The sequence below is a fragment of the Coenobita brevimanus genome, chromosome 39 (genome assembly GCF_032717465.1).
Source record: "Coenobita brevimanus isolate Jiangsu-jjx chromosome 39, ASM3271746v2, whole genome shotgun sequence".
In the NCBI taxonomy this organism is placed as follows: Eukaryota; Metazoa; Arthropoda; class Malacostraca; order Decapoda; family Coenobitidae; genus Coenobita; species Coenobita brevimanus.
Window position 1 is genome coordinate 30,002,824 of NC_136992.1, and position 144,179 is coordinate 30,147,002.

At 40.8% G+C, this 144,179-nt stretch overlaps 7 protein-coding genes and 1 non-coding gene across 9 annotated transcripts; 2 read left to right on the top strand and 6 right to left on the bottom strand.

The window, feature by feature from the left end:
* Nucleotides 1-781: 781 nt before the first annotated feature.
* On the bottom strand, nt 782-25,849 carry LOC145396777 (prolyl 3-hydroxylase 2-like). Its single transcript, XM_080270070.1, has 13 exons — nt 25,500-25,849; nt 21,479-21,704; nt 16,892-17,035; nt 16,044-16,224; nt 14,734-14,859; nt 14,069-14,205; nt 12,857-12,973; nt 6,850-7,083; nt 6,160-6,255; nt 4,484-4,634; nt 3,429-3,549; nt 2,146-2,224; nt 782-976 (listed from the first exon to the last, which is right to left on the bottom strand). Exons 1-13 carry the CDS (start codon nt 25,739-25,741, stop codon nt 782-784), a joined length of 2,049 nt encoding a protein of 682 aa, XP_080126196.1. The 5' UTR covers nt 25,742-25,849.
* A 5,632-nt stretch (nt 25,850-31,481) lies between these two features.
* LOC145396773 (uncharacterized) lies at nt 31,482-50,470 on the bottom strand. 2 transcript variants are annotated; one of them, XM_080270066.1, is made up of 7 exons: nt 50,403-50,470; nt 48,031-48,221; nt 43,026-43,173; nt 40,812-40,892; nt 37,378-37,517; nt 34,605-34,790; nt 31,482-33,715 (listed from the first exon to the last, which is right to left on the bottom strand). In XM_080270066.1, exons 2-7 carry the CDS (start codon nt 48,212-48,214, stop codon nt 33,534-33,536), a joined length of 921 nt encoding a protein of 306 aa, XP_080126192.1. In that variant the 5' UTR covers nt 48,215-48,221; nt 50,403-50,470; the 3' UTR covers nt 31,482-33,533. The 2 variants fall into 2 exon arrangements, with proteins under 2 accessions (XP_080126192.1, XP_080126193.1); XM_080270067.1 differs by lacking the exon at nt 40,812-40,892.
* A 1,303-nt stretch (nt 50,471-51,773) lies between these two features.
* On the bottom strand, nt 51,774-51,892 carry LOC145396905 (5S ribosomal RNA). The gene has a single exon (XR_013896863.1). It is a non-coding gene; the product is annotated as a 5S ribosomal RNA (ribosomal RNA).
* A 4,137-nt stretch (nt 51,893-56,029) lies between these two features.
* phr6-4 ((6-4)-photolyase) lies at nt 56,030-70,049 on the bottom strand. The gene is made up of 12 exons (XM_080270068.1): nt 69,975-70,049; nt 67,845-67,947; nt 67,139-67,272; nt 63,787-63,981; nt 61,758-61,933; nt 60,625-60,719; nt 59,883-60,011; nt 59,178-59,357; nt 58,298-58,438; nt 57,867-58,018; nt 57,362-57,543; nt 56,030-56,148 (listed from the first exon to the last, which is right to left on the bottom strand). Exons 2-12 carry the CDS (start codon nt 67,917-67,919, stop codon nt 56,090-56,092), a joined length of 1,518 nt encoding a protein of 505 aa, XP_080126194.1. The 5' UTR covers nt 67,920-67,947; nt 69,975-70,049; the 3' UTR covers nt 56,030-56,089.
* Nucleotides 70,050-80,976: 10,927 nt separating this feature from the next.
* Nucleotides 80,977-83,427, top strand: LOC145396837 (uncharacterized). The gene is made up of 2 exons (XM_080270121.1): nt 80,977-81,337; nt 81,416-83,427. Exons 1-2 carry the CDS (start codon nt 80,977-80,979, stop codon nt 83,425-83,427), a joined length of 2,373 nt encoding a protein of 790 aa, XP_080126247.1.
* Nucleotides 83,428-98,666: 15,239 nt separating this feature from the next.
* Nucleotides 98,667-122,062, bottom strand: l(3)72Dn (UTP4 small subunit processome component l(3)72Dn). The gene is made up of 13 exons (XM_080270069.1): nt 121,846-122,062; nt 116,685-116,739; nt 115,041-115,229; nt 114,814-114,898; nt 112,076-112,170; nt 110,856-110,953; nt 110,424-110,542; nt 105,847-106,005; nt 102,174-102,244; nt 101,472-101,633; nt 100,381-100,515; nt 99,889-100,011; nt 98,667-99,470 (listed from the first exon to the last, which is right to left on the bottom strand). The coding sequence occupies exons 1-13, from the start codon at nt 122,013-122,015 to the stop codon at nt 98,667-98,669; spliced, it is 2,265 nt and encodes a 754-aa protein (XP_080126195.1). The 5' UTR covers nt 122,016-122,062.
* Nucleotides 122,063-122,372: 310 nt separating this feature from the next.
* LOC145396889 (chromosome transmission fidelity protein 8 homolog) lies at nt 122,373-126,880 on the top strand. Its single transcript, XM_080270182.1, has 3 exons — nt 122,373-122,411; nt 125,244-125,361; nt 126,624-126,880. Exons 1-3 carry the CDS (start codon nt 122,392-122,394, stop codon nt 126,867-126,869), a joined length of 384 nt encoding a protein of 127 aa, XP_080126308.1. The 5' UTR covers nt 122,373-122,391; the 3' UTR covers nt 126,870-126,880.
* Nucleotides 126,881-128,739: 1,859 nt separating this feature from the next.
* Nucleotides 128,740-140,118, bottom strand: sesB (stress-sensitive B). Its single transcript, XM_080270181.1, has 5 exons — nt 139,898-140,118; nt 136,174-136,307; nt 132,766-132,893; nt 130,831-131,258; nt 128,740-129,182 (listed from the first exon to the last, which is right to left on the bottom strand). Exons 1-5 carry the CDS (start codon nt 140,058-140,060, stop codon nt 129,106-129,108), a joined length of 930 nt encoding a protein of 309 aa, XP_080126307.1. The 5' UTR covers nt 140,061-140,118; the 3' UTR covers nt 128,740-129,105.
* Between the last annotated feature and the right edge of the window lie 4,061 nt (nt 140,119-144,179).

Consider the following 144,179-nt stretch of genomic DNA (forward strand, 5'->3'; position numbering starts at 1 on the left):
TGATTCTCACGTTTTATGATTTCTGTGTTCTAGGATCGTGCGTTGTAGAAGAGCTGGCTGTATTCTGTATTGCTGTTGACATATTACAGTTCCATTTCATTAAGATAAAAAACAAGACGGAAAACAGTGACTTAAACCCAGTGACACAATCTTCTAAGTCCAACAAACTTTTCAGAGTTTTATGTAAGCATTTCGCAACTGTTTGGCTGAAGAGGATGGCAATGGTGTAACTGAAGGCACACATGACCTGCAACTGTGAGGTCCTAGGTTCAATTCCTGGGTTGATAATGAGTTCTTTGGTTAGGGTCTCTTTACCCAAATCTGTCTGCACCTATAAGTGAAATTCATAAATGGATTTGTAAATGATGATTTAGTTGTAGTCTGGGAAATGGTCTGTTGGGTGTTTTCCTTACCTGTCATACTTCAGCTATTTGGTTCCTTCTTCCTTACATTAACAAAAAAAAATATATATATATAAAAAATAAACATGAAGGAATATTACTGTTCACAATGGTACCTGTCACTTAAAATTTACAGAATACTATGTACGCATTCATAATAGTTTGGCTAAAAAAATGATGTGATATTACTGCCTATCTTTGCAGCTGTCAACAACCATTTAGAAATTATTATAAGAGCATTTTATAACTGGCTGACTAAAAAATGTTACTTAAGTTGATAGCTCCCACCTACCAATTATGAATATTACAATCAATTTCATACTAGTCTGACTTCAAAGTGATGTGATACTACTGTCCAAAACTGTACCTGTCACCTACCATTAGACTGAATTAGCTCTAATCTTATCCAGGAGGAGCTCAACAAGTGTGCGCTCAACTTCCTTGTGTCGCTTGTCATGTGTGAACCACATGGCCAGGGAGCAACGGCTGCCTTCCCACACCGGCAGCACACCATGTGGGTTGTCTGGACCAGACGAGAACCCCACCAGACGCCCACACTGGGGTTTCACTGCTGACTACAGAAAAGTGTAAACATTACAAGATGACTGAACAGCATGACATGGTAGTAGATGGCTGGCTACCTGAGACCCTCAAAAGTTCTACCATAAGAGTGCAGTGTTGCTAAATGTTTAGTAATTAGTCACACAACTCATCATTCTCAAGCAGGAAACATTCAGGCACAAGTAAACACTCTCAGGTTGGAAACACTGAGCCACAAGTAAACAGAGACAAGGTACAAGCTAATATTCATACTGTTACAAACCATACTATACATCTAAGACATCTATTCTTCTGTCAGTTTCCAGCATCCACTGGGATGTAATTAGCTGGGTTTGGTACTTAGTTGACTTTACACTCCCTCTTCTGTCTTTCTTTCTTTCACTCTTTCCTCTTCCTGCTGCCTATGGGTGGCTCTACACTGAGTGACAAGCAAAATGGTTTCCTGTACACAAGGAAACCATTTACTATGCTGGGTGGTAACCATATGACCAAATTATGGCACCTGGTGGTTTAGTGGGTAACTACGGTGCTCCAATTGGATTAAGCCTGTGCAAGTTTATATGCAAAGGGTGATTGGTGTTTACTGCTCACACAATGCCACTCAGGGATGAGTGAGGCTGGTCACTCTCATCTAAAATGTCAGGACCAACTTGCCTAGCCCTGGGCTCCTACGCTCCTCATGGGACAACATAGGATCGGATGATGGACGGATGGATGGATGGTACTTAGTCCAGCTCCCAGTCCATACACAACATCAGTATGGGAATTCCTCAAGAAACATTCCAGATTTAAGTAACAAATTAATTACCTGAAAACAATAACAAGAATTCCTGATAATTCTACAACATATCATAAATGCTAAGTACAGTAATAACCTCCTCACATCACCGACAAAGTATCCAAATCTAAGGAAATCAGATATGTGCAAATTATTGTTACATCTCTTCAGTACAGTGATGTCCTTTTTCTATAATTCCTGATAACCCTTGACAATTTTATATGGCTTTAGGGGCTAGACACAGCCTTCATAACCCCTTCAGCATTGAAAAACTCTACTCAAAATCAATATAATCTGGAAACAAGAACAAAACAGAAAAATATGTCATTAGATTGAAAGGCTCAAATACTGCTGCTTGAAGACACTTTAATTATGCCACATGCTTGATTTTCAATTACAACATACCTCATATGACAGTCCAGATTTGTCACGTGTGAAGATAAATTCACCTCCTTTAAATTCATCATTCAAGTAGAGTATGGCACTGGAAAAGAATAGGAGCATGTCAATCAAATTAGCAGATGCAGAAAAAAAAGAAAAAGGCCATTATCATACTAATTAGCATACAAAAATATACAACTCCCTTCAATACTGCTTTGCAGCTCCACTGGCACCTCACTACACTTTTTCTCTTTCTCATGCCATGCTCAGCAGTGATGGATATCTTATCGTCCTAAAGTCTTTAACTACAGGACTACAAACAACAGCCACAGTTATCGCCACTTTTTATCCTACAGTATACTGTATATTATAAACCTCATGTGAGCGTACCAGTCATGTGGTTTATGAACAACCAGTACAAACCTCTAACACTTCATCAAAAACTTTATACAGATGATTCTGGGGTGACTGTGTACCATCCAGTCTTAATATACAGTAAAAGTCCTTCAATCCAACCACCAATACTCCGAATATCCCAATACTCAGAAAGTTTCGAGGATGCACCAAAATTTCGCTAGCAGCGGGGAGTGGCAGCATGTGGGGAGGATGGCCATTTTCAGTTTATACCTGTACCCAGTCTGACACTCTTCTGATAATTCCACTTGATTTTCAGACCAATAAGTGACTACAACAAAGTAGCAATGGCTCCCACACCTACTAGCCGTGATGGAAAGAAAACTGATAAACAAAAGCCTGTAACACAATAAGTGATAAACTGAAGGTCTGCCCCCCCGAGCCAGCAGAATCCTCCCACTTTCCCCCCCTCCTTGCTCTCCCTCCCTCCTACCCTGCTGTGTGCTTGAGTTTTTTCTTGTCTTATCTTTTTTCACTCAGAAATATTTGGACTAGTGTATCTGTTTTTATACCATTAGAATGCTGAGGCTTTGTTGAATAAGATGAATGAAAAACGAAAGTGACAATGCATAAAATAAAAAAAGTTGTGATGAGCATAAGTCAAACGAGTGCATAAAAATGTTTATCCTGTTTTTTTTCTTAATGTTTTTTGGTCACGTTTTCAAATTTTCCAATGAATCAAAATAGTATCACCAAACTGGAAAGTGTTAATGATCATGTACATATTTCTAATGTTTTCAGAGGTCCCTCCCAGTGGTCAGAAAAAAAAAAAAAAAAAATAGTTCAAAAGACCCTCGGTCCCCTGCCATTCGGATTACAGGATTTTAGTGTAAATTTAACAGACAGCACAAGATGAAGTGTTCTTAATTACAATGGAGAGGTACTATACCTACCTGTAGTCTCTGTAGGTGTATGCGGGTGGCTTCCTGAGACATTCTCCTGAGTCCTGAAGGATACAATTATCAGCATGCACCCCGTGGCTTAGGTCCAGCCTTGACCGGTTGAACGACATCTCTGGGGAATGCAAGAAGAAAATTATGATAATCTTTCCAGCTACAATCACATGCCTTAATCCTGGGTGAGATGGTCACAAGTAAATCCTTTCCATGTTGCCCTGTCCTCCACCATCAGGCTGTCCTCTCTCCAATACATACTACTCTCTCCACCCCACCCATTATCTATCAACTGCACCAACTACAAGTACAACAATGTACTCTTGATAATACACGGTGTTCTAGGGTTTGTTGCGCTAACTTTAGGTGATTCCTGAAGTAAATGTAACACACAGATAAACATAAATTAACATAAATAAATTTGAATGGCATCAATAGGTGAAATCACAGATTTTCTTCCTGTTGCTAATTTTATGTTCTTCATTGTTTTATATTTGGATTGACAGAACAGTGTATTTGGAGACCATTTTACAGGTTATTCTCAATAAGTGGTAATAACAGCTCTGCAATTACTATTTGTAGTGATGTACGGAAAAGCCCAGATTAACCTTGACTTTCCCTCATGCAGCATATACTACCACAAAACTACATCCTACCTCATATGACAACATTATTGCAACTAGCAATTTTGTCTCACCCAGTGTGTGGAGATCAGTGTAACTGATTTAAAAGCAACCAACCGCATACAACCAGTTTAATGCAACTGGTCATTCTAGTGGAAGATCTGCCTTAGTACTGTATTGCAAATCAATTTTTTGGTTATACAAGTACAGAGTCTCTTTTTGCTGAAAAAATGCCTGATGTATGCCAGACCAAAAGACTGCGTTTGGAAATTTCAGCCAAGATCTTATATAACATGATATTCACATCTTTCATGACAACAGCACACAGTATGAAGGTTGGGATTAACCACCATACTAGACAATAATGTACAATGACATATGAGTGATAATGAGAAAGCATGAAAGAAAGAACACAAGGAGAAAGAGAGTGACCTGGGCGTGCAGTGCGACAGACAAGGTGTGTGAAGGTGAAGTAGAGAGGTTCCTGCAGGTGGAAGTGTCGCTCCAGGAAGTCTCGGCACAGGTCAGTCACATCCAGAATCAACTCGAGCACTGCATCATCTATTAGTGCCGTATGGACCATCTGTTTAAGTGATATGACAATGAATCAGCCAAGTTCCTTCCAGATGATGCTTTACATTATTGGCTATTTCTTTCTCCTTCCAAATTATTTTATTCAACCAAACCACTGTGGCTGCACTGATTTAAACTCAATGCTTCACCCATTACAGTAAGTCAGGATGTGGGGGGGGGGGGAATCTGTACTGACATCACATCTTTTAGACTGGCAATGGCAAGGTGGCTTTCAGGCATCCTTCTCAGAGGCTTAGCCAAACCAGTGGCATATTGTAACAGACTCTCTGAGTGGAGGGGTTAATGAAGATTATATAACCCCACTAGTTTGTAAAACTTATCCAGACTTAACTCCTTCAGTCAGATGATACACATTCAGATACTGTAATGAGAACATTTTTTATTTCCGCTACTACCGGTCTGGTTGTTGTGACACTCTAATTCAAATGTTTTACGAAAGTGAGGATAAAGGACATTATTTTTCATGAGACATGTTCACACAGGAAATACAAAATTATCCATCCATCCATCATCCAATCCTACATTACCCCATGAGGAGCGTAGGAGCCCGGGGCTAGGCAGTTGGTCCCGACATTTGAGATGAGAGCGACCAGCCTCTCATCCCTGAGTGGCTCAATCAGTAGAGAGGTGGCCTGCAGTCCCAAAGGACCCAGGTTCAAATCTCCGCTGGGGCAGGGAACAGTTTAAGGATTTGAATTTCATTAAATCAGGCTTTACTGATCTACCAGAAGACCCACCGAGATGTTGTAAAAATACCCCCGCTAATACCAATACACCAGTCCTGTATAAGACAGCCCTAGCATGTATTCAGTATGGACAGTGGGTGTTGGCGCCGAAGTGGTAACATGTACAGGTGTATGGTATGTAGGAGGACTGCTGGGCCTTGATAGCAGGATGTGAAGCCTATGCCCAGAGTCGGACACATAAAAAAAAATAAAAAAATAAAAAATAAAAAAATAAAAAAATCAACCTCAATCACCCCTTGGATATAAACCATCACCAGCTCAATCCGACTGGAGCACAATAACTACCCACTAAACCACCAGGCATCAAAATTTGGTTACCAGTATATGCTTATATAGAAAACATAATTATGCCATAATTCCTCATCAAGAATCCACTTTCAGATTTGCCAAGGCACAGCTGAAGTGTTCCATGGATTGGATGCTAAACCAAATGCCAAAACCAGCTAATTACTTCCTAACAGTTGCTAGAAAATGTTGAGGAAAAAAAATCAGTGTGTGGGTCTGAACTTGAACTAGGATTCTTAAGGCTGAGTTTTGTGCATAAAAATTGTGACTGTATGGGTTACTACTATGCTTATGGATACATCTCATCCTTATGTTGTACCCCACAGAGTCAATAACGGCTAACCATCTACCTCTACTACCCAGATAGGTTATACTGACAAAAATTGAGAAACCCTTTAGTCTCTCTGATCACCACTTCTCTGCTGACACTAAATTTGCTTGGTGCACAATGAAAACATAAAGCTGGAGAAGGACAAAACCAACCAGGCCAGCTCTCCCTAGTGTGACTCCCTGGAAGTTCTCAGCTGCCGTGTGAGGCGATGAGTTGTTCTTGTATCCGTCTCCCTCCACTGCTGCAAACTGGGGCATAGCAAACATTAGTACTTATTATCATCATCATCATCATTATTACCAGCATCATCATCCTCCTCACCATCATCATTATCATCATCAACATCCTCATCAACAACAAACACCATCATCATTAACAAATTTCTCTCAGCCTGGGAATACTAGCTCAAGAGAGGAAACTAAGTAGTAAAAGAAGTGAAATATTACACAAACTTTTTTCCCTGGTTGTTCTTTACCCTATATGCTGAGTGTATTGCTGAAGGGTACTGTATCTAACCTCTTCAGTTTGAAAAGACTCTCCTGAGCTGAAAAGTATTGTCTGGTGATGGTAAGAATAAAATCAAGTCTATCACCAGACTGAAGACATTAACAGCAAAAAAATTAATAAATAAATAATTAAATTTATAATTAACAAACAAAAGATGATATAATGAGGACATACCCACACCTTACTGAATCCACTGAGGACAAGGAGCTCCATGAGCAAAATAATCCCGTCACCAGCTGCCATCAGCTACATAAAAACTGTCTGGCAATGGTTCAGATACAATACAATACAAAAGCTGCCCTGACCATATGGGGATTAGTAGTGATATATTGTACCTTGATAAGTTCACTGAGAACAAGGCACTCCATGGGTGACATGAATCCCTCAGCCACCACACGCCGCTGGCCACCCAGCTGCTGTGGTGTCTGCACCACACGCACATCCTGCTCTGCCAGGTTCTTCAGCTGGGTCACTGCACGCTGCCGCAACTCGGGCAAATCTTGGCTCGTTTTGCTAAGAGGCAGCTTTGTTGGCTGAGGCTTGTCCTTGTCAGGATAGCAAGCAGACAACTGAAATATTTTACACATAATTAAGGTGGTTGAATAGGCACTGGTTACAGACTGATACATGGTTTGCTAGACTGCCTGATTGGCAGACAGGTGGGGGGGAAAAAAAAAAAAAAAAAAAGAGCGAACTAGATTATTTTAGTTGTCACACTAGCCAACTGCAAACTGGACTACAAATCTCTTCATTACTAACCATAGTTTTAATGAACATTTTACAGTGCACTGGCATGGAAGTGACAGCTACCAAAGAAATACTAAACATACAATAACTGAAATGTGTATGAGGCAGCTTTCCTTGCTCTACTGTTCACCAACACCCTGTAACTCAAACCCAGGCCCATATTCTGAGTGGCACAGAAGACTTCCCACCTCTTCCTTGGCAATTTATTATGCAGATTGTACATCAGCATTCTCCTGTATACTATTTATATCACTTTTCAATCACAATATATTGCAAGAGAAACTGGGGTACTAAAATAACTGGGGTGCAAAATAACTCACCACGAAATATGCTACGACATCTCTGAAACCCTGTACATTATGACTCTGCATAAATATGAGGCCAAACCAAACTCTCTCACATTAATCCTGTCTGCCATACTGGAGACATGAAGGCAATCCTTATAAAGAGCACTGGGCTCTTCACTACTGTAGCATACCAAGCACACAAGTATCCTACAGATACAGATCTCTATTTTCAGTCCCTCTACTGTCTCACCACATTTGATGCAGCAGAATGATACTATCCACTCTTTTTTAATAATATACGACCTCTCACTACTGTATCACATAAACGAACTCCTATGAATCTGTTTTTAGTCTCTCTCTAGGCTCCATGTTGTCACGATGTCTGCTATTATTAAACAATTCAGGTTAATCTATTTCAGTAAAATACTACACCATACTTCTGCATTGCACAAATCATATCCTATGAATATTTTCAGCCTCTCTCTAGTCTCCCGCTTTTCACTATGTCTGTCACTGCAACATAATTTAGTCCATTCAACACTCACCACTTGCCCTACAACTTTATTTTTAACCACTTTCATAACCTCATCCATATACATAGTGACCTAGTGTATGACGCTTACTGTTTGAGTACACAGTTGTTTATGCCAACTGTACAACTCCACTACTTCACTTTTTCGGGCTTTGTCACATTTCCCACACCTGCTAATTGTCTGCTGACATCTACAGAACCTGCAAACTTCACCAAACCCTATATAAAAACAAAGACAACCTTGTGCCTACTTTTGGTATGGGGGGGGGGGAGGAATTGAACATAATGACAATTATCAGTTGTGTTGACACCTAAGATATAGATCTGAGAGAGTCAGACCGAAAAGTTTACATATGTGTAAGTGTGGTGCAAGTTCAGAAAGAAAAGATGATATGAGGAAAAAACAGAACATTACATTAATTAGTTTGAAAGGTTGTTGTTTAAATGAAGAAAAAGTTACTCTCAATCATTCATTATATGTATGTTTAAAATGTTACAAGCATCACAAAGAATAAGGCATGTTAGACAGCAAGTACCATACAGTATGTCCTAAGTACATGTTCCATTGTGTTCTTTACTGGTCAAAGACGCCAAAATTCTATTGCTACCTATAAAAACATTTTACCAGTTTTACCAATGTACAGTACTGGCTATGAGAAAAGTAGTGATATAGTGGAACATATCTAGAATAACAAGGACCTACTGTACAGTATGTGGCATTGAAAAAGAGGTACTGTACTGCATGAAGTGGATAAAGTAGAGGTATTTCCGTTTTATTTGGGTTGGCCGCCAATGACAATGAATATTAAAATAAAGCTGTAGGGGAAGTAGGTCAGTCTCCTACCCTTGATTCATCTGGACTATAAACAGCCTAGCTTTGGACTCTCATATTTCACCTTTTTAAAGTGTGTTCATCCATGGCACTCCAGTGAGTTCATGCACCTTTACCATTAATATGCAGGCAGAAATGATATGCATGATTTTGTGTTTTGTTTATTACAAAATGGCATACAATAAAATAGATGTTTTGAGTACAAAATATTTACAGTAATTTAAAAACTCAAATGTCCAGTATGTGAATTTACATTAAAGGGATCACTTATGAGAACAGTGTCTGGTACATAAAGTGGCAATAGTTATGCCACTGAGACACAATATCATGCATATTCATATCAGTAAAAGAAATGTTAACCACTTCAATGCAACAATGTACTTTTTATTTTGTTCTTGTTACCTATATACAATTCTGTTCAGATCTGGGGTGATTTCTGAAATTGTCAACAGGTACCAAGAGTAAAATGAAAAATACATCACTGATTTGAAGGGGATGAAAGTAAACAAGAGGTTCACCTGAGATCACAGTGTTAGCACCATGTCAGTCAGTTGCTCTGTTAGTCAAGGAATGGTGGCCTCACCCTGTCACTTTAGGGGGTCACTGTGGGCAAATATATTTTCATGTCAACATCACCACACTCTCAGTCAAAACTCTATCACATATTCACTGCCTTGATAAAGGTTATGATCAGATCTAAACAAACAGTTCAGGATACTATCTTAACTAAACATACTTCACACATCAGTGACACCAAGCCATCCCATAGTGGCACCAACATAATTTGGAAAATCTGCTGCCGGTTACATAAACATTCCTCAGTTTCCTCCCACTCCCTGAAAGAGGGATGTGAACTACAGGAGAAGGGCTGCTTCAACCTGCAGTCCAGTAAGTTTACATCATGATGAATCACAGACCACAACAACTTGACGGAGTTTTTGTGACTGTCTGTGTTGTCACAAGATGTTACACAGAAAATGCTGTCAATGGCATACCTTCACCCACAACAAGAGTGTAACCATGGTGCAGCTCATCAGATCAGGATGGACAAGGCAATACTGTACAACAGGATTGCTGACTGTGCAACTCTTATGATGCAGATAAAATTATAAAATGAAACTTAATTTGTACGGGCAAAATACTGTACAGGAGGCACTGTATTCCTAAGTAATATTTCAAGTTCAATCTTCTCCATGCCTTTCTATACTCGAATAGGAACAATGGTACTGTAGGTATACAGGAAAATGGCTGATTTAATGACACACCCCACCAAGCTGTAATAACTTTACAAAACCACATGGGGTGAAGCACAGTCAGGCCTCGGTATGTCAGCTTGGTATGCGATAAATCTATAAAATTAAGAACTAAGTTATACCCAGTTTTGAGTCAACGATGTCAAAATTTGCTTATACGATAACTGTGGTGGCCGCATACAACAATTCCATGCATACATGGTGCCTCCCATGCAAGGCGATGGTCAGACATCTGAGCCAAGATGGCCACCCAGTGTTTACATTCACTGTGACTGTTTCCCTTTCGTTCCGTTTTGCATGTGCAAGGGCACTGAAACACCACTTTTATTGCTAAAGAAGTGGACTGATAACATTTTGCACGTAACATGTTGAAACTTGTGACTTGGAAATCATGTCTGGCAAGGAAAGCGTGGTGCTACTGAGGGTGCTGAGGGGAACATAAAAAGGTATGCTTTTTTTATGTTTTAGGTTACGTGGTCCTTGGCCCACTCCCAACCCCAACGAATCCATATGATATCAACCTCATGATAAGTCGTTACACAGCGAATTTTCACTCAACCTTATCGCATACTGAGGTCTGACTGTAATTTTCAGGCAAAATGGTATAATAGAAACCTAGATCTCTTACAATACTGCAATGCTGCCCAAGTTCATATAGGCAGCAATCCCAATGTACAAGTACAGTATCATTTATGTTTTTATCACACGTCTAGTGAATCAAAGAATCTGAAATAATTACCATCAGCAGCGTATTCTCTACAACACATGCCAACATCTTATGTTAAGTGCCACTTTAGGATACACCAAAATGTAAGTTACTGAAAGATTATGATTCAGAGGAAATACATAAATCAAGAGATAAATGAACTATCTGTTCTATAGATGTCACAATGTGATGGAAGGCAATATGTCATGCACAGTAGTGACACACAACATGTCATACAACCTTTGTACCACCTAAGTACACCTTGAATACACGCTAAACATTACAGAGCTCTCTGCAAGGACCGTCTTAATCCATAAGCATTAAAATGAAATATGTGAACCAATGATACATATTATACAGTAAATAAACTTATAATTCTACTTTGGGAGTATGATCTTCAGCCATACTGACAGTATTGGGGCTCACACCCTCCCCTATTCCACTGGTGTTTGTAGCAGGTTCTGAGTCAGCCAAAGGATCAGTCTGAAAGGGAACAACACTGGTAGTAAGATATGGACCATATCTTCATACATGTGCAGTAGCTAAAGAGCTGTACCCACCATGATGCTCAATACAAGCACCCCCAGGAAGCCATTCAACTTTGACCAGCATGACCAATGTGGTATTTCACTAGTTATTTCTCATTCATAACTGTCTCAAAATTGTTTCATCATTATTATTATTATTATTATCATTAATATTATTATGACTGAATTAACAACTAATCTTAACTTAAGGTTGCTCATAACTCACTAAAGTTGTTCTGAAATCAGAAACTAGTGCTTTTCAGCATTTGTAACTTCTCAGTCATGAACTGGAAGCATGTCTCAAAGTTACTGCACTCAGTCAGTACCCATCACAGCCTGAGAGAACTGAAAGTACAGTACCTCGGTACCAGCAAAGGATACTATGAATTTAGGAAATGGACTACCAGTATAAAGGAGTTTGAAGAAAATTAAGAGGTATTATATATTGTTTCTTTACACAAGCACTGGGGTATACTGAAATACCCTCCTACTGACTACTGTGGTGTGATGATAATATACAATAACTGAACAGTGTGAACAAAATTACAGATGTTATATTCATGGTGGCACATACAGTTGAAAATTAAGCTGGTCAGAGTTAAGGTCATCCCAACAAAGCACAATGTGTTAAAATAATACATTAAAAAACACATGAAAAAGCATGAGTAAGGTGTTTGAAGCATTAATACTGCATACGGCTAGGCAACAGAATAAAAATATGATCAAGCATGGATGCTTTCTGAAGAGAAACATACTGTTAGTAGTCAAAAACTCATTAAATACTACAGTACTGTACTTCCTAAAAGACATAACCATAATTTACACAAACATGAGGTACTGTGATTTATTTTCAACAGTAACCACCAAGAAAGTATCACCCTACACACACAACATGAATCTAATAAATACTGTACCTGTAATGGGCCTTATTTCAGACTAGTTATCATGAAGCCCCAAAGGAAAAAATTATATCTACACCAAAGAGTGTCAAAGCCAAGTCAGAAGTGTCGTATCATAACTATAAACACAGCCTCAGACACAATTTCTTCCAGTGGCTGTTGTCCACATGATCACCTGTGATATTTTTTTTTCTTAAGCACCGGTTATTATTTTCTTTTCCTTTGCCTACATCAGCTATGGCCTTGAGCACATCAGGACTTGAACCTGGAGGGCTGCAGGCTGAAGTTGCCCTATTCCTTTAGTCCACATCCATCTTTCTGGGGATATGGAGAGTATGAGGGACATTTGTGTAACTGGGTACCTCACTGTGGGAAGGAACCTGGTCCAACCCTAGTAAGCCGTTGCCTACTGCAAAGGGGCGCCAGATCCCAACAGTATAATATGTACCGTATTGTACCTGTAGGATGGCCCCATAAACACAGTTGCTTACCTGTGGTCAATGGGTCTACTCAGCCAGACAGAGCAAGGTTATGCAACAACAACAACAATTCCCTTTACCTTATGTTCAGTATCATCATCATCATCATCATCCTTATTCAAGAAAGCAAAGCTGGTCTCGATGAACTCCACGAACTTTTCTTCAAAGTCCTCCCTTTCTCTGAATGCTACAACATCCTGGAAAGACAAAGTATCACTTATTACATGCACAATTATTTGTTAAACAATTCATGGTGGGGACAACTTGATGGTGCTATTCCAGCTAATATCGGACGATTTTATTCAACTTCGAGTGAGTCATAGAAGCCTCAATGTTAATGAAGGCTACATCAAACTGATCCCATTCAAAAAATCTCTCCTAACCTGTAAACAGAAAGAAAATAAAATCCTTCATGTAATCAAAATGGTTAAGTCACTCAGTCCATCTATGTCCTATGTTTTAGTCTTGGTACCTACAGTTGTGAAAACCTACACCCCCATCACTCTAAAGCCATGTTCAGTCCAAAGCCATCATAGAAGGCAAGGATTATATGCACTGGTGTTATACATGATTTATTTCATCTACAAGTATTCAAATTCTGCAACCATAAAATAGAGTTACAGGAGTCACGTTATAACCACAATAATGAGGCTGCCCCAACTAAGTAAATGTGTCATGTAAACAAAAACACTGATGCCATATTGACCTCCAACATGCCACCCCCTGCAGTGCCTGGAGGTGGAGCTGACTGTACAAGACAGAATATGTGGATTGGTGAGAGGGAGGTTTGAAGTGGTGAGGGGGAGCCTTGATGTGGTAAGGGGGAGGCTTGATGTGGTAAGGGTGAGGCTTGATGTGGAGAAGGGGATGCTTGAAAGGGAGGTTTGGAGTAGTGAGAGGAAGATCTGGAGTGGTGAGAAGAAGGCTTGGACGGGTGAAACAAGTGAAAGGAATGCTTTAAGTGATGATAGGAAGACTTCGAGCAATGAGAGGAAGGCTTTGAGTGGTGAGAGGAAGGCTTGAAGTGGTGATGGAAAGGTTTGGAGTAATGAGAGGAAGGCTTGGAGTGGTGCGATGATTAAGTAACAAACATGCAATCCTCTGAGGCTGCATCAATAATCTAGGGGCACTTGGCTTATCTACAAAAATTACAGAAGGTCCTCAATATGTTCCAGTTTATCTATTTTTCTTTATTTTTGTTAAGTTCATGGTACACGTAATTTACTCAGAAAGCTCTGATAATCTGAACATATCCCCAACATATAAGGACTCAAATGTACAGAAAATCCTACCTTTCTTGGGACAAATAGTTCCTCCGCCACCTCCTCCTGTGTGATATAAAACTGTTTGTTGCGGTTCTGTGTCTCATCCTCGGGACTCATCACCAAGTACGACTCAACTGCTTCACTCGCTTTCTTCATATCACCCACTATAATAAACAATACAGAATGAGATTATTAACTCCCTCACCACAATGACAGATTTCATATTGTATTCTTCCTACACTAATTTATTTCATTCAAACTAAGGGAGGTATTTGGTAGTTGTTGTCGTTGTTCAACCCTGGTTAACTACTTTTCTAGTTCATAAAGTCCCTCCAATCATGAAAGTATAAAAGAAAGAAATATATCAACAGACTAAAGGAGTCCATGGATCTGCAATGAAAATTATAAGAAGCCTGCTTCATCTTAACTTCCACATTAAGCACAGTAGATTTTAAAAACTAACTGAAATTATGATGGGTCTTGTATTAATACAAACAACTTTCTCCATACTACCAGCAGCAGCATCCTGACCCTTCATGCTACTCACTATGATGAATAAACATTAAAATTAAAATAACTGATATATTTAGCAACCTAATTATGTCATACAACACATAACCATCTTTCTCCTTTACTGACAGTGAAGCACTTCCACAGAACTTAATGTAACTGAATGCAATGCCACTGCTCACACTGGTAATAGGAATACTGTAGGTAGTTGAAGTAGGATGGGAAGAATTCATCATCAATTTCACCAAAGAGGTCGCTGAGTTGCCACAAACACCTCCTTTTGCAGCGCAGCGTGTATGTGTAGTGATCTGAGAAGAAATAATATACTGAACATGTACTAATTTTTTGCCTTGAGTCAATCTGTTTATTCCTAACAAAACTAGATAAATACCAAGTCAGGGTTGCATGAAATTTGATGAACCTTAGTTATGATGTTGGAATGGATCTCCTTAGTTTCTTGTCAAACCACTTAAATCAGAAGACACTTGGCCATCACCTGGACTGAAAGAGGTTATGGATTTTGATAAGCCTTATTTATTATGTTGGACTGGGTCTCTTTAGTTACTAGTCAAACCAACCAATCAGTACATACTTGGCCATCACCTACACAGAAAGAGGTTAGGGATTTTTGTTAGGTTACAACAAATGTGCAATAGTCCTGTTGTCGTATCACCTTCGCAGTACACTAATATATACTCACAATCTGCTAGAGTTCATCCTCTTAAGTAATAACTTCAAGGGTACAGCCCACTTAACTATGTACTTTATTTTGGACAATGCTTTCAATTTTTTCACAAGTGAATGATGCCACTCACCTCTACAGGGGAAAAATATATATATATATACAGTATATATATATGCCCAAAGAAATAACAAATCATATAGCTATGGATAAATTATAAAGGAAATACTGATGTTACTTATACTGCATGCTGATAAACTTCAAATGTTCAGAATCGTCAGATCATTCAAGTACATCTTTCAATGGTTAAATCAACATATATATCAGGCATTTTTTCGATGAGGCTTTCTAGCATTACCACACACAACTTGATAACCAAATTTTAAAAAACAATCTACCTCTCTATCTCCAGATGCCTTAATCCCAGAAGAGGTGATCACAAGCAAATCTCCTCCAGGTAATTTTGTCCTCTATCGGCTGCACTCTCTCCAACTCAGATACCACCTCCCTGACATACTTCTCCACTCCATCCCTCCATCTCATTCATGGTCTCCCCCTCCCTCTATCTCTCTCACATACACTCTCCTCGTCTATCTCATTTTCCAATCACAACACATGACTAAATCACCTCAGTGTATTTCTCCACATGATTTTTAATACATTCACAGCAATGCCACAATGCCACATAAAGTATAAAAAAAACAGAATCTGAACACTTTGACTTCCTTACTGAACACTTTGATTTCCTTTCCAAACTCTCCAATTTCCTTACTGAACACTGATTTCTTTACTGAACACTGATTTCCTTACTTGCAATCGATGCAATGAAGTCAGGGTACCAGCCTTGATTAAATGGGTTCTCACACAGAAAACGGCAATCCTCATAACTCTCATAAAACAACGTCAAACTCTTCTCCATGAGGGTTACCGCCGTCTTATAATCAGCATTGTCATAGGCCACGGTACCCTTGATGTACTCCTTGCCATACTCCTGCAACACAACAAAACATTCCGGCATCAGCAGCATTAAGGCCCACACTCTCATCAACAGCCCCAAGCTGACTGTATCAGCTAATAGCAGCCATCATTATAAGGAACCTCTTCAAGCATCCTTTTTTGGTACTGTATTATGTCCTAAGTAAATTAAACAAAACTCTCTTTTAAAGTTCTCTTACTAACTGGGAAGGGGATGACGGGGAGAGGCATGGGACTGAGTTGTATGGTATAGACTGGTTAAAACTACTGATCCAATACAGAAGTGGGAAAAGACAGAAGGGAAAAATGACTATCTGCAAAGATGATTTACCATTTTACCTGCTTTACAGAAGCAGTTGTATGTAAAACAATAAAATAAAGCAAAATTTGGATATTTTAAGATTCATCCTTTGCTTACAACAAGGACTGCATGTACTATGACATTTGTCTTGGTGATGTAATAGCTATCAAGCAATAAGAAAATATTATCTAATGCATGGGGTAAATGACAATAGCCTATAACAGAGGGCATCCACCTTAATGTTCCAAGCTGACCATATCATCTGAGCCAATTTTGTTGTCTGCTAAGGTGATGTCACAGCTAATGTATACTGGTACAATAATGAGAACTTCCTGTACATCACCTGATTCAAGGGATACAATGTTGTATAAAGGGCAGGTACCTTAAGCTCCAAGCTGACTACATCATCCACACTGATGTCTCCCTCAGTGATGTAATATTGTAGATTGGTTGTCATCACCTGGTGGTCGGGCTGAGCTGACAACACTGTAACTGCTGCATCGGCTGCATCCTTTATGCGCCCCAACTGAAACACACAGACATGCAACACACTCAGGGCCATATGCTTAAACCTTAACCCTTTCAACCCCAAGGTAATTATATTATTTTCTGCTACCACCACACACGTTTATTTTGTATCTCTGGTAATGGAATTAATGAAAGCTGTAACTAACCTCTCGTTAAAAAAAAAAAAAAAAAAAAAATCTACAGAATAATATGTAGATGGCAAGAATAAAAGAAATAAAATCAGCAATGTCAAAACTTCAAATATATATTCCAACAAGTTTTTGTGTTACAGTTATATTTTAGAACTGCTGGTGACAGTTGTACTGAGATAAATTACTTTTAACACACTTTTCTGTACTGAACATATTCCTCCATGTGAACAGAAACTCAGTTGACGTAGTGCTACCTTCAGGTGACTACACTGCATGATGTCAAATGGCTTCCTACACTACATGAAAGCATTTAGAACCTTGGGTGGGAGCCATACACCAGGACCATAACCAACAGCAATATGCTTGCTGGACAGTACTACATATAAAATTGGAGAAATCAATAATGATGAGCAAAAATTGAATTTCACTCTCTTAAACATAAAGCAGATGGAGGACAACATAAAAGCATGTTAAAGGCAGATGGAATTACAGCAGGGGGGGGGGGAACAGTGCAGTAAACCAGAGGCAACTGAAGTGACCCCTATGTTACAGCACCACTTGGGTGATTTCTGTGAGGTGAGGGTGAAAGCACAGGCCTTCCTGACATGCAAACAGGAAGTCACAAAGTTATGTTTTTTTTTTCTTTTTTACGTGTCCGACTCTGGGCAAAGGCTGCAGGGCCTACTTCTCGGGGGCAGTGACCTATCCCAAGGCCTAGTAGTCCCCCTACACCTCCACTTGTCACCACTTCGGCGCAAACACCCACCGTCCATACTGACTACATGCTAGGGCTGTCTCATAAGGACTGGTGTATTGGTATTAGCCGGGGTATTTTTACGACATGTTGGCGGGTCAATTGGTAGATCAGGAAAGTCTGCTTTTTAGGAAATTCAAATCCTCAAACTGTTCCCTGCCCCAGCCGGGACTCGATTCTGGGTCCATTAGGACTGCAGGCCGCCTCCCTACCAATTCAGCCACCGCCTCCCCCCAAGAGGCTCACATTTCATCTGTTACTGACTGAGCCAGAGCATCTGATGAGAGATGTCCAGGTAACATCAGCAGCAATTTCATAATATATGGGGAATGAGAGACTGATTAGGAGAGTATGTGAAAGAGGTGGTAGAGGAGGGGGAGACTGAGGATGAGGTGGAGGGATTGGGAGGTGAGGTACTGTATATGAGAGATGTTAGTGGCTTCAAGGCAGAGGAAAAGGTGACAAGGAAATTTATTTGTGGACACCTCTTCTGGGACTATGGTGTCTGGCTAAAGACAGACAGATAGATACCGGAGATACAGATACTGTAAATAGACACAATAAAGAGATATACAGACAGAAAGACAGTTAGACCAATACATGCTGTGGGCTGAGAGATTAAAAGATACTGTAGGCAGACAGATAAACAAACTGGTAGAGTGGACAGATATGGTTTACAAACTTAGGCCCACATTCTTATCAGCTTGAGTGGCTCTCTAGGATCTCTTATGCACTGTTTCTGCATATAGCATACTCACCCCTTCAATTCCAACATTTCTTTCCCCTCCCATTCTTGCTACCACCTGACAATTTTATGTTTGGAGAGAATTTCTGGACTCACAAGGTTATACATAGCCATCATAAACCTAATCACACCACATCTCACCTAAAATGAATGCTGATGTTTTGGCCCTGTGATCGTCTGAAAATGAATCCAGTGGGGGTGGGAGGTAACACTGTCAGAATTAAGGGGATTATATTCTCTTACAGGTCATAGGTTATTTATATAATCCATATTGGTATTTCAAAAAACACAGATAAAACATAAATGAGAATACTTCGGTATGTTATAACAATGAACATCTATCTATCTATCTATCTATCTATCTATTGCCCGACGCCTTAATCCCTTACGGGATGGCCACAAAGAAATCGCCTCCATGTCGCCCTGTTCCCCGCCATTTCACTCCCCTGCTCCCAACTCACACCCCCCTCTCTCATATACCTCTCCATTCCATCCCTCCACCTCATCCTCGGCCTTCCCCCCCCCCCCACCTTACTCACATACATTCTCCTTGTCAGTCTCTCACCCTCCATCCTCTCCATATGGCCAAACCACCACAGTGTGTTCCTCCTAACGCTTCCTATCACATCCACACCACAACGCTCCTTTATATCCTCATTTGTCAGCCTGAAGGCTCCTCTTAATAACTCATTTCCACTGCTCTCACTCTTGACTTCTGTCCTTCCAACAAAATCCAAGCTTCACTTCCATAAATTAGAGTTGGTATCACAGTACTATCATGTAGTAACTTTCTCACAATGAACATAATTCATTAAAATACAGAAATCCTAGAAGGACTTATACACTCAAAAAAACATGACCTTTGACATATGACATTTATCTTTCCATTCATCCTCCCTCTCAACTACACTACACTGTCTGGTATGTTAAAAATCTGCCAAAATGGTTTAATATATGCAAATCAGAGTACTGCAGTACTGCATACAGCATACTTTTTACATTTCATCATTTTACCCGTACAGATATCTTATTTTCTCATGAGCCTCCAATACTGTACAGTACTACTGTAATATAATCAATATTTCTACTGCATTTTGTCTCTCTTCCTTTAAATTCCTTACTATTTCTAACCACCGTGCAAGTACAGTACAAGATTACATTAAGCTGTGCGAAAGGCCTCAGTAACTGTACGACCATAGTGCCTTGTGCATTCAGATAAAGCAGTGAATGAACATAATTATGACAAAAAGGAAGATCAGTAAACAGATATATTTGGCTGTCTGCCTCTCAATAAGTTCACATATACTGTATCAGATCATATATTTCATTATCATAGCTTTATTGTACCATACCATAAAGTAATGGGGAAAGTAAAGGAAGAGAATTTGACAATGTACAGAGTAGTGTAGTGAGAGAAGCTGAATGAATTGCAGGGTATAGATAGGTGGTAAGATGCTCAAGGAGGTACTGTAATTACTGCTAAACATCTGACATCTGCCATGTGCAAGTAGGGTAAAATAAAGCCAAGGTAAAAGAAACATCACTTTAGAGGAGAAAACAGTGATGAACACGACATCATTCTGAACAGTAAGATGATTACTTTGTGTGCTACTTCCAACACCCTTGAATGGGTGTGAAACCAGGCTTGCAAAAGATGGTTAACACTAGACTTCTAGATGAGGAAATGAGTTTCTTCAGAATATCTGCAGGCAAAGGCATGATGGATGAAATGAATGATAAGGGAATTCACAGGAACTCAAGAATGAAAAGCAGAGTTATCAGAGTGAAATGTGGCATTCCTGAATGGATAAACATAATGAGATCATAACGAGTTGCTCAAAGCATGCACACAGACAGAGGGCCAAAGAACATCAGTTGATACTGAGGGTAATGTTATAAAATGAGGATGCTATTAAAAAAAAAAAAAAAAAAAAAAAAAAAAAAAAAGTGGGGGGGGGGAAGAGCAGAAACATGTAAGAACAGTCTCAAGGCCATTCTGTCACAGCCTATTCCTGCTGGGGGGATTCTTAAAAGAATACAAGGTACTGAAGACGATGACTATGGTGATAACTACCTGTGTACACCATTTACAGTATACTGCTATGTTCATGATCACTAAAACTAAACAAAAAGTAAAGTTTAAGTACACCAAGCCTGACTTTATCTAAATATTGTTTCATCATTATTATATCAGCATCATCCCCTTTCCCACTTATACATGAGGGATACAAAAACAAGATCAGTCACACAAGAAAGTTGGAGAAGTATCATAAAGAGTGCATAATCAATTAGGCCAAATATCTGATAACCAACATGTCTGAAAATGTAATAAACCATTAACACTGGTGCAAAATCTGATCAGTCATCAATCTTCAGCAGTATGTTTCATTTTTTTTTTTCTTTTACCTAATAGAACTCTCACTCCCATAACTTGAATTAACTACTAAGTTATGGCTGCATGAAAATCAAAGCCTTAGTAACAAGGTAGGAGTAAGTCTCCTAATTTACTAACCTCACTGACCCTCCATTCCAACTACACTTGGGCATCAGAGCTGAGAATCTTGGTCATTAGAACAAATGTGTTGTAATCATCTCACCTTGTGCTGTTGTTGTACAGCTGTAGATGATCAGAGAAACACTCTTTCCTCAAACTACTGATGCTCCTTGATCTCCCTCCCTATGTGCTATGATGTCATATTTGCCAACATCTTTTGCCAAACAGTTTTTTTTTTTTTTTTTTTTTTTTTAAATGTGAGAAACAAGGAACCAAAGGCAGGCCCCACAAAAGCATTTCACCATTAGTCATCTCACCTTGTAATAGCACAGCTGAAGGTAATCATAGGGTTTTCTCTCTTCAAAATATTCCTTGATATGGCTCTCTACTACACGGTCCATGCGATCCCCAAACACGTCCTTTTTGCACTTGGTGACACAAAGCGTACTGCGCACGGCTCGCTCATAAAATCTGTCATCTTCAGTTAAGGTTGCAGAGAACAACTCTGCCAAACCACTTTCTTTATTACAAATTTTTCGGCACCTGGAGAAAAAAGTACATTGGTATGAGATCAAGAATACATGTAACAACAGTATATCCTTGTTACATGGTGGTGGTGTTCCAAATTAATAAAATTTTTCACTTACAAACGATACTACAGTATAAATTGTGGAAACAAGCAAATTAGTTTCACTGGTAGCAATGAAACAACTGGTAAGTTAGCTGTATGTAACTTATGGAACACTACTGTATGTAGAAAGCAGGACAAAAACACCAATAAATATAAAAAACTGCACAGACACTGATATTATAAACTCTATACTGAAGTTTATGGTAGCCTGTGGCACATATTCCAATTACCGGTAGTTATAGCAACGTTGGGTCTGGTTAGTACTTGGATGAGTGACCGCCTGGGAACACCAGATGCTGTTGGCATCCCTACGTCAAGTGGGGTTGGTGGAGGATTAGTGCCTCTCCCTGTAAAACAACTAACTCTAAGCCCTTGGCCACCCTGTCTGGGATACATGGCGTCTGGCAATGAATGAATGAATGATATATCTACTTTATCTCCTTGAATCTGGGTGACACTATTTTTGGTACAAGGTAAATCCTTGTTCCTATCAAATCATTTTATTCAACTTATAATGGTTTCCTGTACACCAGGAAACCATTTACTATGCTGGGTGGTAACCATAAAACCAAATTATGGTGCCTGGTGGTTTAGAGGGTAATTACAGCGCTCCAATCGGATTAAGCCGGTGAAGGTTTACATCCAAGGGATGACTGGGGTTTATTGCTCATGTTATGCCTCTCAGGGATGAGTGAGGCTGGTCACTCTCATCTTAAATGTCAGGACCAACTTGCCTAGCCCCTGGCTCCTACGCTCCTCATTGGGCAATGTAGGATTGGCTGATGGATGAATGGAGAAAGGCTTATCATATTCTAGGGCACTATTAATGCTGTATCTATACCCTTCTGTTTGAAATGTTTATTTTAAGCTGAATAAATCTGGAGACAGAACATGGCAAATGGAAGATGTCACTTGGCTGATGGGGTTAAAGGATATTTTTGAAAAACATCAACCTCACTGCAGACAACACACTGTATTCTCTTTGACTCACCAAGTATAACAAAACTGCTATCACTGGAAGCTACCATATGATCTGCTTTCTTTTTGTTTTTTACCATATAAATTTGAAAAACAGTTTGCAAGTTCAAGAGATGTACACTCAAAACCAATAATATGTTGCCCCTCAGCAGACAGCGAGGATCACTGAACCATCCATTCACCCTTACAGAGAAACAAATGCCAACAAAAGGTGGAAGTGAGAGTGAACTCACAAAGACAACTGGAAAGACAGTGGAAGGTGATGGACATACATGACCCATGGCCGTGTCTGCTGGGGAGGATACTTACCTTATTACTGTTTTCCTCTTTCTGTAACTTATGAAATACTGTATACAGTACCATAATTAACACCAAATTCCTTCCCTGCTGAAATCCCACACCAAGTTGTCATGATTTTTCATTCAATGGGAAAAACGTTTTTCTAATGCATTCCTATTAGCTCAAACCAGCCGAGGGGTATACAGAAAAAAAAAAAAAAAAAAAAAAATCAAACACATGTACAGTATATAACATGAAGGTACAGTCTGTCCTCATCAAACACAGTTAATTGCTTCTGCACCCTTACGATGTTATAGAAATTTCGTGTTACAAGGGCTCTTGAAACCCCGTTTCCTTCCGCACTCCTGACCGAAGTCCACTTTTTCCCCCCTTGTGGTGCAAAATATTGTTATACTCCCAATTTTAACCTCCTAAAAAGCATTAATATCCTTCAAAAAATTATAAAAGAGTATTGTTGCGGTTAAAAGCCACATTTTATTTACCTTTTGGGAGGATAAGAGGAGACACTATGCCGGAGAGGAGGTAAAGGGGAGAACACTGGTTAAAATCCTTCAGTGTCAACAGCACTTATAACACTTCTCATATCATCATCTATGTTATCAATGGCTTCTTCTTCCTGCTGGCATTGGATATCCTCTTCCTGGAGTTCAGCAGCTGAAGGGTTATTGGCTGGGAGATAGAAGATGCCCGTTGGCAAGGCAATGCTCCTATGATTCATCTCATCGCAGCCCACCCGGTTAAAAAAAACTGTTAGCTTCATCAATGGCCATGTCATAAGTGACAGTGCTTCCGGAAAATTGTACCGTGTTAGACCATTTTCAGGTTAGGGAAAACTGTGTTAGCGAGGATAAACCATATTTCAGTACTGTACAGTACTGCAGTGGATGCATGCAGTTTTTGGTAGTGCTGTACACTGATGCCAACAGCAGTCAGCACTCAATGAAACAAGTGATGTCATCGGCAGTCAACAGGCTTCTCACCCCCCCCCCCCAATCTTCACAGGTACCAATGGAAGTGCTGTACACTGATTTCTCCCCACCCCCTAAACTTAATATATTAACCCCTGTATATATCTCAATGTTCTTAATATAACTACCGTGCCCATACTTTTGTGGAAAAATAATGGCATGCAAACTGACTTATCTGCTCAGTATGCCATATCAGGCAGCATTTAAATGTTGCTGTAAAATGAAATCTGCTACACATCGTTTATCGAGTCTACTTGAATTAAGGCAGTGTTCTGGTACTCTACTTGTGGTATAGCTCTCAACCAAAATATGACAGTGTGGCTTTTATATACCTTAGCTAACTTCCAGCCATTATATCACTCACAGACGTATCAGCTATAGCACTTTATCTTCGAACATAATTACACGGTCAATTTTTATACGTACACCTCATGCAATTTTCAACTTTTCATTAACATTTTCTAGTACATACGGTCATTCAAACAATTTTTTCTTCTATGACATTTCTCTTGGAAATTGATAATAAACGAGGAACAGAAAACACTCAGGATGGATGCCTGTTACCATGTGAAACGTCCTATTTTTATAGCTAAAGGAAATTAACCTAACCTAACCTATTAAAATTACCTAACCTAGAAGCTTACCTTAATCAGTATCCTCGTCTTCGTTGGGGATGATTTTTATTGCCTGACGCAATGAGCACTCGTCTGATTGGCGGAAATAAATCACGTATAACTCATTTATTATCAATTGCCGAGAAATGTCATAAAAGAAAAGATTCTTAGAATAACCGAATCTACTAGAAAATGTTAACAAAAAGTCGAAAATCGCATGAGGTGTACATATAAAGTTTGACCAATTACACTACCCATTCACGACAGCTGAAGTCAATGCTGCAGTATGTACCTAACTTATTCAATATATGAACAGTTTGTTACAGGTATTCAAAATTACTGTAATGTATATATGTAAGCTACTAACAATCATCAATTACCATCAGTTAACTTACACACAATTCTCTGATACATACCACATGACACCCAAAGACAAGAATATAATTGTCAACTACAGTTTCAGCCAAAAGCAAAATTACGAGATTTTGATCCATTTTTGGGTATTTCAGACAATTCTGCAACACGTCTATGGTATTTCTGTTACAAATTATTTGCATTTTACTTTCAAGATAACTTAACCTAACCTTTTTAAGTGTAAAAAATAATTTGAGACGAAAATGCCACTGAAGTGCCTTAGGATCGTCTAAAATACCCCCAAAAATGAACCAAAATCTAGCTCTTCTGTTTTTGGCTGCAACTATAACACAGAAAAATTATACCCAAACTGCCAATTAAGTAGCTGCTACTCATATAGTGAGAGCTTCTGCCAATTAAGGACTCTGTTCAATCTTCTGAATAAAGGATTTCGCTGTATCCTATCTGTATGGAGTCTGAAGTTGGCACCCACCTGGCGGTATTATCCGTCATCCAGTGCCAGTCCGCCAATGCCTCCTCCAGATATTTAGCACAGTCCTCCCAGTTGTTCTCCAGGTAAGCAGCAACACCTTCATTGTACAGGAAGTCATAAGGTTGTGATTTAAGCTTAGACGTGCTATCCGAGTCAGTGATCAACCCCTCCGCCATTGACCATCCGACGCTCAGCACAAGTAAACACACATCTGTCGCGACTCGCCCCGCTCTAGACATCATTTTGCCTGTCTGGAAATTTTCTACTTAATGCGTTGGTATATTACGTATTTTTTCTGGTAGAATTTAGTTATGCTATTTCATGTATGTACTGGCACTTAAGTTTTCAAATGTCAGATAATGTAGGCGCGTAGACAGTGAAGTAAGATAATTAACTCTCGGACCACATCACCTCTTCTCTTCCCACCCGCCAGACACTCCTACACTGGGCACCCGGCACGCCACCCACACCCACTCCCTTACTGACCTCATGGCCTTTATCCCCACCATTACTAACACTCATAAATGCGTGGGCACACTCTTTACTTATGTTCTTAATTTATTACAGCATTAAAACGTTCCAAGTTTCCTCCGTTAACAACTGCCAAATAAAAGAAAAAAATCCATATCAAGTGCATTGGGGAAAACAACTGGCGTCTGTTAAGGCCTGGGGTCAATGAACTCAGCTGCTGGTCTGCTCTTTCCTTCACTAATATATAAGTCTAAGTATCTGTGTACTTCGATATTGCACGCAAAAGATTCACAACTGAGTATTTTCTGTAAACTCCATACATGGCACCTCCAAACCACCATAACGAGAACCACAGACTTTCTTTTTAACCTAACACGATGTTGCCATCTCTCGGAATTTTGTGCACTGTATAAAGTAATACTGATAGAAATAATGCGAGACTTCCACCTCCTTTTGTTGTATTATGTACTCTGTACTCGTTTTTTTAACTTATAACGGGACAAACAATCCACCATTTGCAAGATACATAATGAATCGCAGCATACTGCAATGTATTACGTAAAACTGTGATCAGTAGGTCAGGGAAGTGCCACGTTAAAACTTAAGACTTGCAACTTCAAGAAGTTGTAGTACATACCAGTTTAGCCTGTCGTGTGCATTAGAGTCTGACAAGGGCATGTCATAATGATCATGCAATAATGCCGCACAGCCTCAGCGCCAAAAACGCAGGCTAACATTTTTCCTGGTTAGTCATTCGTCATCCCATGACGATTTTATTTAGCTTAGGATCAATTTGTCGGACTGGAGGGGTTCACCCCTGCAATATGAGATGCATTTCCATAGCTGGAAAAAAAAAAAAAGAAGTCATCTATAACCAGACTCCACAATTCCATTAAAGGGTGGCCGTTTGTCTGAGTTAGTTGTTTTACGAGGAGGGGCACTAACCCTCTTGTCAACCCACCTGCTGACATATAGGGAACACCTATGGGTTGGTTATATAGTTACTAACCAGGGCTTAAAGGAAACCACTTGGCTTGACATTCAAGGTAAAGCCAACTGAAAAGGAAAGAAGAGTAATACAAAGTGACAGGAGAGATGGGAGAAATGTGAAGAGAAGTGGCTTATCACTCACCAACCCCAGGCGACCCGTTGATAAAGGATTATTCCCCCGAACTAGACCCTGACAGATCATACAGCCCTGCTAGGGTGATGGGAGAGTGCAACCCCTCCCAGTGACACAGCTACCTGGGTGGGGCGCGAACTCTCGACCTCACGATCATGAGTCAAGCGCTCTACCACTGAGCCACCCCACCCCCCACAACCACTGATAAGGCATTGCTGTCATCACCTTCAGCCACAGCTGATGCTGTTCTGCTATACTAGATTCCTATACTACTCTAATACTACTACTCACTCTTACATGTACACCTTGTGAATACCTCTGTAGTTTATAACACATTCTATAGCTAATAATTATAAAATGAAGCAACGTTGGGTCTGGTTAGTACTTGGATGGGTGACCGCCTGGGAACACCAGATGCTGTTGGCATCCCTACGTGTCAAGTGGGGTTGGTGGAGGATTAGTGCCCCTCCCTGTAAAACAATTAACTCTAAGCCCTTGGCCACCCCGTGTGGGATACATGGCGTCTGGCAATGAATGAAATGATGTGGCTACACCCACAAATGTATAACCAAGGTGTGGCTACACCCATGAATGTATAACTGCTAGCTTTATGTACCTGCATTACCTGAAGAGGAGTTTGGAAGGGTGTGTGAAAGGAGGAAATTGAAAGTAAATGAGAATAAGAGTAAAGTGATGAAGTGTACGAGGTTGATAGATGGTAGGGGGATGAATATAGTTTTGAATGGTGAGTTGCTTGAGGAGGTAGATTGTTTTAAATATCTAGGGTCACATGTTGCTGTGGATGGAAGAATAGATGCAGAAGTGAAGTTTAGAATAAATGAAGTAGGAAAGGTGCTGGCAGGAATGAAAAAAGTGTTTAAATGTCGTTCGCTTAGAATGGATGTAAAGAGAAGGCTGTATTAGGGTGTTGTGGTACCGACTGTGTTATATGGGGCTGAAACATGGAATATGGGTGTAGCAGAGAGGAAAAGTTTGAATGTAATGGAGATGAGATGTCTGAGGAGTATGTGTGGAGTGACGCGTATGGATCGAGTGCGAAATGATGAAGTGCGAAGGAGAACTGGAGTTGTTCGGGAGATGGCTGGTAGAGTTGAGCAGAGGGTGTTGCAATGGTTTGGGCATATGGAGAGAATGGATAATGAGCGATTGGTGAAAAAGATAACTAGATCTGATGTGAGAGGTGTAAGACTGAGAGGAAGACCACGAATAGGATGGATGGACAGTGTGAAGAGAGCGCTGGATGCGAGAGGGATGTCTGTTGAGCAAGGAAGAGTGGCTGTGCGTGACAGAAATAAATGGAGAGAAATTGTGAATAAGTGATGACGCAGCCCTGAGGGGATATTCTCCCGCATTTGGTCTGATCAGCTAGTCAGGTCAGGTGCGGGTAAGGGGATGGGTCTGTTATGATGTGGCAGGGGTAAACCAGTTCTGCTGTCGGGCCCTGCTGTGGATGTCACTGCTTGCATTGTGCAGTTGACCCTTATGCGGTGTGATGCGGTGAGGATCTGTCCGTTCTCCCCTTTGGGGCTAAGATGCGAATGAATGTGTTTGAATGGATGAGTAAATGGAGAGTGAGTCGTCCTGTCTCGGCTACCTCCCTTTCCTTGGGGGAAGCAGCCTAGGTATATAGATAGATAGATAGATTACCTGAAGAAGGTGTGTGGCAAGACCCACCACCTTCTTTTGCTGTACAAGTACTCTGTACATCTTTTACAACAATATTTCAATCAATCAATCAAACAGGAAGAGGGCAGACAAAAGTGATAAAGGTGGTAGCAAAAATACGAAATATATCACCGGACTGAAGGGATTAAAGCACTATCCTTCCATCACTAAACCTTAGATATAACATTCAGTCCTGCTTTTCAGTCAGCTCGAAGTTGTCACCGTGTACCACTACCATTTTTTCCATTTCATTCTTGTTACTTCAGCACCTTTATTCAACTTTCGAGTCTTGGAGCTTGGGGGGCTTGGGAATCCCCCCCTAATTGCCTGGTTTGACTGAAAAATACATCACCAGGCTGAAGGGTTCACATGAACCTGGTGGACTGTAAACTAAAGTCACCTTCTGCAATCCCCATCCTGTGCGGGGATATGGAAAGAGCCAAAGAACGGTTATAACTTGGACACTAGAGACACCCGGTTATATCGGAGCCACTGCATGAAGAAGTCCCCCTCCAGCACTTGAGTTAGCAATAAAAAATATTACACCGACAGCAGTGCAGTTACAGTAGTAGCTATTGATCCCAGTCGACCAAAAAAATAAATAAAAAAATAAAAAATAAATAATAAATAAGATGTACTGTATACACATGCCAAATTATTACGTGTAAGGTTCAATTATTATTTTTAGTTTCTGAGTCTCACATTATTTGGTTCTTCAAGTAATTTCACATTATTTGCACTACCTAACTGAACTCCTGGAGCACACAACCACCTGTTCAGAGATGTTCCATGTAATGTACCAACATTCCCTCAGTGGTGAGTCAGGGGAAAGTATGAAGGTTTGGATCCAGGGCAGATGACACTTGTGCATCTCTCCACCCACTTAAAAGGGGTACCATTGCAGTGGCTCCACTTCACCCCATGACTTGTTCAATGGTTACTGCCCAACAATGTAAATGGTTTCCTGGGTTACAGGAGCCATTAGACTTGTCAAAGTGTAGAACCATCTGAAGAGGAAAGAAGAGTATTAAAAGTGACAGGAAGAAAAGTGGAAGGAAGAATGGAGGGGATTAAGTAGGAAGAGAGATGGAAAGACACAGAAACAGAATGATAAAGGTGAAGGAAGAAGTAGGGAGCACAACACGTGAATGGATGATGGTTGCCATCACTTACCAGACAAATACTAAAATAAAGTACAGTAGATGAATAAGCTGGGGATGAAATATTCTGAGCAAGGTACAGTATCTACATAACATGCTTTTCTATGGAACATGAATGAAACAGTATATAGTTGAAATAACTGGGTTTAGATCAAAAGTTGCATGCTGGGGACAATGTATTACCTGGTCAAACACTTTGTTGATTATTACTACTCTTCCAAAACCCTACCAACACACACAAAAATACTTGTACGGCAAGTACAGTTCTCCATCAGATTCCCTGTCTTAACCCCTTCAACCCAAGGACATCATTTTATTCTTGCTGTTATTGGAGGATTTTAGCTTAGGGAGACTTTTGGAAGTAGAGGTGTTAAATACAGCCTAAAATAATTCTTTCATAGCTAGAGATACTCCCTAAAGTGAATGAATCATGAGGTGGCAATGTGATTCAAAAGAAAAGTACATCTAGATGAAATGATAAACCCAGCAAGTCCAGGGCTATCATATTAATTTTTCTCATATACCTCCAGACAATTTAATTCAGCTTGAGGAATATCTCTAGCAGTGAAGAGGTTACTGAATTCTACACCCTACCCCTCCAATCTTAAAAGTTATCCTAAAATGAGTAAAGTTATCTGACGGCAGCAACAATAACGTAAAAAGGACATCACTCAGGTCCAAAGGATTAAGAAATGCAGTGGGGGAGCAGCAACCAGGTGGTGATATGGGATGACAGGGTGTAACTCCACCAACTGGTAAGAAATGTTACGTCAATTTCATTTTGCACCCTTTGAGGTACTGTATAGGGTCCTGAGGCTAGGATATTGTGGTTCACTACACTGAAGGGTATAAACAGTCCAAGTGTATGATGTAATGAAGATTTAAGTCTAAGTGGGCCATGTGTAGATATACAAAGTGTATGGTGTAACAGAGTTATGTGGGCTAGAAGTAGGCGTAAGAAGTGTGTTTTGTAATGAAGAGTTCTTCCCTTGGTGGCATTACATGATCAAAAATTCTCTAGTCACCTCTTGGGGATCAATCCTATGGAAGGCCATCACTCCAACTGGGATATTCTAACCACTAACCCCACAGGCACTTGTCTGACCACCCTGCAATAAAAACTAATGTAATTTATATATTTAATTCAAAACACAGTGTTCTGACAAAAAAGTACATTATGAAACTACTGACTAACTACTATAATATACACAGCACATAACACAGTAAATTCATTGTACATACAGTAAGTCCATGTTGTAGGCTACGATGTTTTAGTTTATTGCTATCAAGTCCAATAAATTTGCTACGGTAGAAATGCTCATTACAGCTGAACTGCTACCTACCAAGCTAATTAGCCAGTTATCCCAATTTATTGTACAGTACTAACATGTAGGGAAAAGTGATTTTAACATATCTGTTACCTATAACAAGGACTGCCTGTAATAACGAACAATTCGCTACTCAACACAATAGTATAAAACTGCATGAACCCTTTCAGTCCAATTAATTACAGTATTTTTTAATTCCTGCTACCACACAATATTTTTCAGTTTACGAGATACAGCGGAATCTCCTAAATCGCAGTCTTGCGAGATTGGGCACAGATGACGATTTTAAAATTTTGTGAGTTAGAAATGACTACTTTTATGGGGAAAATTACTTATGAGTCTGTAGCCTTCACCACCATCACCACCACCAATGAACTCTCCAAAGCTGCACACAATGTCAGTTTGGTAACAAGAATGCAATGCAAATTACATCATCTGGCTGAAGAGGGTTAATACAGTATATAAATGCACTTGTGTGTGTCACAAACCTTAACACTGCCACAGCCTCTCCCATACATTTATTTGCAAATGTTGGAAGATCTACTAAGGCACTCAGATCATAACACTTAACAAAATCTATAGTAATTTATTCATTTTTGTTCACACCCTAATAACTACAACTACCAAAAAAATCTGGAGAAAGTCTTGAGATGAAATCATACATTAAATGAAAAGGTGTATGTAGGTGTGCATCTACCACTCTTACACTCAAATTCTTCCCTTCAGTCTTCATATATTCTTTTCTTTACCTAATAAATTTTCATCTCTCTCCCTCTCTTCCTTCATTTTTGAAAAAAATAAAAATAAAAAACAGTAGAAAACACACAAGTTCCTATCAGCCACATCCTGTGAACTTACGAAGCTCCCTAGTACCTCTTCCTTACTACTGTAATTCACTCCAGCATAAACCACACTAATATTCATTTGGTGTTTAACAATGACAAAAGTTAAAATTAAAACACTCTTGTTTTATGCATGCAACAATGTCAACAGCGAAGACAAAATTAAAATACTCCCTTGATTTTTAAAGGCATCGTCAACAGCAAAGATTAAATTAACATACTATCTCGATTTTGTACATGCAGTAATGTCAACAGCAAAGATAAAATGAACATCGACAAGAACATTAACCCTCTCACATCAGGTGGCACATGTCCGTGCCGCTAGAAAATGTCTGGCCACTGAATGGCACATATTCATGTTTTAGACTATTCATATTTGCGAAACAGTACTGGGGCCCAGTAATGGTTCATGCATCAGGAGGCGGCAATACTGAGGTGTTACCAACACAGAAGCACTATTTTACTGTCTTATGGATTGAAAACCTGCATGTTTGAATGTATGAATGTCACAAAACTCAAGAAAGCTGTGTGGACTCAGGAATTATTCTTCCATGTGTTTCAAACAAAATAATGTATTCTTGTTTTTATACCGAATTACACGTATTTTTCATGTTTATTTACGTGTAAAAAAACTTTCGTTTTGCTTACGCTAAGTTAAAGTGCAAACTGGAAAAAAAAAAAAAAAAAAAAAAAAAAAGACAGCTTTGAGTTTATCATTATACTGACAGGCATACGTCTGGCAGCGGAGGAGTTCCAACACCACAGTTTTTGACAGTTCAAAAAACAGGTAATTATTATTATTTTTTAAAATTATGTTAGACATCATATTACTCAGAAAATTATGGTCTATTTTTTGGTATGGAATATTTTATTAAAATAAATAAATAAATCTCTTTATAAATCTCTAAACCTTGTGTATGGGGAAAAAAAAAAAAAAAAAAAAAAAGACACCCCTGAGGTGGAAGGGTTAAAGAGCAAAGTAAAAACCATTAGGAATATGGTACAAAGGAAGCCTCTAAGCCTATAATGCTACAGCCCCTGGTGACTTACTACTGTCATCAATATGAAAATATTTAGAGCCACCCCTATGACAGCATCACATACAAGGAACAACAATTAACCAAGTATAATGGAACAATGTCTTATAAAAAATGGAAGCTCTAAATGAACCCTCACTCTAAACAACTCAGTTTGTGATTTTAACAGCACTGTTAGTGACTGCTATGACTTGCTGCAAAATAATGGCTAATTCCAGTAATCATACAACACATAAACTATGAGAATAATTCAAGATACAAACATATGGGAAATGGGACTACAGTACAACAATCAGTATACGAGGTATATAATATTTTCATTCTGTATTGCACTACTTCCTGTGAAATCCTTGAGTTCCTGGTTAGTTCCTGTTGGACCCGAGTTTTCTAATAATACGTGATGCCAAAGGAAAGAGCTTTGGTGGCCTCAAGGATGTCAATGGCCTCCAGGTAGTTGTCCAGTGAGGTCTTTTGGAAGCCCATGATGCTGAAAGACGCCAACTGCTCTGACCAAAAAGCCTCACGTGAGATGTTCAACAGAGCTTCCTCAATGCCCAACCTTAAGTTCTCTGTAAAGAAGAGGAAAAAAGGGATTCAAATTTATGCCTATCAGCTGCACAAGGATCACCATGGTAAACAACTGGGACTCTGCTAGTCCTGATCTCTCCCAAAATGCCTGATCACAGGGTCTCATAAATTAAGAAACATACTGAAAAGGAGGAGGATGAATAAAGGAAGCCTTTGGATTAGTGCCTATCACTACATAAGGGTCCTTAAAGTAAACAATGAATATTCTGCTAAGTCACAATCTTCCCTTGGCATTAGACCTTCAACAGTGTTACATCCAGGCAACCAACTGCAAAGTACTTTTGGGTGAACATGAACAGGGGTACAATTAACAGTCCAAGAGTCACACATAAATGCCACAATATTAATGTAGAGGTAAATCATGCACACATTATAAGCCACAATATTAGCAAAGAAATTAGTATTATTATGATGAAATTATTATTAAAGTAAAGGGAAGGTGGAGACACTGATGATATGGTGGAGGGATCGGATGGAGAGGTGTACGAATAGGGTGGTATGAGCTGAAGGGGGGGGGGGGGACAGCATTAGGGCTGAGGAGTGTGAAATACAAACAACCTATTTATGGCCAACCTCTCTGAGATAAGGCATCGGACTATAGACAGACAGACAGATGAAAAGACAAACATTAGCAGCTGTGGCCCAAGGATCATCTGAATGTGAACCCAGTGGACTGCAGGCTGAAGCTGCCCCTCTCCTACAACCCATTCTCCTCCTTTTAAAGGACAGGAAGGTAGTTCAGTGACATCTGTACAACCAGGCAGCTCCACCATCCAGTTTTAAGCCCACCATATGAAGTACCTCTCCAGCACCTTAACAGAAAGTAAAATGGAACATCACTTTGAAATGACAGTGTAAAACAATTCTGACCAGGTAGCTTAGTATTGACAAGGATGGGGTGGGGAGGCAAGGGTCCCCAGGAGCCTTGAAGGTGCAGCTCTGGCTTCTGGTAGTAGTGGCGGCTGAGGTAGTTGGCCAGGGAGAGGGAATCCACTGCTGCTGCTTCACCCTTCTTGCTCACAACCATTTCAATTGAGTTCATGTGATTCCCTGACACTGTCAAAAAGGCAAGATAAATGTAAATACTGTCCCAATGGCTATTAACACTCTTAAATTCCTATGATTCATTCTCAGCAGACAGAATAAAATCATCTGACATCAGGTGACACAGAATACAAATCTGTCCCAAACAGGAGTTACCTGTAACTACATTAACACTCACATTTCCACAACTCATTTTCAGCTGAATAACATCAACTGGCATCAGCTTGAACTAAATATTTCCTATGAGAGAGTTAAACGGATACTGTTCAAAAACTTTTAATAAGAACAGTTTTCTAAAAATTGTACTTAAAGTACAGGAAGTCCTCATTATTTGTTCCTTACTGATATTCCTTTTGCCAGTACATCTACATTAAATTACAAAGTGCCTCTGTAAAGTTGATTTGCCAGTTTCCTCCAATTTACAGAGCCAATTATACAGAAAGAGTTGTGATATTTTAGAATTCGTCTTAGACTAATAAAAGAACTTCACTTTCACGGTGTTACTACTTAACTGTCCCATTACACGCATGGGAATCCTGAATTAGTTAACTCAGTCCAGTTATTTTTGCCAAGAACAATCAGTCACTAACCCCTTAGACGATTTATGTAAGCATTAAATCTCAACTATTCCTTGGGTTTCAGCCCTTTACAGACCACATCCAGTTGGATCACCTGACTGTACTGTACACAGTGAGTAACACAGTATCTTGTCCTAACTTTAGGGACTACTTCCTGAAGTATTTCCACCCTGAAATGTTATATGAACACAGGGTCAATTCCCAGTGGTTTTGCATATACAGTAATCTGCACCATGGAGACATACTGTACAGTAGTATGGGCCACCACAACTGCTAATCCTCAATGTACTGGATTTTCATGTCTGGGGTACAGTCAGTACCAGAATACTAAGTGAAGTTGTCAGTGTTGGTGAATGGGCCTTTGGTTCTTTGCCTAGATATAAGTTCAATGATCAAATGAATCAAGATGTGTCTGCAAACCGGAAATGACTATATTAAACAATTATTGGTAGTGAATAAGATGTGACTGGTGCTGGAGAGGGATATTTCCATGCTGTGGCACTGATATAATCAAGTGGCTTTGCTGCCCAGCTAAATAATTTATCCCTCAACTTTCTCCCTATCTTACAAAGGGAGGATGGTACACTGCAGGCGATGGGTAATTTCAGCCTGCAATCCACCATGTTGATGTTCACACACGTATGTCACAGCAACAGATGTGATCACACTTTATAAAACTGCAAACCTTACAGACTGAATCTGCCATGAGTTTTTTATAATAAACAGTTGTATGCTTATTAATTTTTCATTTTCCTAAATTACAGCACACATACATAACAAATGGGAATCAACCCCATGTCCATACTCTTCTATTCTATTGCCAGACGCCTCAATCCTGTTTGGGGTGGCCACAAACAAATCGCCTCCACGTCGCCCTGTCCCCCGCCATTTCACTGCCCTGCTCCCAACTCACACCCCCCTCTCTCATATACCTCTCCACCCCATCCCTCCATCTCATCCTCGGTCTCCCCCTCCCTCTTCCCCCCTCCACCTCATTCACATACACTCTCTTCGTCAGTCTTTCACCCTCCATCCTCTCCACATGGCCAAACCACCTCAGTGTGTTCCTCATAACGCTTCCTATCACATCCACATCCACACCACAACGCTCCTTTATAACCTCATTCGTCAGCCTGTCTCTTCATGTGACTCCACAGGCTCCTCTTAAATAACTCATTTCCACTGCTCTCACTCTTGACTTGTGTCCTTCCAACAACGTCCAAGCTTCACTTCCATACGTTAGAGTTGGTATCACAATACTGTCATGTAGTAACTTTTTCACTTCCATGCTCACTTCCCTGTTTCCTATCACTGCTTTCAAAGAACCAGCAACCTTTCTTCCCTGCTGTACCCTTTCAAGCACTTCACCCTCCAAACCTCCATCCTTACTCATCACACTACCCAAGTGCTTAAACGTACTCACATTTTCCACTTCCTCACCATCCAACCTCGCTGTATATTCACTGACTTCACCTCTCTCAAAGACCATCACTTTACTCTTCCCTACATTCACCTTTAGATTCTGTTTCTTACACACTCTTCCAAACTCATAGTCTTAAGTCCTCATTATATGTAGCTTTTATCTGACATATTTTCTGTTTAGTATATTAAAAAAAAAAAAAAAAAAAAAAAAAAAAATGCTTATCAAAGTTCCACTGCTACCAACAGTGCTGGTTTGCCAGTTTTTCCCAATTCACTGAACAAAATATGTAAGAAAGGATGTGATAATTTCCAACTCCTCCCTGACTCATAATACCTATACATCAATACAGTGCTGACTGAAAGGGATGCCAGGAAGCAGCCCCAGAAGTACCCACATTGCATTACGCACTATTATTACAGAATTCTTGGTTCCTGAATGGTACTGAATGAGTGTAAGCCCCATTTCACTCTGTATAATGGTGCTAAGTTCTCTCTCTATCATGCTTTCTCTTTTCTTGCTTTCTGGAACTTGCCTCACTCCAACCATGGATGGGAAAAAAAGAAGTCAGGATGATGATGGTGACAACCACCTCTCTTACCTTGTATATCGGAGAAAAATGATGCATCCTCCCCCATCTGCTTTAGCATGCGCAGGACTAGTTTGTTACTGGACAAAGACGACTCACTTGCATGAACATATTTGCAACCTCGGATATCATAAAACTCTTTAATTCTCTCTCTGGAAAGCAAATATATGAAATTCATTACAAACAAATTCTATCTTTGAAAGGTAACATATGGAGCTGTTTGTTAACTGACAGCTTGCCAAAATACAGTCTCAGTTTTACTTAACACAGCATGGCAAAAACTCCAATTCTGTCAAAATATTAAAAATGATGAGCATTATATATCTGACTGCCAATGACATTTTCAAATAAGGCACCTAAACAAGTGAAAGCTAAGTACAGTACGCAGTATGAAACAATAATGAACATAACAGGAAGTACAAAAAAGTACACAAAGATTCTGGCCAAGTCAAATGAATAGCGCAAAATGATAAATATTTCACTCTCATCTTAAATGTCAGGACCAACTTGCCTAGCACCAGGCTTCTACGCTCCTCATGGGGCAAGTAGGATTGGATGATGGATGGATGGATGGATGATAAATATTTTTATGATACTGGCAAAGCAAGGTAAGACAACAAAAAGTACACACAAACAGCAAACCTGGAATGATAAGATAGCTTGGTAAGTATGGTTAAGGTTTCAGGCTGTTGTTTGGCCATACAACAGGACTTTGAATACACGACTGCATTATCAGTGCACATTAGGAAAAAGAGAAGCACCTAACCATTTCCTGAAGTACAGAAAAAGTACAGAGCAATTAATACCACCAAACATATATTACAAATCAATGCTAAAGTACGGTACATTTAACACTGCATATGATCTCACACAGAAATACTGGGCTTTAATTTCACAGCAGACAAATCCAACTCATACACTGAGGCATTTGGGTTTCTCTCCCATCAAGGGTATGATGTGCAATGCAATATATGACAAACAGCTATGGCTCCAGCTGGTATTATTGTACTGTGAAAAACAAAAATCATTATTCAGGACGTGTTAAACACTGAGAATTCTACGGAAACCAGAGAAGCAAGATAATTTAGGGTTCAAAAATTAGTCAAAGTACTGTAATACACGAACTTCCCTGACACAATGTGATTCTGGTACTCTTTCACTTTTCTCTACTAGGAGACAACAAAAAGACCCATCCCCCTTTTTTTAAGTCTTACAGTACAGTATTGTAATCAATTTTTATGCGTAGGTATTTTAATGCCATTGCCACCTTATTTACATATAATCACTATTGCTGGTCATCAAGGAAAACTACAGTGCTTCTGGCGCAGAGCCATCAACTCTTCCAAGCACAACCTCCTACTTCACCACCACCATAAAATCTGGGAATCTCTGAACTTCCAGGATGATGCTGTAGTGCTGAAAATGAAAGAGATGACTTGCGATACGAAGTAGGAAAAAGGATATGACATGCAGCACAACGTCAAAACACACACACAACAATGGTTAACAATTCAAACACCAATGTTTTTATATTACAATGCTTCTCTTGTCTTTTGCTATGTCCCACACTGCAAGTACCAGGCCTATCACAAAGCAGTGCTTAAACAGTGCAAGGAACCATCAGAGTTGTCAAGTAATTCTGAGGAGCCAAGTTGGTTTCAATACTTCAAAAATTTAGTGTTTCCATCTTTTTACCACAATTATCCATGAGACTATCTCACTGTCTTCAACAAAACAACAAAATTCTCCTTTTCTTGATATTTTTGGTGCTTCCTATTCTTACAATTACTGGTCAGATCACACAGATATACAGGTACTTCTCTTCATAGACCAACTTTTAAGAAGCTTAGTATCTTGCTAGAAATTATGTTTCCACTGATACCTTCAAGGTAGTTTAATATAATGAATAAGGTTTTTATTTTTCTGTGTGGTGTACAACATTCACGAAAGGAATGGGTTTCCAGACAAATCTATTCTCAACAACATGGAGTCAAATGCTTTTAATCCCATTAACTCCTCTCCTCTTAAAGACTCCCTGTAGTTTTTCTTGCTACACAAAAGTGCTGCCATCATTATTTCTTTACTACTTTTACTACACTGGACACTGTTCTTCGAACCCTCTGACTGCAAACCCTTAACCTGTAAACTGCAACAGCTTGATAGAGGATGTGGCTCTGACAGCACCATACCAAAAAAAAAGACCACTTAATATTTTTTTTTTTTTTTTTTCCAGTGCTCGTTGTGAGCAGAGTAACTTACAGCACATAATGGTCTGGAAATATGCATATCCATCTTCCAGCAAGCCCTCATCCACTTCATGTCCATATATCTGGGCTTGGTTAATATAAAGTTTATTTTTTCTGCTTCTCAAGCAACACTTCACAGAAATCTCTAAAAACAACACATAACAATCTATATCTACATACTTCATAACATTCTCTGTGAGCCGGTATGACCAAGAAATCATTCCCCTCTTTCTTCCATCTTTCCATACTTCTCCTTCTGTCTACAGGTGACTCTACACTGAGTGACGAGCCAAATGGTTTCCTGTACACCATGAAACCATTTACTACACTGGGTGGTAACCATATAGCCAAATTATGGAACCTGGTGGTTAAGTGGGCAATTAAGGCGCTCCAATCGGACTGGGCCTGTGCATGTTTATATCCATGGGGTGGTTAGGGTATATTGCTCATGCAATGCCACTCAGGGATGAGTGAGGCTGGTCACTTTCATCTTAAATGTCAAAATCAACTTGCTTAGCCCTGGGCTCCTATGCTCCCCATGGGGCAACACTGGATTAGATGATGGATGGATGGGTGGATAGATAGATGGATGGATGGAAGGGTGAAACAATAAAAACATATTTGCTATGCATGGGATGAGGTAGTTGATTACAGTAGTTGATTTCCCTTAAGTCGCAGTTCATTGGTTAAGATGGGCACACCTTTCACTTCCATCTACCTACACTTATTCATATCTGATTAACTTTTGCAAATTAACCGGTATTTTTTTTTTTTTTTCTATATAAACAACTAGTCAACTCTGGAACAAGCTTCAATTTACCTTTTTGCTTACTGAAGAGCGGTTTTTTAAATGCTACGTGTTTGCAAATCTCAAATTAAAAGATCTGATTCTGTCTTTCTTTTGTTAAATTATCTAAAGGAGTCTCACAAATATGTTCTTTAGCCTCTGTGATCCCTTTTCTGTATTACAAAGAACATTACATATCAGATAAATAAGTGGTACTGATTTATGAAACTGTCACTCCCTTCCATGTGCTTTCATATCATAATGTGGTCATTCACGCAAAATGACCTCATATCACACCAGTATTTGCGAACTCATATTAGAAGATTAGTTACACTGCTAGTTAGAATTACCATCTGAATTCAAACTGCCAAACAAGTTTAAGTACGGGCAACAGTTTACAGCCAGTATCACACCTTGACTCGGGAACCCCAGTTTGATAACAAGATATTGTGGACGAACCGTAGGTTACGTCAGCAGCGCTAAACTCTGCGTCACTGAAACATCAAGAGGCCACATCATAGCTGAGGTGGTGGTGGTCAAGTGCTTAGAATACTGACATCCTGTCTCAAAGGATGTGAGTTTGATCCCAGGCTGAGGCAGGAAAAGTTTGGAGTACAGTACAGTATCTGAATTTCATGAAAACTGATTTTATTCATCTAATTCTCAAGATCCAACATATTTTCAAACTTTCCCTGAAAGTAACATCCCTGGCTTGTATTTAAAAAAGACGGTGGTTATAAGTGTTGATGTGGTGACATGAAGGTGTGTGGCACACTGAATGATGTGGCCATCAAAAAATTAATAATCAATGCTACACCTGAGTCAGACTTATCAGATAAATCAACAAAAAAAATAAATAAAAAAATAATCAGTTTCCTGCTTTGATCTGGTATATGAAGTTAATGGAAATACCCTGTATGAGAAAATCTCAGTATTCTGAGAGACGATCCATGCATGCACGAAACACTACCTTTCAAAATGAAGGAATATTGATAAAGTTGAGAAGGATTTATACTTGCTGGCATCTAACCTAACTCCTTCAATCCAATAGCACCTTATTTTATTACAATCTTAGTGTCTCCTCTTGATTTATTCACTTTATGACCAAGCTTTCTGAACCAACGGAGTTAGATAAGAAAGGACAACGTTTGGAAACCCCCTGTGCTGCTGTCTGCAGATGATACTGTATTGTTCAGTGAAGACAAAAAGGAACTGCAAGGCTTGTTGAATGAGTTTGGAAGAGTGTGTAAGAAATGGAATCTAAATGTGAATGCAGGGAAGAGTAAAGTTATGGTCTCTGAGAGAAATGAAGTCAGTGAATGTACAGTGAGGTTGAATGAGGAGGAAATGGAAAATGTAGGTGCATTTAAGGACTTCAGTAGTGTGATGAGTAAGGATGGAAGTTTGGAGGGTGAAATGCTTGAAAGGGTACAGCAAGGAAGAAAGGTTGCTGGTTCTTTGAAAGCAGTGATAAGACACAGGAAAGTGAGCATGGAAGTAAAAAAGTCACTGCATGACAGTACTGTATTGTAATACCAACTCTAATGTATGGAAGTGAAGCTTGGACCTTGTTGGAAGGACACAAGTCAAGAGTGAGAGCAGTTGAAATGAGTTATTTGAGAGGAGCATGTGGAATTATATGGAGTGACACTGACAAATGAGGAAGTGAAGGAGCATTGTGGTGTGGATATGGGTGTGACAGAAAGAATTAGGCAAAATACACTGAGATGGTTTGGCCATGTGGAGAGGATGGAGAGCGAGAGACTGATGAGGAGAGTGTATGTGAGTAAGATGGAGGAGGGGAGAGGGTGGGGGAGGCCAAGGATGAGATGGATGGATGGGGAGGAGAAGTATATGAGATGGGGGGGTGTGAGTTGGGAGCAGGGCAATGAAATGGTGTGGGACCGGGTGACATGGAGATGATTTGTTTGTCGCCGCCTCTTACGGGATTAAAGCACCTGGCAATAAATAGACGGACAGAGAGGGTTAGATAAAGCCTTCACTAAACACTTCACTGCTTCCTTCTTAGATTTAATAGAATAACCTGATGTTAGCATGTAAAATAAAATGTCAGACTGAAAAAGTTAACTCCTTGAATCCAATGTTGTATTATTTGAACAATTACTGCTACCTTATGGCTACATAATTATTAAACACCGGACAAACTTCTCACACTGAAGGGGTTAGAAATGATTGCAATTAAACCCCTCCACAATGAAACCTTTTTCCAAGGCTGAATTTAATCCATTTATTTCAATGAGGTCTTAGTATAATTAAGCTTTGCTGCTTTCAGATGACTTTCCTCAACCTTGTGAGGATCTGTAGTAGTGAAGGGGGATGTTAGAGCTATACAGTATCTTGCCCCTTCAGTTTTTAAATGTTGAAAAAAATTGGTTGACAATAGGGGGGGGGGGGAAATACCATCAGGTGGCAACATGACTAAAATGTAAATTACTTCCTCAGACAAACAAGTTACAAATGCATTAAAAATTGTACATGGGTATATAAACTTACTTGACACTGCTGTGCACTAGGTAATCTGAGTAGTACCGGTATCCCAATATTCCTCCCTGAACAGCCAAATTAGGTAGGCATTAAAAAATGTGACAGTGGGTATATTAACTCACTTGACATCCCTATGCACTATAACATCCGAGTAGTAGCCCAATATTTCTCCCTTGACTGGGTGGTTGGTGACCGCCCCCACTGGTAACAGCTGGAAGTAACTTGTGTTTGTCTTGAATTTCTCGATAAATGTTGATGTGGAGACAAAAGCTGAAATTACATGAAAAACAATAAAATAAACAGGAAGGGAAGATTTATGAAGTGGACAGGTACATGTTTCAAATTATATTAATGCACTTAATGACATAATAATGGTAATCACATATATAGCACAATATGAAGAATGACTAGATCAATAAACTGAAGACAGTTTGATACATCAATTTTCACTGAGTCTGTATATATTCTTATATTACCTTATTCTACACATCTACATATGTATTTAAACCTAAGGGACAAGACTGAGCAGTAAACTGAACTAAATACACAACACTAAACACCATACTCTTCATAAAGTGACACTGTATAAGAAAAAATATGTATCAAAACAAATACTTAGTGATGGATACAGTGGTAGCAGTTCTACAGTGTTATTTCCAAGGCTCAGCTATTTAAATCAGTTTAAATTAATGAAAGTAATACAGTCTAAATACTCTACAAGAAAGTTGTGAAAAATTCTAAACATTAAGTGAAATATTAAAGGCTCAAGACAGTGTGTGCAGAACTATCACAATCATACATAAATATCAGGTATACTGTACTGTATCAACCATGCTTTAACAGAAAAGACCTATGGTAGTGCAAGATATTACGGCAACTTGTCGAGTATAGAAGAACATGAACTTGTGAGCTTAACAGCTAGTACAGTTGAGGCCAGAAGTCCCTGGTACCTTGAGGCACCTTTGTAGATACAGAGGGAGTGATCTGTGATAGTAACATTATAACTACTATGAAGATGTTTAAGGGCATTCAGCCAGATACCCATTAATTTACAGAAACCCATAACTGTCGTCAAATTGTACACGCTGTCACCCACTGTGCCTATGACTTTGTGACTTCCACTGTATGTGCAAGTGCCATGTGTTATCTACAAGAGAAAAAGACTAGCTACTACAAAAAAACAGATGAAGATTAATCAAATATTGTACCATAACAAAAATGCAGTGCAGTGTATAACAAACCCTTTATTAACACAGATCAGCAGCAGCAGCAAACAGTTTCTTAAACTCTACACTTGATAGGATTTCTGTCAGATAACAATATTCTCTGAACATTAACATCAAATCACAGTCTCAATAGCCCCTTCAGACAGTTGATAAATATCCATTTATTCTTGCTATCTCCAGATAATTTTGTTCAGTTCCAGGGATACTTTTTGAGCTGGAGGGGTTAGATACAGTCTTCATTAGCCTCTCCTTGCCTACAAACTGTATAACAGTCTGGTAGCAGCAAGAATAAATAAAATAATAATAATAAAGACGTGAATATGATGCCCAGGTTCACAATGTTAAACTTACATTGCACTTAACTTTATGAATGCTACAACTTGTTTAAAATGAAAATCATCTGGTAGTGGCCCATCAATATCAGTGTGCATTCACAGACAAGTTACTAATACTGTAATATTATAGACAATACATTTTTCCAAGACACCCCAGATATGATCCAATGCCATTACAATTTTTAAGGCGCCCCAGGCATGATGAAATATGATTATATTTTTCCAAGAACCCCATGCAGGATCCAAGGAAATGTTACTAATTACCATAAAATGGATACGCTAACCTGGAGATCCCACGCTGTTTTCAGTTTGGCTGGTGGCCGAGTGTTGTCAGACTGGAGGGTTGAGTTAACAAGTGAATCAAAGAAGACTCCTTTCTACTACATCAAAAACTAAGGTTCATCAAATTTCATGTAACCACAACATAGTACTGAAGAAGTGGGAGTGACTCAGTTCCAGCAGGAAAAAAATGAATCAACTACTGTTCTTCATAATCGTATACTGTACTTTAAACACCAAAACATGGCCAAAAGAGGAACGTAGGCTGCTCTTTTCGGTATCAATATGAAACACTAATAAAAGAGGCACATACGATTAAGCTTTATTTCCTCCAAAGATGCACTAAGGATTCTATTCCTTTCACCAAGTACAGTATTATGTTGATAGTTTCCTCACTTTCATACATTCTCTTTCCTTGCTTCTGGATCCTACAGTTTTAGGTGGGAAGAGGGTCTGGATAATGATGGTGATGATGATTACATAAAACATCAACCATTTGAATGTACAGTGCAGTAACTGGCTCCAAAAAATATCTAATGACATATGAGGTAGGTCTACCAGCACTGAGAATTGGTTTCCCCATGACAGGAAAATACAAAAAACAGATCCCTAGTTAATAAAGGGTTCAGTACAGTGAAGAGAGTACAACACCAGGATAACTAGAGAGTACAGCCATAGGGGAGGGCGTAGATGTGTGGGGGGTCAACTGACGGCATAAGGGCCACATTGTAATGTCTTTTCATTACGGTAGTGATTTACAGAGTAAATTATACCCCAATATCCTCTGTATGATATTGATATATTTTAAAATCATGAAAGTTTGTATCAATAACATACAAGAGGATATTGATGTGTAACATATAAAATAAACTGCTAAGGAAGACGTGCTATGATTTCCAAAGCTACTATGAATATGACCCTAATTCTGATGTCTCACCTGAAGAAGCAACATAAGAATATAAAGTTTACTGGCCCGGAAGTACAGCTGAACTGTGATTTTCTTGCCTCCACAAAGATCAATGGCTGAAAATACAGTAGTATGAACTAACTGAGACTGAGGGTCATAAGATTGAAACTCAGTGTGCAAAGGTGTATGCAAGACCCTGATTGACAATGATTAACTTCATAACAACTGTCAGGACAGGAAGTGGTCTGACTATTTCCCACTTTATAAAATGCAATCAGCAATTATTCTTTTTTTTTACATGTGAAGCAAAATAAGGGGGCTTACTTTTCCCCTTCACAATCTCAGTTTGAATGCTACTGTGCTGCTACAAAGCTCTATGCTAACCACCATGAACCTGTTATCATTGTTATTTATCCTGTGACTATACCACCTCTCAGTTTATAAAGCCAATTATCACTTAAGCAGTATCATCTGATGCCAAAAAAGTTAAATTAAATATACCCTACCAGTACAGTCACTACTCATTATACGCTGATTCAATATACGATAATTCCCTACAACGATAACAGAAAAGTTCCACCTCAAAATCCGATTTGCGATGAATTTCCCACTATAACGATACTCCCCTTGGAAAATTTTGTACGAAATGCCAGGCACACGCAAGGCAACAGTCACTTGTCTCAGGCAAGATGGCAGCCCCAGCATGCAGTGCAATGTTTTGGTTCAGTTGCGGTCCCGCCACCCCTTCAAAGCCCTGTCTTTTCCACTCGTTCACGTGTGCTCCACTGCTATCATCGCCTCTCAGCCAAGCATCGTGCTACAATAGGCCTATAGTGGGTGTTAGCACCGAAGTGGTGACATGCAGAGGTGTATGGTATGTAGGACTACTGGGCCTTGAGTGCAGGCTGTGAAGCCTATGCCCAGAGTCGTGCACACACACACACACACACACACACACACACACACACACACACACAAAATACATTGTGTAGCACCAGGCCAAAGTTACGGAAGTGTGACTGTTGTGTTGTTGCAACAATTTACTGTATGTGAGTAATGCCGCTTGTATTGGTGTGATAGTGTTTGTTTTGATGTTGGAGTCGACTTGGACCAACACAGGATGTGATTAAGGTGGGTTGTCATTTTTGTTTCAGTCTTGGGTAGGTGACTTTGGGAAGTTGAGCTGACGTAACCCCCCCTTTTAAAATGTGTTTCTATCTCCAGATTTACGATAAAATCGTTATACGTTAAGGTACGACCTGATGTAACCCCATTGTATAACGAGTAGTGATTGTAATCAGTCCGATAAATGCTAATATCAGTAACTGTACTGTATACAGTATTGTACCGTACTGTAAGATGTACCATATCCCCCAGTACTGTTCTACATTGGCTTCATATGAAACTGCTTTCACACCATCACAAGGCTAACATCATCTGGACTTGCACCCATAATTATGTTCTATATATTAAAATTCTACCAATCTGTACAAATATAATTTGATATTTTATCTCAAAAGAAGGCTCTGTTCTGAACTGTTAAAATAAATTTAATAAAGTACAATCTAAATTTACATAGCTACTGTACGGCAGTAAAAACCATTCATGTACCGGCATGGATTTTAAAATGTAACCAATAACAAAGCCTCTCATCTCCCATACAGATAAACTACACATATACACGCAGTTACTGTTATTACCATAGTCAGGTAACAATGGTAATTTAATTGGCATCTTTTCAGTAATTTACTGTGAATTTAAACCCATCAGTAACATGATGTACTTTTCATTTTATTTTTGCTATATCCAGATGATTTCATTCAATTTTCAAGAATTTCATGGTAGTGCAAGAAGTTAATGAAAGCTATATCTAACCCCTCCTGTTAAAACAAAAATCTCTAAGCTGAATAAGAGTCTACTGATAAGAAAAATAAAATAACAATGTATGTCATTAATGAAGGTGACATAATAAGGACTTGTAGGTTGTAGATGGTTGGCTGCCATCAATTCTGGGAGGTATTACCAAGAGAGTGAAGTGTGCCCCAAGCTTGGTAACTAGCCACAGAGCTATCACTCTTAGGCAGGAACTCAGTTACAAGAAAACCCAGTCAAATTCAAGCAAAGACTCTGATGCAATTACAAATGTTTTTAATTATCACTGATTTCTTTTACTGTAATAGTTCCTAGCAACTCCTGGGACATTATTAGTTGCCTCTGGCATTTGGTTAAGCTTCCATCCCAAAGAATGTATTAGCTGTACTATGGCCTTCCCCAATGCCGGAAAGTATGGCATCATTTAATTTACCAATTGACTGACTAACTGACAATAAGGATTTACTATACATTCCACAGCATATGTAGTGTTTCTTCAATTACCCACCTAGATCTATGCGATGGTGGTCCCCTCGGCTGATGTCTGGTCCGCGTCTCCGGGAACTGTATAAAAGTTCAGTCTGCACTTTCAATTTGTTCTCCAAGTACTCAGCCAGAAATTCATAGTATTCGACTGGAATGCCTGGACACATATATGTGGCCAGACGCAGCAATGGGGTATTGTTTTCCATGGTGCACCTGAAAATTACGGACAGTTAAGGACAATATACAGTAGCTGCTGTAGCTGGTGGTGACCATCGTCCACTCACTTGATGTAATGCTGCCTACTTCTTCCTTAGCATTTATCATTCTTTTTCTGTGCCTGCCCTCCTTTCTTCCTATCTCTCTCATCTTTCCTGTCACTTCTTACTGCTTTTCTTTCCTCTACAGGTGGCTTTACATTGAGTGACAAGCCAAATGGTTTCCTGTAAGCCAAGAAACCATTTACAACGCTGGGTGGTAACCATATAACCAAACCAAACGTGTTCCTTATGTGTCAACAAGTGGGTTGGTGGAGAGTTAGTGCACCTCCCTGTAAAACAAATAACTCAAAGTCAAATGGCCACCCCATACAGGATTATGGCATCCGACAATAGATAGATGTTCCCAACTGGAAATGAGAGCTGGTTTGCATCTCTAAAGAGTTCTTAAATTAAAATATAGCAATATGTAGGGTCAAGCAAATACAAATCATTGGTAAACATATGAGCACTTGTATCAAATGAAATATCACCATGGTGGTCCAGTGGCTGTGAGGTGGTCTGTTGTCTGAAATGATGTGAGTTAATCTTTAGGCTACGGCTGGGAAGTTTCAAGAATTTTGTTACAAGACTTTACTGATCTTCTGCAAGACCCACCTAAATGCCATAAAAATAGCCCTACTAATACCAATGTACCAGTCCTGAATTTGATTGATTAGGAGTGTAGCCTATGTGAGTGATGTGGAGGGGAAAGGAGGAAGGGAGACTGATGGATGGTGTGGGGAGGTATAGGAATGAGGGTGGTACGAACTGGAGAATGCACAGCCTAATAGTAGATGACACAGCATGAGAGCAATTCGTTTATGATCACCTCTTATGGGATTATGGCATAAGGCTACAAACAAAGAGATAGGCAGAGAACCCCCACAATTGCCACAAACCAGGGGCCTGCCTTTCCCACTGCTATTTAATATTTGGGCATAAGGCCATAAAAACAAATATAAAATCAACTGGGGAAATCTAAAGAAAATTTGACAAAAATGTGTAACTACCAACATTTACGACTGACACATCAGCAACAACGTTTCTAACCCCTTCCATTGAAGTTGCTATATCCCAACTCAATTCACCAGGCACCGGCAAGGCACAACCAGGTCACTTACTATCCTGAAGGATTTAAAGCAGTTTGTCCCTACAAAGCAAAATGATAACACTCCCACTGACATCAATTAACTACTGAATATTAATGCTGACTACAATGCATCCAAATATCACAATTTTTTTTATGCAGCTGGCACTCATAACCTGGAGTAACCAGTAAATTGGCTATAGACAGCAATGAAACTTAAGAAATTTTTCAACACATTACTTACAACTTTAAAATAGAACATGATTAGGTGACTTATAACAACAGCTCTTCTTTATTATTCTTCCTCCATGCCAGACGTGGCAAATCACCTGTCAGAGAAATACCGAAGGCCATTTGTGGTGAATGCAAGGCTATCAATTTCACATATACACAGCAACAGTGTGAGGGAAGACAAGGAACCTATGACACAAGACTAGCATGACCTAGTTGTCTCGTCCACACTGCTGACTGCAAATCTGCCAGCTCAATTGCACCATGGTTGAAATCTTGGTGAGGACAGCTGGCGTCACTCGACTCGAGGGTCCATCCACCCTTTTATGAGCTGATAAGTAAAATGAGTATGTACTAACACATCAGCAAGGTACCTGTGGTAACCTAGACAATGAAGCGGCTTTCTATTCCAGCACACTGGGTGAACAGCCCACCACTGGCTCAAAGGCCTAAGTTGCATAGATCAGCATTGCAGCCTCTACCTTTAGTTTTACTGACTGATAGGCTCTGGGCAAACACTCCCAGTAAAATAATATAATTCACCAATGCCAATGGTAGGCTACTCTATCTATCGAGAGACAATAATGCTGCCTATGACGTTCCAAAATATCAATTTTCACACAAATGGTACTATAAATTTAAAGTTAATAGGCAGATCTGCTTCTTGGTACCAATGGTGCTTAAATGGGCAATTTCTCAGTAAAAGATCGTGAAAAATGTGAAAAATCGGTAAACGAGCTTCTGTAAGGCACTGGTCTACCGTAGATTTCCATCACTCCTAATTCCCTATGCTGGTATGGCATATTACCAAATACTTACAACGGCAAATGGTAGCAAATCCAGTACTACCAGTTTCACACAAACACAGAGCACCAACGAGACAAGCGGACTGACAGACGACTGGCACGAACTGGTTGTCGCGTTTGTCAACTACACTACAAGGTCCACACTTCCACTGCTGCCTTCCCAGGCCATTTTATCATTTTACTGCTACCGGACACTACCAGGTCTATATCAACTAGTACTACACTACACCATTGTAAAAAATATTTGTACCACTCTTACTTTATGCAATCCTACTGGTAAATACAGACCATGACGAAATGTAAGTGATGAATCAAGTTTCCCCCTGCAACACCGTGATCAGCTGAGTGGTCCGTGTTTTAACCCTTGCGGCCGTGTTCCATTACAGCTGATTTCTGCTTGTTGAACCAGTCTCAAGACACTGTTCAAGTAGTAAAATACAGTTATGTCTTCTGTTGCAATGATGTACCTAATGAGACAATATGAACTCGCAATGAAAAGTTACTGAATGTAATGTGTAACTAAGCACAGGTCAGTGTTAATGGCCCCATGATACCTAATACTTTAATTAAGACGAGCACTCCATGTGCCCAAAAGAAAAAGAATCAAAGGAGATGAAAAAAAAAAAAAAAAAAGCGTGAACGCTGTTGCCAAGCAGCGAGCTTGTGACCTCCCCACAGTAACACCTCTCCTGACAACAGCGATGCGATATTATCTGGGGGGAAAAAAAAAAAAAAAAAAAAAAAAAAGCATGTGTTCACGCCACCTCTCCCAGTGTGGAAGACATTGATGCTATAATGATTATAATTAAACCCAACAACTCAGGGAAGGAAGCGATGCTGTTGAGAGAGAGAGAACACTTCAGGGAATTGATCAGATAGAAAGAGAGAGAGAGAGAGAGAGAATCTGCCTACAGTATGTGAAATTCTTGCACAGATCACCTTTGATACCATCTACCTGCCTGGAAAACCACACTTCCTCACTGATACCCTATATGCAACACCTTCCCCCCCCATTATCACAGCCATCTTTGTCCTAGAACCCTCCAAACTTCCCCAGGACAAGGCCAACAGTGCTTAAAGTATGACTGATGCCTTGCACTCAGCTGCTAATGATAACCCCTGACTAAAGTGGCTTGCCACAAATCAACAGGGTCAAGTTGACAGATGTGGGGAAAGATTTCACAAGTCCAGATAACCCCTTCCTTGGCTTGAACTCCAGAAGAAATATATAACACCTTCTATGTGCAGGAGATGGCCCTCATTCATTTTCATTCATTCATTGCCAGACGCCATGTATCCCACACGGGGTGGCCAAGGGCTTAGAGTTAATTGTTTTACAGGGAGGGGCACTAATCCTCCACCAACCCCACTTGACACATAGGGATGCCAACAGCATCTGGTGTTCCCAGGCGGTCACCCATCCAAGTACTAACCAGACCTAACGTTGCTTAACTTCGCTGATCGGACGGGAAACAGTGTACTCAACGTGGTATGGCCGTTGGCCATGGCCCTCATCTAAGAGAAAATATCTCCACACAGAATTCACAAAATACAGTGACTGGGAATTCTGTGCTTTGACTGAGGTACTCACCTGGTACAATTTTAAAAAACAAAAGAGATCATTCATTCATTCATCATCTAATCCAGTGTTGCCCCACGAGGAGCATAGGAGCCTGGGGCTAGGCAAGTTGGTCCTGACATTTAAGATGGGGGTGACCAGCCCCACTCATTCCTGAGTGACATTACTTAAGCTATAAACCTCAAATCTTAAATGTCAGGACAAACTGCCTAGCCCCAGGCTCCTATGCTCCTCATGGAGCAATGTAGGATTGGATGATGGATGGATGGATGGATAAACCTCAAACACCCCCTGGACATAAACCTGCAACAGCTCAATCTGACCGGAGCACCTTGATTACCCAATCAACCACCAGGTGCCATAATTTGGTTATATGGTTACCACCCAGCACAGAAAAGGGTTTCCTGGTGTACAAGAAACCATTTGGCTTGTCACTCAGTGCAGTCATCCATAAACAGAAGGAAGGGGAGAGAATGGAGGAAAGAAAGACAGAGGAGGAAGGAAGGAGGAAGAAAGAGAGGAAAGGGCAGGCACCAGAGAACAGCACTACATTGAGTGAGTGGATGGTGAGCACCCCCACCAACCACTAACAAAAGAGGTAAATATAATAAATCTTCATGGGAAGCTTACCTTAACAATAAAACAAATGGTGTACTTTTTTATTATTTCATGAACTTAATTTGCTGAGGGTGAATAACTAACTTAAGAGTAATTCCTGTTAAAAACAAACAAATACATATCAGCCTGAAAAAGAATTACTTAAATAAAGTACAGTATACGTTGTTTTACATCTAATCCTAGACATACTCAAAGTCAGTGTTTCCCAAACTTTTTATGGCTGCAACCCTGAACACAGAAGTATTTTGGCCTGGCGACCCTCAGGGCGGAAACATAATTTCAGTGTTTCCTCATTTAGTTTCATCCAATATTGGACATGAAAAGACTCAAGTGCATCAGGAGTTTTCATACATTTATCGATCCTTTATTACTCAACTTTTTCCTGTTCCTGAGTCTCAATGACACTTTATATTCCAAAACTGTGATGTTTATACTTTTAACATATTTTTTTTTTTTTTTAATTACAGTACAGTATTACCTCTTTTTTTTTCCAAACCATCCTGCGACACTCATTTGGGTCACAACCATGGGTTTGGGAACCACTGCTCTAAGTAGTCAATTCCCTGAGAACCAGCAGTCCTCCAAGGTGCCAACAGACAATGCTACACACCCTCACATCATCACTCAGGTACAATTACTGAACAGTGAGTACCAACATATCTCATTCAGAACTAATGCGATGGGATGGTATTTGCAAGGGTGTTCATGTGACATGTTAGTGAATCATATGCAGTGAAGACTGTATTAACCCCTTCAATCCAATCCTGTATTCTCTATTTAATTCTTGCCATTACAAAGCTATTTTGTTCAGTTTAGGGGAGATATCTTGTAGTAAAGTGGTTAATGAAGGCCACTCTACATTTTCCAGTTCATAAAGTTTCCCAAGATAAATAATATTACCTGGAAGTAAAGACAACATAGAAAGTACTGTACATCATTTGATCAAGGGGGTTACAGAAATTCAAGCCATTAAGAGTACTCCTCATTATACCCAAGACTGAACCCAGTCTTAATATTACCAACTCACAACTGCAATTATTCAACTACAGTTCATTCACCTTAACTTGGCCAAGATTTCTGTCCATTTGCAACTTATTTCCCTTCACAAAATGCCAGAACACAACAATATTATGGCTCTACATCCTTTCCATAGCACTTCTTCATGACTATTGACTAGTGCTATGTTTTCATGTTAATCTCTTGGTACAACTCTGCTCTACTTCTAGGTCATTTTAGAGTGAAAAAAGTACTAACACCTCCCCATGTATGACGCATGTAGAATTGAAAGGGCAAAGATGCCATCTGCAAATGTTTTATTTTTCCTTACATATTTAGTCCTTACGTAAGGGGTGGAAAATTAAATATATATGTGTCACTATTTATGTGAAATTACCCGGTTAAAAAAATAGGATGACTCAGCAAAATTTTTCCAAAATCATTCATTTTCTTCACTTAGTGATGGAGAACTTCCAGAAAAATATTTTCATACCTCATGTGTTGTAAATAAGCTATTAGCTATTAAAATTTAACCAAAGTAATTGAGGCACTTTAGATCCTGGTTTCTCAAAACTTAACCTTGGTGTCTTTGCTTCTTTAATACTAAATAAATCATATTTAAATTATAGAGGAGATAGAACCTCTTACAAATATACACTCCAAAAATACATATAAAAATCTGACAACCACTACAATACTGTACACACGAGTACCAAAAAAAAAAAAAAAAAAAGTATATGGCATTTAACCTCATTCAATGCTGTGTTTTAATGAGTTACTCCATACAATTCAGCTCCACGAAGGCATTTTGTAATGAAGGGGTATGTGCGAAATGAAGTGACTGGAGATGTTGTGGAAAAGAGATGAAGTGACTGGAGATGTTGTGGATGTGATGAAGTAACTGGAGATGTTGTGGGTGAGATGAAGTAAAGTGACTGAAGTTGTGGATGTGAGATGAGGTGACTGGAGATGTGGATGAGAAATGAAGTGACTTGAGATATTGTGGGTATGAGATGAAGTGACTGGAGATATTGTGAGTGTGAAATGAAGTACAGTAAGTGGAGATGTGGGTGTGAGATGAAGTGATTGGAGATATTGTGGGCGTGAGATGAAGTGACTGGAGATATTGTGGGTGTGAGATGACTAACACAGTGGGTATAAGCCGGTGAGGTTTGATGAGTGTGACGAAAAGTGTGTGAGACTGAGATTCCAAGAACGAGATACACACAACTTAAAGCGCTGTCAGTTACTCTACCCATTCAGGCAACAATCTCTTTAGGCAATGATGTTAAAGTGGTAACTAAGGATATAACCCAGCTCTGATGATCAATTCTTGCTTTATAAATGATGCGATACTATACAAACTTCCCAGTGATTTTATTCTATGTCATAACTGATCTCCAGTTGTGAAGGTTTTAATTAAGGCTACATCTATCCCCTCCTGCTTGAAATGGCTCCTTGAAGCCAAGTACAGTATGAGCAAGCCTAAGCCAAAACAGATATAACTGGTATCTAAGGGTTAACAGAAGCATCAATAAATGTATCTTCAATACCGCACTCATGCTACTCATTAGTGTGTACAGTGATTAACCTCTTCATTACAATGACATCATTTTGCTTTTCTTGCTACAGTATCTCCAGACGTTTTTATTCAGGTAAGGGGAGACATTTGCACTTCGAGGGGTTAAATATAGCCTCCATTATCCCATTCGTTATTATAAGTTCTTTTCTAACTTAAATAAGAGCCTATGAATGCAGGCTAGGTAAACTGAAAAATATGTCATCATGATGCAGGGGTAAAACTATTGCTAAAGTCAGTCTGATCACACCTGACAGATTTTTGCTGTCCTTTTAAGCGTATTCCTCGTTATTTAATGGCTCTATAAGATAATGTAACATCTCTACATCCTTTCCTTACCATTTTTTTCAGAGATAGCAAAATATTATACTCCTTATGTCCTATGAGAGTTCAGAATTCAATAGGGAGAAAGAGCAGTTATCTGTGAGATGAGATTAATCTAGCTATAGTGTCTTAGTGTTATCAATCTATGGAAAATGAACCTGTCTGTGAGTCAGCTGTTTTGTATTTGCTGTTTTATTTATACTTACTTCATACACATCACTATATTTAATTTTTACTGCATTCTATTTCTGCTGTATCAGAAATTTATCATGCTAAGAACATTAAAAAATAAATAAAATAAAAAATACCGGGTAAGTGCTGTATTCCATAAAACTAACCCCTTCAGTTTGATTAACATTCTCTATTTTATTCTTCCTACTACTTGATGATTTAATTAAGCTTACAAGAGTCTTTGCTCCTACATTCTCTGTTTTGTTCTTCCTATTACTTGATGATTTTATTAAGCTTACAAGAGTCTTTGGAAAATGGAAGGGTCAGACATACACATAGATTGCTTCACTACTAAATTGCTCACATAAGGTAAATAAAACCAAGTAGAAATAGCCTGATATACCATATTCTAAACACAGTGCTGCACTTATAGCTATTTCTTTTTCTTCTTTGCAGGTGAACCATTACTTGTGGGAGGATTTTTATTCTTCTCTGTAATGAAGACAAAACACTGGTTACTTTAGTTCCAGTGACTTTTGTTCAAGTTTTTATTTCAACATTTGTTTGCACTTGACCCTCCCCAACTCATAATACTATCATCATCTTCATCATCATCATAATCTAATCCTGTGTTGCCCCATGAGGAGTGTAGGAGCCCAGGGCTAGGTAAGTTGGTCCTGACATTTAAGATGAGAGTGACCTGCCTCATTCATCCCTGAGTGGCATTATGTGAGCAATAAACCCCAACCACCCCCTGTATATAAGCCTGCACAAGCTCAATCCAATTGGAGAACCTTAATCATCCACTAAACCACCAGGCGCCATGATCTGATTATATGGTTACCACCCAGCACAGTAAATGGTTTCCAAGTGTACAGGAAATCATTTTGCTTGTCACTCAGTGTAGAGTCACCCATAGGTAGAAGGAAGAGGAAGGAATGAAGGAAAGAAAGACAGAAGTGGAAGGAAGAGAGGAAAGGGCAGTCACCCGAGAGCAGCACTACATCAAGTGAGTGGATGGTGCGTGCCCTAATCTACCACCAATAAATATCATCATAATCATTAACCTGACTTTCTCTCACCTAACGATGAGATGAGGTAGGATCCAGAACGTAAGAAAGTTAATGTATGAAAGTGGAAGAATTATCAAAAGCATACCCCATGAAACAGGCAACACAATCGTTCACACACCATTCAAGCCTCTGGAATCCTGGCTCCATCTCACATGCCTAATGTTCAGCACTTTTTTTTTTTTTTTTAATGACTTAATAAGCCTGTGGCAAAACTCCTGTGGTGCTTCACATTCGAAAACACATGGCAAAGGACCGTGAGATACTGCACTATGAGTTCTACTCAATACCAATTTTTTGTTTTATTCTAGGTTACTTGATGTTTGAGAGGGAAGCCTTAATGTGATGGAGCAAATCTAGCCAAGCAACTCCTGCCTGGTTATACAATTATCCCCTCATCTACCACCCTATCCCCCCCAAAGGACAATGGTTAACTACAAGAGAAGGACAACAACCTGTGGCTCACTTGGTTCATGGTCAGATGAGCCTGGGGTCACAGTAACAACAATATAACAACTACAACATCACAACTAAAACAACAACAACACTGACAACAAATACAACTTCTACTCCTATATTACAGTACTACTATTACTAATACTGTTACTACTGCTACTACTACAAGACCCACTCACCTGCAGCATAAGCTTTACTCATACGGTCAAGGTTTGTCTTCCTGGCAATGTCATGGTCAACAATGGGCCGTGGATAGTCCTGCCCAATGATGCACCCAGCGGCCTTCTGCACGGACAGCGGTGCCTTCCACGGCTCATAGATGTAGTTGTCAGGGTACTTCTTTAGCTGGGGTAGATATTTCCTAAGAAAAAGAAAAAAAAGCCGTTCAATATACTACATACGAGTACAAGCAGTCATCATTTCAAATCAGGGATTTGTTCAGATATACCTGCATATTACTTTTTCTATACAACTGGTTATGTATTCTGGAAGAAATTGGTGGATCAGCTTCATAAGTTGCATAGCAAGAGCAAAATAAAGAATATATCATCAGACTGCAGGGGTTAAAAAAGGACTGAATGTACCTGATCTACCCAAATTTGAATAAAATTGGTCAGAAATGGCAGAAACAAAATAAAGATTAGATCAGTGGGCTTAAGGAGTTCAACAAGGCCTGCCCAATACCTAATATAGTCTCCATGTTTGTCAGTCTGCTTCCCAAAGGAGATGGGGCTGTAGACTCTGAAGTACTGGTGGAAGAAAGCTGAGGCCGACAACCACATCCAGTTACCTGCATTAAGGGACCAGTCAGCATCCAGCAGCAGCTCCTCAAACACCTGTAAGACAAAATCAATACCGTAAGTCCTCATTTTCAGATGTTTTATTAACCTACTTAGACAAGGGATGTTTTTTCCCATTTTCTTCCTGCTACTTTCAGATACTTTTCTTTAGTTTAGGGGAGACTTTTCTACTGGAGGGATTAACAGACTCAACCCCTCCCTAGTGAGAGGTCTTTCGAAAATTAAATAATCATCATAATATATATCAACAATACAAGGTAGAGTATTAATGAGTAGCTAGAGAGCCTTGTAATAAGGGTCAACATGTGTGTATACCTTCATGCCATCCTCCCAGGGTTGCCAGAGGTCACCACGTGTGAGGAAGCAGGCCACAGCATGACGGCCCAGGTGGTGGATCCAGCCTTCCTTCCGCAGCTGGGTCATCAACGCATCAATGAAAGGGTACCCAGTCTTGCCCTGATGAACACAACAGCACACAACGGAGTTCATCCACCTTGACTTGACCAATTTTTTTTCTTTTACAGCCTATTTCCTATCACTCAGTAGCAGAATAAGACAATACTAAGGCTCAACATTCTATTTATAACACATCAACGGGCATCAATTAAAGGGAACTTGGTTCTGCCCAGACAAATGCAACATCACCAAGTGTACATTATCCAACTTTGCTCCTTGAATATGATGACACATTTTTTATCTCTAAAGCTGTTTAACTTTTAGAAGCATTCTGTCTGCACATGTCCCAGACTTTAAGAGAGGTGTGACTGTAGTTAAATTACAATAACAAAATAAAACACATCTGAACATAAATTAACTAGAATTTTACTACTGACCATGACAAGATTTTATTAATCTATAAAGTACCGTATTATAAGTGGTAAGTGTAACAGAAAGTCTTCATTTTATGATGCATTTTTCTGACTTCAAAACAAACTGATGATAAATTATAAGTAACTTTAAGTGAAGAAATAGTGCAAATTCATAAGCAACTTAATAACAAAGCAACTCCCTACATTAATAAAGAGTTATTGTACGGATATCCACAAAGTTACAATATACCGTACTTATGAAGACTAACACCACAGACACTCACAAACTTACAATATATTAACAAGAACTTACTCAGCAGATACTCACAAACATACACTATATTAATATTAATGAGGACTTACTCAAAAGAGATTCACAAACTTACAAACTCCCAAGCCTTCATCAGCTTCTCATCTCTGACCCATGGAATCTGCCGACACACTGGGTTGCCCTCCATGCGGTCAAAATTAGGAGTCACTGAGCCCACAGTGTAGAAGAACTCCCGCCACAGCAGCTGACCCATTAGTGATACAGGCGGCTTTGTGTGGTTGCTGCCTCGGTACACCTGGTGGTAGATAAAAACATTATATTTTATTATCACGTGACCATCATCCACTCACTTGAAGTACGACTGCCTATTTCTTCCTTCACCTTTATCAATTTTTTCTGTGTCTGCCCTCCTCTCCTCTTATATCTCCCATCTTTCCTGTCACTTTTCATTACTCTTCATTCCTTTTCATGTTGCTTTACATTGAGTGACAAACCTAATGATTTCCTGTAAGCCAGGAAACCATTTACAACACCAGGTGGTAACCATACAACCAACCCATATGTGTTTCCTAGGTGTCTACATGTGAGTTGGTGGAGTTAGTGCCCCTCCCCATAAAACAACTAACTCAAGGTCAAATGGCTACCCCTTACAAGATTATGGCAACTGGCTATAGATGGACAGATAGACAGAATATGCAAAAACATACATAAGGATGAGGCACTACAAAGCCTACTATGTGACCCAGAATATAGTCCATATGATTACATCTTTTCTTTTATATTTCATGAATACAGGCCTTACAGTACCTCCCTACTTTACCTCAGCTAAGCGGTGGTACATGGTGCGTGGTGAGAGGCAGCCAAACTTGAGGTACGGACTGAGGACGGTGGTGCTGGGTACCAGGGAATTAGGGGACGTCTTGGGCTTTTCAAACTTGCACACCCATGACTGACCAGAGGAAGACGAAAGATTAGGTTATGTTTAGTCATATTTAGGTCAGATTAGGTATGGGTTGAGGATGGTGGTGCTGGTACCATGGCTCTGAGAGACATTTAGGGCTTATCAAACTTAAACATCCATGGCAGAACAAACAGTAAATAGCAAGGGTAAGTTTTTAACTGACTGGTATCTGACCCCCTGAATTCGTGAGACACTGTATTTATTAGTTATCTTAGCTATTTCCATGCAGTTTTATTTAACATGGGAAAGCTTCCTAATACTGTACAGATTAATGAAAGTTTTACCTAATCTCTCCAATTTGAAACACCTATACTGTACATAGTTAAATGGACTCATCTGGAGAAAGTTATTGTTTAAAATTAAATATAATAGACATTCTAACACTGAAGTGGTTAATGACTCATGATGTGATCACAGAATCTTATGCTGGTAAACAGAACATCAATGGTTCAATATTACTTACACTGGTATTGTACAACAGGCATGGATTTATAGGGGGGATATGCCCCAGTACACTACATACATTTATACATAAATATACCATACCATGTCAAACTATAATCTATATGAGTATAAAAATAACAACAGTACTCAGAGCCACCTTGCGCTCCATGTACTTGTCGAGTCTGGCCAGGGCCTCAGTCTCCCCTCCAGGGTACAGGCATGGCTCAAGGTCGCTTTCCTTCACACCAAGCTCTACAAATGGTAACATGCATCATTATTTACCATTATTATTATTATTATTATTATAGCTATTGTTATTAGCATTATTATACAGTACCATCATCATCATCATATCACTCTCATCATAAATGTCAGGGCCAACTTGCCAAGCCTCGGGCTCCTATGCCCCTCAGGGGGCAACACAGGATTGGATGACAGATGGATAATTATTATTGTATTATTATTATTATTATTATATCATTATTATTATTGCTGTATAATTATTCATACTTTCTGTACTATACAATTTTATTTCGCTTTGGATAGGTCTGTTAATAGTAAAAGGATATATACATGGGCCATACCTAACTCCTCCAGTTCAAGTAATCTCTGCTTAACTTAATATCATCACAGAAGGGATCTAAAATAAAATACAAATATTCACCACCAGACTGAAGTAGCTGAAGCAAGAGTGTCAGTCACTCACCCGAGCGTATACGGTACTATGTGATCAATAAAACAACCATTCCTTGGATTTGAACCTTTTTTTTTTTTAATACAAGGAAGGAATCAAAAGTCAGAAACCAAAAAGACTGTTTCTTCCTTTAAAAAAAAAAAAAAAAAAAGCCAAATTCAAGATCTGTTCATTCACTCTGAGATCTTGGACACACTGCATTTAAAAGACTGGAGATCATAGGCAGTAGAAAATACAGACAGATTGGAACACCGTGAGCCACTGGACCTGCAGGCATTCGCTGAGATAAATGTGTACTCATAAAAAATACATAAATAAATAATATGAATGTACAAAAGGTAAAGCCCATGAGGTGAAGCTAAGATTCCAGGAGTCTGAGTGATGCTTCAGTGACTTCAACTTGTGGTCCATTTCACTGGGTATTTTGTTGAAGGCTCTCCCCCTTTTCTACTTCCTTATTCCATGGTTCTGGATTCTACCTCAGCCCATCATTAGGTGGGAAAAAAAGGTCATGATGATGGATGATGTTGATGATGACAATGGGAATACCGATAATGATAATGATGATGTATATAAAATTGTGAACATCTCTTTACCTGCAAGGGTTGGAGGATCATATGCAGGTCCCGATGGTGAGTTTGACTGAGAGGTACAGGAAGGTGGGAGAGAGGTGAGGGCCAGGAGTGGCTTTGGAGGTGGACCTAACCTCTCAACAATACCTTGAAGTCCCTGGTATGTCAGTGGAGTTTTGCCTAAGTTGGCTTCAATTATTCTGGAAATGACCATAATTATTGTATTTTTTCAAGGGCTGCCATCTATGTAACAACAGTACCAACATCAGTATCATCATCATCATCATCACTTTAAACTCCTCGCACCTGAAAATGGGGTAGGTTAGGATCCAGAGACAAGAAAAAAGAATGAAAGGCAGGGAAGGAAAAAGTATGAAATTGGGAGAACTATCACCAGCAAAAATAGTATAATAAGAAAAAATAGATCTAATATCTGGCATTAGTCCCATCAGTGTGATGATACCTGTTCTGTCTGTTGTATTATACTCTTGTTTCTACCATACAGTTCTATTCAGCTTAATCTCTTCAAGCTGAGGATGCCCTTTTATTTGATTCTTTTTATCTCTAGATGACTGTATTCAACTGAGGAGGGACTTCAAACTGAAAGGGTTAGTTAGATATCCCCCTGATTACCCCTTCCATATGAACAAGTTAAATAAATCATCTGAAGGTAACAAGAACAGAATATAAATAATTCATTAGGTAACAACAAAGATGCTAAAAACAATCACCATTAGCCCTTTCAACAATACAATGTGGCATTGAGAAGGAACCTACACATGGTGGCACAGTGCACCCTGGATGAAGCAGCTGCAGCATCCATCCAAGAGCCAAACCTCATCATATTTCCCTACAATTTGTCATGGGAAGGATCCTGGCCACACCCTGGTGATGCAATGCATACCACAAGGGGACACTGGATCCCTACACAGTATATATAACGTACTGTACCTGTAGGATGGCCAAACAGAAGCAGTTGCTTACCTGTGGTTGATGGTTTGCTCAGCCAGCCAGACCAGGGTTAATAAACAATACGAAGTCTTTAACTTCATTCTCACTAACATCAAATAATTTCAGTCAGCTTATGAGAGAAGTTAACCTATGACTCCAATGATGCATATTACTATTTTCTCTTTGCTGTTTCCAGATGTATTTTATTCAGACTGAGGAAGATTGCTTAAACTGGAGAAGTTAGTTATGCCTTCACTTATCACTTCAATGGCCTATTAAATGCCCTTATCCTCTGCTAAGTTACAGGCCTCATATGAGGCACAGGCACAATGAAGGTTTGCACAGGCCATGCTGCAGACCTCATATGAGGCACAGGCATAATGAAGGTCTGCACAGGCCAAGCTGCAGACTTCATATGAGGCACAGGCACAATGCAGGTCTGCACAGGCCAAGCTGCAGACCTCATATGAGGCACAGGCACAATGAAGGTCTGCACAGGCCAAGCTGCAGACCTCATATGAGGCACAGGCACAATGAAGGTCTGCACAGGCCAAGCTGCAACCCACATGAGGTACAATTTACATTGGCTGTTACACAGTATCTCAGGGCAGGTAAACTACCTTACAATGAATTGGCCCAGTGGGGGTTAACTTTGATAAAAACATATAGTGGTAGCCTAACAAAATTAATAATACAACTTCAGAATGATACAGTTAAAACAGTGTACTGGCAGTCTGGCATTAATAAAAATACTCAATTACTCATCATGAAAATGCTGTAATACCAATCAAATCATTCATCTTCCAGTTCTTTATTGTTCCATCAACAACTTAAGGGCTCAGAGCTGGGCTACTCAGTCCAAACTTTTAAAGTGAGTGACCAGCTACTCACCCCTGAGAAGCATTACTGATGTGTGAGCAATAAATCACTACACTCCTCACATTTAAACTCTGATAGCTATGGGCTACATCTAGTTCTGCTAAGGTATTGAAAGCTCATGCTAAAACTACATACATGAAAAAGCAAGTGCATACATTCTCCATCCTACAAATTAGGCTAGACTCAATAGATTAATGATTTATAATGAAGAATGAGCTCTTACTTCTCAGTGTTATAAAGTGTGTGTCCAACTTTGCAGCAAACTTTCACTCCATGTTCCTTTGCCAACTTTTCTATCGCCTCATCTCGACTGCGGGCATAAGGCTCTGTGTCCACTTCCCATGTAACCTTATGAACATCCCATTCCTTAAAGAGTCGTGCAAAAACATCCTCAGGTTTTCCTCGAATAACATATAGCCTGAAAAAAAAACAAAAAAAAAACATACTGTATCATCATATCTTTATCACCACTTGTTTTTCCCACCTAAGGATCAGGGATGGTGAGATCCAGAAAGCAAGGAAAGAGAGAAAATTATCAATGGTATGTCTGATAAAATAGGCATTACACTCAAGGTATACAGTATACCTCTTTAATCGCTTCAGTCCGATGATTTATTTTACAGGTTTATTCTTGCTGCTTCCAGATGATTCTATTTAGCTTTGGATAGACTTAGAACTGGAGGGGTTAGATACAGACTTCATTAACCCCTTCACTACAAGAGATACCTCATGAGGTAAGTAAAACTGACTGGCGGAAGCAAGAATAAAATCTAAAAATACATCATTGTATTGCAAGGGTCAATCCCTTTGCTGATATGGACACAACTGCATTTCTTTCAAGCTACCATGTAATGACAAACACATTTCTTCAACTGAGAAATTTCCCAAACACTCCTTTAGTTGTTCTGTTTGTACTCTGAACTGCATTGGGCTGGCTTAGTCTAAACATCATCAACATCATGAGTACTGCATCTACCTATCTGTCTATCATTCAATTAATTAATGTCCCAACAGGAACGTCCAGCCATAACCTAAATCATGGGGAAAGGAAAAATATATTTAGGGTGGCAGGTCAGGTGAAGAGGGATAATCAGGATGTCATAGGTGAGCAGTGTGTGAAGAATGATGAAGGAAGGGTAGTGGTGAACAGTGAGGATATTAAAGATGCATGGAGAGAGCATTATAACCGGTTGTTGAATGAGGAGTTTGACTGGGACAGGGAAGGTTTGGAGCCAGCAGATCCAGTGTCTGGCCCTTGGCCTTTGATTGATACTGCTACTGTGAGTGAGGCAATAGGCAGGATGAGGGTGGGGAAGGCAGCAGGTGTGTCTGGGTTGACTGCCGAAATGTTGAAGGCCTCAGGCGATATAGGGGTGAGTTTAGTCACTGACCTGATAAATAGGATTATTTATGAGTGTGTTGTCCCAGATGATTGGCTGAAGAGTGTAATTGTAAATGTGTATAAAGGGAAGGGTGATGCCCTGGAAAGAGGGAATTATAGAGGTATAAAGCTTTTAGATCAGATAATGAAGGTAATGGAGAGAGTTTTAGAAGGTATGATTAGAGAAAGAGTGAATATTGATGAGATGCAGTTTGGGTTTATGCCAGGTAGGGGGACCACTGATGCCATATTCATTGTTCGACAGCTTCAGGAAAAATATATTGGTAGGAGAAGGGATCTTTATTTTGTTTTTGTTGATTTGGAAAAGGCCTTTGACACAGTCCCTAGAGAGGTGGTGAAGTGGGCAATGAGAAAGCTTGGCTTGGAGGAGTGGCTGGTTAGGGTGGTTATGGCCATGTATGTGGGTGCTCACACCCAGGTGAGAGTGAATGGAGATTTGAGTGATGAGTTTTCCGTGAATGTTGGTGTGCATCAGGGGTCAGTCTTGAGTCCCATGTTGTTTATCATGGTACTTGAAGCCCTTTCACGTGACTTTAGAAACGGACTCCCGTGGGAGTTGTTGTATGCTGATGATTTGGTGTTGATTGCAGAGAATGAAAGGGAGGCGGAGGAAAGGTTTAGGAAGTGGAGAGATGGTATGGGGCAAAAGGGTTTAAGGGTAAATGCAGATAAAACAAAAATGATGATATCTAGGGTTGGTGGCGGTACTGTCAAAGACAAGGGAGAGTGGCCATGTGCAGTTTGCCACAAGGGCGTGGGAAGTAATTCCATCTTGTGCGGTGTGTGTGATAAATGGGTGCATAAGAGATGTAGTGGTATCAGAGGTAGACTGCGAGATAATGCTGATTTTATGTGTACGGCGTGCCGGGGTGAGCAGGTGGAGATCGTCAGACGTGAAAGAATTGAACTTGCTGGTGAATCTCTTGAGTGTGTGGAAGAGTTTTGTTATTTAGGAGACATGTTGTGTGCTGGAGGTGGGGCTGGAGCTAGCTCTGTGGCTAGGGTGAGAAGTGGTTGGAAGAAGTTCAGGGAGCTCTTGCCTCTCCTGATATTGAGGGGGCTCTCCCTACGTGCTAAGGGGTCTTTGTATGCAGCGTGTGTTAGGAGTGTAATGCTATATGGCAGTGAGACCTGGGCAGTGAAGGAGGAAGACATTCGCCGGCTCAGACGTACAGAAATGACAATGATTAGGTGGATGTGCAGTGCGTCCCTGCGTCCAAGGCCTGGAGGGGCTGGGTTTACAATGGAAGAGTTGAGAGGTAGGATGGGACTGAAGTGTATTGGAGTTGTGATGAGGAGAGGTAGATTGAGGTGGTTTGGACATGTGGAGAGGATGGGGGATGATAGTTGGGTGAGGAAGGTGAGAAGTGTTAATATTGGGGGTGGGGTTATGAGGGGTAGACCGAGAAAGACATGGGACGAGGTCATTAAGTGTGACCTTAGGGTTAAGGGACTGAACAGGGAGGCTGCAATGGATCGTGCAGCATGGAGAGCCGCCATTAGGTGACCAAGGCCGACACATGCAAGCATATTGGAGCCTTTAAAAACGAAAACGAAAACGATTTAAGGCATCATGAAAAAATGACAGCACTGATCACAACACAGTACACTAGTCTTGAAATAATTCTTCTGCTGAGTGTTGCTTACCAGAGGAGGGAGAGAGAAAATCATCACTGTCACTTTTGCTGTTGTGGCCCCAGGCTCATCTGGACATGAACCCTGTGGACTGCACAAAACCCGCCACTTCAGGCAGACACTTCCAGAGATCTTAAACTGAGGTTATGCTGAAGGACTGTCTGTGTTGTGAAAGTAAGGTGCATAAGGTAAGTAAGTGTGTTGTGGTGTGTGGGACTATGTTACAATGAGAGAATAGTGGACTGCTTGTGAGTTATTTTTTGAGTTGGTACTGAAACCAGGAAGGGTGACAGCCACAAGCTTGGCTTGGTGCAGTTAAGTCAGGGATATGCTTCAAACTATCACAATCCTCCCCCCCCCCCTTTTAAATTGAGAAACTGATGAATCACCATTTTACTGAGATTAATGAGCAATTTTCCTGTAATTTCAGGCAACTTACACATGAAATTATGTTATAAAAAAAAAAAAAAAAAAAGGGGGGGGGAGGGGAGAAGGGGGTTATTATAACTAGAATTCTTATACAAACATGCAAACTGACCTGGTTCCCACAGCCTGCAGTCTGGTGTTCAGGTCGGTGAGTGTCTGGGCCAGAAAGCGCCATCTATTTATTCCCACTCTGGAATTGGCCACAAACCAGGGATCCAGCACAAACACAGGCCGCAGCTCATAATTCTGTTCACATATAAACATGGTGTTAAACCCTGAATCCAGGTGACAGCATTTTTAGTTAATTTTTACTGCTACCTGACAATTATATTCAATTTATGGGAGCCCCATGGTAGCAAAAGGCTTAATGAAGGCTATCTCTAACCTCCCCTGTTCAAAAAGTTTCTACAAACGTAAATAAAACTATCAGAATAAATAAAAAACTATAAATATGTCATGGGATTCAAAAATTTAATGGAATGTTTCTTGCTAAATACAATACATAGCTACACCAAGTATTATGAATAAATACACCAACAATAAATTCCAGAATATGGTATTACCTGGAATTTTGTTACAATGTACATAAAAAGAAGGGCTGCACTGCTAGCTACAAGGCAATTTTACCACTAAGGATAACATTACAGTATACAATAACTTCCTGCAATTAAATTCTTTGGGGGGGGGGCTGGCAAATGAACCAACAGCAACCACCACCATATGATACCATATGATAAAGAAAACTCTGTTACTATGAATCTACAGAAGACTGCCATGAGTGACAATGTAAACAAATTATCATTTATTATCATACTTACTTCCACTACTGCAGCCTGCAGTGCTGGATTGTCATGCAGACGCAGACCCTTACGGAACCAGTGGATGGTGGTCATTCTGGTTCCTTTAAGTATCTGATGAAATCTGGAATTTAAAGTGACAGAATTAAACATATTGACACAGCTTAGTTCTGTACACAATGACAAAAGATAAAAGTTCTGTACACAACAACAAAAGGAAAACTGGTAAAGAAAAAAGTTTAACCTTTGAATCTATCTATCTATCTATCTATTGCCAGACGCCATAATCCCGCAAGGGGTGGCCATTTGACTTTTGAGTTATTTGTTTTACGGGGAGGGGCACTAACCCTCCACCAACCCAGTTGTTGACACGTAAGGAGAACCTAAAACAGAATATTCTTGCTATCTCCATCTCCGGGCAATTACACCACACTCAACTCAGGACTACAGTATAGCCTTAATATGCTCATGCATTACCCGATACTGTAATACAGATCTTCTTAAACTGAGTAATATCACTTGGAGACAGTATGAATTAAAAAAATAAAAATCCTCCAATAAAAAATTTAAAAATGGCCTACCGTACAGTACTAAGCATATAATTACAAAAGTTATGGTACTGAAAAGGAGTACCAAGGGCTTATATTCAGTATTACATACATGGTACCCCTGAAAAAAATACCACATAAACAAGTGCAGATGCTCAGGCCTGACAGGTGGAGCTGGGATTCCTAAGGCTTCAATGGTGAGTGAAGGAATCCTTTGCCCATTTCACTAGGCATGCAAATGATAACTGTCATTTGTTTTTTTTCTTACATTTTCTTTCTTTGCTTTATGGACCACACATCATCCCATCCTCAGGTGGGGGGGGGGAGGAAAAAAAAAGGTCTCCTCTAAGATGTTGAGTTGTTCCAGGCTGGGTCCTTGATTAAATAAAGGCACATTATGGTAGGCAAAGGTCTCAGGTTCGGTATGTTAGGATGCCACTTTTAGTCTTTTGCATTTTCTTTGACTTTCACTGGCTTCTAGTAAGATGTTACCATTTGGTGTGCTTTTACCACAATTTCCCATGACCTTCAACCAGTGTAAGGTTTCTTTTTTAGGGACTCTATTCCCTCAGTCTCAGGATGTATTTTCTCTTTCATTCTTTCTGTCCCTACATGACTTGATTCAGCTTGTAATAAACTTTCTGAATGGGAGGTGTTATATATGGCCTTCATTAAGCCTTTCATTACCGGATGTCTCCAATAAGCTGAATGATAACTGCTTGAAAAAAATCAAGAATAAACTAAACACTTGTCATCACATTGAAGAACTTTAATCTAAGGGGTTACATAGGCAGCTATTACAGTACTCATCAGCACTTTCAACAACACCATATTATCATAAAAAAAAACAACCACATCTCTAAAGAGTTTTGTGAATTATCAGGACATACTGTACAAAATCCCCCATTAATAAAATTAATGATAACTTTATGGCAGGAATTAAGTTTCATAATTCATTTAAGACACTTTAATTTTGGAAAAATAACACGGTACAGTGAATACAATACTAAAAGCACAAAAGTTAAGTTTGTTGACATGGGCAGTACCAATCTACAGGCAACAAGAGGTCAGTCTGGACTAGCAACCTATTCATCCACAGGTCGTTCTGGTTATTCAAGACAGGCTGTTACTTGCCAAAGACTGCATGTAAAAACTGATGAGACTGTACAATTACCCTCAAAGGTAAGCACTTCTTCAACTTTGAAACCTACCGCATCCCTATAATAATTATATTATGATCTATTGAGAAATAAATAATATGCACTGGAGATCTCCAACACCCACCAATAATCACATCATGCTAATAGGCCTAATGTATGTTAGGCCTATTATGCAACTACTAAGCACATTAATCTTGATCACAGCCCTCCCAAATTTTGGTGGAGGCTGAAGCCAAGATAGCATACAGTGAGGTTAATAACAGACTCAGCACTATCTGTCTGAAAATACTAAAACAATTACGCAAGCCACACACCTCAGTAGGTCACATTAGTACAGCGCACTTCCCATACTACTATGGGCTCTCTGCTCGATTCTAGTGTCAGTTCTTCTTTTGCATTGAAGTTCATCACGACTTTCATTAATGTTTTAAATGAAGACTCACCCTGTCACCTTTATACTGTCAATGAAGTTCCGAAGTAAAGCTACACCATTTATTGAAGGTGGCGGGGAGGTTGCACTGGCAATGTTGTTGACATTGGGTTGCCATCATCATTATTGCTAAACGTGCTCTCAAAAACAGCTAGAATAACGCAAAATAAAAACCAAGATAATAACCAGAATATCATTAGAGCTGTACGTAAATCCCTAAAAGGTCGCTAAGCTTTAAAAATCTATTTAAAGCCTTGCCGTTATGCATAAAAGAATCACTAAATCATTATCTAAATCTAGCACAAACAAGACTAACTTTGCAACCCTGCATGCCTCTCACCTGGGAACCTTCCTCTCCGCCTCCTCTAACCAATGAGAGTCCGGAATTCCCATGCGGTTAGTTATGATTTGTCAAAATGATGACAGAATGGAGGTGAGGTGCGACATCCCGGATACTATTTTTACGTAACCTGACTTTAATGCCAGTGTTGCAAAGTAAACAATATTAATTTATTGGGTGAAAACGTCTCCCACATGGACAGATATTGATAACAGGTTTTGATGCAATATTTCTGCAGTATACAGATGTATTTTCTATACTTTTCTTTATATTTTAATTTATGGTGAGGAGAGTCATCGTTTAGTGTGACGTAACATTTCCATCAAGTGAAGTCTCCCGGTTCATTCTCCGTTACTATAGTCTAATTAGTAAACTCAAGAACCCCGTGCGAAATAAGCTACCACCTTATCAACTAACAGGCGGAGGGACTCAAACATATTACGAGTGACTCTGCTGTAATATATAGGTTTTGGTGCAAAAATAACTAAATTCTCTCCTCACTACTCCTTATCCTTCCTAGCTTTAGTATTGTCTGCTTTATTGTTTTTTCATTACCTCTCTACTCTACCCCCTCCCTTCTCACTCTGTCCTTCCTTCCTCACTGTTGCGTGCCGTATTCTGAGGATTCAGACTCAGCAAAAATTTATTGTTTGCCTTAAAAGACCTTCGTGCTGTTAATAGCTATCAGTTAGAGTGACGACCATCCATAAGTTCGATCTCTAAGAGGTGTCTAGAGGATTTTCGACCATAATGCCATTAAGAGTAGGCTGCGTGGTCATCTTCCCTTAAGTATACTGGACGACCCTAGCCTAGCCCCGGACCCTTGAAGTACTCAGTGCCCTGGGAGGGCCGCAGCACATTGGGCTATTTTTAAAGTCAATTATATACTAATACAATAATCCATATACAAATGCAGCTAACTAGGCTTGGCAAATGCAAAATAAAGGTTTACGCGTGACAAAACGTTCATTTCTGTAAACATTCCATTGATGAATATTAGTATATTACACTACCATGTGATAAATTAATGACAGAGAAAATAAACACAAACTTGACTGAATACCTGCACACTCTGAAATTCAGCTATGCCAGGGCAAGGGAGGTAAGCAGCATAATTCATTCTAATCACTGAGTCAGCCAGGTGCCCCTGGAAAGCGTGGGGCTCTGGGCTGGAACATCAACCTGCAGAGTGCTGGAGATGGACGCCTTCACGTGGTGGCACCGATATCAGCTCCTTCCGTCCCCCGAAAGGAGAATGTGAAGTGCTGCAAGACGGGCAACTCCAGCCTGCACACACACACACACACACACACACACACACACACACACACACACACACACACACACACACACACACACACCTTTCCACACACAACACCCACTCATTAACATACCCATCCCACTGACGCCCACCCTCCCAACAACACCCATCGAACTCCATACCCTCTCATTCACCCCTTCCCCCAGTTTCAAGGCAGTTACACGTAAGTTGAATCACATGCAACAAAGGAACACCAGAACTTAAGCTTCAAGACAGACTAATGAAATAATGTAGTGTAGGTGAGTGGGGTGGGGAGGGGGGGGCTAGGATGAGATGGAGGGACGGAATAGGGAGGTATATGAGAGAGAGGGTAAGCTGGGGGGAAGGCAGCGAAATGGCAGGAGACAGGGCAACATGGAGGCGATTAGTTTGTGGCCAACCCTTAAGGGATTGAGGCGCCTGGCTATATATAGATGGGTCTCTACAAATGTCGATGACCGAGGAGGAGCAAGCTTATTCGGGGGGAGAGGAGAGGAACAGTTCTACAAATGTCCACGCATTAAATAGCCCACATTTTCAAGTGGGGGGAAGGTCCTGGTGGAGGGGCCAAATGTCTGAATGGGGGAAGCGGCCGGCCCCTCCCCTAGCCCCCAACCCGAAGCCACGCCACTGCATGAAGGGAACATGCAGTAAAACAGAATGGGATAAGCTTGTCAGGATTTTATTATACGAAAATAAAGAAAATATCGCAACTAAAGTGAAGGGCAATACGAAGAGATTAAACCAGAAAGTCAGGTAAAAAAAAATAATGCATCGAAAAAAGTCAACACGAAGAGAATTTAATGAACATGAAAAACGCATAAAAAGAAAAAAATCAGACACCAAATTGCGACTGCCAAGGCGTTTGATCTTGAGCGATGCAATATGTCAACTTCACTGTGCAGGGCTGTCGTGTCATTTTCACTGTCCAGGGGTGTCGTGTGTCATTTTCATTGTGCAGGGCTGTCGTGTGTCATTTTCACTGTGCAGGGCTGTCGTGTGTCATTTTCACTGTGCAGCGCTGTCTGTCGTGTGTCATTTCACTGTGCAGGGCTGTCGTGTGTCATTTTTACTGTGCAGGGCTGTCTGTCGTGTGTCATTTTCACTGTGCAGGGCTGTCGTGTGTCATTTTCACTGTGCAGGGCTGTCGTGTCATTTTCACTGTCCAGGGCTGTCGTGTGTCATTTTCACTGTCCAGTGCTGTCGTGTGTCATTTTCACTGTGCAGGGCTGTCGTGTGTCATTTTCACTGTGCAGGGCTGTCGTGTGTCATTTTCACTGTCCAGGGCTGTCGTGGGTCATTTTCACTGTGCAGGGCTGTCGTGGGTCATTTTCACTGTGCAGGGCTGTCGTGTCGTGGGTCATTTTCACTGTGCAGGGCTGTCGTGGGTCATTTTCACTGTGCAGGGCTGACGTGTCGTGGGTCATTTTCACTGTGCAGGGTTGTTATTTTCACTGTACGGGGCTGTCGTGTGTCTTTTCCCTTCATCTTCAGGGCTAAGGTGTGTCCATGTTCCTCATCACTAGGGTATGCAGGGGCAGGGTGGATAGGTGCAGGGGACCGTGAGGCAGGGACTGAGTGGACCTAGGAAAGTAATATTGGGGGTTAGTTCTTGGCTGTGGTTAGTGCCCGGTTGCCAATCTGTCTGTCTACTGCTCTTCCATCTATCTATCTCTCTATTTATCTATCTATCTATCTATCTATCCATCTACCTACCTATCTGTTGCCAGACAACTTCCTGTAAGGGGTGGCCACAACCTCGCCACTTGTCACAACGGATCATCAGCGGTAAAGAGAGTTGTTCCGATCATGAGGGTCAACTGTGACAGTACTACACGGTTTTCATTTTACCTTGACCTCAAACTGCCATCCAGCCATCTTGAACTCTGAGCTGTGACAGTAGATGAACAATACATGATACTGGTCACGAAGAAGTGCTATGGAATGGATGTAGAGCTGTATGGATTCGTCTGTCACTGATCTACGTGAAATAAGGTGCAAAAGGACGAAAATTCTGGGCCAGGTTATAACGAATGCACGATAAGATACATGCTCCTATGACCCACTTTAAGCTTAATAAAATCGTCTGGCGTAGGGGCTCGGGGATAGGCTGTTATATGGCTTAGAACAATGATATTTTGAACGTACCTGGATGTGGGTAGGGAGATGCATCAGCCACCCCCACCGCCGCCGCCACCACCATCAGTGCCCTGTGCCAAGGAAAATACCATCATTATCATCATCATCGTTGTTTCTCAGCCTCTACTCTTAAAATATCGTATAGTGTAACTGACAGGCAAAGGGTTGAATCCCCTAAACTAGCACCAATGGACCATATAGCTCTACAGGGCAAGATATAATCCATGGAGAGACCGCTACATCTCTCACCAGAAATACGCTACCCTGGTGCGGGCTCGAACTGCCAACTCTATGGTCGTGAAGTGCGAGCGCTGCCACTGAGCTCTCCTGGCCCCACTGGAGAATACTCAAAATATGAAAACACTCACATCTCTACTCACACCAGCCAAAGAATACAGCAGTTTTACAGTGTTTTTCAGCCCCCAACCTTATATACCACAACTCAGAATTTCGCGAGACTGGCACGTATCATACAGTAGACCTCAGGATACATAAAACATACACCCACGATACAAAAAATACACCCACATACAAAAAAATACACCCACATACAAAAAATACACCCACATACGAAAAATACACCCACGATACAAAACACATACACCCACGCCTATTCACACCAAAAAGGACAGCATACCGTATGATGAACAGTGACCGCATTCGTCTAAAACTCATGCTTGTACTCACACCAGAAGGACTATCAGCTTCATCATGCTTCCTTCGCTTCTTCTTTTCTGCTCACGACTGGCAGGATCCTTTTTTTTTTTTTTTTTTTTTTTTTCCGGCCTATCAACCATCGGGGCCGAAGCCCCTGGTTATTAAGGCCATGGATATATATATATATATATATATGTATATACATTTAAATATATATACATAATAATACAAACATATAAATACACACACACACACACACACACACACACCTCCATGCATACATACAGACACATTTTCATGCAAACGTACATATATATATAATAATTTTAATCTTATTTATTTATTTTTTTGTTTTTATTTTTTTAATTTTTTCTTGGTTTTATATTTTTTATACCTTATAATATAAAGACAAACTAATCTAAAGACCCTAGGCAGGATCCGCAATTTCCCCGCCTTATATACCCCTCTGTTCTGACTGCTATGTACAGTGCCGGGTCAAAATCAGTCGTTTAAATTGAACACATCAGCTTCCAGGAACGAAAACTAAAGCTTACATTTTACTGACGCTGCTAAATGAATCATACCAAATGCTAATATTAAATACAGGTTATTTTATAGATGTTAATGAGTAAAATAGCGACAACTGATGAGAAACACTCTAAAAAAATTACGAGTGTTAGTCTACATGGGATTTCCGTCACGTTCACCACCCACCCCACACACGCACACACAATAGGACAGTTTTAACCTTTTCAGTCCGATGTGCTAAAATTATTTTTTGTATGCTACCACAGACGACTTTAATTCTGTCGAGATGTGTGCTAATGAATGGGTTAATGAAGGCTGTATCCCAGTGGCTCTAAACCTAGGGGGGCGTGACCAATTTCCAAGGGAGTGGTTTGAACGTGTGTTCTTACCTAATTGTTCTTACCTAATTGTATCTTTACAGGAATGAGTCAAGCTCGTACTGTCCCGTGTCTTAAACCATATTTATCGTACATATCCTTAAATTTGTGAATTGTTTTGGCACACACTGTTTCATTCGGTAGTGCATTCCATTGATCAATTGCTCTGTTTGGGAAACTGAATTTCCTTACGTCTTTATCACCTCTCTTCTTATGCAGTTTTTTGCAGTGTCCTCTTGCTGATGCTTCTCCATATGTTAAGTAATCATTTATGTCTATTTTCTCCTTTCCTGATATGCACTTATATAGCATTATCATGTCACCTCTTTTCCTTCTCTCCTGTAGTGTTGGTAGATTCAGTTTATTTAGTCTTTCTTTGTAGCGTAGGTCCCTTAAGCTTGGTATCCATCTTGTAGCGGCCCTTTGAACTTTTTCAATCTTGTCTATATGCTTTTTGAGATGAGGACTCCAGACTACTGATGCATATTCCAGGGTTGGTCTAATGAATGATGTTATTATCCTTCTTAGCATGTCTTCATTTATGTATGTGAATGCTATTCTCATATTTGCAAGCAGTGTATACATGTTCCGTACCTTCTCGCTGATGTGATCAGCCGGAGATAGTCTGTTATTGATAATCACACCTAGGTCTTTCTCTCTTTCTGATGTGTATAGGGTTTTATTTCCTAACTTATAATCCCAATCAGGTCTTTTTCCACTTTTACCAAACTTGATTACATGACACTTGTCCACATTGAATTCCATTTGCCATGTACTACTCCATTCATGAAATTTATTTAATTCTTCTTGTAGCTCTTTACAAGAGTCTGTGTTAGTAATTCTCCTTTGTATTTGCATCATCTGCAAACATATTCAGATAGCTCTCATTTCCAGTGTTACTGTTTATATCATTTATATACACTAAAAACATGATTGGTGCCAGCACCGAACCCTGTGATACTCCACTAGTCACTTCTTTCCATGATGAGTAGTTTCCTCTTAGTACTGTCCTCATTTCTCTTTTTATGTGTGTGTGTGTGTGTGTGTGTGTGTGTGTGTGTGTGTGTGTGTGTGTGTGTGTGTGTGTGTGTTCAGTAATCATAATCTGTCTGTTTCAGCCTTCAAAGCACAGTTTTCTTTGATGTTGGTTTCTTTCCTTAATGCCTGTCACCTTCTCTCTCTCTCTCTCTCTCTCTCATCCGGTCGTTCCGAGAGAATGTTAAAGATAAAAAAGCCTTATATTGCAAGACAGACCAGATCCCAGTTAAATTTACACGTCTCATAACTTCCCCCTAACCCCTCGAAACGAAAGGGAGGACAGTGATTTTTTTTTTTTATGCAAGAAAGAAGGAACCCAAGGCCAGGAGTCCGCAAAAATCGCTCCCTCCAAGAAAAAAAAAAAAAATAAATAACAGAGAGCCAAATTCAAGATCCGTTTCATTCGAGATGCCTGGGCACACTGCGTTTGAAAGACTGGAGATCATAGGCAGTAAGAAAAACAGACAGAGTGAGAAAGGCTAATTTTTGATGTCAGATAATGCCAGGAAGAGAGGGGGGGGGGGGAATATGTGAACCAAGGCTAAGGGGGGGCGAAAAAAAAAAAAAAACTGATCCACTGAAAATTTTTGAAAAGTGACCCAAAACCAGAGTGACAATTTTGTGGCTGTATTAAGTAGAATATAAAGTACGTCATCAGGGTGAAGGGGTAGTATGGCTGCTTACAACAGGGGGCATTATTCCAGGTCACAGCGTAGGTTCCGTAGCAGCTCTTCCTTAGCGATTTATTTCACAGTTTACATCTTAATATTTTACAGGTAAATATTCTGCATGTTACATTTTACAGGTTAATAATTTACAGGTCAATAATTTACAGGTTAATAATTTACAGGTTATTAATTTCCAGGTTAATAATTTACAGGTTACATTTTACAGGTTAATAATTTACAGGTTAATAATTTACAGGTTACATTTACAGGTTAATAATTTACAGGCTGCATCTTAATATTTTCTTGCCGGCTATTTATCCTGGTTAAATATCTATCGACTTGTCTGCATCAGCGACATACAAGAGAGTGAGGTGTTAGGTCCAGAATAAATCGCTACGGAAGAGGTGTTAAGGAATCTTCACTCACTTAGAATACGACACACACACACACACACACACACACACACACACACACACACACACACATCGACCAATACACATCATCAGCTGTCGCGTCGTGAGCGCGGGTGCAAATACAACATTGCACATCACTTGACAGCTTAGTCCCGGGCCTTTCCGTCCTCGTAATTGAAACCTGAGCCTGGCCGTGACGTCACTGTGATAAAAACCCACCCAAATATTACATTATATATATATATATATATATATATATATATATATATATATATATATATATATATATATATATATATATATATATATATATAATAGTCCTGTATATATGCAGTGCAATATAATCGCTAAGGAGGAGGTGCTTAGAGGTCCTATAATATGATCTTTTTTTTCCAACCAACCCTCAATAAACTGGCATTCAAAGATGTTGCTAAGCACAAAAATCACTGTACTAATAAATCACTGCTAATCATACGTTTGGCAGCTGTTAAGGCCGGTTCCTTCCTGGTTGTGACGTAAAGGAAAGTCCACGAGGTGATTTTTGTGGGGAAGTACGGTACGGCCTGCCCTGTGATTCAGTGGTACTAACGGTACTGAGGATGCGTCCACCCCCTCCATCCCTCATCACCTATTGTTGTTGTTATTATTATTATTATTATTATTATTATTATTATTAATGATGGGTCCACCCCTGCACCCCATCACCCCTTATTATTATTATTATTATTATTATTATTATTATTATCATCATCATCTACAGTATAGCCAGACGCCTTAATCCCATAATGGTGGCCACAAACAAATTGCCTCCATGTCGCCCTGTCCCCTGCCATTCCCTACCCTCTCCCCAACTTACACCCCCTCTCTCATGTATCTCTCTACTTCAACCCTTCATTATTATTATCCTTATTATTATTATTATTATTATTTATTATTATTATTATTATTATTATCATCAGTTAATGTCATTTCTCCATCTGAATTCTAAGTTGTAACAGCAGATTAATACAAGAACATGATGCTAGTCACGAAGAAATGCTAGGGGAAGAATGTAAAGACGGAGCATCCCTTTTACAATAACTTGGCCTAAAAACTGCCATCTCCATCTTGAACTAAGTCGCTACAATAGATTAACACTGATTATGCCGACAGCAGAGAGAGAGAGAGAGAGAGAGAGAGAGAACCACACACAATCCCTCCCTTACATTCCTCCTCCCAGACTGACCCTTCCCAAGACTTCCCCAGATTGCGTAAGTTTTCCCACATTGCGTAAGATGGTATTCACGAACGCACTTACGATCCATTCTCCCTCGTAACTGTGATTTGTTTTTGCAGGAAGAACAAGGGAAGGAAATGGAAAGTATACCCATGTCAACTGTGATTTGTTTTTGCAGGAAGAACACGGGAAGGAAATGGAGAGTATACAGTAGATTACTCCCATGTCAACTGTGATTTGTTTTTGCAGGAAGAGCAAGGGAAGAAGAGTGTAGAGTACTTCCAGGTCTCCCGTTCCTCCTACAAATAGAAAATCTTACGTTACGAGAGGAAATGGATGGTAGGTTGTAACTTTTCTCTGCAGGAAGAAGGGAAGCAGAGTACAGCATTTTACTGCCTCTTTTACTTCTTCCTGCAAAAAGAAATCTAACTTAAGACAGAGAATCAATCATATATATATACTTCAAAATCCCACCCCTAGCATAGTAGTCATAAAATATCTATACTACTTTCACTCTAACTTGGCCCAGATTTTCGTTCTCTTGCAGTTTATTTCACGTAACTCAGTGGCAGAAGGCAGAACTACGGCTCACCATCCTTTCCACAGCACTTCTTCGTGACTAGCATCGTATCCCACAGTTAATCTCTTGCTAAAACTCAGCATTCAAGATGGAGAGATGGCAATTTTAGGTCAAGTTAAAGTGAGACAGGTGTAATTTCTCTAACACTGAAGCCTCCACATCACTTGCAGCTAGAGAGGTATATGAGAGAGGGGGGTGTGAGTTGGGGGGAGGGCATCGAAATGACAGGGGACAGGACGACATAGAGGCGATTTATTTGTGGTCACCCCTTACGGGATTATGGAATCTGGCTATAGACAGGTAGATAGATAGACAGATAGATAGACAGATGGATGGATATATAGATAGACAGATAGATAGATAGATGGATGGATATAGAGATAGACATATATGGATAGATACAGACAGCTAATATACAGAGACAGATAGACAGATAGATAAACAGATAGACATACTTGTAGTTATGAAATCTCATGAGTAATATTTTTTCTTCATTCATGTTATTATTCACTCAAATTTAGTGGTAAAGTTTGTGGCAGTTGTATAAGAAAAAAAAAAAACACACACACACAACTTCGGCTCCCGTGAATATATGAACAAACCCCCTGGAATAACATCAATAAATAAATAAATAAATAAATAAATAAATAAAATTAATACAATAAAATTAATCCATGAAAATATAAATAAAAACTTTGAAAGGTAAAAAACTTTCTACTGACGCTTTCACCCCGAGGACGTATTATTATTATTTTTATTATTATTATTATTATTATTATTATTATTATTATTATTATTATTATTATTATTATTATTATTATCATTATTATTATTATGCTACCAATATACGCGGTTTTCATCAACTTAGGCGGGAGGTGTTGAAGAGAATGAGTTAATGAAGGCTTTACCTAACCCCTCCAATTCAAAAAATCACTCCTAAAGATAAGAAAATCGTCTGGAGATAACAAGACGTCGCTGGATTGAAGGGGTTAATAATGATAATAATAATAATAATAATAATAATAATAATAATGACAATAATAATAATAATAATAATAATAATGACGGTTAGAAATGCTACCTCTATATATTTTTTTTTTCTACTTAAGATCCCATCCACAGATATACGTAATTCGGAAGAACCTACATCTTCTAAAGAATAATGTTTGCATCATGTGTCAACGATTTACAACTTCCTTTAACTCAAATTGTGTGTAAGACTGTTTGAATTTAAGTCCGTCTTCCCTCACACACCTACCAGACACTTCACAATCATATGAGTCCATAAGAAAGAGAGAATTAAGAAAAAAAGAATAATATTGCAGTTAAGTGTAATTTCTTCTTCACCGTATTAATTAGGATCTTTTCTATATACGAGCCGCAGGTGTGGGTGGCGAGATTGAGGCGTCTGGCAACTGTTACCACCCTGAGGGGATCGCAACTAATTCTTAAGAAAAGCAGTTCTCCATAACAGTTATCAGATGTCGTTTCCTTTTTCCTACTTTTTCATGTTGTCACTCTCATTATGAAGTGTGTGGCAGCTGTATGAGTGAAGATGGGCGTATACACTAGGAATCTTATACACAACTTAAACTTCAGAAGGTTTATAAATAGAGGTTCCAGTGGGCCTTCCAGTTCCAGCGGCTCCAAGACTTGCAACCCACTCAGTCAGCACGCAGACCTCCTCATGGTGGGTCCTACGGTCTGTGTCGCGTCGGTGGTGTCTGTGGGATGTCCCTGTGGCGTCTGAGAGTCCAATATGTTTACCACAGCAGCCATAGTTCTGGCAGCAGTAGTGCAGGTGTGTTTGGGAGTGAATTACACCGACCTGGTGGCACTAAAACTAAATTGTAAACCGTGGGACTCATGCGATGGTGAGTCACAGCAACAACCACTACCGGAGTGGCAAGTGAGGAACTGCCGCTGCGATGAACTGTGCGACAAATACGCTGATTGCTGCCTCGACTCACAGTACTACGATGCCGAGAGCCAGAGGGTCAACTTGGCACAGCACACGTGCGTCAGTCAGGAAGACTCACCGGATGTGTACATGAAAGGGACGTGCATGGACGACTGGGACGACGAAGAGGTAGCTCAGTTGTGTGATGCCGGATCTCTCAGTTTAACGTCTGGATCCCTTAATTTGGGGTCTGGGTCCATGAATTTGGAGTCAGGATCTCTTAGCTTGGAGTCTGGAGGCGGCGGAATGAGGGCGGATCCCCTAAGCAGTCTGCCCGCCACCAGCCTCCACTCCACCCACACCTACACCAACTACTACTGCGCCATCTGCAACAACGACACACAGGCCCTAAGGCTGTGGAAAGCCCGCTACGCATGCAAATCCCTGCCCATCACCAAGCTCACCATAGAGGTATTCGAGAACAACCTGCTGTACCAGAACGACACGTGGGGTTTATTGCTGAAGGACAATGGTACAACAGAATTCCATCCATGTTCCATTGTACCAGTCGTTCCCGAAGACGCGAAAAGATGGATCAGAAAGTGCTCTCAGGCTGTATCAACGTGTGCTGACGACTGGGATGACGATGACGTGGCTGACCAGTGCCAGTCGTACACAGCCGTCGTCTACAACCTCACGGTGCCCTTCAGGAACCCTCACTGTGCCCTCTGTAATCATGTCAGATATGGTGAATTTTCCTGTAATGTCTTAACATATAGCCTCGCCCCACGCCTTAAACCTAGAACATCTTTTGCTTTGCTTCTTGACTTCACCGATACCAGTGGTGGCAATTTAGTTGGATTCACTTCTGCATGTGAAGCCACTGAAGTATGGGATCCATTTTTTAGGAAATGCAGAAGTATCGTTTGTGCCAGACCAAATGAAGTATATAGATACGGCAAGTGCGAAGTTGATGAAGACCTCGATGCTGCTACAAGTGAAGATCCAACTACCCTTCCCACCACCACACCCACACCCACTGACACGCCCACTCTCGCACCTTATGAAACCTCGAATGTGACGGACAAGAACAGGCCTATAATATTTCCCCAGACTAATACCACAACATCCGGTTCAGTACCAGGAACACAGACTACACCTACGTTAACTAGTACAGCAGTTTCAGCTAACGCATCGGCCGAATTTCTGGAATGTTACAAAGTACTTCTAAAGGATGAGGAAATCGTGGTATACGAGAATGGTACGGTGTTCGTGGAGGAATACGGGCGGCGATATGAGGTGTATGAATATGAGGAGGTGGATGGAGGAGTGCTAGTCTGTTGGCCTCACGCACCCACACAAAAATTCTCGGCTGCAATGGGTTGGGTGTCTCTGGCAGGCTTGGGGCTCTCCTGCCTCTGCCTCCTGCTCCACCTCTCCGCCTTCATCCTCACACCGGGCCTCAGGAATCTCTCTGGGAGGAACTTATCGTGTCTAAGTGTTGCCCTGCTGGCTGCTTACATGACCTTCTTAGCCAGTGTGGTGACCCAGCCTGGCCACACTGCCTGCTTCGTCCTAGCCGCCGCTATGTACTACTTTTTCCTCTCCTCCTTTGCTTGGATGAATGCCATCTCCTTCGATATCTGGTACACCTTCCGTATGACGAAGCACGAACTGCGAGTGACGACTGGCAAGAAGTGGCATAGATTCCTGGCCTACTGCTTGTATGGCTGGATAATGCCGGCTGCCTTTATGGGCTTGGTTGTGTTGGTTGATCTAGTGGAACCGGCAGGCATGCCTGAGGACCTTCTGCCGCGTCTAGGTCAGTCTTGGTGCTGGTTTGCACATCGTAAGGCTCTACTCATCTTCTTCGCTATACCTATGGTAATAATCTTGGTGGCCAACTGCGCTTTCTTCATCAGCAGCGCCGCAATTATTACCCAATCTACCCTGGTGACCCCCAGTTCCGTGGACAGTGGGCATCACAAGGGCCAGTATAAGATGTATCTCCGTCTGGCTGTGCTGATGGGCTTCACGTGGATTACTGGCATCGTGGCTGGCTATCTGCAGCTGGAGGCCGTCTGGTACCTCTTTGTGGTGCTCAACACTTTGCAGGGTGTATTCATCTTCCTCGCCTTCACGTGCAGGACCAAAGTGTGGCGGTCTCTGGGTGACAGGTGCTGCTTGCTAGGTCAACGTGGGATGTCCTGGGTGGCGCATAGGACTCCACCATTGGACAACCAAATCCTGGAGCTGAGTCAAACGCCAGACAACACATCATCAACACCATCCGTATCCCTCGTCCAGTGACCTATGACAATTTCCACGATGTTCTGTTTACTTTTACTTGGCTTGAAATTGTCATCTCTCCATCTTGAATGCTGAGCTGTTAAAAGTTCGTACATTTAGACTTGGCCTATAATTATCATCTCTTCATCGTGAATGCTGAGCTATACTAATAAATAGTTAACACAAGAATATGGTGTTGGTCACGAAGAAGTGCTATGTAAGGATATACAGCCATAATATTGTCGTCATAAGATTAACATTAGAAATGATGCTAGTCACGAAGAAGTGGTGTGAAAAGGACGTAAATCAGTGGTGAATTCGTATTCTCATTAAGCTGTAAAAGGAATATGGTGCCAGTCACGAAAAATATAATGCTGGTAACGAAGAAGTGCTCTGGGAAGATTGTGGAGCTGTGTACTGTCTCATAATACCATTTACCTATGAAATATAAGCTGCTACAGGTTGAAAATACCGGTATATACTATTTTTACTCTAACTTGGCCTAAAATCGCCATCTCTCCATCCTGAATACTGAGTTATAACAAGAGAGTAACACCAAAATAGGATGCTAGTCACGAAGAAGTGATAGGGAAAGGATATAGAGCCATAGCACCGTCTTATGCAGTCATATGGATACGGTACGTGATATAAGCTGCACAAGGGCGAATAATCTGGACCAAGTTAAGGCGAAAGAACTGTAGTAAAAGTGAACGAATTACAGCTATTAAAACTCTCTCTCGTTTATAGATACTGTGTGTGTGTCGGGAGGGGGGGGGGAGGCTGGATCCAAAAATAGTCACATAAAATTAGAAATTGAAAGAAAAATGTCAACGCTGAAGTAAAATAGATCACAGTAACTCACTCATCACGCTGCCATCATCATCATCATCATCACCACCACCGCCATTATCACCACCATCATTATTACCACCATCACCACCACCACACCACCGCCACTATCATCATCATCATCACTAATAATTAAGATGGGTAGGGTCCATCTATAAGTCTAGTGAAACAAACACTAATATCATCATGATCACCACCACCACCACCACCACCTTTCCTACTACAAATACAACTACTACTAATACCATCATCATCACCACCAACACAGTGACTATAAGAGTGTGATAATTGTGACAAGAGTGACTATGAGCAAAAAGGCCCACAACTATCCACTCATCACTAATAATACTAAGATACTGGCTTTATTGTTACTATTATTATTGCTATTATTATTCTTTGCTATTACTATTATTATTATTATTATAGTCTCTATAATCCAGTTTAACTGGTGAATGAATAGTTGTGATGGATACAGGTAAATAGATAGAAATACAGATAGATAGATAGACAGGCAGACAGATACACAGACAGATCTAACCTCTCCATTTCAGTCTCTCTTACGTCGAATATAACCGTCTGGAGTCAGCCTTTTTTTTTTTTTTTTTTTTGAGAGAGAGAGAGAGAGAGAGAGAGAGAGAGAGAGAGAGAGAGAGAGAGAGAGAGAGAGAATCGTCTGGGCCAGCAAGCACACAGTGTACTGAAAGTGGGGTCTGTGTATATGTATAAATTAATCCAATACAGTATAGCCTTTTATCTGCATTCTCGTGTATGTTGAAATATGGAAATGTATATAGGAATGTATATAATCCCCGTCTCTTCCCATTGTGTTTATGTAGCTTTAATTTACGAATCTTTTCATCTCCAGCTTACTTATATACAGTACATTCTCTTTATTCGGTTTTATCTTCCAGTTTATTGAGTCTTTGTATGTGTTTTTACCTGCGGCGAAACCGACAGGTCTCTAAGTGATGCACCACGGGATATTTTTTTTTCCTCTCTCTTCTTCAAGGAATGTTCGAATACCTCCTTCTGCAGAGCTCAGAGTGACTTTCTTATAAAATACAAAGTTGTTCAGCTTGAAATTTTGACCTGACATGCCAGCTGTTGCATCAGATGACATGTAGTTTCGCCGCAGGTCTGTGCAGATGGTCTCGTCTTGTCTATGTTCCACACTATACAAATTATCGAGCCTATTTATATGTTTGGTTCCAGTCTACATATTCTTCCAATCTTTATATGTGTTTATATGTCCCACTCTCATATATAAGATAAAAAAAATAAATTCAAATCCATATATGTGTTTTTGTCACTGTATACATGAAGTCACATCTATTTATTGAGGTGTTTTGTATCATCTTATAATGTATTTATTTACGGGCTTCTGCCCCTACAGGTATTTTCAAATATGTGTCTTTAACCCTTTCCCTACGATGATGTTATTTTCATTTCTTGCTTGAAATGTCTCTCCTGAGCTGTAAAAAAAAAAAAAAAAAAGTCCGGTGCTGAGAGAGAGAGAGAGAGAGAAAGAATAACATGAAAATCCGTCTAAAGTGCTTCCTGTGTGGTTGCGGTCACGAATATCGCTTCAGTTTTCAGACGAACGCTTGTGAAACTCTGACACATTAATCTGAAAAGAAAAAAAACAATGCTGAATTCTGAAGATCGCACAGGGGGTTTCAAAAGTTACCGTTCACCGTCCCACTATTTATCGTTGTAACTGGGTCGATATTAAGAAGCAGACTGCTTTTTTTTGTCAGTGTTGTTTCATGGACAATCTCTACCTCTCTCTTTCTCCCTCTCTCATGTTTCATCTTATTTAGACACTCGCATCTCCCTCTCTCTCTCTCTCTCTCTCTCTCAAACGACTTTCACTTGTTGCTTCAGTGTCTATTTGCATTTATTTTCCTTCCTTTTCGTGGCTGGTAAATTGAACGTAATATATATATATATATATATATATATATATATATATATATATATATATATATATATATATATATATATATATTAGTTTAACCTTGAATGCGTAGGAGAGAGAACAATATGGCGGTGGAGTGTGTGTGTATGTGTGTGTGTGTGTGTGTGTGAGAGAGAGAGAGAGAGAGAGAGAGAGATCATGTTCCATATTTACTGTACAAACTTCCTTGGATAATATTCTACACTTTTTCATATTCCGTAACATCTATTCCTTCGCGATTTATTCTGCAAAATACGCTTCAATATCCTCTTGTATATTACTGTGGGTGAATGGAGGGAGTTGAGAGGTTTATGAGGGAGGGCAGTCAAATGGTGGGTGATAGAGCGACTTGGAGGCGTTTTGTCTGTGGCCACCCTTTGCGGGATTAGGGGGTCGGGCTATAGATAGATAGGTATCACTGACATCAAGTAAGTCACTATTAAAAATGTATTAATATTCTTGCTACCCCCAGGATATTTAGCCTATCTAACCTCCGTCTACTGCTTAAAATCTAAGACAATAAAATCGTCTTAAGGAAGCAAGAGGAAACCGTAAAGAAAAAAAGGTGTTTGAACTGAAGGGGTTAAGCTTCATTAACCTCCTCCCCCTGACCACCATGTCTGTTATTATTATTATTATTATTATTAATTATTATTATTACTATTACTATTACTGCTACTACTACGGTACTACTACTACTATTATTACTACTACTATTTTCTTTGCTGTTGCCACACTGTTTATTCAGATCCAGAAGAACCTCTCGTAGTGAAGGGGCTACAAGTACTATACCTCCTTGCGGCATGGGGAGAACCAGCCTCATGAGGAAATTAACTCATCCTTAAAGCAATTCGGTGACGGGGAGCCTACACGTGCTGGCACTGTGCACTCTGAGTGAAGCAGCTGCGGCGTCCACCCAGGACCAAAACCTTCTCATACTTCCCTGCACCTCGCCGTGGGGAAGGACTCTGATCCGACCATGGTGGGGCGCTGTCAACTACAAGGAGGCGCCAGATCCCTAAACGGTGTATGTATGTACTGTAGCAGACATACAAAGGCACAACAATAACAAACAACAACACGATAAGAGCAACATACACCAACAACCACAAAAAAACAACCTTCAAATACGAATATTCTCTTGCAGCTAACATCACACGTTTTCATTCGGCTCCTAAGACACTATTCAAGATGAAGTACTTATACACAGCCTTCATTAACCCTTTACAACTATGTCTCTTTTTACATGAATAAAATCTAGTGGTACCGGTAGCCAACAGGTCAAGAATATAAAAATACGTCATCGGATGGAAGGAGGCAATACACCACTCCGATTCCAAGGACAAACACCACTCCGATTTCGAAGGCAAACACCACTCCGATTTCGAAGGCAAACACCACTCCAATTTCCAGGACAAACACCACTCCGATTTCGGGAGTTCGCACGCACCTACTGCAAAAACGCAAACTTTTCCTTTTGAGACAGACGTATTTCAACATTTTATATGCGTTTTATGTATATATTTTACAACCCACGCGTCATTCACGGTGCATGAGACTTTGACTGGAAAATTAAAAGGCCGATGTGAAAGTTTTTGCCGGACTATCAAAATATTTCAAGAGGAACAGGAGTCGATGACCGTTAAAAAATTTTCTCCTAAGCCTCAAACAACATGAATAATAACAATTCCATCCATCCATCATCCAATCCTGTGTTGCACCATGAGGAGCGAAGGAGCCCGGGGCTAAGTAAGTTGGTCCTGACATTTAAGATGAGAGAGACCAACGTCACTCATCCCTGGGTGTATACATACATACATACATACAGAGAGAGAGAGAGAGAGAGAGAGAGAGAGAGAGAGAGAGAGAGAGAGAGAGGTAATATAGAGAATAAATCGCTAAGGAAAAGGTATTACGAAACCTCCCAACCCATTCATAATACAACCCCTAAGCCTATATCAGAATACTGCCCAGTTAGGAGCAGTGTGTGGTGTGGTGTTATGTGATGTGGTGTGTGGTGTTATGTGATGTGGTGTGATGTTATGTGATGTGGTGTGAGGTTGTGATGTGGTGTGAGGTTATGTGATATGGTGTGGTGGTATGTGGTGTGGTGTGGTGATGTGCGGTGTTCTGTGATGTGGTGTGGTGTGATGTGGTGATATGTGTTGTGGTGTGATGTTATGTGATGTGGTGTGTGGTGTTATGTGATGTTATGTGATGTGGTGTGTGGTGTTATGTGATGTGGTGTGAAGTTATGTGATGTGGTGTATGGTGTTATGTGATGTGGTGTGAGGTTATGTGATGTGGTGTATGGTGTTATGTGATGTGGTGTGGTGTTACTTGATGTGGTGTGGTGGTGTGTGGTGTGGTGATGCGTGGCGTGGTGGTATGTGGTGTGTGATGTTGTGGTGTGATTTTAAATGACCTTCTTAGGGTCAAGGGTTAACCGCATCTCCTACCACAATCTCTCTCTCTCTCTTTCACACACACACACAAACACACAGGCAGAGGTGTTTGGGGGCTTCCTTCACCAACGCAAATAAGTCCTAACGTTAGCAATGGAGGAGGAGTAGGAGGAGAAACCCTGCCTCTCCCTGACCTTCCCTCCCTCCCCCTCATCCTTCCTCTTTGTCTGTCTGTCTGTCTGTCTGTCTCTGTCTCTCTCAGTATTTAGTATTAAATTACTCCTTTTTGTGATCCAGCAAACACACACACACACACACACACACACACACACACACACACACACACACACACACACACACACACACACACACACACACACACACACACACACACACACACACACACACACACACACACACACACACACACACACACACACACACACAAGGCCACTCTCACTCAAACATTCTATTCCTGTATCGCTCACAATCTTTCCTAATCTTCCACACCTTCCTATATTCCTCACACGCCCACACACCCTCCTACACACTCACACACTCTGATACAAACTCATACACCTTCCTACACACTCTCTCACACTCTTCAACAACCTCACTGCCTCTCACACTCGCTCAAAGCCTTCCACACCCTCCCACACTCCGATACACACACTCACTCACTTCCTCTCTCTTTCTCCCACACTCTCCTCACACCTGCCTACACTCTCCCACCTGCCTACACTCTCCCACACCCTCATACCTGCCTACTGTACACCCTCACACATGCCTACACTCTGTCACATCCTCACACCTGCCTACACCCTCCCACATCCTCTCACCTGCCTACACCCTCCCACATCCTCTCACCTGCCTACACCCTCCCACATCCTCACACCTGCCTACACTCTCTCACATCCTCACACCCGCCTACACCCTGTCACATCCTCACACCTGCCTACACCCTCCCACATCCTCACACCTGCCTACACCCTTCCACATCCTCACACCTGCCTACACCCTCCCACATCCTCACCTGCCTACACCCTCCCAAATTCTCACACCCTCCCACATCCTCACACCTGCCTACACCCTCCCACATCCTCACACCTGCCTACACCCTCCCACATCCTCACACCTGCCTACACCCTCCCACATCCTCACACCTGCCTACGCCCTCCCACATCCTCACACCTGCCTACACCCTCCCACATCCTCACACCTGCCTACACCCTCCCACATCCTCACACCTGCCTACACCCTCCCACATCCTCACACCTGCCTACACCCTCCCACCTTCCCACGTTCTCCCGCAGTCTCTAAACTTCCCCTCTCTCCCACGCCCTCACAACGCCACCCACATCCTCTCACTCCCTCCTGCAATCACCAGCTCCCTCGCACACACACACACACACACACACACGGAGAGGGGCAGAAAGGGTGAGGTAAAGTGCAATGTGGGTCTAACTGTCATGCAAAGCCACAAAGGGGAAGGACTATACATCAATCCTTGCATGTACTGGACTACGGTAGCCCAGCCTTGGACTCCTAACTAACATACTAATCGGTCATCCCTGTAGCTAACAAGTATATATCGATTTTTCGCCCTTCAACCAGTATCATCAGCGTAGGACACGTTATTGCATCTCTTCCTTAACGATTCACTTCGCATGTTACACTTTCCTATTCTCTTGTATTTTGTTATATCGTTCTCCCATCGACATACATTACATGAATAACACAAGAATGACCGTACCAGACACAAATACTAAGTGGTATGGAAGAGGTGCAAAGTGGAATCCAATCCCCTATATTCTGTGCTGTCATTTTGGATCGCACCTGCATCTCACATTACCAAAAGCAGTCAGCAACACAGAAAGGCTAAACACGTTCCCTATGACTCATTGGCTTCTGAAATAATCGCCAAAGTTAGGGACCTTGAATTCCACGTAGCGGTTCAATGTTCAAGCTTCACATAGAGACTGAGAGCGCTGTAACTAAATCTAAAATGATACCAGTGTGAGGTAATGGACGGAGGAGGATGTGGGCAGTAAGGGCAACGGAGAGTAAATGGGTTGCTGACACGTAACTGCACACTCACCCACACTCTAACCTACCTTCATGAACCCGTCCCCACTCTGCCAAACTCTGCTCTCCCACACACTCTCCTGCACTTCCCCTCACTCACTTGCATTCCCCCACACTCTCCTGCATTTCCCCACACTCTCCTGCACTTTCCCACACACCCCACTGTCTCCGAAACTCCCCCACAACCTCCCACATTAGCCTACACTCCTGCCACTCACTCACACTCTCAAACACTCTCCCACACTCACGCAAACCCTCCCATACCCACTTACACCCTGCCACACTCATCCACACCCTGCCACACTCACGCAAACCCTCCCATACCCACTCACACCGTCACACTCACCCACACCCTGCCACACTCACCCAAACCCTCCGATACTCCTGCTACACTCACCCACACCCTGCCACCACCCTCCCACATCTTCCCACACAACATAACCGTAAAGCCACACTCAACCAGTCTCTCTCACCAAAAACAAGTAGCTATATGAAAAAATGTATATGCACTGATTGTGAAGTGAGAGTGAAGTGGGAGTGCCAGTGAAGTGGGTCATGTGAGTGAAGTGAGTAATTAAGGGTGAAGTGAGCAATGTGAGAATGATCTGAGAATGGAGTGATGTGAGAGTGAAGTCAGTGCAGTCACCTGAAGTGGAAAAAAAAAAGAGTAATAAAAAGTGACGCGAAACATGGGAAAATACATACAAGAGAACCGACACAAGCAAGAAGACGTCAAGTGATTGGATGATAGTCGCCACAGCCTACCTCCAAAGAATTAGAATGGAAAAGATATAGAGCCATAACACTGACTTAATTTGTCACTGAGCTTTCGCAGGAGATTAACTCTACAATATGGAACATGCCGCTAATCACAATGAAGTGCTATGCAAACCATCTAGAGACGTAATAGAGTTTTTAACACTGAGCTACGAGAAAATGGGCTGCACAAGGACGAAATTTCCGCCAAGGTAAGGTGAACGGACTGTAGCAAAGAGAGCAAAAACGAAAATATGTGATCGAACTGACAGTAGCTTTTGTTGTAGCCCCAATTTCATTCAACTGGAATGTGAACCCAGTGAACTGCAGGCTGAAACTGTCCGTCTCCTTCAGTCCCTCCTTTCGGGGGATAGGGACGGAGTTATGGGAAGTCGGTATAAGTGGCCAGTGTAGCCTACCAGTTATATCATCGCCACCACGTGAAGGCGTCCCTCTCTATACCACGTCACTGGACTGAAGGGGTTGATCACGCTACCAGCATGATATTATTCAGTGTGGAAGAACCGCTATCAGTGAGAGAATTAACGAAGACTAGAACTGTTGCACACTTAGTAATCATTTTGAACAGACACATACATCTTCCCAGTGTTTGAACGAATACATAGCGAAAAAATTGAACCATCCGAGACAAGCACTGGCAGAGATATGGTTTTCCATTGTGCTTCACCATTTGTACACTTTCTTCAGACGGAACTGGGAGGATAGTTGTTTCTGTAGGCTTCTAACCCCACCTCCCCTTACCACACACACACACACACACACACACACCTTCCCAACATAACCTAAGCTATACCAAGGTTTTCCTGTTTGCAACCCTCCCAAATGAAGATGCAGTCCTGATGCGGATTATAAAGTACTGCATCTTCATTCTTTTCCTCTTTTACTTCTCCTCCTTTAACCTCCCCAGCTCCCTCCCATAACCCAGGCCCATACGTTAAGTGGAAGAAACAAAATCAAAATGCCATCGTAGTGACAGGGTTACTAAATTCTTTACGATAAACAAAGCACCATAAAAATGAATTATCATAATCCATTTTGTCTGATCTCATTTTTAACTTCCATTGTTCGTTTTGCCTTGGATGTGATGTTTGGTGACTGAGTGACTGAGGGGAATTATAAACAAGCAGTCTTTGCTATTTATCTGTCATCCTACCATCTATCAACCTATCATCTACTGCAGATTATCTATCATCTATTGCACTGTGTATCTACCTATCATTCTAACATTTTTGCCCACAAAGACCATAATGGTGCAGTGCTGGCTTCCCAACTTCGCCGCACTGTTGCATCTTTATCTCTTTTCTATCGCTACTTTAATGGTCACTGCTCCTCTGAACTGTCTGCTTGCATTCCTCCACCTCTACGACGGGCGCGTAGCACCCGTCTGGCAGCAAACTCTCATCCCTTTTCTGTCCAACTCTCTAATGCAAGAGTTAATCGTTACTCCCAGTCTTTCATTCATGCAACAGGTCAGCTCTGGAACTGTCTCCCTCTGTCTGTATTTCCTCCTGCCTATGATCTCCAGTCTTTCAAACGCAGTGTGTCCAGGCATCTCAAAATGATCGGATCTTGAATTTGGCTCTCTATTGTATTTTGTTTTTCTCTTGGAGGGAACTGTTACTGCGGGCTCATGGCCTTTGGTTCCTTCTTCCTCGCATAAAAAAAACAAAAAAAAAAAACAACAACAGGTGTGGGTGACCCAGTCGTTTAGATTCTGTCACTCGGATTTAATGTTAGAGGCCACACCTGGCTGGAGCACATTAACCCACTAAACAACCAGGCATCCATTTGACTACGGTTACCAGTCAATGTAATATTAATGGTTTCCTGGGTCAAAAAAAAAAAAAAAAAAAAAAAAAAAAAAAAAGTCACCTGAAGGCGGCCTCGTAAGTGGATGATTAATACCACACAAATCATATACGTAAGTTAACATTCACTCTGGTTTATTTGTGAAGTGTTTGGCAGGGATATGAGTGAAGATAACAGCATGAACATAAGGTATGAATGCGGAAGTGAATTTTTACTTCATTCCTCCAGCAAGGACGATTTTATTTAGTTTACTAAGTCCGTATACTCGTCTGCTTAAGACGGTTTGTAACACTTACGAGATTTTTATTCATCTTACTACCACTTCCTTGTCAGTATTTTCTTTCATACCTTACTAACAACTCTCTCCATAATACATTTCTCCTTTATTTTGTTTACATTTACTAGCACAGAATGCCACATACATAAATGGGATTAATAAACGGCTGTGCGATTATTGTAAATAAGTATTTGGGAGCTTCTCTAACCAACAATGCTGCCTTTATAGTAAGCGGCCAATAGCTACCACAATCTCCCTATTTCCTTCTTAGGACGAGTAAAATCGTTGAGACAGCAGTTGTACAGGGCATACAGAGTTGTTACAAACTTGACAAGAAACTGTAGTGTGAGCCAATCGGTCTACTGTAGTCTTCCTATTTCCTAAGTTTATGAAATGCAGTGGGTGCCGTACTAACATGCAAGGTGATTTAACTGACGGAGTGCGATGAAACTAGTGACTGCAGATGTTATTGTTCTCACCTGACTGGCCACATGAATGTCTCGGAGCTGAAGTGGCGAGTAATGGTGACTGGTCCGTTTCTCACCATTGTGTCATCCAATATTGTCACCAGCCACCCACGGACGCAACTCGAACTGGAGATTTCGCAACGCCTCTGTTATTTACACCATAATTTTCATTTGTTACTGATGCAAACTATGTAGACATTAATATTCTTAAAAAACACGAATGCTAAAACGTAGCATGCAAAATAAATCATTTCTAGAAGTCTCCAACGCCAAAAAAAAAAAAAAAAAAAAAAAAAAAAAAAAAAAAATCCACATTTTCGGCATTGTTGATTGTTGCCAGTCTACCAAGGCACTGCGTGAAGAATGACATGCAAGAAAGAACTTTCATGTAACTTGTGTATTTAATACATTTTATTTTATTTTTCAGATCCGCAGGGGTATCCATAAACAGCGCACCACAAAATACCTGTGTTGTGGGGACGGTGCAGGTGTGTGTGGGTGAGGCAGTCGGGGTAATGAATAAATGATGCAGGTTTGTCACTAATAACACTGAATGAGCCGTCACCACGACACACGAGGTCACCCGGCGAAGTGGAAGAGACCGTCAATTTCGATAAACACCATTCACTCTTAATCATCTCAAGACTTGGAAAAACCGAATAATGTCCTCAAAATGTCTTTTGTGCAATAAATCCACTTTTTTTGTTTCACTTATAACAAAGTATATGGTGCAATATTGGACTAGTTGCTGCGACAATACGTCGGGCATCAGTAAGAGACGGGCCATACGATCTCATGGTCGCGCCTGTCATACCGTGCGGTTTAAAGAATGCATTACAGGCTAATTTTCAGCAATATATAGTGGACCTGTCTGTATCACTGTATACCGTTGCTTTATGCCAAGCGAGTGCTCAACGGTCATTAGCCCCTTCAAACTGAGTGTTAAAATCATATTTTTTACAAATTTATTCAACTAAGGAGAAACCTCTGGTAGTGAGGGGGTTAATGAGGGTTATACTGTATCTAATCTCTCCAGTTCAAAAAGCATCTCTAAAGCCGAATAACATCTCAATGTTAAACAATATTACCTAACTGAAGGGGTAATTCAGAGAGAGAGAGAGAGAGAGAGAGAGAGAGAGAGACATTACCTAACTGATGTGGTAATTCAGAGAGAGAGAGAGAGAGAGAGAGAGAGAGACAGACAGACAGACAGACAAACATTACTGAACTGATGGGGTAATTCAGAGAGAGAGAGAGAGAGAGAGAGAGAGAGAGAGAGAATGAACTTCCCGTACCCCTGCATGTGCGGAGTTTGGTACGAGGGTGTACCATCAACGGAAGTACTGTACTGTATCTTCAATTCAGTCTGTAGATGATGTGATGCTAGTAATTATAGGGTGGTACTTGACACTGAACCTCCTTGTCACTCAACTGGCTCTCACTCTTGACTTTTCATTTTCATGCCACACCATAGTCTCACATCCACATGTTAAAGTTGGCAGTAACACTCCTTCATGTAAGCCTCATGCTGCTGCAACACTCGTGCCTCTGTTTCTTATCAAGGCCTTTTTGGCACCAGCTACTTTCCTTCCTTGTGTCACTCTATTTTCCACTTCTTTTGCACATTTTCCTCTCTTTTCTCTCACTGTACCCAGGTATTTGAACTCTCTCACTAATTCCAGTCTCTCCCCATTCACGGTAACATCACACTAGGAGTCACTTTCTCTCTCAATAACCATCACCTTACTCTTTTTTTACGTTTGCTCTCAAGGCAGGACATTCACAGACATCAGCAAAACTCTGCACTAGTCTACAAAGTTCTTGTCTGGCATTTGCATATAGTACTGCATCATCAGCATACAACAAATTTGAGATATTCCATCCATCACCATTCATTACTAACACCTTCCCTCTCTCCATTACTCATGTTTTTATTTCTCATCACCCCATCGATAAATACAGGCATACCCCGGTTTAACGATCTATCGGTTAGGTAAAACCCTATCGTTATGCTGGGTATCATATATCGGGGTACTTTTAACATGTATTTCAACGTGGACCATTTACCTGCCTTGGGTTTCCTCCCAAACCAAGTCCAAAACCCACCCAGATGAGCCCCAAAACAGGTTTAACGGCAATCTAAATGGCCTAACAGCTGTCAAGAAGCTAACCTATGCCTAACACCTTTAAATAACTCACTAAAACCAACAAATCAAATCTGAATATTGTCAAATGTGTCTGGAAAAAATCAAACTTAGTAAACTGTACCCCCAAATGACAATGGCTAAAACACATTAATCGAAGTCTACAAAAAGTTCATAAATCAACCTATACACACAATTTTAGTCTAAAATATCATCAAAATCGGTAAGAAAAATCAACACCCATTGTTAAACTGGGGTCCAGCCATCATTAGGCAGGGTATGGAGCAATTTCTACCTCCATCGTTAAGCCAGGGTATCGCATCTAAAAGTATTGTATATCATGGTATTACTGTATACTGAACAACCATGGGGACATCACACAACCTTGTCACATCCCCACATGGATCATTAACCATTCACTTAGATGGCCATTTACCCTTACACAAGCTTCAATACCATCATAAAAACTCTTGACAGCACCCAGTAGCTTACCATCTACACCGTACATGTGCAAAACCTTCCAAAATCTTTGTCTACTTTGTTGTATGATTCTTCCAGATCCATGAATGCAGTGCCAGGAAATGTGACACTCACATAGGTGAAGAACGCTGTGAAGCGACTGAAAAATGGGAAAGCAGCTGGGGTTGATGAGGTGTATGCAGAGATGATTAAGTGCGGTGGAGAGTGGAATGAAGTGCTTGTTGAAGATATGCAAGAAGGCAGGGATGAGTGAAACTGTGCCAGCAGAGTGCAAAAAGGCTGTAATTGTACACCTGTACAAAAATAAAGGTGAGCATGTGAGTGCAAGAATTATCATGACATAAGTTTGTTGAGTGTTGTAGGGAAGATATAAGGAAGAATTATTATAGAGACAGTAAGAGAGTTGATTGGGTACAAACTAATGTGATTTGTGAAAGGTGCGGAGTAAGGAAGTTTGTGGACACCAGAAATGAAGACAGTGTACTGAGATGGTATGGTCATGTGGAGAGAATGGATAACAATGGAGTGGTGAAAAAGGTACATCTAAGCTAATCTGAAGGAAGAACGAGGCAAGGTGGGCCAAGATGATGGAGGGATATGGTAGATGAGTGAGTGAGGAAGAAAGGTATGGAAGTCGGTGAGACTAGGGGATTGACAAGAGATCGAGCTGGCTGGATGAATGTTGTGAGAAAAAGTGCATGATCAGGGATCTGGCACCCTTTTTAACGTGACAGCGTTCGGATGTACTTTATCGTATACGTTTATGTGAAGCTACAGAATGTGGTGAAAGTTTTTGGCATATTAGATAGAGCCAGAATTCTGGGGGCTTGAATGATGAGTGAATGGAAATGTGGCCCACTGAACTGGGCAAGCTTGGGCTGTCTGGACGATGCTACTCCTAACCCTGCCCTGGGGTGGGAAAGGAGGTCTAGATGGTGATGAAGTTAAGAGAGGTATCAGAAGTCCTAGTGAGTGATGAACAGGGTGGCTTTATGAGTGGCAGAGGATGTGTGGATCAAATAACTGCAGAAAGACAGATAGTGGAAAAGGCTTATGTGAGAAATACCTCTCGGATCTGAACCAGAGTGCATGGCCCAAATGCTTCCAAGACTACTTTCACTATGCTGCCTACTACAGCATAAAAATAAGAACATTACTGTTGTACAGATGAGTAACTGAATACTTTCTTTGCTAAAATATCTATCTCCATCAATACTGTTACCCATCATCCAATCCATTATTGCCCTATCAGGAATGCAGGGACCTGTGTTAGGCTACTCTGTCCAGACACTGATGAGTGACTAGTATGATCGTTAATAAGAATAAAAATACAAAACAATCTGTACCACAAAGTATTTATAACAGCTATACAGTGATCCCTTGTTATCATGTACTTGGTTATAGCAGCTTCTGTTTTCACTGCTTGACAAAAACCTGTACTCCTACTGTTATAATGAATTTTTGGTCTAAAAAACTTTTTTATGCACCTGAGCTGTTTATGTCAATAATGATGGGACAAAATCTATGGTTTCTGATGACTCTGAGGGATTCAAAGATGAGGCCCTACTCAAGAAGTTAATCCCGGTGGTGGAGACCCCTAACTCTTCACATCCTTTCCACAGAACTCCTTACCCAAACCCATCTCAGGTCTCTATATCGTACATGTTGTTCCTTCATTATTGTGCCCTTTACATCAGTTTCTACTAACCTAACCATGCCTATGTGTGTTTCTGATACTTACAACAACAGTATATATATATATATATATATATATATATGTATTCAGTGAGTCTAAACTGCTGTATATGAGAACATTTGGGTTTACAAGTAGGGCACTTAGTACCAGTTAGGATAAATCCCGCAGGTTGTTATCATGTACAGTACTAGGTGCGGTACCAATTACGTGTGATAACCAAGGGATTCAAGGTTAAGACTAAGAATAAAAGCAAAAAAAAAAAAAAACTATCACATACTGTTTAAGAAAACTATAAATAGCAACAAAGTGATTCCTCAACCAGCACCATATTTCTTGAGTTTTAACATAGGAGGCAGTTTTTCCTGAAGCTGTAGATGGTTAAGCTCCACACTTACCACCGAATCATCTTTGACATGGGAGAAATAGACGATACGATTGGTTCTGTTCACGAAAGAAAAAATACTTGTGCTTTTGGCCTTTGGTGCAATATTATTTGTATGTGAAGACTGGATATTACCTTTTGCCTTTGTTGGATTAGGCATTTTACCTTGTACCTTTATTGGATTTGGTTGGTTTGCAACTTTACTAGTACTTCTGGCATTAGAAGTGCTGTTATTTGCATCTGAAGACTGAATTTCACCATCAACCTCTGCTGGATTTTGCTGGTCTGCAATGAACCCTGCCTTGCTCTTGTTCAGAATTATAATGGAGTCATCATCATGAAAAAGGATTATAGCAGAGTCTTGAGGATCAAAGCTGATGTTTCTTATGACTGAGGATCTTCTGTGAAGATCCGGGTGGGGGTCGCACAAGGCCTGTCGTGTGAAGGGCGTGTACTGCTGGGTATCCAGACTGAACTCCTTGATCATCATGTCAGCATGTGCAACCACCACTACCCGAGTGGATGGATGCATGCCAACTGCTGTTACGGGGGAGTCATACCTCGGTAAGGGGTACTTTTCACCCAGTTCTATATTGATGACTGTCACTTGATTTTTGTTGTCAACCACAACTAAGAAGTGACCATCAGAACTGGGGGTCATTTGAACTACACTTGGGCCCTCCGCCAAATGCACTTCACCCTCTACGTTTGCCTCAATCTCAGATATAGAGATGATCTGGAAACAGAAAGCAAAAATTTATCTTTGTTTTGGATGACAGGAAATATGCCAAAATATCTTCCAACCTTATGAAATGAAACATATGAGGATAAAGCAGAAAAAAAAAAATATCTTCCTTTGAGGAGTAGAGGCTTAAGGCTACTCTGCTACAATCTAGTATACTGAATGGTGGATTAGATGCCCAGCATAGCAACATTTGGGAAATCTGCTTAATGGGGAGACACAATGGTTCTGGCTCAACCTGGACCATCCCTGCCACCAATTCCAGATGCACATGACAATTTAACTTCCTGGAGCTTCAATGAATGGTTTGAAAGACAGGATGTCAATGGCGAAAAAGACTGAGTAGTAGTAGGACCCTGCTTTATCCTTCCTGCCACCTACACCTCCCAGCCACCATCAAGCCCATTCTCACCTGTATGACTCCTGTGGTGGATGCTGAGGCCAGTTTTGCCTCCTGAAGCCACACGGCCTGGTAGCTGGGTAGAATGTCCTTACTCAGGCCTCTCACACGACGCACTCCGGCCTGGTTGCCAGACTGGGGGGGGGGGGGGGGGGGGCAGGCGGCCAAAAAAAAAAAAAAATGATGCAAGAATTATAACCAACAGTATCAGTGTCTGTGTCAATATCATAATCATCATCATAAAGTGGTCAGAGAAGCTATCTGCTGTCTAAATGGATGCAAGTTCCATTCCAGGCTGGAGCTGGGAACAATTCAACTATCTGAATTTGTTTACTAATCTTCTGCAAGACCCACCAGTAGGTAACAAAAACACCTCAGCCAATGTAATTACACCAGTCCTGAATCAGAAGCATGCTTGTATATGTGTTTAACTCTCTCTCTTCTTCTCATGAAATAATACACACAACCACAACATCATATTAAGTAAAACTGCACAATACTTACACCAGGAGGGCAGAACTGACATATTCTGAGGCTGTATGAGACAATGTACACAATCCACAGTGCATTCTGGGACACAGCACACCAGTCAATCAGCCTCCCTTGCTTGCTGCGGATCTCTAACAGCTTGGCACGATCCTGGAGAGATGGAAGAAGAAAACAAAGGCTTTAATTTCCAAGCAGCATTTTACCGTTTTATTTTTGCTACTTAAAGATTATTCTGTTCATTTCAGGAGAGACTTTTCCAGACCTGAGTGACAGGTATACTCTTGATAATTTCTTTCACTACTGGTGCACTCTTTCAAACTGAATAAAACTGTTTCGAGGCAGCAAGAAAACATAAAAACACACATCATATGAATGAAGGTGGCATGCTGTTGTGATATGGGCAGTCCTTGCCATACGTGGCCTTTTTTTGGTGTTCTTTTATGCTATGTATCTAAGGTCACAACAAAAACTATCAATAATCCTTGTCATAAGTAAGGGATGTGTGTTAATATACACCAGCTATATAGTATATGCACAACTGGAACAGTAAATTGTGGGAACTGGTACATCAGATTTATGGGTAGCAATGGAATTTTGACAAGCAATTTTTCTGTCATTCACTGAGGACTTAATAACAAGTGGCAAACAGGAGTGTAAGTGGTAATTAGGGGGGCCCACCATCCACTCACTCAATGTAGTGCTGCCTTCAAGTGACAGTGCTAATTGACAAGCCAAATACTGAAATGTTTCCTGAAATTCAGGAAGCCATTTACTACACTGTGTGGTTGGTAACCATATTACTAAATGACACCTGGTTGTCTACTAAACTGAAGTGCACTATGCAGGTGGAGATCATAAGAATTTCTGTTGCTCAGGTAAACCTGTAACACCACTGAGTGGCAAGCAGGCTGGTCAATCTCACCTTAAATGTTGGGACTGAGAAGCCTAGTCAACAGATCCCTCAGCTCATGAAGGGGCAAAAAGGGACTGGTTATTAGATGGATAATGAATGGATGGACAAAACAGCAAAAAATAATGCCAAATACGGCAACTCAAACAGGACTTACTGTACATGTATATACTTACAAGGACACTTAAACACTCACCTCAAGTATGGGTAAGAGGACTGCTGTGCTCTTGGATTTCTTCTTGCGCTTGCGCGTTCCTGATGGTCTAGGTATGGTGCACCCCAGACGCCACAGTTCTAGTCTATCACAGTAGCGTAACAACACACACGAGGCTGCACCCGCCACACACACACTCCCATGCTGTTCACAACACAATTTATCAATGGTGGAACTAATATGAACAAGACACCACAGTACTACACTGAGCATCATCATCATTATATAATTACTGACGAAAGGAAACCCCTTGTGAAAATTCCCCTCATCTTGTATGACAAAATGACCTAAAGCTTTTTTATTTATACAACGCTTTTGTTTAAAAGAAAGAGCCATTCACTGGAAGCCTGCAAAAAGTTGTCATCAACTGCTGGGGTATTTTGACTTTGATGATGTCTTTTATATTCCATTCTTGTTACTTCCAGGCAATTCAGTTCAGCTTAGGATTGTACCCTAGCAATGAAGGGGTTCATGAGGGCCATACTTAGTTCAAAAAGTATCTCCTGTGATACACAAAAGCATTTAAAGATAGCAGCAATTAAAAAAAACATGTAATAGTAATAATATGGTAATAATAATAATAATAATAATAATATTAATAATAATAAAACTATTTCATGGGATTGAATGAGTTATCTGTACTCACAAAACAAACAGTTACACTACACAACACTACATACTGACCGGTGGGTTTGCATGGAACTTTAGGACAGTCTTTGGGGGGTAGTAGCTCAGGGCCAGTATTGTGTCCACACCTGATGTATGAAAAAGGTTATAAAAATTAATACAGTATGTTCTCATTATAATTTGCATTTTCATGTTCTTTTTAGTTATACAATCCAGAGTTTAAAAAATATACAGTAAAAATCCTGTAATCCGAATGGCAGGAGACCGAGGGTCTTTTGGGCTATTGTTTTTTTGAAATATTGGGAGGGGCCTTTGAAAACATTAGAAATATGCAGCTGATCATCAAATAAACTCTTAAAATTATACGGGTTATTGTTTTAGATGCCGAAGATGCACAGAAGTGTAGATGAATAGTTGCAAGCAAGTACACACAATAAAAACAGTATCGGTGCACATTTGGCCTGAAACACTTTGACGCCATGGATGATGGACTCTAGGAATGTTTGATGATTTTTCCCCCTTGTTGTCAAACATGCTTACATAAGTATGTCATAGATGGGTTTCTTATGACAATTTATGGTTGATATTGTCACTGGATGCATATTCAGATTATAATCAATTAATTTTCCAAGCACTACACAAGCTATATCGATCATTTCAGATATCATCGTAACACTCCTGCACAATACTTTTTTTATTGTGTGTACAGTACGTCCAAGTCCAATAGCACGTCCAACCCAGATAAATCTTTAGATAAAGCCCAGAAAATTTCAAAAAAAGCCCATAAAAATTTGGAAAATTTTGTGCTGAAGAATTAGGAATATTGGGATATTCGGATTACTGGTGTTCATATTGGAGGGGTTTTACTGTATGTGTATGTATATATCACCATCATCATCATCATCACCATCTGGACCTCCTTTCCCACCCAAGGGCAAGGGGAGGAGTAGCAATGTCCAGACAGCACAGACTTGCCCAATCCAAATAGGCCACACTTCCATTCACTCATCATTCAAGCCCCTGGAATCCTGGCTCTACCGCATACGCCAAAAACATTCACCACATTCTGCAGCTTCACACCGCGTATCTGACTGAGTCAATCCGGACGCTGCCATGCTCACAAGGGGTGCCAAAATCCCTGATCACGCACTTCTCCTCACAAAATTCATCCAGCCAGCTCGATCTCTTGTCAGTTCCCTAGCCTCACCGACTTCCAAACCTCTCTTCCTCACACACTTATTCACCATATCTCTCCACCTTCTCCTTGGCCTACCTTGCCTCCTCCCTCCTTCAAATTCGCTCAGGAATACCTTTTTTACCACTCTATTGTTATCAATTCTTTCCACATGACCATACCATCTCAGGACACTCTTCGATTCTGGTGTGTGTGTGTGTGTGTGTGTGTGTATATATGAGGCGTCTAGAGCCAAAGGGGCATCCCCACCAATATACTGGTTTTGAGTTAGGTAGGAGAGACAACAGGTTTAACCCTCTTCTCAGTGGCAGCACTGGTTGCCATACAAGATTCGGCCTTCTGGACAGTGGTAGAGGGGCTCAAAGTCACGTGGGTTTGTCCATGCTGCCGGGCGAACAAATCAGAGCAGGCAGGCATCTAAGCCACACAGCCCAAACCAATCAGCATTCTCACTCTCTGCCACTCCCCCAGAGCAGCCAATCAGTAAGCGTGTGGCCCACCCGGTGTGCCGTTGAGGCTTCCCTCCCGTGTTCACTGAGGTGTATAATGATTACGTATTGGATTTTTACCCCATTTATCGTGGATTATTGATGACAAGATGAGCTGTTGTTATTGGGGTTGAAGGGGGGGTGACAAGATGAGTTCATCACATAGTTACAGTGAGGAGGTGGTGCCTATAACCTCTCGTAAGTGTCAGAAGTGTGTGGAGAAGTGGAAAAAGGTAGAAAGGAAGAGGAAAAGAGAGTGGTGAGGGGAGACAGCGGGAGGGGGCGTGGCACTGAGGAGGCAGAGTTGGATGTCGTTCTCCTAGATGACCCCAGCATTTAACCCCCCACTACCCCTTCTCAATTTACTTAAGCACTACACTACTTTTTTTTTTTTAGTGTTATTATTTCAATCTATTATGGTAGAGGAAAAATAATAACTGCATTGATTTCAGTTTTAGTTGTAAAAAACGTGAAATAACAGTAATAATTATTCGTTTATTAATATTAAGTGAACTGGAATCTTCAGTTAATACAGTTTTGTACATTAATACATTCGTTGATGTTTTTTCTGCTATGATTTTAAATCCCTACAATATTTTATTATGCCCACTTATAAATTGGGGGTTTGGTTTACTGCCTATTTTGTGGTTACGGTTATTATTGTTTTGTTTTTTTGGCTTTACATGTTGAGCATAGGCGCTGATGATCATTTTGATGTATAAAAGCTTTGTTTATTGCCTTCTGGCTATGACGCTGCCATAAACACAACTTTAAAGCGTCATAACTCAAAAGTACATTTTGGCACCGATGCCCCTTTGGTTCTAGACGCCTCATATATATATATATATATATATATATATATATATATATATATATATGAATATTCTGTTCTATTCTCTAACTTTATCCAGCTGATCCCAGAACCTAACCCTTTTCTGCCTCACCCCTATTGTTGCAAGATGCATATGCAACAATCACTGCCATTCTCACCTTCTTGTACTGAAACTTGACATTCAACTGTCTATCTATCTATCTATTGCCAGATGCCTTAATCCCATACGGGGTGGCCACAAACAAATCACCTCCACATCGCCCTGTCCCCCACCATTTCACTGCCCTGCTCCAAGCTCACACATCCCTCTCTCATATACCTCTCCACTCCATCTCTCCATCTCATCCTCTGCCTCCCCCTCCCTCTCCCTCTCTCCCCCTCCACCTCACTCACATACTCTCCTCATCAGTCTCTTACTCTCCATCCTCTCCACATGGCCAAACCACCTCAATGTGTTTCTCCTAACACTTCCTATCACATCCACATCCACACCACAATGCTCCTTCACATCCTTATTTTGTCAGTCTGTCTCTCCATGTGACTCCATAGGCTCCTCTCAAATAACTAATTTCCAGTGCTTTACTCTTGACTTGTGTCCCTCCAACTGTACCTGGCACATTTGTAGTCTTTCATTCCCCTCTGTCACTCATCACTCATCACCAACGCAATTCTTTCTTCGTATCTTCCATGTGCATTTGTACTCGACCTTCCCCATTTCACACCCTCCTGCTCCTCCACTTCACATCCTTTTATCTTCATTTCAGTGCCATTACTCTTAAACATATTCACCACTTTCACCCTCTTACTCTCCCCATTCACACCTCTTACATTACACACAGCCACATGAACATGCTCATTTTGCCTGGGCCCTGGACAGTTACTGGACCTTCAGAGGTTCTCTAAATTTAAAATAAAAACAAAAATAAGAAATGCCACAAGTAAATCAATTATAAAAGTGGGGGGCACCCACCACCCACTCACTCAGTGTAGTGCTGCCTTCAGGTGACAACACCAAGTGACTAGCTAAATGGTTTGCTGTAACTCACGTAACCAGGGAAACTACTCACTGTGCTGGGTAGTAACCTTATGACCAAACGATGCCTGGTGACCCGTGCCTTAAATGTCAGGGCAGAGTAACCCCCCGGCTCCCAAGCTCCTCATGGAGCAGAAAAGGATTAGTGGGGTAAATGGAAGGATAAAAAATGAACATCTCACCTCCTGAGTATAGCCTGTTTTCAGCAGTAAGGGTGAGGGCTCTGACATCATGTGTGTGGAGGTGGCGTGTGTGTGTTTTGACCCAGGTCTCACTTCCTGCCCCCTTACCATCTCCCTCGGTCCTCACACGAGTTACCTGCACAATCACTGGGTCCACTCCTTGGGGACAGGTAAAATAACAAGGTGATTACAGTCCATTCTGAAACAAAATCAGATAAAGCCACAACACACACCCTTCCACACTTGTTCATACTACTTTATTTAAACTCCATCATCCTAACTAAAATTATACTTTGGAATGGATTATAGTTAAATGTCAGTTACATGGAGTTTTAGTTAGGGAATACTGGCAGCTGTGAAAGACGAAACTTGTGGCTAAGTGTAATAGTAGTAGTAGTGATGGCTGCAATCCAGTGCTCACCTGAATGTGAACTCAGTGGACTACAGAATGAAGTTCAATTTCTGCTGTCCACCATCCTTCTTTTGGGAAACAGAGAGGGAACTGAGGGATGTTTGTATGACCAGACAGAAGAGCCAACCGATAATATCAGCGCCACCATGTGAAGGCATCCCTCTCAAGCACCAAGGATTAATGTAACTGAAATCTGAAAAGAACTACACTTGGGTCCATCCTTGGCATGAGAAAGTTATTTAATTATTTCTGGCCTTTACTGGATAATTTTAATAAAAAAGGAGCTCCCTAGCAGTGATGGAGTTAATGAAGGATATATCTAACCCTTTCAGCTTGAGTCTCTCCTAAGCCAACTAATTATCTAGAGGTGGCAAGAGTATAATGAAAAGTATCTCATTCAGGTGACAGGCTTAAAAAGAATGGCAGTTAAATGATCAGAATACCAAGAAAAGCAATGACTGTCACAGTTGTGGGAAGAAGACTGAGAGGCAGACCAAGGACATGAAAAATGAAGGAAGTACTAAGGCAAAATACTCAGGAAAATCACTGGGGAAGAGGTGTTTCATAATCTTCTAGGCCAACTTAGAAATGACAGAAATTATGATGGGAATTATACTTTAAGAATACAGAACTGTGGTTACATAACTCTACAGCAGCATACGACAATAACAAAGTATACACAAAGTCCTTGTTCTAGGTCACTTTTTCATCACCCCCTTATGAGGCGGAATGATAATGTTTATGCCTGTGTGTGTGTGTGTGTGTGTGTGTGTGTGTGTGTGTATCTCTTCCCATTATACCTCATGAACAGCTTGAGCTATCAACATGAAACCTTCAGGGTATCAAGATACAGTCAAATTCTTGGCTGAGTTCGAAAATGGGCACTCAGAGTCAACATCAAGGTCACTAAAATGGCTGCCAAAGATCAACTAGTTTTTATCCCCTGCCTTAAGTACCATTATATCTTATGAACAGCTTGAGCTATCAACATGACACCTTCAGGGTATCAAGATGCAAAATCTTGGCCGTGTACGAAAATGGGCACTCAGGGTCATGGTCAAGGTCAGCAAAATGGCTGCTCAAGGTCAAGTAGTTTTTATCACCCCCTTTTAGCACCATTATATCTCATGAATGGCTTGAGCTATCAAAATGAAACTTTCAGGGTATTAAGATATGGCCAAAACCTTGGACTTGGCCAACAGCATATTCTGGCAGGTGATTTGCATTCGGCTCCTGAATGCTTTTCTTCTTTCATTGTTCATGTTTTGGAGTTTGTGCTGTAATGAAATGAGCAGAATAACAAACATCAACATAATTTAATCTCAAAAACAGTGCTAAGATAAAATGCCATGCAGTGGTCTGCTGAATAACAAACACCAACTCCGTGTCATGATATGTTTGGTGGTATGTTGTTGTTGTTTATGTTGTTGTAGGTTCATTTGAAATGTGATCCCAGTGGACTGCAGACTGAAATTTCTATCATCCAGCAATTCACCATCCTTGTTTTGAGGGATAGGGGAGAAGTTGGGGGATGTTTGTACAGTATAACCAACCAGCGAAGCTGCCTGGTTACATCAGTGCCTCCAGATGAAGGCATCCCTCTCCAACACCATCATAGTACTACAAATTGTTTAAATGAAAGAGTGGATAGGATACAGAATAATGTGATTCATGAAAGATGTGGAGTGAGGTAGTCTGTGGACACCCGAATTGAAGAGAGTGTATTGAGATGGTACGGTCATGTGGAGAGAATGGATGACAATAGAATGGTGAAAAAGGTACAGTATATCTCAGCGAATCTGAAGGAGGGAGGAGGCAAGGTAGGCCAAGAAGGTGGAGAGCAATGGTACATGAGTGTGTGAGGAAAAGAGGTATGGAAGTTGGTGAGGCTAGGGGACTGACAAGAGATCGGGCTGGCTGGATGAATTTTGTGCAAAGAAGCGCATGACCAGGGATTTAGCACTCCTTTTAATGTGACAGCATTAGGACTGACTCTATCGGTTAGGTATTTATGAAGCTACATCATGTGGTGAAACCTTTTGGCCTATCAGGTGGAGCCAGGATTCTGTGGGCTTCAATGATGAGTGAATGGAAGCGTGGCCCATTGAACTGAGCATACTTTGGCTGTCTGAACGCTGCTACTCCTCACCCTGCCATAGGATGGGAAGGGAGGTTCAGATGATGATGATGATGATATTCATAAAGTATGGTAGATGCTCGATTTAATGAACACTGATTTAGCAGATGCCCGAGATAATAGAATCATTTTTTTCCAGGTGTTTTTTTTTCCCAATTTAAAGAAAAATTTCCATTAAAATTAGTACAATTTCATTATGGAAATTCCGCTCCAAAATACACCGAATTACTGGAAAAAGACCCGTAAATCAAACGCGTCATCGAGCACTCCCCTGATGGGCAGTGTGTGGTGTTGTCACACGTCTCTGCCAAACATGCAGTCTTCCTGTGATCCCCTAACTGTAAACAACTGTTCTGCATGTGTGCAGCTTTGCCTTGGTATTGCAGCCTTATCTGTGTTTTTTTTTTCAGTGAACCAAAGTTTTTATGAACCATGCTTAAGGTTCAGGAAAAGGAGGAGAGGATGGGCTTTCTTTTGGCCAGAAACTGGAAATACAGTACAGTATAACCTCACTATAACAGACTAATTGGGGCCCAAGCCATTAAAAAAAAAAAAGCGAAATTCCAATAAAAGTGACATCCGGACTTCCTCCTGTTAACCCGGACTTTTTCCAATATACAGTATTGGACAGTACTCCGGATGGCACCAACGGTTTTTAAACTGATTTCCCTACCACTGCAGTACTGTACTGTATTATATATTCAATACAATAATCAAATGGTATAATATTCCATATATAATAACACTGTACTGTATACTGATAAACATGTCTTTTAATTACCTTACTGTATAGAACATAAGTGGTCAGGCAGTCCAGACTTCTTCTGGCTTTATCAGACTTTTTCCAATATATAAGAATTTAGTCCGGTAGCTCCTCGATTCCGATAAAAGCAAATTCCAGTCTATTGAAGTCCGTCAGATCAAGGTTTTACTGTAAATGAGAAGATGGAGTGCCATCCCTGATGCTCCACAGCCCCTCTGTCACCCCTCTACCACCTCCAGTGTTGAAGAAGGGTGACTCTGACAGTGAGTAAACCACACCCAGGCCTGAAACGGGTTTGGGGGGAGGCCAGTATGGCTACCTGTGTCAGGCAAATTTCTGCAACAAGTGCATAAACCCTACTTTTGGAGGTAAACCTTACTGTAGTTTGCTATCCTTAATGACTATACTACAGTATTTAGTACACTACTATCCTCACCTTATTCTTTATGTGTGTATATTTTATCAGTAAGTCAGTGCTGTATGTATCACTGTTAACATGTACACAATAATGCATTTAAGTGGGGGTATTAATTATGGGTTCGGACTGCTGCGTGTAGCACTGAGAGTTAGCATAATTTGCTAAATTTAGGTGTGCAATGTCAGGAACTTAGTTTGATCGTTGGCTTCAAGGATTTAGCAGAAAATAACTCAAAATACAAGAAATTTTTTCTTTATATTGAGCCTTGATTATGAAACTCGATTTAGTGGAAAATTCGAGATAACGGAATGCAGGTTGGCTGAATAAGTTCATTAAATCATGCATCTACTGTATTTGCAACTTGCTTAATGTGGTAATGCAACACTTTCTGCCTCAACTGGATCCTCTTTCGGTGCACGAGGGCCCAAGTTGGGCCAAAACTGCTCTCAAAATAAAACTAAATGATCCCATGCTTCCTCTTAAGCAATCCTCATGGTAACCCCTGCACTCCGATGACATATTTGTCCTTTTATTCTTGCTACGTTCAGACAATATTATTTAGCTGATGACAGACTTGAAGGACTACATACTGCATACATTAAGAGCTTCACATCTATAGACATTCCCTAAGTTGAATAAAACCATATGGAGATGGCAGGAACAAAACACAAAAGTATCACTGGATTGAAGGGATTAAGGTTGGCCATGATATAGCTGATGTTTTCTAGGGACTGGAAGCTAAACCAAACAGCTAATTACTTCCCAACTGTTACCCTACAGCTTTTCTAAATGGGAGTACAATTCTTCCAAACAGCAGTACAGTCTGATCTTAAAACATGTAACTCACCAGCAACATAAACAGTCTTCTGGTTGGATGTAATCACAAGGCTGAGGACGTCTGCTTTGTGTGTGGTGATGACTTGAGTGATCACGCCAAGATTTCCATTCCAGAAGCAAACTTTTCCCCTGTTATAACATGGGTATATACCATTACTACTGTGGACAGTTCAAGTATGCAGGCATGAACTCCTTACCATATGCTCTGAGTTGACTCGATTTGAGGGAAACAAGCTATAGTGAAGGAGTTAATGGGGGTTACAGCTAACTTCTCCAATTTCAAAAATCTTCCATTGGATAAATACAGCAACTGGAGATGGCAAAAATAATCTAAAACAGATGTCACCAAAAATAAACTAGAACAGATGTCACCAGAATCAGAAGGTTATGAATAAGAACCTGAATTTTACAAAACTTCTTAATGGTAACACTGCGTACTAACCTTGAGTCTCCACTGACTATGATCATGTCATCAAGGATACCTACACACCATACAATTATCTCCTCCCCTCCCTGGTGGGGTATAGAGCACCTTGTCACCTGAAAAGACCATCAGCCTAATTTAATATTTTTTTGTCCACACATAGTTGGGTGGCCTACAGCAGAGGTTCTCGACTACTTTTTAACCTACAAACTGCAAGTGATGACCTGAGCCACACCAAGGCAGACTGCAACTGAAGCCTCAAGCTGTCCCCCCCACTCCACCTCACCCTTCACTGCCCCATCCCACACAACACTTTCCCCCATCTACTACCACCCACACCTGCCAACACCTCCCCCAGCCCCCAACTATAACCCTATCCCTCAGAGCCATGACACAACGAACTGTGAAACACAGCAGCTGCTAAACTATGACACATATCACCCTAAAAATTGATATACATATACTTCATAGCATCCATGTAAAAAAAAAGAAAAAGAAAAAGAAAAAATAAAAAAAGAAAAAAAAAAATCAGCCAAAAGGTACAACTAGATTTTTCTTCTCCCACAGTTCATGGATTAACCGCAAAACAATACAGGTATGTTTATTTCCATTTATGTGAAAGAACTTACATATTTTTCACTTTACTCATTCCTACATTTCTTGCAACTTTTTCCAAACACCAAAACAACTTCCCATTAGCAGAGAAATGACAGTAACTTTCACTTTTCTTCCAAATTCATTATTAATCTTTTCTTCTTTCTCTTTACTGACCATTTCACATTGCTTGATATCTTGTATCCATCCCAACTTCTTGCATTTCTCTCCACTGTTCTCTTTACCTTCATATCCCACCAAGCTGTTTCTTTCATACCAATTTACATCTCTGCAGCACCAATAAACCACCATCATCCACATCAGCTTGACTTTTTGCCACCTACAGATGGTGTGCCAAGATCCACAAACACAGAACAAGAAAGCACAAAAGTGGGTGAAAGATTAAGAGCATGTCTAACAATTTCTTTAGCACAATAATATTCAAAATACAGTACACATTTCTAATGCCAGTACACATCCCCAAATACTTTACCTGTTCACACCTAGAACTGAAAAGGGATCTGACATAGTCCAGGGGAATGTTCTGGTGCTTTCCTTGTTAGTCTCTCTCACTCTCTCTCTCATGCACACACACACACACACACACACACACACACACACACACACACACACACCTTACTTACCCGTCCTGTTTTGAGAGACCAGAGGCGAACAAAGTTGATGGAGCCGGTAACAATGAAATCACCACTGCAATGCCAGGTCAAATGAAGAATACGGCCTGGCACAACAGACATAAGAGTCAGCATTATTGTTATATATATCACAAGAGTCAGTAATACCAATGTATATAAATTCCAATGGTATATTTAAAGATGTAGCAAATCCAATGGGGCTAATGGTGTTTTTTTTTTGCTATAAGATCCAAAATAATTTACAGGTAGATGGGGACGCTCACCATCCACTCACTCAATGTAGTGCTGCTCTTGGGTGTCTACTCTTTCCTCTTTTCCATCCCTCTTTCCTTGCATCCTCTTCTGTCTTTCTTTCCTTCATTCTTTCCTTGTCCTTCTACACTCCCTCTTGTCTTACTTTCTTCATTCTTTTCTCTTCCTTCTGTGTGTGGGTGACTCTACACTGAGTGACAAGCCATATGGTTTCCTGTACACCAGGGAACCATTTACTATGCTGGGTGGTAACCATATAACCAAATTTTGGCACCTGGTGGTTTAGTGGGTAATTACAGCGCTCCAATCGAATTGAGCCAATGAAGGTTTGTATCCAAGGGATGGTTGGGGTTTACTGCTCATGTAATGCCACTCAGGGATGAGTGAGGCTGGTCACTCTCATCTTAAATGTCAGGACCAACTTGCCTAGCCCCAGGCTCCTACACTCCTCATGGGGCAATGTAGGATTGGATGATGATGATGATGAAAAACTCTATCATACTTCCGCTACTTACACAACTGATTTTGCCAGCGTTCCCTAATTTCCAGGACCATGCTAAGTACTGTACATGGAAGAAGCTGTGATATTTTGGAATACAACTCCAACTTACGATAAGGACTGCCTGTAAAGTTAGTTCCAATTCAAAGTTATTTTTCTAACAGTTGTTTTATTATTTAGCTGCTGCTGAACTGACTCTTATGGCCATAGTCTTAAACTGTGGGCAGGTGTTCACCTTGACCTATCTGTAACTTTAGGTAATCTTAAAGCATGAGAGGGACAGCATTCCCCGGTGAATGAGAGACGGTTGCTACTGCATAGTACTGGAATCCGCGAGAATCTCAAAGCACCCCTTCACATGCCCCTTCATCACATTATAGCTGCCATGTGCAGAGAAAACTGTGTAGAATTTGCAGGACCCTACGGGGTATGTGCTTGGAATTATAATTTAATGATAAAAACATTGTATAAAGAAAAAAAATAAGCATTTAATATTTTTATCATTCTAAAAGACTTCACCGCTACTCCGGAGATGGTTAATTTACGATGAGATGAAAAAAAAGATGAGATACTGTATCCACTTCCATTTTATTTTTCACTATTGCTACTACGCTGTTTATCAGATATGGTGCATGATACTTTTATAATTAGTTTGATTAGTTCATGAAATGATTCCTACAGTAAAGAATGGCCGAGTAGTTCTTAAACAGATGAATCATTCACAACTGGTTAGTTTGAATAACGAAGTGTCATGTTTGCATTCGGTAAACTCGTACAAGTTTGCACTATTTTGTTTTGGCTTGGCAATATATTTTTTTGGTGTACTTTGGAGTGATTTGAACAAATTTTACCTTTATTTTCGGTGCTTGTGATTGGTTTTCAGATTAACCCCTCCTCCCAAGTGGCTTGAGGGACTGGTGGCATTTCAGGGTTTGGGGAGGGAAAAATAACAAAAACAAGGATTTGGGGGACAAATGTTGTCAAAATCAGTATGACCAGCCATGGCGTATTCGTAGGGTTATTACCGACTGCACAAACCCCTTTGATGCTATGTCTAGAACCGAATTTTTCCTACAGTACAGGTTCTCCAAACCCTGTATGCATACTCTTATACAGAGGATTCAGGAACAAATGCCAGTCTTTAACAATAAAAAAGGTAAGTATTACCAACATTAAGGGATTAAATTCTATGTCCATCTTAGAAACTGTCATATGCTTTTATTTTTTTTTAAATTCTAAGATTTTAAATTTGAAAATAAATCAGTGTTACCAACTGTTTGCCACGCCTACCCACATGAAGGGATGCACTCTCACGCTTTCAAGATTGCCACTTACATTGAAGGTGTGAGCTTCCACTTTGAGCGGGATGCAGAAAGGGTAACCTCTGTCCTCAGTTTCAAGACTATGGGCATTAGTCTTCACTTAAAATTTACACACACCAGAGATTTTAAGAAGACTGGCTGTATCTTAACCCCCGCCATGCTCATCGCCTCATATGAGGCGATATGCAGGCCACCCCTGACCATGCTGATCGTCTCACATGAGGTGATGGGTCTACACGCCATAATTTCAAGCATGAGGAAGCGTTAGTGGTTTCACTGGGAACGTTGAGTATTGCTCTACACCACTGGAGCTGTTGCCAATCCCTGCCACACCGCAGTTGCCAAATACCACATATTTAGTAAATCAGTTCTCGTTTGTAGTTCAGCAATGGTGGATTCACGCCTGTCTACCTCCCGTGGTGCTGGTGACCTATTGTCGCCCTCACACCCACCCAGGAGGCAAAAATTATGAAAAGACAAGGGTGATGAAGAGTTCGAGCTCAGAAACTGTTGCTCTGATGACAAAAGATCAACTTGATATTAAAATAAAAAGCCCCCAAAAGGACACACGGTAATCGGGTTGATAAGAATTAGCGCAGTGGGGGTTAAATGGCAATCTAATACGGACCTACAAACTGTAGAAACATTGTCCTTACCTTCTTGCTTATCTAACATTTTGTCGTACATGATGCCGCTCTCCAACACATCAAACAAGCACACATAGCCTTCCTCTGTCCCAGCCTACAGATAATTGGAAAGTAAAATACTGTACCATTAAGTATGACAATATGAAGAGCACAGAGACATTAGAAAGTGAAATATTGTACATCTATATTTTAAGTCACCTTTTGGACATTGCTATTAACTCCTTTAAAATACTCACGGCTAACTTTCGCTTGTCTGGAGATAGGGCGAGACACCATGTGGGTCCCCCTGTGACGGCAGTGCGTGAAATGACCTCTCCAGTGACCACGTTGTGCTCCAAGATGAACCCGTGTAGACCCGCACTGAACAGCCGCCCCTGACACCATGCCACGCCCTCCACCGAACTCTCATCATCTGAAAGGCAGGACTGAATGAGTCAAGTGCCACTCACATCATATCATACTCATTACTACTACTCACGTCACACCATCCACTGAAAACCAATCATCATCTGAAACATGTAACTGAATTAACTACCACTCACATCTCCCCACACTCACAAACCACACCACGCTCTCCCATGCCATTCACAACACCATACTACACCCTCCATTGAATTATCATCATTTAACTGACACTAAAATGGGTTAAATGCCTCTCACACCACCATACAATACTCACTATTACTATCACCACCATACACATCACCCTCACCATCATCATCATCATCAACCTGACCTTTATTCTTATGTACATACGGGGTGAAGTAGGATGCCAAAACAAAATTTCAGAATGTCAGAGAACTATGAACAGCATCCCAAGTGAAATGGACCAGACAGATCATTCACACACCACTCAAGCCACTGGAATCCTGGCTCCACCTCACAACACACAACTAAAATTCAGTACAATCTCACAAGTATACCAACACACCATACCATCCCCCTGAACCCCTCAATCGGGAGACATCTTCCAGTTTATCCTTACTATCACTAGATGATTTTATTTTATTTAGGACAGACCTCCAGTAGTGAAGGAGTTAATTACAGCTAAATCTAATCTTACCATTTCCAAAAGTGTCCCCTAAGTAGAAAACTGTATGGAGACAGCATAAAACAAAATGCATCACGAGACTGAAGACGTTAAATGAGCTGTCATCACCAACTGGGAAGGAGAACTGCAATATATTCTCTTCACAACACTTTGGTAAGAAATCATACCAGTGGTCATCACTATATCAGGGATGTTCCAAATTTACACAATTCTACCATATAAATGATACTGTAATTTGGGGAAAACTGGCAAAGCAGCATTATAGATAGTAGCTAATGGAACTAACAGGTCTATTTCAGCAATTTACTATAAACTTAAAAGCCACAAAATGTTTAAAAAAAAAAGTGGTTTACATTGACTAACTGCATCTGAATTATTCACAAAGTTTTACAACCAGACTTTCTGCCTTATTAATCTGCATCATCTCACAAGCCTAACCTTATACACATACCCGCTACTGTACATATCCCTGTATATATTTTTATTTACAGAAGCACTTCACATACTGTACATCTGCCTGTTAATCTAGTGATTACAAAATTCACACAAGGGATGTGTATGTCTATGACATGAATAAGCATATGTCAGATAAGATCATAAGAGCTGCTGGAAAGGAACACCTTTACATGGTGGTATCAATGCTGTATACCCAGGTCGTGGAGCTGTCCGATTATACAAGGTTCACACGTTGATAAGCCTGGGGCAACAACAGGTTATGTGGAAGTTCTGGTGCTTTGTACAGTACTATGAATTTGATAAACTGCATCACCAGATCACACTTGAGATAAGCTAGATTACCATACCAGGTAGGCTACTTACCTGGTAAAACATTCTGCATGAATGGCTGGTCAGTGCAGTTCCAGATTTCTATACTTCCATCAGCTCTGAAAAAAAAAAAATGTAAGAAGGTATAAACATACTGGAATGAGTTAGCAGGATCACGAGGGTAAACTTTCAGAATTACTTCTTTTCCTTTCCCCCCATCTTTCCTCTTGCTTTTTATTACTCTTCTTTTCTTTTCAGGCAGCTTTACACTGAGTGACAAGCCTAATGGTTTCCTGCAAGTCAGGAAACCATAACAATGTTGGATGGTAACCATATAACCAACCCATACATGTTCCCTACATGTCAACAAGTGGGTTGGTGGAGGGTTGGTGCCCCTCCCCACAAAACCACTGACTTAAAGACAAATGGCCATCCCTTACAGGATTGTGGCATCTGGCTATTGAAAGACAGACATCCAACTAGTGGACATCAATATTAATATGCATTTCCAAAACTGTTTCTTCAATAAGCATCCATCATAAATACTGTACTTTTTACATACGAGGTCTGTTCAGAAAGTATCCAACCTTAGGCTTTAAAAAAATGAATAGCTAACCTGTTGAGCTAGACACTGATCCCCCTTAAAGCAGGCCCCTTCTGACTTGACACATATAGCCCAGTGTTCTTTCTATTGCCTGAAACAGTTTTCAAAAGTTGGTTTTTGGTATCTCCTGCAAGTGTTGCACTCGTCATGATCTCTTCTCTTGGATGAACATTGCTCAAGACATACTGGAGTGTGAAAAATTGTGATCAAGACTTTCTGAAGATTGTTTCACTAAAGATCAGACCTGAATGTACAGATGACCCAGAAACCAAAGCACAGTCATCACAGTGGAAGTATGCAGGGTCGCCTCCACCAAAAAATAAAAAGGACATGACAGGTCTGCAGCAAGGTGAATGCACTCACATGTTGACAGTTTTTTTTTATTACCAAGGTGTTGTGCATCACAAATACGCACCAGAAGATCAGACCGTCAACAAACATTACTACCTCGACGTTATCCGTCGTCTTCATGATGCAGTTCAATGGAAGTGACTAGGCCTTTGGAATGCAGCAAGTTGGAAGCTGTACCATGACAAAGACCCTACCCATCCTTCTCAAATGATTCAGGAATTTTTGGCCATGCACAAGATCCTGCACGTCTGGCAGGCTCCCTACTCACCAGAGCTCCATGTGACTTTTGGTTATTACCCAAGCTCAAAACTCTGCTGAAGGGTTCCTGATTTGAGACAAGAGAAGAGATCATGACAAATGCGATGAAGCACCTGCAGAAGATACTGAAAACCAACTATGAAAAATGTTTCAGGCAGTGAAAAAAATGCTGGGCTACACGTGTCAAGTCAGAAGGGCTTACTTTGAGGGGGATTAGTAACCCAGCTCAACAGGTTAGTTACCCGGTACTTATTTTTTTTTAGAGCCTAAGGTCAGATACTTTCTGAACAGACCACGTATTTAATAAAAAAAAGAGGGAAGATTCTCCAACTCCTGTCTCCTTTTACTGCGTCTTTGTTAATATGAACTAACCAAACAATAGTAAACCCAATACAACCTAATCTAGTTTTAATGTAGATGCAATAATGGGCTTAAATTTAAAAAAAAAAAAAAAAAAAAAAAAAAAAATATTCAGTGACTGTATAAAGATGTGCAGAAATGTGTTTTCAAGTATGAGGAGGATCCAAGAATTAACAATGAAAATACATTCATAAAAGGGATAAGTTAGGTTAGGTTAGGGCAAGTCTGGTTAAGTTAGCACAATATAGGTTAGGTTAGGCTGGGATACATTAACCCACCGCATGCCAGTGCTGTTTTAAAATGGCCTGACATAATTCCATGGCCAGTGCCGTTTTAAAACGGTTTAAAGAAAAAACTTCACTGTGACCGCATTTTTCAAGATTTGTGGGTAAAAATTGGCAGGCATGTAAGGCACCTGTTCCTCTACCATCTCCCTGGCTGTTAAGGCCATACACTCACTCGTTTCCATCCTCATGCTCACTCTGCCTGTGTGCCTCACCCAGTGCTGTACATAGGGAAGGCATTTTGTAAATATTTTCATGTAAGTGTAGATGGTAAATATTTTCTTGTAAGTGTATGGACTATATAGTGAAGTCAAGTTGTAAATACCTTCTTGTATGTGCCAGGACTGCACATAATGATGTTACAGTAGGCTGTACCTATCTTCCAGTAAGTGTAAGATACTGTAATGCATTCACAGTGAGAAAGACACGCAAATTGTGATAGATACTGAAGTAATATGTAATCAGAAAAGTGTACTGAACATTGCTATACCGTACCTTCCCAGCATAAATACCTGAGTATATCTTACATAGAAAACAGCTTTCTCTCATGTATGTGGTGAGCATGAGAGCGACTATACCTGTACACGAGTATGCAGGACTCAATAAAACTCATTTCCGAGCCTCGGTGAGCATTTTAATGGCAAAATTCATTGTTTCCACATCAAAATCTATCATTTTAACCCCCCCCAAAAAAAAAAAAAAAAAAAAAAAAGGCCAGCACTGGGGTGACCCGTAGGGCTAAACATAGCTGGCACATGGCGGGATAAGTTGGGTCATTACAAATATTAAGCTTAGGTTTGGAAAACTCAGCACTAACAAGGGCAATTTTATGTCAAAACTGGCATTCAGATGACATCCATCTGTCAAGATGGCATCCATCTTACCTAGTATTGGTTTGTGGGGAAATAAGAATATTTTCTTGTCGGGTCCCCACCCCTTATATATTGTGCCAGCCTTCCATTGCTCATAACTTTTTATGTTTGTCGTACCTAGATTTAAAGACGGCTATAGATGGTGCTGTTACTACTTCTTCTGGTAACTGGTTCCACTCATGTAGTGTACGTATTGAAAACCAATTTCCCTTGAGTGTGGTTCTCCAGTGGTCCGGCACAGCCAGTTTGACACTGTGCCCACTCAGGCCAGTGCCACTAAATTTGAGGAAGCTGGTGTAGGGGATGTCTTCGTGGCCATGGACAATTTTGTACACCTCGATCATGTCCCCCCTTTTCCTTCTGTCTTCCAATGTCTGCAGGCCAAGGGCTGTCAACCTCTCTTCGTATGGTAGATCTGCTTATTCTGGCACTAGCTTGGTGGCTCTGTGCTGGACTTGCTCCAGCAACTTTATGTCTTTTATTAGGTAAGGTGACCAGCACTGGGATGCATAATCCAATATCTGCCTCACCAGGGCAGTATACAGGGGCAGCAGGATCTCCCAGTCAATGTAAGAGAAGTTCCTTTTAATTATCCCTAACCTGTGGTTGGCCTTGGCTGCCACCTTTGCCACGTGCGTAGAAGACTTCAGGTCCGTTGAAATAAAGACACCCAAGTCCTTCTCCACCTGTGACTTTTACAGCTCTCTCGTGCCAAGCCTGCAGTTGGTCCTGGGGTACCCACGGCCGAAGTGCATAGTTTTGCACTTGTCCACATTAAATGTTAGCAGCCACTTCCTGCTCCATTCTGACACCCGGTCCATATCTCTTTGCAGTGCCTCAACGTCCTCCTGGGTCTTGATGGTCCTGTATATCTTGGCATCATCCGCGAACGGACTTGCCGGTGACTCCATGTTTTTCACAAGATTTATGTAGATAATGAAAAGAATTGGGCCCACCACCGATCCCTGAGGTACGCCACTCTTCACTGGTAGCCATTCCAAGAAGGCATCCCTTATGGCCACCCGATGTGTCTTGTTGGCCAGAAAATTGGTGATCCATCTCTTCATATCCCCTGTTATACCTACTGCCTGGAGCTTCACCACCAGCTGTAGGTGAGGTACTCTGTTGAATGCCTTTTCACAATCCAAGTAATTGGCATCCACCCACACCTGGTTGTCTACTGCATTCACTATATCATTATGTTAGTGAGGCAACTTCTCCTGGTCCTAAACCCATGTTGTGCAGTACTCAGGATGTAGTTAATTTCCACATGTGTTATAAGCTCCTCCCTGACAAAACTTTCCATAACTTTGGAGACAACACTGGTCAGTGATACAGGTCGGTAATTTTGTGGATTGCTCTTGCTACCCTTTTTGTGTATCGGCGAGATGTTAGCCCTTCTCTATAGTAGGACTCGCCCACGTTTGCGGCTGTGGTGTGGCCCGCATCTGTGTACAGTGTTGCCACGTTTTCTATACCGTTATCTCTCTCTCTCTCTCCTGGCGGGAAATGTGAGCCACCCTGAGTACTTCTGATTCTTTTATAAGTTATTTATAATTGTGCTTTCATTTGTTAATTTGGTTTTGTTATATTTAGTGATGCCGACAATGCATTCAATGCATGCCCCTCTCCTGCCTCTCTCTCTCTCTCTCGCTCGCTCGCTCTCTCACCGACTGGGTGTGGAAGTGTTGCCGCTCGCGAGTGAATAATGTTTTTTTTTTTTTTACTTCGGTATTGGCATATGCCTACTATTTTGTCCTACATATTAGCTTATGATTATAAATGTGATTATTCCTTGTCCTTAAAATTATGGTAAATGCCGGTAAATGTGAGCATTTTTCCCTAGCAACACCTGTACAAGCTATGCTTGGGTCTACGGAGGTACGTACTTTACCTAAGGCCAGACTGAGTAAGTGTTGCCACTCACAAGAATTACATGAATTATTTCTTTTACTTTGGATATTGGCATATTTCTTCTTTTTTCAGGCTCATTATCTTATATCCATAACTGTGATATTATTACCCACCCTAAAACTACGCTAAAAACCATTAAAAGTGACTACAATTTCTTTTAGAAACACTGTACAAAATGTATGCCATGTTTCTGTGTTACTGTATAAATATTCTATGCATAATAAGATTACTGTTGATTCATCCATCAAAATACACAAGTGTAAGTTTTATTCATCTGAATTTATCGAATTTGTGATGCCTTGTACATAAATAGCTTCCGTTTCACATCGTAAGTTGGGGAAACGTGGCACCATTGTACACAGGTGCGGGCCACATCACAGCCGCAAACGGGCGCGAGTCCTACTATAGTCGTCAGGTACCTCTCCTGTGGCCATGGATGAATATGTCTGCTAGTGGCTCACATAGCAGTCCAGCACACATCTTCAAGATGTGTGGTGAAATGCCGTCCGGTACTGGTGCTTTATTAGCATTCAGGGTTTCCAGCTTAAACTGTAGGCTAGTTACTTTACCACATGTACTTACCTTGACAAAGCCAATCGACTGGTTTCGTCCTCATAGCTCATGCAATGGATGGCTTTGGGCTCAAAATCATAAAACCGCACATTGTGAGCAACATATTCGTGGAATGCCTTTGCTGAATTCAACCCAACTTCCTTCCTCTTCTTCGTCTTCTTGTCAGTAGGGTTATCCATAATTCGTATGGCTGTAAGAACTGAATATTCTAACTATAACACCACCACAGCACTGGAATATAGTTTCCGGGCCATTCACTGACACACGTGTTTACGAAAAGTTCGGCCACCTAATACCCACCCGGGAGGACAGTCATACCAAACCCATGTAAAAAAAATACATATACCTAACCTAAAACGTCAAACCCTAAGAACGTCAGATGATATTAGCAAATGTGCTAAAATCTCAAAATATCTCTAAGCCTTTCTAAATAAAAAAATCGTCTAATTACTTTGAGACATGCTAAACTTCAATGCTGAAAGTGGATTTGGCAACATTGCTGAGAATTGTTTAGGTTGAGGGCGGGAGAAGGACTGGCAGGCACAGAACAGGATCATGCAAATACCTTTAAAAGTGTAAGTAATTGTGGTCTGGGGGGCGAGAGGGTGGTATGGCTGTCTCAAATGTCTAACAGGGATGTGCAGGTACCTATAAAAGTACGAGTGATTATGATCAGAAAAGGCGAGAGGTGGAGTTGTAGGAGGTGTCAAACAGGATTATCAAACAAAAAAGTGGATAAAATTTGAGTCTGGGCTTTTGATTTCAATATATCCATAGATTAGTGACTCAGAATTTCTTTGGTGGAGGCAGGAGTCCAAGTTAACATAAAGAGAATAATCACAAAATGCCACCCCCTTTGGTCCTAAGCATGACAGTTTAAGCCTCATCATTCTCTGATTCTAACCTTGGCATTCATTGATCCTAACTTTAGCATTGTTCGAAGGATCAGTAGTGAGCATTGCACAGACCTAATGTAGTAATACCTAACTCACCTTATGAAAAGCTAAGTTAGGCAACATCTTTCGGTCCATACCTTAACATCGTTTAGTCTTGATCAGTTTATCCTAGAATCCTAACCTTGGCATTGTTTTGTTCTGACCTCTGCATTCCCTGTCTCTTTGAGGTTCTTTTCCCCTCATCAGAGTTCATAATGTTAGATGTTACCGTACTGAAAGAATCATTCATTTTAAAGTATCTCCTTTGTTTTCTACTTATATTAAGTGGCATGGCAGCCACAACAAGGCTTTTTCCCCAGCATTTCCTGATGCCATATTGTATGTATTTAGTGGCATAATTTCTTCCTTTGTAAATAAATATGGTACTTTTTTAGTTTTCCTCTCTGCATTCCTCCCAGTATTGTGCTCTTTGGAGAGTCATTAACAGATGTCCATTATCATTTTTGTAATTAGGCTGCTGTATTGAGTTGTGCCACCCTAGCTATGAATATAGTCGCGGCGCATGACTCTGAGGTTGTCATTATCGTACCCTGGCAAAGGTGCGTCCAATTTCTTATCATATTATACTCAAATATTATTATACACGAATCAATACGTCTTATATTATACATGAAATCGGATGTACTTTTGAATGAAAGGTTGCCAGGACACAATAATAACAACCTCAGAGTTGTGCGCCATGACTATAGTACATAAATCAGCCCTAACCATGAAAGCAACATACAGTAAATTGAGTCCAGATCCAAGAATCCTTTGGACTTAACCATCATCATCTCTGACATTTTTTTTTTTTTTTTCTCTTCAGACTCTTGGACAGGGTATGGCCATGACAGAACTACCTCCAGGCTACTTCATTGTTGGACCCTCCCAGGGACCAGCCTATTAACAGTTTTGTGTCAGTCACTGAAATTAATGCACAGAGTGTCACTTGTATTAACTTGTATCTGCCACACCACCAAGGCACTCTGCACTGCCAAACTGTAATATTAGATCTGTCATGTGAACATTGTGTTTGGAGTCTCCAGATACCATATATAAAATAAAAGATGTATACCATACATCACAAAAAATATGGCAAAAAGACAGGTAAATGAACACAAACAAATTTGAATAATTTTTCATCTTGTAGACCTCTGGCATCCTGTACCGGTAGCAGGCCATGCATGTCTCCCTTTCACTCAGTGTGGTGTAAGAAGATAGGGGAAACATTAACTGCTCCTCACCCTCCCTCTCTCCTTCCCATAATCCAACCCAGTTAATGACATCAACTACCGGTATATGAAATAAATACTGTATTTTTGTGTAGTTTAGTTGTGCAGTAAAGGGTGTCATCATTGTCATATATGAAATTTAATAATCATTGTACTGGCTGGGATTCAGACCCAGGCCCCAACGCTCTGCATATGCACACTACACAGGCCAAAGAGAGGATCTTCATATTGCCTTGTATAGACTCTATTAGGCCTATAGTGTTTTTTGGAGGATCCAGCGAATACAGTACAGTACATTCAACACTTTTCTAGTTCACACTTACCGGTACTGTACCTCATTCACTCTCAAACACAATTCTTCCTTACCATCTATCCCATCAATATAGTGCATCATTCTCTTATTCCAAACCACTTAGGGTCTGCCTCTACCAACAATGGGGGGGATTTTATTACTCTTGCTGAGGTGTATGGGGTGGAGGATACTTAACTGTGGTATGGCTTGCTGACTTCCCTTGATAGCATTAGGCTACGTGACTGAAAACCCTCCAATCATATTCTGGGGTTCAGACCTATGCAAGGCCATCACTCCAGGGGCATTCTAACCATTAGACCTCCTTTGTAGTGAAGGAAGAAAAGTCTCTCCATCTATATACCGGTATTGCCAGACACCTTAATCCCATAAGGGATGGCCACAAACAAATCGCCTCCATGTTGCCCTGTCCCCTGCCATTTCACTGCCCTGCTCCCAGCTCACACACCCCTCACTCATATACCTCTCCACTTCATCCCTCCATCTCATCCTCGGCCTCCCACTCCCCCCCCCCCACCTTACTCACATACACTCTCCTCGTTAGTTTCTCAATATCCATCTTTTCCACATGGCCAAACCACCTCACTATATCTCTCATCAATGTATTACCCATCATCCACCCACTTAGTGAAGTGGTACTCTGTTTCAGGGTAGCTCAAGCCTAAATTGAGTGGCAAGCCAGATGATTTCCTGTAAACCAGGAAATCATTTAATACACTGGGTGGTAACCTTATAACCAACCAACACATGTTCCCTGTGTGTCAGCAAGTGGGTTGGAGGAAGGTTAGTGCCTCTCCCCGGAAAACAACTAACTAAAAATACAGGCAAGAAGCCTCGAAAAAGAAAGTACTGTATGTAGACTGAATGACACCGATGGTACTCAGTAATTACCATATGTGGCCTGACTAAGACTATGATAACCACTTACAGACAGCCTGATGATGGAGTGCAGGAGTGGATGATGCTGGAACTTCAGGGAGACTTGGAGTCCCGTACACAGTCAGAAATGAGCAACAAATTTATTGGAGACCTTCACTTCACCAAGCAGGTACTGACAACTGTGGTCAAGGGGACAGCTACTGACATCACCAGTTAAGGGGATATCTACTGACATCACCAGTTAAGGGGATAGCTACTGACATCACCAGTTAAGGGGATAGCTACTGACATCACCAGTTAAGGGGATAGCTACTGACATCACCAGTTAAAGGGACAGCACATTTGTTGTAATGACATAACCTACATCCCTGCCCATTGCCAGCTTAGTTGATGGCCAAATGTAATCAGATTGGAGTGTTTTTAATGGAGGAAACTTGCTCACACGTTATAGCTAAGGATCATCAGATTTCAGGCAACCACAATTTCTTGTAATATTCAGATTGTGAGAGTAAAGTAATTCTGTCAGGTGAAAGCGAACGGACTAATGAAATCTGCACGTCTATGTTTCCTCCTCCAGGTATTGCTTTTTGTGAAGATATCAACCTTCAAAACCTTCACTCCTGTTTCCACTAACATAATCACCTTTTAACAGTGGTGTTGGCAAGTTCATGAACCATAAGTATCGTGCATAGAATTTTTAATGAGCTGCATACCTCCCTGATAAACACTACCATGTTGGGGAATCATTTTGTTGAGCTGCTGCCAAAACAACTTTGGTAGCAGCATTGAGTCATCATGTAGCTTGTCATTTTTTGAGTTCTTGAGAATCAGCTGTTGTTGCTGTAACTGTAGTCAGTTTGCCTTCATTTAACAACTGAGCCACTCCCACGACTTCAGTATAAAGTCATGGTTACATGAAATTTGATGCATCTTAGTTATGAGGTAGGAACACATCTCTTTGGTTACTGGTCAAATCAGCACTTCACTTTGTCTAAACTTGGCCTTCATAGCTGAAAGTGGTTAGGGATTTCATTAGGCTAGAACAAACATGCTACCTATAATATTTACTAAGATATATGAAGGCTATTATTTCACCCCTTTTCCTGCAGGATTATAAAAAAGCTAAAGGGTACGTGGGTTGTGAATTCATAATGCCATGAGTTTTTTTACTGGACAATATTGTACTACTGTAATTAATTTTACTTCTTCCAGAGGTGGATGAAAGTTAGTAGGCCTGTTTGACTTGATTTAACCTTTATTTGTCTGTAGGATTATCTAAAAACCAAAAGGTCAAATGGGTCTTGATTTTGCCATGGTGTGTTCAAATGGAAGAAGTACTGTCAACTTAAGAGATGCTTTTCCGCATGGGATTAAGATATCTAGTTACAATCACGCTCTGTGTATGAGACTTATTCCAACTATCTCTTCCAGGGTATTCCAGTACTCATTATTGGACATCATATCCTTTATGGCAAAGTGCAGGAATTGGACAAGCCCATTTTGGTGATGAGGAAGACTTGTGCCAACACCCCCATGGAGGTTGACAAGGAATGTAGCTTAATGGATGGAAGTGGAGAGGCTGAGGTAGCATATAATGTCAGAGCTTTTATCAAAAAGAAGTTGCTTTTCAAGACGAGGCCAAAACCAATTATAGTAAGTTCTGCTATTGTGAGTTGATGTTAGTGTCTTGAGTGCAAGCTAGATTTTAATAAACTACACCTACAGCCTGTAAATGTACCTTCTTTTTAGTAGGGAAAAGAACAGTACTGTAGTCATGTTCTGCATTAACCTACTAAAACTAGTAAGTTCTTATTTAATTATTACCAACAGTCTGTACATATTTATCACAAAGAGGTGATTTGAATCTAAAGCAATAATAAACACTGAATTAATACTCAGGTTCCTGTGACTCACTGTCAACCTGTTCAAATAGTCTGGCATTAATCAGGATAGGACACTAGAGGCATCCACCACTGGAGAAGGTTGATATTGCCAGCACTAACACAGTCATGCTCCTAAGACTCCCTCTCAGCCGAGTAGTTTAACATCAGCTGAAACAGAATACTAAGGGTGTCCTGACTGTGAGAGGGTTAAGAGAAGATACCAACACCAGTGGTACTTCCTTCACAGCCATTTAATCACATCGAGAAATAAAAATGATCCCATTGAGTAAACTACAGCCATTCCACCACCAGCACAAGCAAGTAGATACAAACAGATCAGATACAGATGACTGCTGTAATCATCTCATTACTTTCCTTGTTGTTGTATAGCAAGTCCTCATTCAGAATTACACCTTTTAGCCTAGTGGTTAGAACAGCCAAGTCAAAGTGATGGCCTTGCATCAATTCGATCACCAAGATAAAACTCTGTGGAGGTTTTTCAGTCACACAATACAGTACCACCAGTGGAAGTACACTGGCCGTCAATCCTTAAATATCCTTTACTATGGTATCATATCCCCAGGCCCTAACACCTTGAAATGTAGTAATTGAGGAACTCCCCCCTTGTTCATCGTACAGTACAGGGGTCACACTTATCAAGAATTGTAACCAGTTCTTAAAATATGCAAGTCTTCATAAAGATTACACTAACATCAATTTTTTTTTTTTTTTTACAAGTTTGATATGTATTTACTTAGTTGTGATGTGTAAGAGTAGAAAAATGTATATACTGTATAAGCAAACTTTTACCATCATCATCATCATCATCATCCGGACTTCCTTTCTCATCCTAGACAGACCCCCTTTCCCGCCCTAGGACAGGATGAGGTGTAGCAACGTCCAGACAGCCAAGTTTGCCCTTTCCAGTGGGTCAAGCTTTGATTCACTCATCATTCAAGCCCCCAGAATCCTGGCCCTATCTGGTACGCCAAAAACTTTCACCACATTCTGTAGCTTCACATGCAGTAAACGTATCCGAGTCAGTCCGAACGCTGTCACATTAAAGAGGGGTGCCAAATCCCAGATCAACACTTCTCACAACATTCATCCAGTCAGCTCGATCTCTTGTCAGTGCCCTAGCCTAACTGACACTTTGGCAGTGAAGGATATTCGTGGGCTCAAAGGTATAGAGATGAGAATGTTAAGATGGATGTGTAGCACTTCTGTGATTGACAGACTTGGGAAGGTCAGAAGTCCAAATGAAGAGCTGAGAGGAAAGTGGAATGTATAGTGGTGTGATTACTAGACTGAAATAGTTTTGACATGTGGAAAGGGTGGAAGATAACAACTGGGTGCAGAGGGTGAGGTGTGAATGTTGAGGGTAGGGTTGCAACGGACAGTCTGAAAAATACTTGGGACGAGGTCATCCAATGATATGCGACTGAGTCTAGATGCTGCTATATTCAACCAGCATGGATAGCAGCCATTAGGTGATCCAGGCTGAAGCATACAAGCATGTTGGAACCTTTATAAATTAAAACAAACCCATCTTGCCAAGCAACTATGACCCCACATATAACCAACTTCCACTACCGTACCCATCACACCAACTCAAGCAATTAACTGTTCTCAACAATCATTTTCAGGAAATTTTTAAAAAATAATAAAGTTTACAATTTTTATTTAACTTATAATTTATTACAGGAATGGTTTTGCCATTGAATTCATGTAGATGTGGCGTGGCTTTATGCATTGATGGTAATTCTGTACAAACTATGCATTCGTTAATTTTCATTAAAAAGGTTTTTCAACAAAAAAAATCGTGAACATAGCTATCATCTGTAGTATGCATTTCCTGGACAGAAATAAGTACAGTTCACAGAACTATTTACTATACACACTCGGGTCAGGTTTTCAGGCGTCAACAACTATTTGTACAAGTCAAGCCATCAAACCTGCCCTGCAACCTCACCCCCTTGTCTCCACCTTCTCACTTAAGCAGATCAACAGAGTACCACCGTAGCTGCCATTTACTCTCCACCGCCGGACTTGGTGCCGAACAGAAGCACCTGGATCTCGTCATACAGTACCAGCACAAGGGCACCACCTACGGACAAAAGACCAAGTTAAAACCCATTCCTGTAAAAAAGTAAAATTAATCTACCATTATCTATTTGCAAACATGGAACATCACATGCTTAATGTACTAAACACTACTTTCTGTGTGTGATATACTTGTTTCCAGTACTGCAAATTGAGCTTTATTCCCTTCATCCCAGAGGCCCCTTTCCCACACACACACACAGACACACACACACACAATGAAGGGGTTAATGAAATATTCCCAACACCTTCACCCTGAGGTATCTCACAAGCTGAACATGACCATCTGGAAACTTAAGCTGTATAGAACAGGTTGTAACATTGAACTGCCTACATTAGATGGCAGCCTTAATACCATACAGCTTTACAAATGACTACAAAATTTGGATATTTCCTACACCCCTTTTTAATGTGACTGTCTGGACTGAACATACGTTTATGTGAAGCTACAGAATGTGGTGAATGTTTTTAGTGTATCAGATAGACCCAGGATCCCGGAGGCTTGAATGATGAGTGAATGGAAGCTTGGCCCATTGGATTGGGCAAACTTGGGCTGTCTGGACAATGCTACTCCTCACCTTGCTCTTGGGTGGGAAAGGAGGTCTGGATGATGATGATAACTACACCTTTGCCCACAAAGCCTTCAATCCAGTAAGTTTACCTTTTATTCTATCCAGAAGTTTCAGGTTGTTTTTTAACTGCTAGAGTTGGCTAAAGCTACAGTTCCTCCCTACAAGAGATCTTTCTATGGCTGAATAAAACCATTAGATTCAAGGGGTAAATAGTATGGCCTGTATTTACTGGTGTCTCGGGGAAATTATTTGAGGGTGAAATAGACCATTAGCCATGAGAAACAAGAGTTACATATCCAGTGCTATTATTGACACAGATGCACACCACGAATGATGTACCAACCACTCTGCTAAGATCAAGTATTAGATGTCACTCTTGGCATCCACTGATCCAGCTGCTGAGAACTATTTTGCCAACTATACTATGATATCCAGTTACCCTGTCTACTCACCTACCAACTACGACACTACCACAACTTTGTCAAAATTGGACGAGCGTTATGATGAAGGAATAGTCTCCTTGGCTACTGGTCTACCCATCTAAAATCTGTCTACTTGGCAACTAAAAGGGGATAACTAACTGAACTAAAAGAGGATAGAGATCTTAAGTTAGAACAAACGTGCTGTATGAAATAGGAAGGATAGAAGCTGTTTACGATATCATTGAGACAACACAGGAGTGATGGGTTACCGGTACACTTAATAAAGTATCAGATGGAACACATGCCTAGAGGTATGTTAATGAAGGCAGTAACTCTATGGGCTAAACTTCTTGCACTAAGTTCACAAAAAGTGAAAGAGCTTATGCTGGTGCACATGTATGATGAAAACAAATGACAAAACAGTTCAGATGGCATAAAGGTAGCCAGTGAGTAGAGTAAGGCTCATGGAAGGCAGATTTTTTTTTTTTAAGATGTTTACAGGAAATATTTCTTTACAACTGGCACTGTACATCGTAAACACTGACGAATCAACTTTACCAGCAGCGAGAGCTTTAACGTGCAAGATTTCTGTAATTTAGTACAAACTTCACAGCAACTTGTTATACTAGCACTACCACTGAAAGTAAGGGTAACTTACCAGTGCCACGGAGGATATTGGAGAATGCACCCTTGAAGAAGGCAGCACCGCCCTCAGTCTTGGCAATCTTCCTCCAGCAGTCCACTGTGTTCTTGTACATAATATCTCCTCCCTTGCGACCAGACTGCATCATCATACGCCTACGTACAGTGTCGAAGGGATAGGAGATGATACCGGCAACGGTGGTCACTGTCTGTGCAATAGCCCATGAGAGGATGAAGCCAGCACTCTTGGGATCAGGCAACATGCCCTTGGCAGTGTCATAGAAACCAAAGAAAGCAGCACGATAGATGATGATGCCCTGAACTGAAACACCGAAGCCACGGTACAAGCCAACGATGCCATCATGTTTGAAGATCTTGACAAGACAGTCTCCCAGACCCTTGAATTCACGCTCTGCGGGGCCCTTGCCAATATCAGCAGCCAACCTAAAATGCAACAAAATCTCCATGTCACAACACAGTTTACTTCAATATTTTAACTCTACCATCTTTAAAATCATCTCATATCTTAACTATTTTGAAACAGGTGCACTGCCACTATAATTAATAGTTACGTGACAAGAGTAATGAATGTCAAAACAACTGATAAGTATTGTTTTTAATACTACACCATCTACTACAAAGTAGTAATGAGTGGTTACCACTGACTCTGGGAAGTAGTACCCTAAGCTGTGCCTATAGCTTGGTAATTTGCCCCAAAACCTTCACCAGGAAACTGCCACAAGTAAACACAGACCAAGCTCACACTGACAAACCTCATTACAATTTCCTTTCTTCCCTCAAGTTTTCAGCAACTGCTGAAATAATGAACTGATTTTGGCACATTAGTTACCTTGGAATCCAAAGAAAACGTGACCAGCGCCACGGCCAATTTCAATACTATAGAGGGATTCCTTAAGAGAAAGCATGGCATTCAACAGATGACATACCGAAACTGGCACTGGATAAAACTGTAGATATTGCAAAGTGGGAGTTATAAAGAAATAGGGACATTGGTATGTATACTAAGAGCCCTATTTTTAGTGAAAATCTTGCATAAGTCATAAAACCTCACCAACATCTGAAAAGCTACAAACACTAAGCAATCTGGTAAAATGAACGAATATGAAACCAGCTTTTGTGGCTGTACTACTAACACTATTACCTGCTTCACTAGTAACTGCTGGGCACTAAACAAGTGCAATAATATTAGATAACACAGACACAATACTCATTCAGAGACAAACTACATTCAGCTCATTCCCAGTCATTATGCCCAGGTTCAGAGAACTTTCTGGAATGCAAGCACATAATCACATGGGTGGCACAGTGCATGAAACAGTGCTGCAGGGCACTGGAATAGACACACTTGGCTAATCTGTTCAAACTTTCCTCTGAAGAAGTGGGGCTGCATCCAGAAATGGAGGAAAACTGAAAGTGGGAGAACCATCACTTATACACAGAACCATCATCAATCTAATGTTACACACTTTGCAACCAGCATGAATTCTAAAACAATGGGCAGTTTCCCTACCATATTATACACTGTCAGTCCCATTACCACCAGACATCACAAGCCAGTGTGAAAAAATGTTCTTCCACTGTTTCCATGCAACTAGTAGCAATTGTAAGCAGGAGGCAGCATGCACATCAGTTCTAGAATCACCATCACTTATCTCTAAACCTCATATATCCCAGATTATTTCAAATTACCATGTATTCTACCTGCAAACCCTTTCAAAGTCGTTATAATTCTTTCATCTAAATTCACTGAACCAAAATCACGACACTGTAAAGGCCAACTCAGTTAATACTCAGGCCACTACCACAGCTTGAATATGAGGAGTCAATCACATTGGTTTCACGTTAAAGCAACTCATATCTTTACCTGGCCGTCAACAGGGCTGAATGGGATTAGATTATTTAACTGAGTTTGAACCACACCAAAAATTACCTGGTTCGCGCGAAGTCAAGAGGGTACACAAAGCAGAGAGATGTGGCACCAGCAGCACCACCAGAGGCAAGGTTACCAAGGAAGAACCGCCAGAACTGAGTCTTCTTGTCAACACCACCAAGGAACATCTGTAGGCAGGAGTAAGTAAGAGTTAACAATACCAGTACAGCTGTTTAGTCCCCAGGCTCATCCGAACATGAACCTGGTGAAAAGCACGTCAAAGAAGCCATTTCGCATTCTGCCATCCTACATCTGGGGCACTGGGAAGAAGCCAAGGGATGTCTGTACAGCTGCACTGCATAACGACTTCACTGTGATGATGATGTAGCAAACAATGGCTTCCAAAACAGAAATCTGACTTTTGGGGCCAAACTAACTTTTCATCCATCCATACATCCGTCATCCAATCCTACATTGCCCCACAAGGAGTGTTGGAGCCCGAGGCTAGGCACCTGGTCTCGACATTTAAGATAAAAGTGAAGATTTTGTAAATTTAATAACTGTTCAAGTACAATGGATTGATATTCTTGTCTGCAACTGTACTCCCCTACATAATCTCCCTTCCTCTCTCTCTCTATCCAGTTTAACTTCCACGTTCAGTGCTGACACCACGAGTGTTCACCAGTACCCCTATACTATACTCAGTTTATGTTCCACCTCTTTGCAAATTACAACCAACAAATAACCTAGATTGGTAATGGAGGAGGATATCACATGGCAGTAGTGACACAACCTGGTGGCTCTGCTGCCCAGTTATACAAACATCCCTTAACTCCCTCTCAATTCCATGACAGTAGGTTGGTGGATGAATTGTACAAACACCCAAAGAGGTGATGGCCTGATTCCCAGTACCTTTCGCTCAGAAAGTGGTATCTGGCAACTGCCACGGCCTAGTTATATTTCCTTTATATATTGCACATAGGAAAGGGCAGTATTTAGGTAAACAACACCAAAAAGCAATATATGTTTTTACTGTGTACATCTCGCATTACGTTAGAGGATGTCACAGTATACAAAAGTTGAAGCTTATCGGTATGAAAACCCGTGAAACATGCAGACTATTGCTTAACAGTTTCAGGGTTAAAATGTGGAGAACTCTCGTAGCACTTATTTTGTATCCTAAATCAACAATTCTAAAGGGAAAATGTCCCATAAAATAAAACACACAGATAATGTTCATATCCAGATCATGAGTGCCATCAAATCATAAAACTAAACGCTTAATAGTATATTACTATCCACATTTAAATCTCTCTGTGGGATGATATGCAGTAATGCGGGAAAACAAAGCCGTGGGCGCTGCAGGATCGATTGTAGACACTAAACTACAACATCTCAATGAGAGCATATTAAAGCTCCTTAATTAGCAAATATTCCAGCAAGACATCAAGAAAAGGACAGTTAACGGACGGATATGAGATACAGAGAGGCAGAACGTAGAAAAATTGGCAAGCCTCTCGTCACACAAGACCAAGAAATTATTGCATGTGCCCAAGAACAACTAACTACCTGTGTTGCTATCAAGAAGCAAATTAATCTGCTGGTATACATTGAAGTTAGTGAAACCAGAGCAACTGTAAAGGGGAGAACTGGCCATTTTTAATTACATGATGAAATTCCAACAGTAATAAAATATGTAGGGGAGTTTCATGAAAGAACTAGAGGGAGAGGTTGACAGTCAAAAGCAAGAATGCAACAATAAAGAAGACTAAACACACACACACACACACACACACACACACACACACACACACAAAAGGGGGGGGGGGGAGAATTGTGACATCCACTCCCACTCACGGCGTGGTAATGACCGAGTCAGAGTCTGATGGAAAGACAGACATGCAGTGTTGCCAAAGGCAAATTTAAAGAAATACACTAGATTAGTTTCAAAAGCAGTAAAAATCCGCCAGGCTGAGGTGGGGGAAAAAAAAAAAAAATGTAAAAATCTAAATTTATACTAGCCAGATTGCTACTAAACCTCAAATTTAGTGGAAAAATTGCTTCACTGATAACACTGCTGGCACAAGCAGTGACGACGGGTAAAACGTTTTAGATTTTACTTTTTATTTAATTATTGGGAAAAAAAAAAAAAAAAAAAAAAAAGCTAAACGTAACTGATATTTTTGCAAGAATAGTTTTTTGCACCATAAATGAAGTCTGCAGGGCAGGCAAAGATTGTGTCTATCCTCTAACTCCCAATTAAGCGAACGCTGCCAGACCCAGGAAGATTTGTTCGAACAAAGTGAGTCATCAATTCTTTGGGCGATCGTACAAGGGTTTTTTATTTTTACTGCCACCAGATGAAGAAAATAATCTACCTACCTACCTATTGCCGGAGGCCTTAATCCCATTAGGGGCGGCCACAAACAAACGCCTCAAATTCACCCCGTCCACCACAATTTCACTTCTCTCCCCAGCTCACATCCCTATCTCATATACCTCTCCACTCCATTCCCCCATCTAATCCTCCGCCTCCCCCCCCCCCTGCCTCATTCACATACCGTACTCTCTCCTCATTAGTCTCTCGCTCTCCATCCTCTTCACATGGCCAAACCATCTCAGTGTACTTCTCATAACGTTTTCTAGCACATCCACACCACAACGCTCCTTCATTTCCTCATTTGTCAGTCTGTCTCTCCATGTACCTCTACATGCTCTGCTCAAATAACTCATTTCCAGTGCTCTCACTCTTAACTTGTGTCCTTCCAACAAGGTCCAAGCTTCACTTCTGTATATCAGCGTTCCTATCACAAAACTATCATGCATCGATTTTATCACTTCCATGCTCACTTTCCTATTTCTTGTCAATGCTTTCAAAGAACTAGGAACCTTGCTTCCCTGTTGTACCCTTTCAAGCATTATAGCCTATCCTCCAAACTTCCATCCTTACTCGTCACACTACCCAGGTCACTCTCAGTCTCCACTTCCTCATCATCCTACCTCACTTTGTATTCAGTGACTTCATTTCTCTCACAGACCATAACTTTACACTTCCCTACATTCACCTTTGTGTAAGAAATAGAATCTACTCTCCCAAACTCATTCACCATGCCTTGCAGTTCCCCATTGTCCTCACTAAACAATACGTTATCATCTGCAAACAACAGTACAGGAACAAACAAATATTTTATCCTGGCCACATGTAACTCCTCCAGTTTTGTAGTTTATCCTCAACAAGTGTCAAGAAAATAATAAGATGCCACTGAGCCCAAAGGGTCAAAATAAAGATGGAAGACAAAATAGAGATGGGAGGGGAGAAGACAAAATAAAGATGGGAGGGGAGAAGACATAATAAAGGAGGAGGGTAGAGGACAAAATAGAGATGGGAGGGGTGAAGACAAAACAGAGGAGGAGGAGGGTAGAGGACAAAATAAGAGAGATGTGAGAATGAATATTAAAGTCACCAACCTGTTTGTACTTGTCCTTGAAGGCGAAGTTGAGGGCTTGAGTGGGGAAGTATCGGATCACATTGGCCAGGTTACCACGCCAGTATGCAAGGACGCCCTGTTCTCTTGGGATGCGCACAAAGCAATCGACCATGCCTGAAAGGAGTGGTTTGTTAAAAAACAAAATCTGCCAGCATCCCAAATTCTCTTTCTCCCATGGATCTGGTGAGGCAGAGGTAAGGCCCACCAGAAAGTATGGGAAAATACAATAGAGAAATCAAAGGCTTGCCCAACGATACAGTCCACACACTTTTACCGCGACCCACATCAATGCACGTACATATCTGCTAAGTACAGTACAAGTAACACAGGCATTATAAATCGGTGATCTCGGTACCCTAAAATGTGCATTACACATGCCTACCGGCAAAAGCATTGTGATCACCACATGCACAACTCTCTCATGTGGATTGTACAGTAGGTGAATTCAGTTTTCACCCATAATTAGGTAAGCTTTTTTTCCAACACTCATCAAATTAAGGGCAGGCTTCTGATTTTTCGTGTTACATTTTGTTTAGTACATTACCGGTACTTATGGTACAATACAAAGGATAGGTAACTTCTACCTACATCCATTACTGCATCTATAATGGACCAAACCTATTTCAACCCAATTTTAAACTGATGCAATGGTGCATACCAGTAGTTGAAGCAGCCCCCTTCTCTTTCTTAAAATAAATAAATAAATAAAAATACAACAGTTATGTAACAGGAAACTCTCTCATGCTGTTACATTATGAAGCGGGACCACACATGCTAGTGTGCGTAGGTCTTCTTGCTCATAAGCTCCGAGTCTTGAAACCTTGAGCCATTTCCCAACTCAGATCTATATTACAAAGGTATCCAAGTAGGACCTCACCCTAAATCTTCCTCAATCTGCCTCTGGGCATCTCTTCTTCCACTTTTATACCACTGACCACTCCACTTAAACCATTCCTTCCCCCTTCCTCCCCCTCCTACTGTACATATACAGTATTCTGAAAATCTACCATACAGCATTCCCTCCAATACCATTTACATCTCTTGTGAACCCATTTACTACAAGCTGTAGCAACACAAAATTCTTTCCCACACCCTTTTTGTACAAAGCACAAGGCCACACACCTTGTTCCATGACATTACCACCCTGAGTCACTTCTACTGACCATGACCTTTGTTTTACCTACCAGCATTAACTTTCAGTCCATGTACATCCACCTCAAGCTTTTCTATGGTCCTGTGCATGTTTTCAGCAATCAGTAATAAATATAAACTCCTCAGGTAGCCCGCTTTTAAAATGAACAGTGCCTCTAGTGCTGCGATGAAAAGGATAGACTCTGTACTGTACCCTGATGCATCCCAACACAGCCATTCCTCTGAACTCTCCCCACATAGCTGTCCCTCCTTACAATTTCATCACCACCCTGACTACTGGTCTTCCACACAGCCCATTTCACAACATACACCAATTACAGTATGGGCAAAAACTGAATTCCTTTAGTTCACCTACATAATCAGTTACTGCTGCTATTCTATCATGCCATACTTGGTGCAGCCTGCCATACAGGTTCTCTTTAAAATACTGTATACATCCATACAGTCTTAAGCAATATATCCAAGCATCCCTTAAATGGACAGACAGGATATTTGGTTTTCATTGGAGAGAACAAATCTGACTAGCTCACACCCTCAAGCTCTTTAACATCAGACTATCAAGAGTTCAAGAAGGTACTTTAATATAAAAGCATGACTTTCATACAGTCCAGTCTAAATACAGTACAAACTCAAACCCAAAATGCTTGGTTCCAAAGGCTTTATGGCCCCAATAATTTGGAATGAAGAATCATAAAGAAAAAAAATCATAAAAAAAATAGCCTACAGTACCATTAACTGTCCAGTAAATGCAATGAAGTCTATATCTATCTATCTACTGCCAGACGCCTCAATCCCGTTTGGGGTGGCCACAAACAAATTGCCTCCACGTCGCCCTGTCCCCCGCCATTTCACTGCCCTTCTCCCAACTCACACCCCCCTCTCTCATATACCTCTCCACCCCATCACTCCATCTCATCCTCAGCCTCCCCCTCCGTCTTCCCCCTTCCACCTCACTCACATACACTCTCTTCGTCAGTCTTTCACCCTCCATCCTCTCCACATGGCCAAACCACCTCAATTATTATATCACTTTTGTCCACAAACTTGTCTTCAAATACACCATTGTGTGAAAGGATTCTCACATGGCTGTGCAGGTATTAGGTCATGTCTGCAAGGATCAGAACATTACAAAATTTACATCTTGTATCCTACAATTTTCATTTTCAATAATTTTTGCATTATTCCATAGGTTCTTTATATAAAAGAAGACATGACCATTAGAGTAAAAATAACATCAACCATCACCTGTTTTCTTACTTGGGGCAATTATTTAAAAATTATTTGCTACCTGTCCCCATTACTATAACAAAGGTCTCAAACTTTCTCTAATGACCATGCAGATTTTACTTTGTCAGTTCTGCTATTCATTTTATTCTGGCTATCTCACAGGTATTTACACTTGCATCAATCCTGCATTGAAGGCAAGTTTCTCAACTCCCAGTATTGCCTTAACAGCTCTTATTTATATCGGAATCCATCTAACTCCATCACTAGCTTTTACTCTTTTGTGAGGATCTCTCCAACCTCAGCACCATTAAGTCCTTTTATTTATATGAATCCCTCTAACCTTAGTACTATATCAATTTTGGCACTTAAGACACAGGTACCATTGCTGTATGATGGAAATATAGGTAAATTTGAATGTAGCAGCCATAAAGTACCTAAAAAAAAAAAAAAAAAAAAAGTTTATAGACTGAAATTTGACCCTAACTACTTTATTACCAGGTGTGCCCCAAGGAACACTGCAGGTGAATGGCATTAAGCTGAACGGGTAATCACCACCACCCATTTATAAATGATAAAATTTGGGTTAATTATGCTACAATACTCCAGTTCCTCATTCACCTTGTCAAAGGACCTTCAATGAGTTTAATATGAAAGACGCCATCACTTTATATCCTTACATATGTTCGCTGTAAATTGGGGTAACTGGCAAATTAACCTCAAAGGAATGGAAGTTGAATAGCGTCTACTTTCCTAGTATTTTCAAGATTAAATGGGAAAAAACTGGGAGAAGGGGGCTACGTCCAAGAACCACTCCCATCACACTAGTTCTCTTTTCCTATTACTTCAACCTTTATTGCCCTACCATAAGAAAAAGAATATCCGAATCACTTGTTCTTGATCCCGTGTGTTGGTTGGGCCCACCGTACCGTACAATCTCACTGACGACACCCATTACGTAATCCCGGACTTGCCGGCGCCACCACCATGCCCATCCCTCTTTCTCACTAAAAACATGTTCATCCATCCCATTACTCCCTTATCCACACAGACTTATAACGTTTAAGGGTACTGGCATCTGCACAGCGAGTGAATTATCGTGCTAGACGTAAGACACCACCGGCCGGACAAGATGGCAGTCAGCTGATACCGCCGGCTGATTCTCGGCCCTTATATGGCAAACATACACTTGCTCATTAGCTACAATTTAATTACTCACAAATCACTCACACCCAGCGCATCGGTCAATAGTAATAACATATAAACTACAGCAAATACGAAATAAGCACCTTTGAGTCTCCCATGCACACATCAAAATGGCGACTCACCCTTGTACGCCTTGTCGGCACTAATTTGTTTGGAGGCGGCCTGAACCTGAAGCAGCAGTTTTACTCGCTCAATCGGCGCTACGGCGGTCTTGGAGATGGCTGCGGCGATGCCACCCGCCAAAAAATCCTTCATGAAACTAACAGGATCGAGTGCTTTTCCCATGGTGCCGGCTGTATGTTATGCGTCCTTCTTCCAACGAGACCCGTGCGGAGAAAGAGGCCGAAGCAGCAGCCGGGGTGGAGGACTTTACTATAAACTCCACCTACTGGCCAATCACAGCGCCGGGATTCTATGACGTCACTGAAACGTCATTATACGTCATGCTGCAGTGTCTGCCACATTCTGAAAGGTGTACTACCGGAGCTAGCAGACGAAAATTTGTGCCAAACTTCCACTGTAAATACATGGGAGATAGGAATTAATATAGCAACTGGATGAGCCATATTTGTTATTTACACAGTAAGGGAAGAGGTGGTGACCAGTAAGAGTGAAATATAGACTACAAAAATGATGCTGAAGCGTATACTAGGATTAGTTGCAGTTACAATTCATTGTGGTTAATATTTGCATATAGTTATTTTTTACATGTATATACTGCATATAAACAAAGGGACGCTGATAATACTTATTATTTTAATGGCCTGAAACAGGTTTTTTAATGGAAGCGAAATTAATATCTTTGAAATGTGGCACCAGTGTATTTACCTAGTGAAAGGACATCTTACGAATCTGTTAAAGGGTTATTTCTGTGGCTACCTTGGCATGAGACTCTTCTAGGTCACACGGTATTGTGACGTAGATGGAAAGGGCGGGGCATTTGGGAGTCTGAAAATGAAATTCATCGTTTATTTGTACAACTATTTTCTAGGTCAAGGTCAGCATGGATTTACGGGAGGGAAAGAAAAACCTTAATGAAAGCATCCTAGTTGAGGGAAACAGACTAATTCGAAGTTCCTACATTTTTATATCTCAAGTCTGGAAGATAAACAGCCATCTCAGGGGAAAAAAAAAATAACCTAACAGATCAACTAAAACTATCACAGGCAAGCTCAAATCACTGGAGGAATCCTTAGAGGTCGAAAATGTCTCCTGAGCTATTAAAAAAAACATGGAAACAGCAAGAATGAAGTAAGAAACAACATTGCACTGAAAGGGCTAAGGTGTAAATATGCAGCTGACTAAATCGACTGGGAAGGAGGAGGAAGACTATATGGAGCCTTTGCCGTTCAACAATATAGTAAAATAAATAATACTATACATCTCTTCAGCTCAGGTACAGGACTTATATTTTTAACTTCACTTCCAGAGCAATCAGGCACCTTAACCAGGGTGAATATTTGGGATTAATACGATAGATAGATAGGTAGATAGGCAGATAGATGAATGGATGGACACAGACAGATAGATAGACACACGGATGGCTAGATGGATGGCTAGATGAGCAGACAGATATTCTTCATTATAAAAACTGCTCACGTGACACGGATATCGAGTAATTTGGTTAAGACGCTTTATGAATAGCCTACTTCCCAAGGGTGCCTAGGCCTAATCCTGCCCTACATTCTACGCCTCACCCTACACACAGCCTACAGTCCCATCAGCTGATTCTAACCAGCTGAGTCGGTTCCCTAGCGCCTCTCCCTAACCTGTTTATTCTGCACACACTATAAAAATTTTCACCTGTAACTAAACCGAGTACATCGACACCTGTAAATAAATAAATAAATAAATACCATCCTTACTACGATGACATTATTATTATTATTATTATTATTATTATTATTATTATTATAGATAATAGTAGTAGTAGTAGTAGTATCACCAGGCGTAGTTACTGCAATCGAGTTTATTTCTCTTGGCTTTTTATGTATGTAACCTATGTATGTATGTATGTGTGTACCGGTACCGGTATGTATATGTATGTATGTATGTATGTATGTAAAGTAACTCATCAATGCCTCAAGCGACCTGATTCAAAATTAATACCTACATCGTGTGTGAACCTGGGAAGATGTGACTGGTGGCAGATAGATCAAAGGTCAATTGAAGGTCAGGGGTCAAAGGTCAATTAAAGGTCTGGGGTCAAAGGTCAATTAAAGGTCTGGGGTCAAAGGTCACAGGTCAAGATGGCGTGTTATCAATGCCTGACCCGATTTGGATATAAATTTGCACATATATTGTCTGGGGGGTTGAGAAAAACTGCATCAATTTTCGTGCATAGTAAAAAAAAAAAAAAAATGAAAGAAAGAAAAAAAAGTAATTGGATTCAAGGGAGTTTTGGGAGTTTTGAGATAGGGGAAGATTTCTCTCTCTCTCTCTCTCTCTCTCTCTCTCTCTCTCTCTCTCTCTCTGGTGTAAAAACAAAGGTAATCCTGTGCCTAAGCATCCACGTTCCTGATTAAACCCTTTCACCCCGACGACGACCTGTATATATTTTGTTTTTGTTTTTCATCTGAGGGAACTGGGCCACTCACACAAAATACTCAGTCGTGGTGGCGTCGATAAACCTAATGAGTCTCCTTGGTTACTAATCAAAGCCCCCTGGCCATCAACTGAGCTTCAGGGGGTTATGGATTAGCAGGGCGCCATAAGAGAGACGAGGTTAAGGAAAATTCATCTCTCTCTCTCTCTCTCTCTCTCTCTCTCTCTCTCTCTCTCTCTCTCTCTCGGTGCTCAATAAAATCGTCTGGAGATAGTAACAAAGGAGGAAAAGGAGGGCTAAATTCATCCCTCCGCTTTGGAAACTCTCTCTCACTCACTCTCTCTCTCTCTCTCTCTCTCTCTCTCTCTCTCTCTCTCTCTCTCTCTCTGCTGAATAAAATCGTCTGGATAAAGCACCAACGAGACAAACGCCGTCACGGTACTAAAAGGGGGTAACGTAGGCGTGGTAAAGGTATTTTGGGCTGGCTTGTGGATCTGCTTGTGATTTTGCTTGTGATTTTGCTCTTGAATTTGCTTGCGGCTTGCTTCGGCGACTATCAGACGATTATATTCAGCTCAGAGAAACCCACCACGGGAAAGAGGTAAAGTGATTATTATTTATCATTTACGAAGTTTAAGTTAATTGTGTGTGAAATGAACTCGGATTTTTTCAGTTGGCGTTCTGATGTCCTAACCACCACCCCGCCTGCTCCTTCGATTGTCATAGGGGCGTGTTGAGGGTGGGGTGTGTTGAGGGTGGGGTGTGTTGAGGGGTGGGGTATGTTGAGGGGTGGGGGGTGTTGTGGGTGGGGTGTGTTTAGGGGTGGGGTGTGTTGAGGGTGGGGTGTGTTGAGGGTGGGGTGTGTTGAGGGTGGGGTATGTTGAGGAGTGGGGTATGTTGAGGGTGGGGTGTGTTGAGGGGTGGGGTGTGTTGAGGGTAGGGTGTGTTGAGGGATGGGGTGTGTTGAGGGTGGGGTGTGTTGAGGGTGGGGTGTGTTGAGGGGTGGGGTGTGTTGAGGGTGGGGTGTGTTGAGGGGTGGGGTGTGTTGAGGGTGGGGTGTGTTGAGGGGTGGGGTGTGTTGAGGGTGGGGTGTGTTGAGGGTGGGGTGTGTTGAGGGGTGGGGTGTGTTGAGGGGTGGGGTGTGTTGAGGGTGGGGTGTGTTGAGGGTGGGGTGTGTTGAGGGTGGGGTGTGTTGAGGGGTGGGGTGTGTTGAGGGTGGGGTGTGTTGAGGGGTCGGGCGTGTTAAGGGTGGGGTGTGTTGAGGGTTTGGTGTGTTGAGTGATGGGGTGTGATGAGTGTGGGGTGTGTTGAGTGTGGGGTGTGTTGAGGGTGGGGTGTGTTGAGGGTGGGGCGTGTTGAGGGGTGGGGTGTGTTGAGGGGTAGGGTGTGTTGAGGGGTGGGGTGTGTTGAGGGGTGGGGTGTGTTAAGGGTGGGATGTGCTGAGGGGTGGGGTGTGTTGAGGGTGGGGGGGGTGGAGGGGTGGGGCGGGGTGAGGGGTGGGGTGTGTTGCGGGTGGGGTGTGTTGAGGGGTGGGGTGTGTTGAGGGTGGGGTGTGTTGAGGGGTGGGGTGTGTTGAGGGGTGGGGTGTGTTGAGGGTAGGGTGTGTTGAGGGGTGGGGTGTGTTGAAGGATGGGGTGTGTTGAGGGGTGGGGTGTGTTGAGGGTGGGGTGTGTTGAGGGGTGGGGTGTGTTGAAGGATGGGGTGTGTTGAGGGGTGGGGCGTGTTGAGGGTAGGGTGTGTTGAGGGGTGGAGTATGTTAAGGGTGGGATGTGTTGAAGGATGGGGTGTGTTGAAGGATGGGGTGTGTTGAGGGGTGGGGCGTGTTGAGGGTAGGGTGTGTTGAGGGGTGGAGTATGTTA

Coding starts and splice junctions, on each gene's coding strand:
- LOC145396777 (XM_080270070.1), bottom strand. CDS start 25,741: ATGATGTCTAGAGCGGGGCGAGTCGCGACAGATGTGTGTTTACTTGTG. Junction 14,860..16,043: donor CTTCATTGCATCGATTGCAA/GTAAGGAAATCA, acceptor ATTTCTTCTCAG/ATCACTACACATACACGCTG. Junction 977..2,145: donor AATCTGGACTGTCATATGAG/GTATGTTGTAAT, acceptor ACTTTTCTGTAG/TCAGCAGTGAAACCCCAGTG.
- phr6-4 (XM_080270068.1), bottom strand. CDS start 67,919: ATGACCACCATCCACTGGTTCCGTAAGGGTCTGCGTCTGCATGACAAT. Junction 60,720..61,757: donor TGATCCTCCAACCCTTGCAG/GTAAAGAGATGT, acceptor TACCATTTGTAG/AGCTTGGTGTGAAGGAAAGC. Junction 59,358..59,882: donor TGTACCACCGCTTAGCTGAG/GTAAAGTAGGGA, acceptor ATCTACCACCAG/GTGTACCGAGGCAGCAACCA.
- LOC145396837 (XM_080270121.1), top strand. CDS start 80,977: ATGTTTACCACAGCAGCCATAGTTCTGGCAGCAGTAGTGCAGGTGTGT. Junction 81,338..81,415: donor GTGTGATGCCGGATCTCTCA/GTTTAACGTCTG, acceptor TGGAGTCTGGAG/GCGGCGGAATGAGGGCGGAT.
- LOC145396773 (XM_080270066.1), bottom strand. CDS start 48,214: ATGGAAAACAATACCCCATTGCTGCGTCTGGCCACATATATGTGTCCA. Junction 34,791..37,377: donor ATTTTTCTCCGATATACAAG/GTAAGAGAGGTG, acceptor CCTTTTTGACAG/TGTCAGGGAATCACATGAAC. Junction 33,716..34,604: donor TGTCAATACTAAGCTACCTG/GTCAGAATTGTT, acceptor TCTTCTTTACAG/AGAACTTAAGGTTGGGCATT.
- LOC145396889 (XM_080270182.1), top strand. CDS start 122,392: ATGCAAATACCTTTAAAAGT. Junction 122,412..125,243: donor ATGCAAATACCTTTAAAAGT/GTAAGTAATTGT, acceptor AACCACTTACAG/ACAGCCTGATGATGGAGTGC. Junction 125,362..126,623: donor ACCTTCACTTCACCAAGCAG/GTACTGACAACT, acceptor TATCTCTTCCAG/GGTATTCCAGTACTCATTAT.
- sesB (XM_080270181.1), bottom strand. CDS start 140,060: ATGGGAAAAGCACTCGATCCTGTTAGTTTCATGAAGGATTTTTTGGCG. Junction 136,308..139,897: donor TGCCGACAAGGCGTACAAGG/GTGAGTCGCCAT, acceptor CACTCCTTTCAG/GCATGGTCGATTGCTTTGTG. Junction 132,894..136,173: donor TCAAGGACAAGTACAAACAG/GTTGGTGACTTT, acceptor TCCTGCCTACAG/ATGTTCCTTGGTGGTGTTGA.